Source organism: Vigna umbellata, chromosome 8 (assembly GCF_029865625.1).
Source record: "Vigna umbellata cultivar VRB3 chromosome 8, Vumbellata_1.0, whole genome shotgun sequence".
Classification (NCBI taxonomy): domain Eukaryota; kingdom Viridiplantae; phylum Streptophyta; class Magnoliopsida; order Fabales; family Fabaceae; genus Vigna; species Vigna umbellata.
In genome coordinates, this window is record NC_142172.1 from 13,492,717 (window position 1) to 13,629,925 (window position 137,209).

The window sequence follows — 137,209 nt, forward strand, 5'->3', positions numbered from 1 at the left end:
GTATTAGTTTGTATTAGTTCTGAGATGGTGCAACTTTGTTGCCTAAACTATCTTAAACAAAACAGAACTAACTCTTTTACTAATGTAGCATAAGGATTAAAATAGGTCATTCCAAGGACAAGACTAATAAAATGAGTATATTGAGTGCAAAAGAACATACTTTTAGAGGGGTTTTAGAGCATGAACAAAAGGAAACAACTAAAGCTAAAAGTTAGAAATCAATAAGTGCATTAACATGTAAATAAGAGTTGTATAAAAGAAAGAAAGAAAAGTTGTAAAATGAATACATTAGATGACTTAACTAAGACATCGAACGAATTTGGGTATCAAACGACCTTGGGTATCAGATGACTCTACGTATTACATGATCTTGGAACAAACAAAACAAAATAAATATTCCTAACAAAAATCTAAAAAGGTGTCGAAAAAGTTGCACCATATTTGACAAAAAAGTAGTTTTATGTGTGAATGAGTGATGCTGCCAATTGAGGTCTTGATTTTGTTATGCATGGTAATGTGACATTAGAGCACAACCTTAGCTCAACTTCATTTGGGTCAGTCCTTGTATAGTTTAATAGTACATCAGATGAAAATGGGATTTGCTCCAAACTTTGCTAATTGCACCAACTTTTCAAGAAGGGTTGAAACTGTCTCTACCCAAGTAACTACCTCTGACTTCCAAATTAAACTACATCTTGTCTATAGCTTTAAAAAATATGTTGTAATACTTAAATTGAAGATTTTTGAGTCTATAATCCAATGCAACAAACTTCAACTCAATTGAGCACATGTGGAGAAATTTATACACAAAATAATCAACAAGGGTCAGAGTTTTCTGATAAAATTTTCAACATTAAGAGTTAACTTTTGCCCCATTTTCAACTTTGGATTTAAAGTCCTAAAAAGTGCATAAACTACACTAATAATGTAAAATAAAAGTAATGAGAATCTTAAAGGAGTGTAATGAGTCTACATATGAGAATGTAGAAATTAAGTTATCAAATGCCCAAGTTATTTTAAAAGAAACCAATCATGATCCTACTATACATGTGAGCTCATTCATTAACCTATTTCTGCGAGGTATATGAAGATTAGTAATAGTGTGAGTAAAAGACAAAATAATAAACAACAAAATTCCTTCTCCATCTTTAAATATTAGGAAGATTCGTATTGTAAAATAAAATGTAAACTCAATAATATAGACATGCATCTTTAAGTTTATATCCCTCTTTTGTCATGATTTAAGTATAATTTAATTATCTCTTAAATAATAATTAAGTTAAAAATCACACTATATCACATTTAAGGACGTCGTACTACCAACTCAATATGTAGCCAATTCACAAAGATGAGAAAAACTAAGAGTAGATCTTAGTGTACACCCACAACATACTTCGTCACCCAATCATTGTGTTTCACAATATGTCACAATGCATATTTTGACATAATATTCTCTTGTATTTTGTGATTTTAAACACATGTCTAAACACAAAGAATCTTCTTAAACAAAACTTTAATTGCACTATGTTGCAAAGTTATCATGTTAATCAAAATCAACAAAAAATTAAGTTTCATGTGAAGGTTTAAAGCATAAATTTTAGGCTCAAATTGCAACCCCAACCATACATATCAAAACAATTATGAATACCTTAAAAGTTTTACACTACATAACCCAATTATATAGTTAAAAAAAGGCATACCTACAAGTTGTGTTCCTCAAGTGCACCAACTTAATTCACACCCTAACAAACTTTTCTTTATGTGGAATTAATCATACACCATTAACATATTCAACAAATATAGGCCATGATGAATAAACAACTTCAAATGCAACAACAAAATCCATAAAACTTTCTTAATCATCCACAACATAATCCGACACCTCTCTTGGATGCATTATATTTTAAACTTTGCTTTTACATTTTTTTATGTGAAAGCTAGAAGATTCAAAACTTTTAGGGATATGGTCTTTATTGCATCATTAAAGCAATATTTCTATCACTGTCTAAATACCCTAGGAAGAAAATAAACTCTATAAAACAAACCTTTAAGTCTTTCATGAGTCCACACAAAGATCTTTTGATGTTTACATGCTAAGAAAACAAATATAGCAGAGAAGGTCATCTCAGTGGATGTTACACCAACAATCTTAAGTAAGAACATCATATACCTATTAGTTTTGTATGTACTATCCATCATGAATTTTATGTCCAAAATATATTTGTTACCACATTTATACTCTAATTTAACCTAAACCAATGAAATACATGTCTCACTCAGGTAACATAATTAGTTGTTGCATTTCAATTTTATGACCTCAAATTGATCTATATAACATGTTTACCTTGCATTATACACTTGCCTTATGGTTATCTCAGTTTGTTCATTATATTTCTTGACTTTTAACAAAATATTTATAGGTTTAACTGAATTTTTTCAATATCAACAAAGATAAACTTCTTATTACATGTTAATCTATCAACATGTGGATAACCTAACAACGTATATGTCAAGTTGTGATTATGAAAGACATCCATCATTCACCATCTTTCATTGATTTTCTAATAGCCTAAAAAGACACTCACATCTCCTACTTCTAATTGTATTATTTGTATTTACTATCTTGAACTTAACAATACATGTCTTTCTTACTTATTATCCATTTATTGCATTTAACATTAATATGAAAAATGAAAATCCTAAATTAAAAGAACTCTTTATATCCATTCCAATTAGTCATCACAGATAGTAAGTATATATAAAAACATAGTACAACATTACTAAATGCTTATAAGTTTATTATAAGAAAATAATTATACAATAGTTATATTTACCCAATCCACTATGAACACATCACTATAGTCGCGTCATATAAATTTGTTATACATTGCTCAAAAGTGAAAACATAGTCCATATTAACATCATCTATATCTAGAAGAATGTCAAATTTCATCTTACAATACTCATGTATACATTTTCATCAATAGTAAATATAACAAAATAAAATTTAAAGTGTAAACTACTATCGTATAAGCTTTAAAAAAAGTTAAGTATTGAAGACAACATTTCCTTTCTAAAATACCCCATCCAAAATCTGAAATATGTATTCGAAATGAGTTATAGAATGCCTAATCTGAAATATATATTTCATATATTAATTGTTTTAGAAAACTGAGTTCAATATATCTAAATTAAAATATACACATATCACATTTTGAAAATCATTTATAAAGTATTCTAAAAGATTTAATATGGAGCTGGAGTACTTGTTTCATAGATAATTTAAAAAACATATCATATGTTTTTGAGTTTCAAAGCAATATATGATATATACAAATCTTGTTCCAAAAACTTTCAGTGACCTTACTATTTTGAAATGTTTTATCCAAAAGTCAAAATTCACACTATGGATCATCCCATTCAAAGTGTTTATTTTTCTTTACAAATACATTTTTTATTGTATTTACAAAAAAGTTCATTTTTAAATTGAGTAATTCGAAAGCTGCAAATTAAACAATGAAAAAAAGAACTTTATTAATATTACCCATTCATACCTTTTGTACCTATTATAACAAACTTTGAAATCCTTAGGCTTATATCAATGAAATACAAACTTCGTGATGGAGTTTAAAAAAACACACTCAAAGCCAAAAAATATTGAGAGAGAGAAAACACAGTTGACATAAACTATGAAGAATAGAATATTATCTAAAAATTAAGGAGGTGAATATAGTAATAATGGATGGGTGCAGAAGAAAAAGCGGAATAATACATACCCCCTCTCATGAGATCATGCATAATACATGGTGACAGTTGATACTTCACATTAGATGGGAACCACACCTTCTAACATCAATCGTACACTTGTCCATCAATACTATCAACGGTTGATATGCAGAATCCAAAAGTTTGCGATCTACAATTTCTAAGCTGTATGTTAATCAATACTCCAGTACGGAACCCGAAGCTCTCCTCAGCTTCGTTTTGTTAACGAGCCTCAGCTTCGGAACTTCGTTCATTCAAACTCTTTCATCTTTCACATAACTCACAGTTGAAAAGCTTGGTCGGAACCAGTTCATAGTTGAAACTGGACTAGGCCTGACTGTCACTGCGTTACGAACCCTAATTCCCTTTCTCTTCTCTTCGCTTTCGATCTTTCTCTCCGTGATTTGGTGACACCAATTGCGAAATTCACGTGATTTCTATGACTGGCTCCGTTTCCTTCAATCGGATACGACTGTTCACGGTTCGCGGTTTCCGAAACTGAGCGCAATTCTTCGTCGGTGGTGATCATTGGTGCATGCAGTCTCGGATTGGTAATGTACGAGTTTGATCCATCTATTTTGTTGCGTTTTGAGGTCGGTTTCTAGCGATTTACGTGCATTCTGCTATTCTTTGAGTTTTTGTGATTCAGTTAATTTTGTTTTTCCTTGCTTTGAGACTTTGTTGCAATTGTTTTGTTTGATTTTTTGTAAAATTTAGCAGTTAATTTTGCTTCTGAACGGGGAATCATGGCGCAGAGTAATTGGGAAGCAGATAAGATGTGAGTAGAATAGTTTATGTTTGATAGAGGCACTTTAGTTTATTGATCCGTGTAACTGCTTGCATTTAATTACTATTGTTCTTTACTTTGTGTTCTTACTACTTATATCGTGGTTCTTTCCGTCTATGCTTCTAGGCTTGATGTTTATATTTATGATTATTTGGTGAAGAAGAAGTTGCATAACACTGCTAAAGCATTCATGACAGAAGGGAAGGTTTCTCCTGATCCTGTCGGTAAGAGCTAATTGATGTGGTAATTTAATGCTTTTAATTACTTTTATTCTTTGTTTAGTTATTTTTATTAAATACTTAGTTGCCCCAACCTCTATTTGTGAGTTTTTGGATACCCTGATTCCTACAGTTATGTACAGTGCTCCTTACATCTCCTGGGTGGATGTTTTTGGGGTACTTGTACATCAATTGATTATAGCTAACACTTTGCAATTGCAGCAATTGATGCTCCTGGTGGTTTTCTTTTTGAGTGGTGGTCTGTTTTTTGGGATATTTTTATTGCACGGACAAATGAGAAACATTCAGAGACTGCTGCAGCATATTTGGAGGTACCTCCTTTTCTTCCTTTAGTTCTGAAGATAAAATCATTCATTAGGTTCACCTAATTGATGTTTTATTGATAATATTCATAACATTTAAGAGGAATTGCCTTTCCTTTATTGATGACTTGCAGGCACAACAGAATAAAGTGAAAGAGCAACAGCAACTGCAAATTCAGCATATGCAATTAATTCGTCAAGCTCAACTTCAAAGAAGGGATTCTAATCATCCTCCCCTAGGAGGCCCTGTAAATGCTATCACTACAGAAGGAGTGCTTGGGCAATCTACTGCAAGTGCTTTGGCTGCAAAAATGTATGAGGAGCGGATGAAGCACTCTAACCCCATGGACACAGAGACATCCCAACCACTTTTAGACCCTAGAATGGCCATCTTGAAATCAACAAATCATCCTGGGTAATATTATTGGTAACTTTTATTTAACTTGAAATGTAATTGTCTTGTACATATTTACTGATTTTGTGCATTTTCCCCTAACAGTCAGATGGTTCAAGGAAATTCAGGAAGTGTGACGGCAGCTTTGCAGCAAATCCAGGCTCGAACACAGCAAACCCCTGTTTGTGCTTCTACTGCTCAGTCTTCATCTGAATTCTTTTACTTCTCTATAAAATTACAATGCTGATTTCCATTTTCTTCCTCAGCAGGATATCAAAGGTGAAGTCAACATGGGTGCCATGCAGAGATCCTTGCCTATGGACCCTTCATCAATTTATGGGCAGGGAGGAATGCAGTCAAAGACTGGCATTGCAAACACAGGTGTAAAATCAGTACAAGAGAAATCAATTTAAAGATGGAATGAAATTAAAAAAATTTGAATTTCCACCATTTATAATGTAAAACAGGCAACTAAACTTGGTTACCGTTATTACTAAAGCCTCTAATTAACTTGAAGACTCTTGCACGTTCGTGAGTCTAGGTAGAGAAAATGAGATAACTCATTGTGAACAACCTCTGTTTGGTTAAACACAGGTGAACCTGTTAAACTTATGTAAAATCACATAAACTCTTGAGTCAAGAAGAGAGTTATCAAGTTTGAAATGAAATGTAATTTTTAACCCCAAATGACCCAACAATAACTGGCTTTTAGTTGCTCATGCATGGCTTTTGTACTTAAGTAAGTGTAACATTTTACTATGGTTCAAATGATTTCAAGAAATTAATGATTTTTTCAAAATCTTTTCACATTTTGGGAACTTATGTTTTTATGAATTTATCTATGAGTGGTCATTTATGTAGTTTGAATTATTTGGTACTGATGTACTATCACACCTTATTATTGTGATTTGCTACTGTTCTCTACTTGGAAGTTGAAAAGTTGAATTATTGTTGTGTTAAGAGTATTATGTTATATCTTTGTGTTATTACTAAGTTTTTTAATATTATTTTTTTCCAAGGTTAACTTGTAATCTTGCAAGTTTGTGATTGAGTCTATGGAAGCTTTACGAACTTACCCAAACTTTTATGCTTCTCCAAACCTTTTATGATACTTCAGTTTGTTATGCTTTCCACTATTTGGGGTTTCTTCGCTGGTTCAGTTGTCATAAAGGTTTTGAAGATCAGTTTCTTTACAATGTTTTATGAGGTTTACATAGTTACTATGCTTTTTTTTGGCTAATCATATTACTTGGTTTCAATATTCTCTTTCTTCTCCCATTTCAGGATTAAATGCTGGAGTAGGTAGTCTCACATTGAAAGGATGGCCTTTAACTGTAAGTTCTGCTGAGAATTCAGTTTATTTTTTGTTTACACATCTAGCACTATTTCTGATCCAATTTAAATAAATTGTAATATGATCTAGGGCATTGATCAAATTCGTCCTGGTTTTGGAGCACCAGTTCAGAAGCCTCTCCTTCAGAGTGCAAATCAGTTTCAGCTTTTACCTCAACCACAACAGCAGCAGCTCCTTGCACAGGTACAGGCGCAAGGAAATATTGGCAATTCACCAGTTTATGGAGATATGGATCCTCAAAGATTAAGGGGATTAAATAGGGGAAGTTTGAACGCTAAAGACGGTCAATCAATTGCAAATGATGGATCTATAGGCTCTCCAATGCAATCTACTTCCTCTAAGGTAAAGTCTATTTTACGTTCTTGATATCATGTTTCCTGAATGTGGTAAATCTAGAACAATTTCATCATTTAAATCAAAGAGTTTTCTTTATGCTAGTGTTGTATAGAGCATTGATGTGTTTATGGATGATCTGTAGGATGTGTTAATGTACACAGCTATTTGTGCAACTGATTAGATTATGGTACTTTTTAATGAAAATGTCTTTTCTGCTCTCCCCAAAGAATGATACTTGTTAGTCTTTATGTTATAAGATGCCTGAACATGTTAGGAGACTTCCTAGAAATTAGGAATAAGTTAATTCTTCTTTTATTTATCCAAGAAAAAGGAGAAATAAATTACCTATCTTTTTATTTATCTTTATCAGGAAAAATAGGAATAATTTAGCTATCCTTGTATCTTTGTCTTTTCATTTTTTCTTATCTTTAGGAAAAGAGGTTAATTATAGGATGTTATGGTGAGGCTACACACACTCACACTAGGAATCAAGAACACACTCCTAAGGGTGAGACTACACACACTCACATTAGGAACCTTGCCTACACAAAAAAAGTAATCACAATTCACAAAGAATTACAGAAAAACAAAACCTAGGACACCCCTTGTGCAGATTTTACAAAGAATTCAGGATCTAGACACTTCCTTGATCTTCTCTTTCACTCTTGAAAGCTTGAACCTTTGAATCTTCACAATCTATGTTGGATCCTCTAAGAATGCTCCAAGAATTCTCACAAAGTGTTCTTGTTTCACAAATGATAGTTATGAGAATGTTTCACGTGCTTACAAAAGGAATTATATACATATATATAGCAAAAGATGCAAAACTGATGCATTTAATCGATTAGGTTAATTCCTTAATCGATTAGGCCCAATTCTCTGTTTTAATCGATTATATTAATTCCTTAATCGATTAAAATAGACAACACACAACCCTGTTGTGGCTCTAACTCACTTTAACTGATTCTAAATTAACTTAATCGATTAAGTTAGTAGCACCACACCAGATTTATGCAGTTTTGCTATTCTATTCAACCAAGAATCTATCTTACATGAATTTAATCCTCATCTAACAATCTAATCACCTAAGAAAGAACATTTGACAAGTTCATCATCAAAAACACTCTTTATCAAACTTGAGAGAGCTCCCCCTCTCAACAATCTCCCCCTTTTTTTGATGATGACCAACACTTCCATTTCAATCACATGTTCTTTCTGAACCTGCATCATTAAACATACTCTTTCTCCGTCTTTGGGCATTAGCAAAAAAGTCAGGGCTAGAGAATGATTAACCATAAAGGATAGGCACATTAGCTATGTAATTCCTAGACATATAAGCAGATTAACTAGCATATATATATGTTTAATACATTCATCCAACAAAATTAACCATAATTGTCAAACAATCTATCAAATTTGAAACAAAACAAAGTAACAAAGAAAAAAAAAAACAGAATCAAGACACAGGAATTAAAACACAAAATTTAGTCAGATTCTTCCTCTTCATTTCATTCATTTTCATCAATATTTTGGGCTTTAAGCAGATGCAGTTGATGGTATTAAGTGTATTAATCGATTAGATAAGTGGTCTAATTGATTAAAGCAGAGAACAAATGGTTTTTGACAGCTTAACATATTAATCCATTATGACATCGGTTAAAATATGCAGAGCAAGGGTATTTTCAGTTTTAGGATGCACATTCAACATCTACGATACTTGGTTCATTTCTAATAGTGTAAAACCTATCCTTAGGTAGTGGTTTAGTGAAAATTGTTTGTTTAACTGTGACATGATAAATGAGCTAATCTCCTTTGTCATAATCATGATTCATCATTTCTAGCAAACAAACATACAATAGAATCAAACAATGTGTTTTCAAAATTAGCCTGGAACACAAATTAAGCAGAGGTGGCAAGTACCGAACTAAATTTGGATCCCTTTATGTTAGGGTGTTTCAATGGTTTCTTAGGAACCCATTAAAACTTTCCTTTAGGAACACCAAAATTTTTGTAATAACTTGAATTTGATGCATGGCCTAACTGATTGTAATAAAAACAGACAATTGAAGAGGGTTTGCTTATGTCAATAAACCCTCTTGTTTTTAATCGATTATTTTTACCAGCATACCCTATTCCTTCTCTATTCAACACGCTCCTTTGTGAACCAAGAAGAGCATCAAGATTTGAACTACCTAGTGTAAACTTAGACAAGGTGTTCATAAGATATTTGATTCTTTCCATTTGTCTTGGACAATTTTCACAATTTTGATCACATTTCTTGTTCTCATGCATGGTGTTTTTAGAAATATTTTCTAGAGATTCCAGTTTTGATTTTAGACTTTCATTTTCACTACCTAGAACCTCTTATTTTCCAACCACTTGTTTTCACTTTTATACTTGTTGTTTGAGTGTTGGAGTTTCCTAGCTTCCTCATGCAATTCTTTAAATGAATCAAGTAGTTGATAATTCTTATTTTCAATGCTTTCAAGTTCAAAACTACTCACACTGCTTTCAGATGATGTAGATTTGGCCATCAAGTAGAAATTTGTTTCCTCGTCTCCTTCTTCCTCTTGCTCTCCCTCTTCTTCTGAACTTTCATCATCTTCTTCTTCATCCTCATCATCTGCAACCTCTCCATCCTCTTCAAGATTTTGATTTCCCAACTTCCTTTGAAGAGAAACAATTTCTTTATCCAGCTTGTCAAAACGGGATATGTAAGTAGAGTGATGGCCAGCCAAGGTTTGCAGCTGCTTGAGCACATGTTTTTCAAAATCATTCTTTAGCCTAACAGAGACATATCCACATTTATATGGTCAACATCCTCTTCTTTAGTGGGCTGTTGTTCATCCTTGAATGCCCATTTAACTTCATATGTGCCTTCATATGTACCAGCAAACAGAGATGGTCTGTTTATGGATTCCCCTTCAGAGAAAGTTTGAGATATATTGGCCATGACGAGATCTTTTAATTGATTAAAATTCGATAACTAGCTCTGGATCCAATTGTTAAAATTGAAGCCCTTATATCTCAATCCCAAGAAGGGGTGAATTTGTTTGAAAACACTTTTTAAAGTTTTTAAAGATTTTCAGGTGTATAAGGTTGTTTTCAAAGGATCTTTACACATCAAAGATTCAACAATATAATAAGCAAGAATAAAGAAAGAAATCAACACAAATATTTATATACTGGTTCAACTTTTCAAGAGTCTACATCCAATCTTCTTCCAACAAACTTAGTTGGAAGGAAATCCACTAATAACAAGTGTCAAGATTATAGAATATAAAATCCTAAGGGTGAGGCTACACACACTCACACTAGGAATCAAGAACACACTCCTAAGGGTGAGGCTACACACTCACACTAGGAACCTTGCCTACACAACAAAGGTAATCACAATTCACAAAGAATTACAAAAACAAACAAAATCTGGTACACCCTTGCGCAGATCTTACAAAGAATTCAGGATCTAGACACTTCCTGGATCTTCCCTTTCACTCTTGAAAGCTTGAACCTTTGAATCTTCACAATTTATGTTGGCTCCTCCAAGAATGCTCCAAGAATTTTCACAAAGTGTTCTTGTTTCAGAAATGATAGTTCTGAGAATGTTTCACGTGCTTACAAAAGGAATTATATACGTATATATAGCCAAAGATGTGAAACTGATGCATTTAATCGATTAGGTTAATTCCTTAATCAATTAGGCCCAAATCTCTGTTTTAATCAATTATGTTAATTCCTTAATCGATTAAAATAGACAACACAATCTTGGTGTGCCTCTGACTCACTTTAACTGAATATGAACTAAGTTAATCGATTAAGTTAGTAGCACCACACCAGATTTATGCAGTTTTGCTATTCTATTCAACCAATAATCTATCTTATATGAATTTAATCCTAATCTAACAATCTAATCACCTAAGAAAGAACATTTAACAAGTTCATCATCAAAAGCACTCTTTATCAAACTTGAGAGAACTCCCCCTCTCAACATTACATAGAACAACACTTAGGACAGTATGCATCTTCCAAGTTATTGAGAGCTTGGTCTCTCCCTTTCCAGATTTTTTCTCCAGTCTGATAACTACCTAAAAGCAGTTATGCTTGGCCCTAATAAAATATGGAAAACTGTCAAACTGACTGCACACAGAACTGCAAAAACTATTACAATAACCGTCCTATTTACTATAGACCCTACAGACTCTTTATTTCTGGTTTCTCCTCTTATAGTGCTTACTTATAAGATGTCTAACATAGACCAATATAGATTATTCAATTAAGGTACAGTCCATATTCCCTAGAGATGATTTTTCGAAGTGTTGGAATGCCTTTTCAATTGTGGTTATCCTAGCCTGCTATAGTTGTGGCCTCTATGGGAATTCCTTGATTGCAACCTCAAGACTGTTGATATAGTCACATTGACTAGAGATGTGGCTTCTATAGAGCTTATAAAGCTTGGGCTTTTCACATTACAAGTGAGTTAGGATCTAAACTCAAATTCTAAGACTTGTTATAGTTTGACTGAAAATGCATTCAGCTAGCTTATATAAAAGCAGATGCAGTCCTATATCTGAACTGAACTGCTGTGATCATGTATGAAATTGGAAAATGTGGAATGTTATTCACAATTTAGAAGATAGATAAAGAGTTAAATATCTACCGAAAGCTCCTTAGAAAAAAGATAAACTAGATTCATATTATCCCAAGGTTTATGGGACTTCCTATCAAAATAAAACAATACAATTAAATGAGCCTAATTCTAGGGCGTATACTTTGTTACTGAATATTTCCTAATATGAATAACTAGACCTAGTTTTGTGAAGTTGTCAATTATTCATTTTTTCTGAAAATTAAATAAATATTCCTTGTAGTCATGTAATGTGGCATGGCACAGATTTGATTGAAACAATTAGTTGCACTTACTACGGGAGTGACAAATTGTAGAACAAGTCAGACTTTGTCTTCTTGATATACTCTAGCCATGAGAAAGTTTAAAGAATTTTCTATTAAAGGTACCCATAAATATTTTAGCTTGTTACTCTGCCTAAATAGAAAATTTTGTTTATAGAAGTTTGATAGAATAATCAATTTTGGTTTTATAATAGAAATTTCATTTGTTCTCTGTGTTAATATGATTATTTTTGTCATTTTTGATGCAGATCAACATGCCACAGATCCAACAATCCACCTCCCAGCAACAACAGGATCCTTTGCATCCACAACAATTGATTCAGGTTTTACTTTTATGCTTAAAATGATCAGTATTAGATACTTCTGCTTTTTTGTTTGACCAAAGTTATACGAGTTAGCAGTTTCTATTTAAATGCTTTTTCCCTTGCTTGCGATAATCAATTGCCAACCATTTTGTAGAATAATCGGAAAAGGAAGGGACCTACATCTTCAGGACCTGCAAACAGTACTGGAACAGGAAATACACTTGGCCCTTCTAATTCTCAGCCATCAACTCCATCGACTCATACTCCTGGTGATGGAGTTGCAATGACGGGTAACTTGCAGAATGTTGCTGGCGTATCCAAAGGCTTGATGATGTATGGTACTGATGGACCGGGTGGTCTTGCATCTTCCACAAATCAACTGGTAAATCAAATTGATAATTTTATACTTGAGGAGCATGAATCTACTTCACTTGTTGCTTCCAAATTAAACATTTGTTGTAAAAAACTGTTGTAGTATTTTAATTTTAATGATCAAGTACCCTTATAATTATAGAAATACCATTTTGTAGTACCCTTATGAGACTGTTATAATTATAGAAATACGGAGCTAATCCTATATAATCAGGAATATCTAGATTTTATATCTATTATTAGGAATTTTTTATTTACTACCATATCATATATTTGTTATGAGATAATTCTCTATTTATTGTATTGGTTCTTCTTTCCTAATATAAATTAAGGTACTTGTGTTGTCTCATAAACATATGGTTTCAACTTAATGTTTTTCTCTTCCATAAAGTTTAACATGTTTTCTAGAGCCTTTTTCAAAATCATGTTGACCTGATAGACCTGATGTATTTGAAGGATTTCTTTTCATGAACCTCTTACAGATTTGTTTTCTATGTTTTGGTGCCGACTTTGGCGAGTTTTCCAACAACCACCTTTTTCTCTGGCAAGTTTTCCTTTGTTGTTTTCCAGAAAAAAAAAATTCTTTCAACATTACAGTAACCTCTAGAACAGATTCTCCCATATTTTCTAACCATATTGTTAGTATTGAGAATATGGATGGTTTAACTATTCTACTTAGGCTTCCAAAATCCGGTTAACTGTATTGTTTTTTCTGTTGTTTTCCAGAAAAAAAAAATTCTTTCAACACCACATCAACCTCTAGAACAGATACTCCCATATTTTCTAACCATATTCTTAGTATTGAGAAGATGGATGGGTTTAACTATTCTACTTATTCTTCCAAAATCGGGTTATGGTTAAGTGGGTTGTGCCACCGGTGCCAAATCTGTTCCTACGAAAAAGCATGAACAATGGATAAAGATTGATGCTTAACTCTGTAGTGCTATTAAATCCACTTATTCATGTCTCACTCAAACGTATTTTCCATACGCATGAGACATGTGCATCAGTTTGGAGTGAGGCTAGTGTCCTTTGTTCCAATGGCACACAATATCACTTTGGTGTCTTCCAATATCTTAGAACACTTTTTGCCCCATGACAATTGAGGGTCTTGTGTTCTTGTGTTGGTTGACATCATGTTGCCTTACGTGATTTTGTTGAACCCCTTTTATGAAGGATCTTGAGAACCAGAAGACATTATTTATGACCATGGGCTTGTATAGCTTGCCACAAGAGTATGCTACTACCCATGATCAAACACTGAAACAAAGGAATTGCTTCTTGAAGTTAAGAAAGGAAAGCAACTGTCAAATCTAGGAGAAAGCTTAGTCAATGGTGAATAGAAAAGAGAAGAGGAGGACATCGACGATAATGGATCTAATAGGGACAAGGAAGAACAACTCTGCCCTTGGATAAAATTGGTAGAGTTGCCCATGTTTGATAGGAGTGATCTACTATGATGTATAGCCAGAGTGTAAATTTTTTTGTAGTATGGAGCATCAAAAGATTGGGAAAGTTATGAATAACCTTAATTGGCATGGAAGGAAACACTGACCATTGGTTCAGATTCTGGCGACAAAATTCCAAGAACCCTTCTTGGGAAGATCTTGCAACAACACTGTTATGGAGATCTGGAGCTAGTGGGCAAAGCATATTTTCTAAGAGATTAGCTGCAATTAGATGGTGTTGAAATGTAATGTCTTATAGGGTCTCAAGATATCTAGAACCTCTTGTTCAACCGATTGCCACAAAACAACACATAACTGAAAGTCTAGTTTCTTCCACTGAGATTTTTCTTCATCTGGGACCATAGAAATATCTTGTTCAAGGTGATTATGGTGTCCTTGACCAAGAAACAATAATTCCACAACAGAAGACCATGATAAATAATTTTTCCAATTGAGTTTTAAAGACCTAATGTTAAGGGTAGCAGATAAAGAGGAACTAATTCCAGTAGAAGAGGCCATTTTAAAACTGTGAGAAGAAGCAAGACTTAGGGTTCCAAATAACTTGACGAAGGAAACCCTAGGTATGAGCCCCAACCAACGAAACGGAGAAACAAGTACCAAAAGACACTCAGGAAGCCCCGCCGAGACGATCGGTAGTGGCGCGGTGGAACTCCGACACCGGGAAGGCGGCGCGTGAGGAACACGCGCCCGAGACTAGCCGGAGAGAAGCGGCGCGTGGCGGCATGTGCAAAGGCTTCTGAGGACGGGACCACCAAGGTTGGGTTGCGCTTCTCAAGGCAAACCTAACCCTTGACTTCGTCGGAGAAAACGATGGTTGACAGCAACGGCAGACAGCGGCGAAGACGACGACAGACAAAAATGATAATAGAGAGACGCCGACGATAGACGAGGAAGACACAAAGGTCTGACTCTTGATACCAACTTGAAGAGTTGAGAGAAGAAATTTTTTTTGTTTCACTTAGTAAATCCTGTACAACTTACTACTGCATTTATAGGTATAATAGTTCCGAAAAGTAAAAAAGTAAAAGGGCTGGAAGCCCCTTAACAAAAGCCCTAAAAGTAAAAACCCTTACATAAATATTAATAATAATAAAGACATTACATTTCAACAGATGGATTAGGAGTGTAGAAGATTTCATCCAAGAATTGAAATCCTGGTATCTCAATGAAATCAAACATGAAAGATCAATTGGTTGGGTATTTTTTTGCAGGGTTACAACAGAATATACAAAATCAGGTTCATCCATATGACCCAGAAGACCTGATTTGAGCCATGGAGGAGGCTATGAAGGATACACAACACATAAGTGGACCTTCGTATTGTGAACTTAATTTAGGATTCTGATATTAAGGTGGAAAAGAAACTGTTTCTCTAATGAACCCTCAAGGAAGGACGCTCAGTGGACACTTGTCCAATGGGTCTTGTCAAACATGGCAAGGGGGTGAAAAATCATTCTTCGGATCATCAGTGGCCAACCCTGGTTCAGACTAGGCAGGGACAAGGATTAGGGAAACCAGGAATCTTTCATTTCCTGAACGAATACATCAAGAGAAGGGAATCTTTGTTATCGGTGTGTTGGAGCTTTTTGTCCAATCATCGGTGTCATCCAGAAAAGAGTTTTGGGGTTTGATCTTTTGACTGAAAATGAACTAATTAATGAGACAGGGTAGATAGTGCAATTAGTAGCAGTTCAACAAATCCTGTACTCAACAAATCTTAAATGAGTATTCGGTGGTATTTGTAGAACTTTGGTTTGACTCTCATTGTAGCAGTTCAACAAATCCTGTACCCTCATTTTCATAAAAATGAGATTGAGAAGCAAGTAGCAGAAACATTGACAAGTGGCATCATCTGTCCTAGTAACAACCCATACTCAAGCCTTATGCTCTTAGTCAAGAGAAGGAATGGAAGTTGTAAAGTCTGTACTGATTACAGAACCCTAAATAAAGCAACTTTTTCAAATAAGGTCCATACTCCAATGATTGAAGAATTAAATAGAGCTAAATATTTTTCTATTCGAGAAGAGGATATCACCAAATTAGGATGTATGAGCTAGATGTACACAAAACAACTTTTAGAACACATCAAGAGATTATAAATGTTTGGTTGTGCCTTTTGTTTAATCAATTCCCAACTACTTTTCATTGTGCAATGCAATCAGTTTTAGAGCAATTTCTTAGTCAATGTGTTATAGTTTTTTTTAATGATATTTTGATAGACAAAATTGTACTAGGTATTTGGGTCATGTTATTTTATAAAAAGGAGTTCCCATGGACCCTGAAAAGACTGAAACTATACTGTAGTGGCCTATTCCCAAGAGCAGTAGGGCCTTGAGAGGATTTTTTTGGTCTAACAAATATCATTGACATTTTATATGGAATTATGGCAAGATAGCCATACCTTTGACAACTTCATAAAACAAAATTGAGTGGACTCAATATAGCCTAGATGCCTTTAGACAGATGCAGATAGTTATTGTTAAAAAGTAAGTTTTAAGCCTAACTCAACCCTATAAAACTGACTTTTAAGGTGAGGTTTGCACCTACTTGTATACTGTTAATTGGCTTTATCTCTAGTTGATGTGACACTTTCAACACCCCCTCACGTCGAGGTATATACATCTTGTACGTGAGACTAGACATTAATGGGTGGTCCAATAGTGACCCAATAGCAGGTGGAATGATATGCCTACCAAACACAAATCTTGCTAGGATAGACTCTAACCCATGACTCTGATATACCATGTTAAAAAGTGGACTTTAAGCCTAACTCAACCCAACAAAACTGGATTTTAAGGTGAGGTTTTCACCCACTTATGTATTATAAATTGGCCTTATCTGTAGTCGATGTAGGACTTCCAATCGCTGTTACTACAATTTTGGTGATGCTCTATTTTTCTAAGCTTTTCCCACGGAATGCAACACTTTTGGGAAAAGGTTGGTGGTTGTCTTATTCCAAGACAAAAGACCCATAGCTCTTTTCAGCAAAGAATCATTGTCAAACACCTCTCTCTGAAAGTCTATATATGAAAAAGAACTTTATGGCTATGGTCCTAGCCATTCAGCATTGGTGATACGATCCTGCCTAAGAAAGAGTACAATCTTTTTAGAATTTGAATCTTCAAAAGACATGACAAAAATGAATCAAAGAAGAATGCGGAATAAGATAGGGATGAGGATGCCACAATCTACCAGATTGATAAGTCAAGTGAAGATTCGCCATGAGGATGTTAATCTTTGATAAGAGTCAGAGTTTTAACCCAAAAATCAAGAGAATCCTCTCTCAAGAATGCAAATGCATATAATATGACTCAGTGTTTACATAAGTTTTTGGTACCTCTATCTATAGTCACATAAGTTTACGAAAACCTAGAAAACTAAAATAAAGCCCAAAGCCGAAAACACATAAAAATAACATAAAACAAAAATTACAGACGCAAACTTTTGCCTAGTGAGATGCGCTCGCCAGTGAACACAAATTGGTTCGCTCAGCGAATTTAACATTTTTGTAAAATTAACATAGATTACAATTTATTTAATTTCCTAAATTATTTTTTAATTGTGCTCATAATCTTCGTGATTTTTAAGTTCCCTCCTTCATGGATCATTATAAAATTCAAGAAGACGTGTTTTGATCTTTGACCTTGTCATAGATTCTTTGAATTACAAATATTTTTCCTCAAGTTCTTCTCATACATGTAGATAGTTCTCTATCAATTGGCGCCCTTGGTAGGACATAAATTCACAGTGTATACAGAAAAAAAAAAACTAAGGCACTTGTTAAAACAATGCATCACAACTTAGAATCAATGTAATTGGTTTGCCCAACTATTAGGGTATGAATTTCAAATCATATATAAGGTGGGAGCAGCAAATCAGGTAGCAGATGGCTTATCAAGGAAAGAAGAAGGCAAGGAGTTGCAAGCCATATCTGAACTTTTCGGTAGGATATTAAATCTATTGACGAGGAGGTTAATCTTGACCCTTTTTCGTCAAAAAGTCTAGGAGGATTTAACCAAGGCTCCAAACCAGTACCCCCATTATACTTTGCAACGTGAGTGGCTATATTACAAAGGAGGACTAGTGTTTGCAGCATCATAATAGTGGATTCCTGAGTTACTATGAGTATCATTATTTGCTTAATGGGGGACATTCAGGAATATAGCTCACTTATTCAATAGGAGCTTAGAAATTTATCTACACTGCTTTTGTTCTGATCAGCCAAAAGTTTGGGTATAAATTATCCCTTGCGCAGAAAAATGATACAATACCAGTTTTCAAAGTGCTACTAACTGCATTCCTGTTGTGGTGGTTTATGGTCATCCTCCCCCTTCAACAACTAGGTTTATACTTGAGACAACTGAAATTTCATTTACAAAGAGCACAAGCTCAAATGACAATTCATGCTAATGTTAATTGCAAACCTTCCAAATTCAAACTAGGTGATTTGGTGTATCTAAAAATTCAGCCACATAGACAAAACTCTATCAAGATTCTTCCCAAATTGTCGGCACATTTCCATGGACCATATTTGGTTCTTAAGCAAATCGATGAGGTGGCTTTCAAATTACAATTTTGCAACAAGCTTGAATTCATCCTATGTTCAACGTAACGCAACTCAGGAAGGCAATAGGGCATCATTTTTGTGGAAGCTGCACTACCAATAAAATTGCAAGGACCTACAATTGTGTTCATTCCAGCTTTTAAATTCAAGGTAGTTGGACGATCACTCAATTGATGTACCAGTTGAGGAATCCATGTGGGATAATTCAACTTCTACTCAAAATTGATTTCCTAATTTTAACATTGAGGACAAGGTTGTTTATGAAGATGGTCATTGTAATCAAAATCAATATTTAACTCGTAAAACGAGAAGATCATACAATTTTAAGTAGCATTTCTGATTCAAATTCCAGGTATGATCGTGGCACAACAAATTCGTTAGGATTGTGGAGCAAAATTGTAAAATTGTGTGGATTGCCATTTTTTCTAAATTACTCGTTGCATAACCTGTTCACCTTCTTGGGTGAGTGGATTCAATTCAAATTGAACCTAAACATAATTAAAAGATAATGCAATTAAAAATTCACCTTATTATGTGTCTTGTTATCCACAACACCACCAACTAAAAATTAAGGTAATTAAAATTTGCCTTTATTTTTAAGCTGCACCACCTGTTCACTCTCTTTGTGAATGCAGTTTCAATTAAAACAAAATACAAACCTAATTAAAAATTAAAGGTGTTGCCTTCCTTGCTAAATGAGTTTCAATTAAAATAAAACTCAGTTAAGATACACACAAACATATATATATATATATATATATATATATATATATATATATATATATATATATATATACACACACATATATATATACACATATATAACATACTTTTTATAAAGTAAAATCTATGATCTGTATTTCAATTTTACGATCTTTCATGATCCTAACCATAATCTCGATTTTAACTATCTTGAAGAGGGTGGTACTGTTAGGTCAGAGATAGGATTACAAGTAATAGAGGTTTTAAAAGAAAAACTAAGAATGTAGCTGTAAGGTAGTTTTTACAACTAAGAGTTAGTTGAAAGGAGCCCATTAGGAAGCTAGGAGGGAAAAGTGGGCAGTTTTTTTAGATTTAAGATTCTTGTAACTGGAATAATCTAGTGAAAAGTGTTTCTTTTTAACCATTTTGTACAATTGCTGAAATAAGGAACTTTGGATTTTCTTTTCGTAGTTCTCTGAAAATAATATTGTTTCCTAAAAGTATCATTAGAATATTTTGTTTACCTAACGCAAATCATCAGCAAAATCTTTTAAATTACAGATCATAGTTCTTGAATCTTAATAATGTATATCCTTCTAGTTGCAGGATGACATGGAACATTTTGGGGATGTTGGTTCCTTAGAGGATAATGTGGAATCATTTCTCTCACAGGATGATGGTGATGGAAGGGACTTGTTTGGCACGTTGAAACGGAACCCTTCTGAGCATGCTACAGATGCTTCGAAAGGTAATCTCATGTTCTTATGCGTGTACATATTTTTACCATTCACGTTAACCAGGTTGCTGTCTATATTGCTTCCCATTTCAGGCTTTTCCTTCAGTGAAGTTAGTTCTATCCGCAAAAGCAATAGCAAAGTTGTTTGCTGTCATTTCTCTTCAGATGGGAAATTATTGGCTAGTGCTGGACATGACAAAAAGGTAGAACATATTTGGTTTTTTAACTTAACAGATTTAAAGTAATAGCAGAGCTTCAAAATAGTTAAAAGACACTAGCATCACCAGTTATATTTCTGCTTGTGAAATGTAAACTTGAATATATATATATATATATATATATATATATATATATATATATATATATATATATATATATATTTTTTTTTTTTTTTTTTTTTTTTTTTTCTGTAGTTTAAAACTTAACAAGATTAATTACCTATTTTAAATTTTTTGATGCATTTCAATATTAATGAATCAGCTGCAGTTGATGATTTCGTATTGACGTGATAACTGCCCGTACCTTTTAGGCATTCATACATTTCATGCGAAATCTTATAAAATGGGCATATATGCCTTGTGATTTTAACAGGCATGGTGTCCCTTCCCATAGGGAGAAAACGCAACTTTTACTCTTCTCATCAGCATATAACACTTGGGACAAGAACAAGCATTAATTAGTTTACCCAATAGCACCTTCCAATTAAGTTGAAAAGCTAAAAATTAAAAGCTTAGGTATTTGTCTTTTCCTGTGTTTGCTGCATATACTTAATGTTAAGAGTAAGTTCTGAAAGCATAAGCTAATGGAGAAATGTTCGTGAATGATTTATGTCCGTTGCACCCCCTAATGCAATAAATTTGTCCTGCTGTAATTAAACAATTACTTAGAAAATAGGATGGGGCCGAACTATCAACCATTTAGTCATAGTGCCTTTTTTATTATATTAAGACTGATTGGTGGTTGTTTTATACTTAACATTGACCATCAATTAATTGACTTTTTGAGTTGCAAAAATTAGTCTGTCTCAAAAATACCCAGAAAAACATTTTGAATTTTTTTATTCGCACTATTTCTAGACAATGAAAATTCATACCCCTTTATGAGATACTATATTCAATAAAAAAAGATAGCTTCATGCAGGCATTTTGTGGTCTTCGTATTCTGTGGGATCTCCAGGTTTAGTCCAACAAAATGAGAGATTTTGAGAGAAAAAAATGAAGAGAAATAGTATACCCAATTGATTTGGTGAACTTATCATCCCTTCGGTTGGATTAATACTTTATTCAAATAAAGAATCTGGCCTTTGAGCAGATCGATAAAATGGTTGTTTGTCCTTACAAGTTGTAAATTTGTTTTATAGATTGTGATGGAAATATTTCTAGCAGGTCTGGTATGTTTGCTTGTACTTGCAAATGTATCAAATTTTGATTTTGATATTAGTTCTCCAATTTTTTTGTTTCTATTTTTGGTCCTTGTTAATTTAAAGTCCTAGTAATACGATGTAAATTATACTTATCATTCTATTTCTTGTTATTAGGTTGTTCTGTGGAACATGGAGACACTGCAAACAGAGAGTACACCAGAGGAACACAGCCTTATTATTACTGATGTTCGCTTCAGACCGAATTCCACTCAGCTGGCAACATCTTCATTTGATACAACTGTTCGGTTGTGGGATGCTGCTGATGTAAGTTATTCTTTTCTTATTGCAGACCTTTCCTTTTCTTTCAGAATTACATCTGCTTTCTGTTAAACGAAATGCCGTGTCAATGGAGACTAGACTGTAGTTTGATTACTTTCAGAACATATGATGTCTAGGTACATAAAATATAGTAATAGAGAACTTTGGAAAAATGAAAGAATTAATTTACTCCATGAAAAAGTGTAATTCTTGAATGTTTACTTTTCTTGATAACTTTCTTGAATGATTATATGTTCATGATCACGTACCAAATGTTAGATTAATTAAGCATTCATAGACTTCTAATCTTGCAACTTAATTTACTTCTATACTTCAAAGAGTAAAATATCCATTAAAATGAAGTTAGTTTATATTTTATCAACAAGATTTTACATTTCTTAAAATTTTGTACACTTTATCCACTTCAATCTCTTAATCTAAAGAACTGAGTTTATCAGATTCAATTTACAAAATGTCCTTCAGTGGTGTTTATCAGTACTCTTGAAATAAGTAGATTCTTTTCCTTTTGATGGTCATAGATTTATATTGTATTTACTGTGTAATTTTGTCCATTGAGTCTATGTCGTGCTTTGGTTTTCAACTTAGTTCTTAAATCTCTTCCTCTCTCTCAATGGTCACAGACACCTTGTATCATTTTATGTCTTGGAAAGTGTTGTTTATCTTCAGGTTTCAGAGTCAACAACTAAAAGAGATTGTATGAAAGCCTTGATTTTAACTTTTCTCTATGTTGGCCGGGCTCCAAACCTCCAACAGATTCAAGCAAAATATAATTCATTAGTTCTTGTCTCCAATCTTATGGACCCTGATGGTACATATCAGTAGATAAAATAATAACATATCTTGCACATTGATAAATAGGTAGTTGATTGTATGGTGACCACAAAAATTGTTTTAGTTAGGTCATTGATTGATTCTAATTATACTATAAATAACTAAGACATACATGTTTGCTAGTCAAGACGTGCAACTTTCAGTAAACCTGTCTTTCTTGACCAATGATTGTTGAACTTTAAAAATGTGGTATAATCGAGAACCCATGGTATTTTTGTGAAAGTTATATTTTGGAAGTTAGAACTCTTCTCTGGCTTTTATGTTGATGGTTTGTTTCTACGGTTGCTGGCTTTTCAAAAGATTGTAGTTTGAACCGTATTTATAAAACAGAATTAACTACGTTAGAATCTGGTTTGATTATTGTTATTGTTGTATGTTCAGGTGTCCTTCTTTAGAAGTTTTTCTTTTACCCTATGGATAAAACTTGTTTTGAAGATGTGTTGCTCTGAATTAAATATATTGTTTTGGAGCTTTTAAGCTATACATGAAAATTGGGTGCTAAATCTTATCCTCTTGCACTGGGAAAAGAAGTAGCTTTTTCAAGTATTGGTTTCGTTGTAAGTGGACTTACCATTGACTGTTACTTTTGCAGCCAACCTTTTCTTTACAGGCATATAGTGGCCATACTTCACACGTGGTGTCCCTTGATTTTCACCCAAAGAAAAATGATCTTTTCTGTTCCTGTGATGATAACAATGAGATCCGTATCTGGAATATTAACCAATATTCTTGCAGCCGAGTTTTTAAGGTCAGTTACAAAATTTACTTTCAGTTATCTAGATATATGAATTATGCTTTTCCTCAATTCTAAACAATATTAAATTAATCAAGCAGGGAGGATCCACCCAGGTGAGGTTTCAGCCAAGGGTTGGTCAACTTCTGGCTGCAGCAAGTGGGAGTCTAGTGTCTCTCTTTGATGTTGAGACTGATAGGCAGATGCACATGTTTCAGGTGTTAACATGGACACAACTTCAAAATCTAAGAAAATAATAAAATTCCTGTCCTATTGTTTTGTGATAAATATATTGTAATAATTATATTTTAATGCATTGCTAGGGACACTCTGCAGACGTACATTGTGTCTGTTGGGATTCAAATGGAGATTACTTGGCTTCTGTGAGTCAAGAATCTGTCAAAGTGTGGTCACTTGCATCTGGGGAGTGCATTCATGAACTTAATTCCAGTGGAAACATGTATCATTCTTGTGTCTTTCACCCAAGCTACTCAACTCTCTTGGTTATTGGAGGATACCAGGTATGTGCCTATGAAGCTTTGTTGTTTGCTATTCATTGTCACTTCTTTTATTGTTTATTTGGTTTATATGTGTGAAGTTATTATAAAAATGCTACTTCCTCCATTCATTTTTTCTCATAATCAAACTGTTAAAAGTGATTACGTACTGAGCCGAGAAAAAACATAGAAGATGAAGATTTATAGTTAATCTTAGTGTAACCCTTCCATTTATATTTGGGTGTGTGTTACGTACCTGAGGTCGATACGATCCACGAACACAATAGGAAATAAAGCTAAAGAATGAATGATAATGAACAAATGAATTTCTTTTATTGATTGTAATATTTGGATAAACAAAAGTAAACAATAATTGAGAGCATAACCTCCTTCAGTTACTTGGGAGCATAACCTCCCTCACAGGACGCATAGCCGCCTATCAACAAAACTCAATAATCAAAAGCATACCCTTAACCCTAGACTCTAGCTTTATTTATACTAATTGTTTCCCGCTCATCTCGTACTAAATATCTCCCTAGAATATATCTATATTTAATATAAATACCCCTATATTTAATGTAAATATTTCCACGTATATTTCCCTAGCATATATCATTAATTATAAATATCTTATATTGTATATTTCCCTGGAATATATATTTATTTACTCTAATTATCTTATACTGAATATTCTCCTCAAATATAGCTCCCTTTACTGTATTTAGTTCTCACCCATCCTAACTGTCACAGTTGTGACAGTTAGGATGGTAGCTCTTCAACCGTTCGGCTCAGGTCCTTCGCTCCTTCCCACTGTTCGGCCTGGTCGCTCTCCCTTGTCCACCGTTCGGCCTGCTCGCTCCCTACCTTCCACTGTTCGGCCTGCTCGCTCCCTGCCTTCCACTGTTCGGCCTGCTCGCTCCTGGCCTTCCACCGTTCGGCCTAGTTGCTCCTCGCCTTCCACCGTTCGGCCTAGTTGCTCCTCGCCTTCCTTCGTTTGGCTTGCTTTCCCCTGCCTCCCACCGTTCGACTCCAGCTCTTCACTACCTTCCACTGTTCGGCTAGACCTCTCCACGCCTTCCACCGTTCGGCCTTTACGGTCAATACCGTTCAGCCTCACTTCCCTCCTACCTTCCTTCTCCTTTTCATATACTTTTCATATACTTTCCAAACCTTATTATTACCCCTTACTTTATACCATAACAGTGTGCGTGTCTTTTGTTCACAATAAACTTTGTTTACTATGTAGGATATGAGCGTAAGTTTTACTTTATGGGTTGTCAAGCTGTAAGAACTAAGTTCATGGGCATTTAACTTTGTTCAGTTTGTAAGAAACGAGGAATGTGTGATAGAGACTATACCATCACACCGCAGAAAATTTTAGTTGGAGATATAAGAAATACAGGCTAAACTATTCTAAGGCTGATAATAAAAGGTCAATTATTTTATACCGGTCCATAACATCAATTCCAACCACTTTACATGCATTTTATTGGTCTGATTTTAATTTCTAAGTACCGTTTTTAATTTTGGTTAAATATAAACTCCATTATTTTTATTTAAACACTTTCAACTAGAAAAACATGCACACATTATTTGCATTGTTGGGAGTGGAGTTGTTCATCTGTTTTTCAACCTTCACTAATAATTTTACTTTTTTGGCATTGAGTATGTGTTTAAGTGATATTTTTCTTATGTCACTGATTTGCACTGCATTTAAATAATTTTTTCTAGTTGATTTCTGTGCTTACAATTTTTTTATTAAATATTAAGTCTGATTTAAATAATTTAATAATTTACTTAAATTTCCATTAAATAATAGAAATATATTAAATAATTTTATAAAATATATTTAATCGGAGGATCCTTATTATTCAATAAATAAATAAAAACTTAGTACTCTTGCAGTTATCCTTCCTTATATATAATTCTTTACAATAACCTTTGCATACTTTGACAGTGTAGAATGAGTTTAAGTTTTTTTTAGGTTATCAAGATGTGGAAATTAAATTAAAGGCAATTAAGTTTTGTTAAGTTTCGTGGAAGAAAACAGGAATATGTGACAGATATTGAACCATGCCACCCACCAAAGAAAATTGTTGTTGGAAATAAAAATAAAGGATGGTTAAGCTATTCTGATGTTGATAAAACAATCCAATTATCTCATGAGTCCATAATCAGTCCAAACTACTTTAAATCCATTTAGTTGGACTGCTTTTCATGCCTAGTTCCATTTTTAAATTTTATGTAAACAAAGTCCATTAATTATAGTATACTCCAAGTAGAAAAACTTTCGCACACTATTTGCATTTTCCCCTTTGTTGCACATATGTTTTCCATTCTTAATCATTTGCTTTTATTTTTAATCATTCCATGGTTTGTGCCCTCCACCTATGATTCATATTATCTGGACCCTTTGCTTGAAAAATTGGTTAGGCTGTGATACCATTTTGGTGCCAAGCCCCTTACTCTTAGGATAAACAGAAATACCACGTCTTTGAGCCAATCACGAGTCTCCATGGCATATAATGTCTCATCGTGGGTATTCCTATTTGTCAAATCATAATTAACTTGATAAAAAATATATCATTTTCATAAGCGTTTTTTGATACTCAAGATTTTCAATAGAGGCAAGCGTAGAGCATACTAGCATCTAAGGAGGGGACTAATAATATGAATCATATAAAGTAGGTGTTCAGAGAGAGCTTTGGGAGAAAACATCTTTACATAGAACTCTTGATTGGGGGATTTTACAAACACACTTATCACACCTTATCTTACAGGAGTATTATGTGTTTGTCATAAATTGTATTACACATTACTTAACAATGTATTACAGGAGTATTTTGTTACTTGAGATGAATTGAACGCTGATTCAATTGAAAAATTGTTGATTTCCATTATGTGATTAATTAATTGGAGTTTATATGTTTCTTGACTCTGGTAATAGTCAACGCTGAGAAATTGTTGTGAGTGACCATGGCTATTTGGTTATGTTGAGGTAGTATTTCTGATACTGATCCCACATAAGTATTATTTAGACATGGATCATTACACCGTTGAGAAGATAAAATCTATGGCTCATTCTATGAAAATGCTTGTCTAAGTCTTTCATCCTGATTGAAAAAAAAATCATCTCAAAGAAATATTGCCGGATTTCCATGTCATTGATGACTCTGTCTCCAATGAATTCTTCATGCAAAGCTGAGAATTGCCACATTAGTATTTGATTCATGGAATTGGTTTTGTTGGATAGCACCTAAATCATGATAGCATTCTTAGGGTGCTAGTCATTCGACCACAAATTCAATCACTTTGTATGAATTAGAGTGTTTCATCAATCTGGTGTCTAACCTGATCTCGAGGTCAGTCTTCTCCACCTGCTAGGAGGGATATCATCTAGGGTGAACCAAAGTCCATTGACTGGACTTGTAGTTTCTACTATGGGAGAGGAAATAACTTTATCATCAGGAGAGTCATATATTGCCTTAGTTTTGGTCTCTAATCCCGTTGTAGTGGCCATCAAGATATTAATTAAATCAGCATAACTAGGGTCTCTCCCTTCTGAGTTTTGAAATGATGAGTATATTTGTGTGGTTCCACTATAGGAAGAGTTTTCATCTTGTAAATCTTTATCAAGAATACGATGTGGTTTTTTAAGGCAAAGTGGGTATATGGGTCCTGGGAATCTTGACGAACATTCTTACTAGATGATGGTTGATTTCTAGGAGAGGATATCAGAGATTCTTGGGGAGATATTTAAGAGGAATGTCTTGAACTAGACTCAGGTTTTGTCTTGGTTTGGCAAGTAGAAGCTCTGGGACGAGGTTTAAGGTGACGGGATCAAGTGAGAAGGTGGTTTTGGGAAAGGAGATTGATAAATAGGAAGAAAGGAAGGTATGAAAGTGTATGATTCTAATGGAAGAGCTTGTTTCAATTGAAAACTAAAGATTTATCTTATTGATATCAATCACTCAACTTACATTCTCGTCATCTCTGTTTGTAATAAGCAAAACCTTTAAAAAAGGAAATAAAAATATGCTGAAATAAATAAGAAGATTCTGAAGATATTTTTTTCCTAATTACTATTGATATTGAGAATATATTTTTAATCCTAATAACATGGTGTTTACAATACTTCTTCTCAAGTTGGTAAATTAATATCAATTATTCTTAAACTTGCCTACAAGATCTTAGAATCTGCCCTGAAGAAACCCTTTCTTGAAAATATTTTCTACCAAAAGTCTTATAGCAACATGAGTTGTAACCACTAGGCCTCTTTCAAGATTATCCTTGACAGAGTGTTTGTCACTTTCAATATGATTGGTCTTTTCATGTTCGACTACATTATGGACAATGCTCATGATGGACTTGTTATCATAGTATAATTACATAGAGATGTTGATCATTGTCATTTTCAATCAAATTAAAGGAGTAGACATCTAAAGTAGCATTAGATTGCCGAATGTAAAAGAGTCTAGATCTCTACTGCAAGAAATGTCAATAGAAACCAAGTATAGTTAATCCAAATTCGTCTTCTAACGAATTCAATTGTAATCTTAGTAAACCAGATTTTGAAAAGCATAAATTAGAAAGAACAGTAGATAAAATGGGGTTTTTCTGTTGTAGACGATGCTAAACGAATGATGTTCATTTAGAGTTGTAAGAGTTGAATTGATTGACACTTTCTGCCCTCAACTTTTTATGTAGCCCTTGGAATGAAATCTTTGTAGTTCTAATCAGTTAAAAATTGATTTTGCATTATCAGGCTTGTATCTTCTTTTTGGAAACGTTTTTCTTTCTCTTTTATGCTTAAGAAAACAATATCGCATATATGATTACAAATTACAACTGATTACAATCGTTTCTTCCCACAATTGGATTGTGCGCTGTTTCTAAATAAAATCATTCAATTTAAATCAGCAAATCCAATAAATTGTTGGCAGATTAAAAGGTCCACTAGACAATCTATCGCTATACAAGTCGTAGACACAATGTGACTTCCATTTTTCCTTAGTTGCACAAGACACAATGTATGCATTCAAACATATAAATCACTTGTCATCAAAATTCAGTAGATAGTCAATCCATCAAATTGTCTAGTGAAATTCAACATACTAAATAGTCTGATGAGGCTCATTTGACTAGATTTCTAATGGAGCTCGTATAACTAGACTGTCTACAGTCCATTAGGGTTTAAAAACTGATTTTTGTCACTAATTTTAGTTGAAGCTTAGTTAACCTCAATTGGGGAAATTCTAGGTGAAGTTATGGATTTAATCTTAATTATAATCCAAGAAAGCTAAGATTAAATGTTCTTGATGAAGGACCATCCGACCACCACACTTTTGGCTAAGAAGATAAAAGAAGACGAAGCCTCATGGAAGAAGACTGTACATTTGAAAAGTAGAATAAAAAGATTTTCTTTCTTCTTAGTTTTGTAAACAAATGTATAACAGTAATATGCATGTATAGCTATAGATTTTCTTTGGTAAAAATAATAGACATGAGTAGGATTGCAAATGGGCCTCATCAAGGGAATGTTGGGTTGCCAAGATCCGAAAGCACATGGTTAGACTCAGCCAAGGCACATCAAGACATGACCAAGACCACTCTTCACTCAGACACACTTAGGTTCCTGAGTTGGAAACCTAACTAAGACAACCCAATCACACACACAAACAAGAATCAACACTGAAAAAAGAATGAGTATTTGTATTGATATTCAAAGAAAGTACACAGATAGCGCTAATGGAGGCCTAATCCCTCTCTTAGCCCTAACGGAGGCCTAATCCCCCTCACAAGGTTCAAGACCTGTCTATACTAAGAAAATGACTTCCCTTCACAGAATTACCAAAAGGCTTATTTATACTCTCTTTCTCCCCCTAACAGCCTAACAAACTTTTCCGCTCTTTACTTTTATCCTAAATCCATTACCCATTATACCCTGCCACCCCATATCCTAACACACACCTTCAAATAAGGAGCGAATCCTTATAAACTCTCACGTTTAGAGTGAGTTAGGCATTAAATGTGAGTCAATTTCAGCCCTCTTCATTATGGAATCAAAAACCTTAATTTAAGAGGTCAACAAGGCATGCACACAGCTAGCACATGAGCCTCAAGCTTGTGCACATCATGTATTCAAGGCAAACACTTGAAGAGAGCAAGTATTGAGTGATGACTTAATTCTCATAAGTAGCACCTAAACTAGTGCAGCTGAAGTACTTTTATGTTTTAGTCCCACAGCCCCTAGATCACTTACTACAAGAGGCTCTCCTATCTATATAGAGCTCTTGCCCCCTTGTCATCTTCCCTTTTAATTGCTATGTATTTTTCTTGTCCTTGTTCTTTGAAGTTGTTTAAATGAGAGTATTTTTCTTAGGTTCACTGCCAAGGAACCTTCCTTGGAAGTGAGAGCCTTAGTGCTGAGTTTTAATCTAGAAACTTGGGAAAAGTTTTCTTTTGTGTTCTTCCAATGCTCTAAGTTTTGTGTTGTCTTTTTACATGCCTTACTTAGCTTTCAATTTTTAAATCTTAGAAGTTTTGTTTAGAGTTGTGTTTATTCCTTTAAATGTTAAACGCAACTCTAATAACATCATTCTCATAATGAACATAATAGTTTCTACGGAGACTCTGCCTCGGACATTAAAACCTCTTCTTCCATGAAGAGAAAGGATGAGTCTAATTGCACCATAGTGAAGATGAGTGAAACACTGTAATTGCAAATGTGTAATGAGTTTTTTAGGAATCTCAATGGTGATGTATTGCTCTTCTTACGTAACTGTCAGAGAATGTTGTTCCATCTTGGAGGATAGGACATATTCTTTGATGTGTGGCGGTAATTGATTTAAGGGTGGATCTTCTTCGGAAAATATTATATGGGCTTAAGAACATCTTCAATAAAATAAGCTAATGTTGTAATAATTAAAAACAAAAAGGTATAGTCCTTGATTATTTTTTGAATTGTTTATTAAATTGAATTTTATGTTTAAAATATCCAATGATTTAATTTATTTTTATTATTTAGTGTGTTATGGAAATTAATAAATTATATGTTCTCATTTTATTCACCGATACATTGCAGTCATTGGAGCTATGGAACATGGTTGAGAATAGATGTATGACAATTCAAGCTCATGATTGTGTGATATCTGCGTTAGCACAATCACCCGTCACAGGGATGGTTGCTTCTGCCAGCCATGACAAATCTGTAAAGATTTGGAAATAAATTTTACTATTTTATGCTTCAAACAAACAGGGCTCTACAAATTACAATGATACCAGAAGCCTCCACTTACTCCCACCAGTCCCAACTTCTCTCGTTGTATCTATTGTGACAAGGGGCTCAGTAGCACATTTTCTATGTTCCTGGTTAGTTTCCTAATCTTTTTATTTTTTTTTATTCCTAAAAATATTTCAATTAAAAGTCTTGCTTTATAGCCAGTTATTGTGCAATGAGGGTTTTGTCATTATTATTAGCCCCTTTTCGTTTTAAATATCCAAAATGTATGTTGTCCAAGTTCATTGTCTGTTTACTGATTAGCAAATTACATTAATGAATCAGTGAGGGATATATAATTGATGATATTAATTTGTTGGAGAAGTCCTATCTATAATATTATCATGTCCTTGCTTCTTGCGCCCCACAATTTATCTATTGTACATTTACTTTTGTTTAAATAATGGGAGATGCAATGAAGTAGCATTTATTTTTGTTTATACAGAGTAGTGTCAGAACGTACTTTTGCGATGAAAAACAAATCTGGAATGGATATTTCAAAAAAGGTTAAATATGTTTAGTCCCTAAACTATCACGTACTTTTGGGTTTAGTCTCAATTCGAAAATTTTGTTCCGTTTAGTCCTCTTAGTTTTGAAACTCTTATTTTTAGTCCTTAAAATTGAACGGCGTTAAATTTTCTTTGATGTGGCAAACGGTGAGCCACATGTTGTCACATTTCCTGGCTACTTTTAATTGACGTGACAGTAAAGGTGTGGTGGTCGCCCACTCGGCCTGGTCGGTCACTCGGCCTAATCGGTCACTCGGCATCTACTCCAACGAACCGTTCGACCTCACTTCCCTTTGTCTTCCCGTTCGGTTTCTCCTCTAGTGCATTGTTTTGCCTCGGTCAATCTTCTGTCTTTCGTTTACCATTCGGTCTTTTACTCACCTCTCGGTCTTTTACTCACTTCTCGGTCTTTTACTCACCTCTCGGTCTTTTATCCACCTCTCGGTCTTTTACCCACCTCTCGGTCTTTTACTCACCTCTCGGTCTTTTACTCACCTCTCGGTTTTACATCCACACACTTAACCGTTCGGTCCTGCACACAAACACACACTTAACCGTTTGGTCTTGCACACAAACACACACTTAACCGTTTGGTACTGCACACCTACACACTTAACCGTTCGGTTCTGCTCAGAAACATACAATTAACCGTTCGGTCCTGCACACTTACACACTTAACCATTTGGTTTTTCGTGTTCACATCACTAACCGTTCGGTCCTCCAAACCAGACCGAGTAGCCAACCGACTACCAGACCGAGTGGTCGACTGACCACCAGACCTTTACTGCCACGTCACATAGTAGTCAGGAAAGGTAGTATCAGACGTGGACTTACCATTTGCCACATCACTCAAAAGTTAATGTTCAATTAAGATGATTAAAATAAACAAAATTTTTGAATAGAGACTAAATCTAAAATCGCATGATAATTAAAAAACTAAAAACATATTTAATCCTTAAAAAAATAATAAAAGTAATGTTGGCATATAAGTTTCAGAAACTCCGGAATATTAAATTACCAGAATATTTGTTTTTATTCGAATTATCTATTCTGGAACTTCTAGAATATAAATTGCATTCGGGACAGTTTTAAACTTTTTTGTGAAAATGTTTCTTACTGATCGATTTTTAAGTTTATTAAAAATGTCTCTAATTCATGAAAATATTTCAGAATTACTTTCTTCATTCCTCTGTTGTAAGCAAAAATGAAAATGAAACTCTTTCTTCCTGCACCTTCATAAGGTACCGCAAATATCAAAAGTTTTATAAGTTGTTATTGAAGTTATCAATCAAATGTTGCTTCTCTAATGTTTTTGTTACCTAGAGTGAATAAAAATATAAAAAGTTAAAACCAATCCAATTTGTTTTCTACCAAATTTGATTCAATGGCTCAATATCATTTTTTTAATTATTCACAGATTTAAACTCTTCACTGATTATTATATTATTATCATTTTATTAATTTACCTTAAATTAATTTAAATAAACTTCAATTATTTCGTCAACACTCTCATTTATTACAAACATAAATAATAATTGAGTGTTTTTTATACATGACTCATTTTAAGCATCTACGACTGAAGTAACAATTTGATTAAGAAAATTAGTATATAAGTTTGAATTAGTTAAACAAGTGTGAATTAATTCATCTAGTTTATCACTTGTTTCAGTACATATGATAACCTATTAATACTTCTCTTGTTTTAAGGTAAACAAGTCAAGCAATCTATATTACTTTACACATATTTTAAGTATATACACATCTTAAAATTTACTTTTTCACTTACAAAATATATTACATTTACAAGAAATCCTAATTAAAATTTAAAATTAAATTATTACGCGGATTCTAAGACAATTCTAAAAGCAATAATGAAAATTCAAGAAAAAAAATGAAAATAAATTCTAATAACTAAATTAAAAGAACAACTATTTAATTACACATAATCAACCTCATAATTCAACATGAAGTTATGACATAATCAACCAAGATGGATTAGTTTTTTTTATGAAACCACCCTAGACATGGAGGAGAATGATGATGGAGGAAGTGATTGAGAGACGATGAGTGAGGTTATTGAAGTAAATGAACTTAGTCACGAAGATTACAATGAGCTTTATATTTATGATAAAATATTATCTCTACTATTATTCTAATATTATCTTTAATATTTATCTCAACATTATCTCTAAAATCATCTCCAAGATTTATATTTAATATTTGTTTCATATATATATATATATATATATATATATATATATATATATATATATATATATATATATATATATATATATATATATATATATATATATATATATATATATATATATATATATATATATATATAAGGACTATAAATCTTATTTATATCTATTATCATTTTAGTGAATAATATTTTATCTTATATCAATAAATCCCACAAAATATTTCTAGAATAATAATCAAGAATAGCAATTCAAGCGAAAAGCCCAAACACAATATCATAGTTGCCATCAAGCAAAATCCATAGGCGGTAGGCGAAGTTGCATTGGGTGAAACTCTTTGGTGTTGGATGGTGTGATAATGAATATGGTTTCCTAGCATTAAGCTTCACTGTGTTTTTTTTTCTTTATCTTTCATCTTTCTCAATACCACTTCATCTTCTTCACCAAGTAGGGTGTAAAACCTTAGAAAATAATATATTAGAAGGGATGATATTTAAAAATAGTCAAATTCAGTTATTTTAATATTAAATGGTTTATTTATAAATACTTTTATTATAAACGAGTTTTATTATTTTAAAACTTATCATCTCTCTAGCAACCACTTTTCTAGAGTTCTCTACTTTTTCTCTAAGAGTTCTGACCCTGAGTCATCTCTTTGACGATCAGAAAGTATCTAATTGATCTCCGCGATGAGGTTTATATTTCTAACCAATCACTTTCTGCCATAGAGCAAATAAGTTTCTTGATAACTTTTTGGCAAGTATACCAAATCGTTCCAAGTAATACAATGGATAAGTAAAAATGTATCGTTCTCCCAAGGGAATTTGAGTTACGTTAATCAATTAAAATTATTTATCAAGATCAATTACTGATGATATTTGTGATTTCAATTTGGATTTAAGCATGAAATTAACAACGTAAAAAAAATAAGACTGAAAAATGCGATAAAAGATCACTGGAATTAGTCTTTGACTAACATTACAGTAAGATTCTGAACAACATATATTCTCTGTTCAAGCATTCACATGAGAGTATCTTGGTTCAATTCCTTAAAACAAGTTCTAAAATTATCTATTAAATTATTAATTCCTTAATTAATTCATCAGATAATTTTGCATTAAGTTCATATGTGAGAATGACCAAAAGCACAGAAGCTATTCCTAGCGTCATTTACTTTTAGTTTCTTTTCTTACGTTTCTGGTTCTAAAAATACTTTCCAGTACAAAAGAACTTTTAAAGAGATTAATACTTCCGTATAATCAAAAGCAAGTCAAGAAAAGAACATGAACAAAAACATATATTGCACAGGAATTTTACATTAATGTTTTGTCATACAACCAATTCCAATGAACAGAAAATTTAGCCTATCCTAGACATCTCAAACGTACTCTTTACATCAATTCCTTACATAATGTGAAGTCTTGATGTCTTGACAGGTCTTCGGATCGTTTTCTGAATTCTCCAGTCTTTCTCTGGCTATTTTCGTGTGTCAGAAGATGGTTTCTGCCTTTCTGTCACGTCTTTTAAAACCACATAACTTCATTAATTCGCTCAGCGCACCGGTGTGTGTGCGCTATGTGAATTTCGTGTAAGTGCTGCCTCTCAACTGATGTTATTCGCACAGCGCACAAGTATTGGTGCGCTATGCGAATTTCCGTTTCCTGGCAGTGCGAGTTTTGGCTTGCGCTATGCGAGAATTGGCTTACAGACTCCCAATTATACATCCTTTCCTGTACAATAATTTACAAAACAATCTACTTCCTGTTACAACATTTCACTGAGTAAGAACATGAATAATTATAAGATTGAGATCATTTATAAGTGTAAAAGCAACTCTTTTTCACACTTATCAACTCCCCCAAACTTGAACTATTTCATACCCTCAGGAAATGACAGAAAGAAACTGAACAACACAAAAGACATTTGACATTTTGATAGAATGACTTGGCACATCAGAAAAAAATTCACATGCATTTCTAAAGATTTCAACAAGTATGACATGGTGCATCACTCACAAAATCATTTGTGCATAAAATATGAACAACCATATCAGCATTTATCATTACTCACACTCAAGTGTTTGTCCTCACATGACAGTAGAATTGACCTAGAACTTCATCAGCTTTTGCATTTCATTTGATTCACTCACTTCATACACTATTGGTTAAGTCCAAAGGTCTTTTCAGGTTAAAGCTTGGCTTGGCTAGAAAAAGAATCATGGTTTTTTCTTGGATTCAAAGACACCTATTAAGAAGAGAACACCTTCAATTCCCAATCCAGTACTCAGATCCCAAAATATATCATACATTACATACCATTTTCTTTCACAGCTCAACCTTCTTTTCCATTTTGAGCATCATTTTTATCATTTTCATTTACTTTTTTTCTTTTATATTTTTTTTCTTCCCCCAAACTTGAATTCAACCGTAACCTCATTTAAAGCATTGTACATGTTCTCTTCTAAGGTGTAAGGTAGGATCACACAATAGACTCAAGGTGAAAGAAATAAATCAAGGCTCAAAGAGGTTCACAAATGAATCATAGTGTCTAAAGGTTGGCTATCTGGTCAAGTAGCTATAATCAATAATCAACAGGGCCTTTTTCATCCTTAACCAAAAAGTGTGTGTATATACGTAGAATCAAAATAGTGCAAAAGCCAATTCCATATCTAGATAACTCAATATCTCTCAATCATCATATGCTCTCAACACTCACAGACCTGGTCATATTCATACACACAGATAAAAATTTTGAAGCACAGCCACCACAAACATACATGTCATCATCCTCAAGAATCACACCCACATAATTTAATCACACAATGCCAAATCATTAAATCAAAACACAATTGTCTTTACAACCACAAACATAAATCAACTAAACAAAGTTCCACATACGAACAACTGAACTGAAATACAAAATGATAATCAACATAAACAACAGGAGTCGCTCTACCACGACCCATCAGCTCTTGATCTCCACTGGTTCTCCTGTGAATGATAACTCTGTTGTGTCCATCCGGGATCTGGCTCCTCTTCCTCCTCATCACCATCACTTGCCATCATGTCCTCCTGCTCGTCTATCTCTGGCTCTGATGCTCCTGGATAAGCACTCCCCCACCTGGACTCAGGCATGCCCTCAGGCCATGGAATCTGCGCTGCAAACTGGGCTCCAGTCATCAGTGAGTCGGGAGGAAAATCAGGGATTCCCAGGGACAAGTTATACATGTTATCCTGTAAGGACACCTGACCCTGCCGCATAGTAGTGCACCAGTCGCGGATGTCATCCTGTCGAGCCAAACTCTGCTGCATGTAGCGAGTGAAAAGATTAGGGGAAGGAACGGACGACGCTACGGGTGGTCTGGCAGCTCTAACATTTCTGCGTGGAGGGGGAACTGAAGGAGGGGCATTCATAGCAGAAAACTCTCCCCTGTTAGTGCAATTCCTATCAAAGAATTTCTTGTTGAGAGGGGGTTGAAGTTTCAAAGTTATATCAGAGACTCCAGCGACTCCACTTGCCTTGCACAAGGCTGTCACCAGAGCAGGAAATCCAAGCTTACATGTCTCATTATCAGCAATCAATGCCATCTCTTGAGAGATATAAGCTCCCACATCCATATCAATCCCTGTCATAATACCATATACCATCTACGACCTTTCCAGATTGATGTCGGAAGTATGAGAGTTGGGACAGATGTTGGTGAACGTGAAGAGACTCTAGATAGTGGCCAGTGAATTCAAATGTTTCCTTAATATTCTCACTGGTGTCCCACTAGTTCCTAGCTGATAGCCATATCCTGGGAGGCATAAAGTGGAGGCAATAAGGTCATGGTCAAGATAGTTGGACATGAAAACGCCTAGAGAGCACGACTGAAACATCATTGTATTCAGAATTCTGTTCAATGATCTGCGGTCATAGCGTACAAGCTTGCCGCGCACTTTGGAGACTCTAGAGTGAGGCTGAGAGTGGTCAGGTTCCCAGGCATTTGCATAAAATTCCTTGACCAATACTTCATCAATTTCATCAGGAAGGTTGGCCAATACAAAATTTCATTTCCTCTTCTCCAGTTCTTCTTGGATATGGTCATATTCTCCAGGTTTCAATTCAATCCTCCTCTCAGGTAATAATGCCCTGCTCATGATATTCTGATGAAACTTATTAGAATTGGCCTCTGAAATAAAACGGTCCTGATCATAGTTCAGGACAAGGTTCTCCTCTTGGGCTTCTGAAGGTTGGGATCGAGATGAAGACCCTCGGGTGGTCTTCCTCTTCTTCTCTTGTGTGCTCTTGGGAGGTGCCATCTGCAAGAAAGAATAGACAGTGCAACCAATTGTGGAAGATGGGTTAGAGCAAGTGAATGACACAAATCAAATATACTGCCAGATGAAATTCGCTATGCGCTAGTGTCCGTTATGCGAATTTTCATTTTCAGTGCCTACTGTCAAGATCAATTTGCTATGCGACACGAATCGTTGTGCGAAAATGAGAAATAGGTGTCTTCGCTCATGCCATTCGCTATGCGACTAGAGTCGCTGTGCAAATTTCGTATCAGAAAGCAAACATGTAATTCGCTTTGCGAATTTCTCGCCAAGCGAATTTCATACCAGAAAACAAACCTATAATTCGCTATGCGAATGTGTCACCTAGCGAGAGACAGTGCAGAGGACATCCACCAGAGATCAAATAACAGTGCAAATTCATGTTTAAACACAAACAGATTTGGCTTGAAAACTTATATGCACGATTTGGTTCAAATAGATCAAGTCAGATATACAAGAAACCCTATTATAGTTCCATGAACACTAAGAATCAAAGAAGCAAATGGAGTAGGAGTGAAATCTGTGGAGAGTGACCAAGAGCAGAGAGTGAAGATGCACTTGAAGCAAAGCAGAAGCAGAGTCAAGAATGTGAAATGGTGGCAATGGAGTGGAGAAGTTGGCAGAGAGGGAAGATACGTTCGATGTGCGGAGATGGAATAGAAGAGTGGTGGCTAGGGTAAAATGAAGAGTGGTAAAATGAGTTGGGGAAGGAGTAAGATTAAAAAAAAAAAAACTGAACGAGTAAATTCGCATAGCGCACCACAGTTGTGCATTGTGCGAATAAGCTCGTAATAAATGTCATTCACTGAGAGGTTAATCGCATAGCGCATCTCAGCTATGCGCTGTGCGAATTTCTCTCGTTCTCTGCACATTTGACTAATTTATTATTTTTTTGAATTTTGGTGTTCAGTCGCAGAGCGCACCGCAGCTGTGCGCTGTGCGACTAAACTTTTTCTTTTTTTTTTTTTGAACATGAACAGAACAACATTCGCAGAGCGCACTTCAGCTATGCACTATGCGAATTAAAATAAAAACTTCCCTTCTCACATATAATTCGCTTTGCTCAAAATTTCGCCTTGCGAATATTTTAACAGAGTTGTCCCTTAAACTCTTGATAGCATAGCGTAAAGTGTGCGCTATGCGAATTAATGCTCACTTTCTCCTCAATTGCTCTAATGATTTTATTCGCCTTACTTATCCAATGCGCTATGCGAATCCTTTTGCAGAAAGACAATTCAATTTTTTAGTCGCAAAGCGCATGTAATGCGCTATGCGAACTACAATCTCAAAATAATTTCTTTTTCTCTCTCGCATAGCGCATGTAATTCGCTGTGCGAATAAATCACTGCTTCATAAAATAATCTAGTCGCATAGTGCACCTCAACTGTGCGCTATGCGAATAGAGCGTCAGAAATTATTGCTCAAGCTTCCTGAACACTTCCTCTCCACTCTCAAACTTAACAATTACACAAACAAAATAAAAAAACACAGATATATACAAACATGTGCTAGGGTGCCTCCTAGCAAGCGCTTCTTTAATGTCACTAGCTTGACCCAGACAATTCATGGTTAAGTTGGATTCTTGATGTTAGTGTGTTTTTTCCTTTCATGACACCAACATTTTCTGAGTAACTTTCTTGTCACCAACTTAATTCTTCTTGAATATGGAGCCTCAATTTCGAGTACTCCATTTTCCTTTATGTCCTTGATGACCCATAACCTGTTCTTAAGATTCACAGGTTTTCTAGGTTTGAGTTCATCACTTTTCACTGCAATTTGTTGGTTAACTCTTTGCTTCTCCTTATCTTCATCTCTTTCCTTCACTTTTGGATTGAAACAATTAAGATTCTTCTTGGCCAACTTGACAACTTGCCTTGGAAGACTAGTAATTGCTAAAACTTCATCTTTTACTTTGTAACTAGTCTTTTCCTCTTGATTTTGCTTCACATCCTCAAAAACATTAAATATCACCTCTTCATCTTGGTCTTTTAGTTTCACAGTTCCATCATCAACATGAATGACAACCTTAGCTGTCTTCATGAAAGGTCTTCTAAGAATGAGAGGTATATCTAAACCTTCCTCCATTTCCATTACTACAAAATCAATAGGGAATTTTAGATTATCAACTTTAATCACCACATCTTCCACTACACTGTAAGGATGCTTAATGGACCTATCTGCCATCTGCAAGATCATTCTTGTTGACTTGACTTCAAGGTCACCAATCTTTTTGAGCATAGATAGGGGTATTAAATTGATGCTAGCCCCTAAGTCAACAAGAGCCTTCCCTATATCATGATTTCCAATGGTGCAGGGGATAGTGAAACTCCCTGGATCTTTTACTTTTGGAGGTAGAGATTTCTGCATAATTGCGCTGCAATTTCCCTACACTTCAATTGTTTCCTCATCTAAATACTTCTTTTTACTGAGGAATTGCTTCACATATTTTGCATAAGCAGGAATTTGTTGCAGTGCTTCAGTCAGGGGCAAAGTAATCTCAAGTTGATTAAATATCTTCTTGAACCGATCCATTTGTCTTTCCTTATCCTTTTGTGAAGTATTTTTAGGATAAGGAAGTTGCTTCACCAACACTTTCTCTTTTTGTCTTCCATCTTCCTTCCTGTTTCTACTTTCTTCTTCTTCAATCACCTTCTTTTGATCATCCTCTTTGTGTGCTGGAATCTCTTTATTTGTCGGCTTCTCCTTGGAATCAAACCCCACTTCTTTTCCACTTCTGGTTATTATGACATTACATTCCTCCCTGGGATGAACTTCATTCTTAGCCACAAATTTCTTTTCAGATGTCTCATCCAGCTTCTTTGCAAGCTGACTCACTTGTGTCTCCAAGTTTCTAATAGAAGCTTCAATGCTTTTATGGTTGGAGATGGATACTTGCATGAATGGATGAAGTGTTTCTTCAAGTTTGGATGTCCTATCAGAAAGAGTAGGTTGTTGTTGAAACTGCTGTTGTGGTGGTATACTAGAACTAGCCTGACCCATGCTAGGATGAGGTTTCCAGCCTTGATTATAATTTCCATAGTTTCCTGAACGGCCTTGATTTCCCATATAATTAACCTCTTCCTTAGCATTGGACTGAATAGCACACTGTCCATTTTGGTGCTCTCCACCACAAAGTTCACAACCTTGAACAGTTGGATTATGTTGTGCCTGTGATACAGTTTGGAGTTCCTTTGGTAGTTGTGACAACTTTTTCATTACTGATTCAAGTTGTTGAGTCATGATTTTATTTTGGGCTAATAAGGCATCTTGGGATTGCAATTCAAACATGCCTTTCTTTTGCGTTTGCACTCTCTCACTTTGGACATCATTATCACTAGATGCCATATTTTTAATTATTTCTTGTGCCTCGTCAGGTGTCTTCCACCTAATGTTACCTCCAGCAGAGGCATCTAGCATAAGCTTTGTGTGAGATTTTAAACCTCCTAAGAAAAGGTTTAGTTGAGTGGGAATGTCAAATCCATGAATTGGAGTTTTTCTCAGCAACCCCTTGAACCTCTCCCATGTTTGACTCAACGACTCTTCATGCTCTTGTTGAAAGGAGGATATTTCCTGTTTACCTTTATTGATCTTGGATTGGGGGAAATATTTAGTCAAAAATTTTGCCACTACGTCATCCCAAGCAGTCAGACTCCCTTTAGAAAAAGAATTTAGCCAAAGCTTTGCATTTCCAGCCAAAGAAAAGGGAAATAGACTCAATCTAATTGCTTCATCTGGCACATGTAAAATTTTTACAGTGTTACAAATCTCATTAAAAGTTGTCAGATGATCATAGGGATTTTCGTGTGACATTCCTGTAAACTGATTACTTGGAACAAGGTGAATCAGTGCAGGTTTCATTTCCATATGACCAGCATTTACCACAGGTCGGGCTATACTGTTGAAAGATGAAGGTATAGACACAGAAGCATAATCTTCCAACGTACGCCTAACTCGTTCCTCCTCATTATTTCCCTCCATATCCTTATCCTTTTGATCAAATGAAGAAAAAGTGTTGAAGATAGCAGACAAGCTAGCTTCTCTAGCTTCTTTTTTCTATTTTCTCTCCTACGTCTACTGTTATTCCTATGGGCTGTTCTCTCAATCTCAGAATCAAACAATAAATTTTCAAATTTTGTTCTCCTACTCATTCAGAGAACAAAAATCTCAAGATATCAACCCAAAGAAATAACAACAGAAATAAAACACAACGTATATATACAGATATACAAAAATTAAAACAATGGATTTACAGATAATGGAACAGAATTGAAATTGATAAACAATAAATGACTGAGTTAACAATAACAATCAAATTCCCCGGCAACGGCGCCAAAAACTTGATAACTTTTTGGCAAGTATACCAAATCGTTCCAAGTAATACAGTGGATAAGTAAAAATGTATCGTTCTCCCAAGGGAATTTGAGTTACGTTAATCAATTAAAATTATTTATCAAGATCAATTACTGATGATATTTGTGATTTCAATTTGGATTTAAGCATGAAATTAACAACGTAAAAAAAATAAGACTGAAAAATGCGATAAAAGATCACTGGAATTGGTCTTTGACTAACATTACAGTAAGATCCTGGACAACATATATTCTCTGTTCAAGCATTCACATGAGAGTATCTTGGTTCAATTCCTTAAAACAAGTTCTAAAATTATCTATTAAATTATTAATTCCTTAATTAATTCATCAGATAATTTTGCATTAAGTTCATATGTGAGAATGACCAAAAGCACAGAAGCTATTCCTAGCGTCATTTACTTTTAGTTTCTTTTCTTACGTTTCTGGTTCTAAAAATACTTTCCAGTACAAAAGAACTTTTAAAGAGATTAATACTTCCGTATAATCAAAAGCAAGTCAAGAAAATAACATGAACAAAAACATATATTGCACAGGAATTTTACATTAATGTTTCGTCATACAATCAATTCCAATGAACAGAAAATTTAGCCTATCCTAGACATCTCAAACGTACTCTTTACAGCAATTCCTTGCATAAAGTGAAGTCTTGATGTCTTGACAGGTCTTCGGATCGTTTTCTGAATTCTCCAGTCTTTCTCTGGCTATTTTCGTGTGTCAGAAGATGGTTTCTGCCTTGCTGTCACGTCTTTTAAAACCACATAACTTCATTAATTCGCTCAGCGCACCGGTGTGTGTGCGCTATGCGAATTTTGTGTAACTGCTGCCTCTCAACTGATGTTATTCGCACAGCGCACAAGTATTGGTACGCTATGCAAATTTTCGTTTCCTGGCAGTGCGAGTTTTGGCTTGCGCTATGCGAGAATTGGCTTACAGACTCCCAATTATACATCCTTTCCTGTACAATAATTTACAAAACAATCTACTTCCTGTTACAACATTTCACTGAGTAATAACATGAATAATTATAAGATTGAGATCATTTATAAGTGTAAAAACAACTCTTTTTCACACTTATCATTTCTACTCCTTTTTACTTGTGAGTTTCGGTCCATGATCATGCAAAGAAACTGTTTTGCATGTATCAATTGGTCTTCTTCCTTTGTTCTTGATCTAGAGTTCTAAGGACACTATCCGTTTCTAAATTGGTATTTCGTAGGTTTGTTTAGAGTTTTGTGTTTCAAGTAATTGGCGGAATGTTCCTTGGGTTGAGTAGTTGTCTTGTGAGGTAAGGGAAGCTAGAACTTGTTCTAGAGTATTGTGTTGATTTAAATTTAATATATCTAGTAGACTAAAGTGAAATGTATGTATTTGAATTGGTTGTTCTAGTGATGTTTGAGTTTTAAATGATGATCCAAGGTGGTTTGATTGTTTGAATGATTGGTGTGATATGTTTAAATTGTTTCACTATTATAACTATGTGTTTAGAGGTTGTATATTGTGTTTGGAATTTGATCTTAAAGTGTTTGGAATAATGAATAGTGCATTACTTGAGTTTCAAGCTTAAAAATGGAGGTTTTGGTGAGTGAAATTTAGAAATAGGTATTGGAGTGAGATGGTAACTAGTCTAGCACTGTTGGTTAATTGGGACTTGTTAAGAAAGTTAGATGGTTGAAAACTGATATGTAACCAACATAGTTGAAGTTGTCTAGTGTTTTTGATGTAAAGAGGGGGTTTTAAGTGCTGAGATTTTGAAACAATGAGTGTAAACTGTTTTGGATGGTTGGAAGTCTATTTTTAATGCTATTAGGACTTATCTAGGCTATTGAATGGTAGAAATCTAGTTTAGAATGATTGAAGTCATCTTAAGTTGAGTTATTGGGAGTTTTAGTATAAATTAGAGGTTTTGCATGGTGAAAACTTGAAATTGAAGGGCTGAGTATTCTAAGATGTTGGGATGTGATAACAAGTGTAATTAGACTTGGTTAGGCAGTTGGTAAACTGTTATAAGTGTTATAAAGTTTAAAATTTGAGTTTGGGTAGCTTATATGAATGAATTTGGGTCAAGGGGTCTAGAGCTGCCAAAATGGGTCACAACCCATGGGCCAACCCAGTCCATCACGGGTTTGAGCCGGGTTGGGTTTGAAAAAATTGTATTCTTTTTATGCAAGTCAGATTTCTACCCGGCTCATGCGGGTTGAACCCATGGTAGGCCGGGTTGGCCCACCAACCCACCTACCTAATTTTATTTTATTAAAATTTAATTTTAATTTTATAAAAAAATATTTATTATTTTGTTTTTGTTCGAAAAAATTATTTAAGTTCCTTATTTTCAAAATTAATTAAACACCCATCTTGGGAGTGAAATTTGTGAGTAAAATTTGTTTAGATTTGAATTATAGAATGTTTGTAATTTTTTTTATTTAAAAAAATTGTAATTAAATGAGCTAGGGAGCCAACCTGTTTACCCACCAACTCGTGGTGGGTCGGGCCGTGTTTGAATTTTTCTGGCTCGCTAATAAATGAGCCGGGCTAGGTTGGCTCACTAAGTTTTGACAACTTTAAAGGGGTCAAATTGAGTTGCAGTAGTGTTTTTAGAGGTTTCTCAATGTTTGGAGGGTCTTATCGGTCTTTAGAAGTTAAGAGTAAAGTGTGCAAAGTGAGAAAAACATGTCTTGTTCTTTTTTATAGCGCCTGAGCGCCCAAAAAAGGCGTTGAGCGCCCGTTTCCAGTGGCTAGGGCGCTGAGCGCCAGCCTCTGGACGCCCGAGCGCTATTGGGTACAGTTGAGCACCACTACACTACTTTCGGAGGGGTTTTTAGGGTTTTGAATATCATCTTTAGACGTTCTTTAGGTCGTTTTGGGGGTTTTTGGATCCTTTCGGAGTTGGTGGTGAGAGTTTCAAAGTTGTTTTCCTTACTTAAATGTGAGTATCAAGATGCCATGAAGAAATTATGTTATTGTGTGATTTCTGATGACTTGTAAGGGTGTTTCTATTTCTTTAATGTATGTCAGTACTCTCATATATTGGCATAATATGTAAAGGTGAAGTGATATCAATGGTTTTAAAATTGTGAAGGTTAGTTCCAAGGTGGAACTTCTTGGTATGGTTTCAAGTGTTGTTAGAATGAATGCAGGTAATTCAGTCTTAGGGGTTATCATGACACTCTAATGGTCATATGTTCTCAAATAGAGAGGTTTGAAACATGTGGTGAGAGTAGCAGGAGGTCTTAATCTAGGTGCTTCCAGTATGGCCTATGACGCGATACAGACTAACCTTGGGATATGTGGTAGGGTGAAACCCAATTGGCAAGGACTTTGCAAAGCAGTAGTGGCCACCATAAGTGCACAACCCGTCATAACTCAACATTCATTCTAAGTCCGAACAACCTAGTCAAAGTATTGTCATGCATAAAGTGTTTGTTTGGTTGGTGTGATATGTGCATCATGTTTAAAATGTTCAAATATATCATTAATTGTTTGTGTTATAGCTTAACTTACTTGTGTGTTGTTTGTCTTATGTGTTCTTTTCTCTTTTGCGATGATCACCTAAATGATGTGAGCTTAGAAGACAATATTTTCAATTGTTCCAACGAGAGATGAGGGTGGCAGATGGGGAGTCAGATGGTTCAATAGGTGTAGATCTTATCTTTTGTAGGTTTGTTTTCATCTAATGGTTTCATCATCATATATGTGATATTTTATTTTAGTAGTTTTATACTATTAAAATGGAATGTTACATAGGATGACTTAACTTTTGGTGGCACTAGTAGTTGTCCAAAATTACTTTGTCTATAATGGAGTTTTAGGTGATTCATCAGGACACCTTTAAGGATGATTTATAAGTTTTTTCTATCTTTATTTGCATAAGCACAAATTTTAATGTCTAACAAAATCTATGCAATTATGTAATATCTTAAAACTCAGTACATAAATGATTTATCAAGTTATCTAAAAATTCTACCCAACATGTAATTAGACTCATCTAACTATATTGTTTAGTGCACTTTATGTACCTAAAACACTTATCATCTAACATGACTTCAAAAATTGATTTTAGCACATTTTCATTCAAAAAATTGATTTTAACACATATTTTCATTCAAAGTTCTTACCTGGTTGAAACAAATCCTAGTTAAAATACAATATTTAAACGTAAGTTAAAACTTTTGAATTAATGATTTATATAATTTGGTATTATTTTTTTTAATATTATTTAAAAATTGTTGTTATATAATTTGAAATAGATTATTTGACACTACATTCTAAATTGTATAATTTACAATAATAAAAAATATTAAAAATAAATGATATTGAATTGTGCAATTCAAAATGATTTTATATTTTAGAAGGGAGAACTTGAAATATAAAATATAGTCTACGATATAAATTTATATTTTATAAATTTAAAATTGAAATTTATATTCTACATTATATATTTTAAAACGTCTCCAAATTGTATATTTTGAAAGTGAAAATAAAAATCTTATATAAAGGATAAAATTGGAAATTTGAAGTAGATGAGAGGTGTAGAAGGAAATAATAGCGGTGCAGTAGGAAGCTGCCAAAAGTAATGATACATTGAAGCAGAAGTGCAGGAACCCATATTATTAGGCAATGATTTAGCAGTTTCTACCTTAGATTGCGTACATCGACCACTTCTACTAAATTCTTTCACTACATGTGATTGGTTTCTAGAATCTCCTTATGGTATCATTCTAACATTATTTTATAACAACAAAATTTTTTGTTTTTCAAAAATATGAAATTGAGATTTTATTTTAATATTTATTTATTTTTAGAAAATTATATTCTATGAGGTATGGTAGAAAATAATACCCGGAATATCTATTTAATGTTTTTTCTGCTATCTTCTTTGTCATTAATCTTTATGAGATGAGGATATAAATTTGGTGAGTTCAAATAAAAGTTTTAACATAAGGAATATGTCACATTGGTTTTATTTGATCATGGTAAATTATTAATTTTTTAATAAAAACTTTAATCCATTTCGATTCCGAATAAGCTTATATAAATATATTATTTCAAATATTTAAAACAATAATTTCTTTTAATTATTCTTAGAATTAATGATTTTCAGAATTTGTACTGTTGAAGGAAAGTAATTTACAAAAATATGAAAAGCTTCTTAAAAAAGACCCTTTATAAAGTCAAACAGTCAAATATTCTCTAAAATGAGTTCTTTTTTTATATTATTTTAGTTTGCATTAAATATTTATTTTTTATTGAACATAAATCATTATTTTTATTACAAAACTACATATAGTAATATTCAAATGTTAAAATAAAAAAAATAATAAAAAAATAATATTCAGGAAGTTATATTTTCGTAGACTTAAGCTAATGGAGGAATGTTCATGAATGCAAATACATTTATTTAACATTGAGCATCGATTAGATGACCAGTTGCAAAAATTAGTCTGTCCAAAAATACCCACAAAAACATTTTCCCTTTTTTTTTTTTATATAAATAGTTTCTCTCTACGATATATAGATACTATACAAATATTGGATAATGTTTCTCATCTTTAAAAATATAGGATATCATATGCATGGAATAAAATAGATATTATTATAACATTTTTAAATATCATATAAAATTGAGAATTATTATTAAATATTATCTAAACGTATATATAAATAACCAGCCAGAATCGTTTCTATTTAAATATTTTGTTGTGATAGTGATTGTTTTTGAGTTTTGTGGTACTTATAAAAATAAAAATAATGGTAGTTAACTAAAAAGAAAAATACGAGTATAATAAAGGTTGTGAATGGTAAAGAACTAGTATCGGTATCCGTATAATGTAGTAGACTTTTTGAAAAGATTAAATATATATATTATATAAATTTAAGTTCATAAAAATGGAATTAAAATATGGTTATGAATAAATCAGTTTCTTAGACTATGAATAAATAAATATGTTGTTAGTATTATATCTTAAATGTATTAAATAATTAATTGTTATATCATATCATATGGGAGATACTATAGTATATGATAATAAATTTTTATATTATAATTAAGATATTGTTTATAAATATCTTTGAGATCTCTTATAATATGTTGGGGTATTATTGTATAATTTATAATGCATTATCTGAGAATACGTTGTCAATTCTACCATTTGAAATATTTAAAAACATTAAAAATAAATAAATAATTAGAAATGTTATATTTCAAAAGGCATTATCTGAAATATGATTCAATCTAAAACATAAAACACAAGTAAAGAAAATAAACGCATCAAACTTATCAAAGATGATTCAATCTGAACTATGAAAGTTTTTAAACTCAAATATTAAATTAGATTAAACTAACTAATTTTTAATTCAATAAAATAAAAAAGTTAAATTGAACTCAGTTTTTGGATAGGTATTATCAGAATGACTGACACCAACTAACCGAATTAAATTCCTTGACTAAATATTTAAATTGGACACATCAACCACCTTCATTAAATTCCTTCATTAAATCCTTAGATTCACACATAACCACTATTATTAAGATATTTGACTAAATGTGATTGGTCTCCTAACTTCAAAAACTAAATTAATAAAAAAATTAATTTATTTTAACATAAAAGTTATATTTCTAAAAAAAAAAAATCAGACTAGTTTATTTTTAAAAAAATTGACCTTGTCTAACTCATATGCGTGTTAAATAAACTTAGCTAGTCATTAAATAAATAAAAAATAATAATTTAAATAATGTTAAGATTTTTTATAAAATGAAAAGAAAATATTAAACAACTAATTTTACATAAAGAATCATAATAACACTCCTATATTAATTCAAATAATAATGATTTGTTTAAGAGATAATATTATTTTTGTACAGAAAAGTAAAAGTTGGTTTGATTAAAGTTCAGTGGAAGAAAGGAAAAATGAAAAGCATTTTACAGTTTAAAAGTCTGAGAACCGATTCTCCACCACTTGCTCACTTTCTCTCTTCACTTTTTCTGTGTTCATCTTCTCCCTTCTCACCGTTCTTCTCCTTCAATTCTCTTTTCACTGTTAATCTTCTGAATTGGTTCATCTTCTCTGCTGTTCCTTCTTTTTTCTATGTTTCTTCTTGTTTTCCTTCCTCAAGAATCGAATTGGAAACTGAATCGTTAATGAAACGATTCAGTTCCGATTCATGTTACGATTTGCACTACAAAACGATTCATCAAACGATATATGATATATATCATATATCACGGAGGAAGAATTTTGTAATGAATCGAGATTTTCGAATCGTACTATTCCAACGATTTTCTAACTGAACTGCTTTGGCTGTAAACCCAATTTTTTCGCTTCATGTAATAATCAAAGTAGGTTTTGTTTTCTACCTTCAATCGCCTTCTATTTATGTCATAGAAAATATTATCTGCTTCTGATTATAATCTTAGACATGGAGAAGGATAGTAAAGTAGGTCCTCCTCCTATCTCTCTGTTGGATTTGCCGGAATCCACCTTGGATTTCATTCTGAAGTGCCTTTCTCCAATAGACCTTTGCACAATGTCAAAGGTGTGTGTTTTCTTGAAGGGTAAATGTCAGAGTGATGAGTTTTGGGAAAATCACATAAAAGAGAAATGGGGAAGAGTGGTTGGTGATGCTGTTTACAAGGAGTGGAAATGGCACATAGCAATTGCCAAGGATGGAGTTTTGTTGAAGAATCAACACACCAATCATACTGGCTCGATGGGTTCTTTTTCTGGTGTTTGGCCTAACCTATTTCTTGCTTCATACTTAGAAGATTTCAAGCTCCTCAATGGTCAAAAATCAAACAACTTCATGATGTCTTTGTATTTCTCTCTTGAGAATGGTAGCTTTTGGTTTCCTGCTCAGGTCTACAAGGTAAAAACTAACTAGATTTTATATTTCAGGTCTAGATTTTTTAATATACTTTTTTATATATTGATCAATGTTATGTATTTTCAGGATCTGGTGATTTACAATGCCTTGGTTAGCTATGACTCACAATCTAATACCTTTCAAGCAAGGTATATGGAAAATGAAGACCTCTTTGAAATATACATGCATGAACTGAAAATTTTCCTTTCTAAGTTATTACTTCCTAAATTTAGACAAGATAACTTGTTCGCCTCTTTAACCGAAAAAAATAATTATTTTAATTTCTGAAATGACATTAGCAAAAGAGAAGACTGATTCGTGACATTAGAAAATAAACATGTATCAAATATTAATAGCATTATATATCATTAATTTTCACCACTTCACCACAAAAAATGATTAAAATAAATTTTTTGTTTCAATTCAACACAGAAAAACATTTTACTATAAATTTCAATGTTTACACATACATCCATCCAGTGCAATTTAATCATTTTATTATATCGTGATTCTTTATTGATACAGGAAAAATTCCTTGATATGTATGTCCTGTATAAAAAAATTACTCTCAGCATACGTATATAAAAAAAAGTTAGAATTAACTTTTTTTATATAATTCAAAATATTGATATACTAAATTGTAGAACACTTTTATATAGTTTCTTTATTCTTTTTTATTTTAACTTATAAATAAATTAAATTTATTTTACTTTTTCTCTTTAAAAGTGTTTATGGAAAAAGCTGTATATGTTATGTTAGGTATCAAAAGCGAGATTGGGGATTTCTAGGGAGAAACATTGAGTGGGCTATGGTGAGAGCTCCCTCGGTTGATACTCCTCCTTATGTTATACATCTCTCTCACTGTTTAGACACATTGAAACCAGACGATCATATTGAGATTCAATGGAGACCAGATACACACTCTCCTTATGGTATCATTCTAAATTCTAACATTATTTCTTTTTACTTTTTCAAAAATATCAAATTCCCATTTTTTATAATTACTTTATATTTAATTTTATTCGATATAATTTTGGAAATGTATTGCAGATTGGTGGTACGCTGTTATTGGTCACTTGGACTCGTGTTCTCGAAATTGTTGTCAGTGTCATTACAGTGGTAAGAAAATTTCTGATTCCTTGTTTTGTCTAGAAAAATCTTTGTAATATAACGTCAACATGTGATAATTTTAAAAGCTTTTATTATTTTTAAATTAAAAATATCGGTTATTTATTTCAAAACAACTATTCTTTGATTTTCAATTTTTCATAACTACTAATTAAATCAAAATTCATATAATTCAGACTTAGTCAACTTTAAATATATTTTAAATTTTAAGTTTTATTAACTAAATTTTTATTTATTTATTCAACGTTTAAAATATATTTTTTTAAATTTTTATCTAAGTATTTTGTCATTATGGAGATTATACGACCGTTATTTTTTTTTGTCTCTTACCAACTTGTGTTTTCCTTCTCTATTTTTTTTTTCATTCAACTCATAAGTTAACTTTTTCTTAGAGAGGAAATAAATGAGTTGACCAACAAATTTAAAATGATTGAAAATGAAAAGAATTAATTGATCAATAAATTAAAGATAAGAAATTATTTAAACATTCAATAAAATAATTTATTTTAATATAAACTCAATTTTAAAAGATACTTAGAACTCAATTAGTTATTTTAGTTTATAAGAATTGATCAGTAAATGAGTAGAGAAAAAAAAGAGTAAAATAAAATGATAAGATAAATAAATTTAATCATAAAATTTACTATGGTGGTGTTTGATATAGATACATTGATAGTGGAGTTCAGACAATACCCTGAAGAATCAGAAGATAGACGAATAAAGTTGTGTAGAAAGAAGAACGAAGAACAAGGTGATGAAATAATTGGCTACTATGGAGGAATTAGAAAGCTTGAGAATGAGGATGAGATTCAAACATGGAATAGGCTCTTCCCCCTTCAAGTTCAGGTACATCGTTCTTGGAGTTATTTTTAACAATTTTGCATAACTCGCTTAAATTTCTTTGGTTTGAACACACTAGTGCAGCGAAGGGCTTTTACCGCGGTTCATTTTCACTATACGTCGCGGTTCTTGAACCGCGGCATATTCAGCCGCGGTAGTAAGTCAGACACTTTATACCGCGGTTCTAACCGCGGTATATAGGCTGCGGAATATGCCGCGGTTGTCTAGGGAACCGCTGCCTAAATTCATTTTTTTTAAAAAAAAAAATTAAAAAATGCACTATATGCCGCGGTTCAACCGCGACATATAGGCCGACGAATATGCCGCGGTTAGTGTCAAAACCGCGGCCATATGTCTCGTTTGTAAAAAAAAAACGAAGCACTATATGCCGCGGTTGTGGTTAGAACCGCGACATATTCCCCTGCAGTTTTTTAAAATTGCAGGTCTGTTTTTGTGATATCCATTACCACAAAAACAGACCTGCATATAAAAACATTTACAGAAATTCAATTTCAACATAACAAACACATGTTCAAATGTATTTCAACATCAAATAAAGTAGAGAGTCTAAGAAAATTCTATCTAATCAAATGCATTGTTTAAATCTAAATCTAAGAGCTATTGTATAATCTAACTATATACTTCGCAGCAGCGTTCCTAATGAATAGTAGTGACTTCTCAGGAACTGGTGTAGTAGTCTTGAATCTTTGCAAAAGACAATTCATTTTAATTAGTGTATATGAATTCAACATTTGTTAAAAAATCAAAATTTGTTAAAGTTAAATATTACCGTTTCCCAGCTTCTTGTGATGTGAGAACGAACAATATGGGTCATCCAATACATTACATAGTATCCACACTCATATGACCCATTTTGTCTGTTACACTACAATATATCATCACAGTTGATAATAGTTAGTGAATAACATTTGTTATAAAACAATTATAACAAAGTATGACTTTAGCATATGTCAAACCTTGAGAGAAATCCAAGCAATCTTTCTACTCTTAACAATTGATCTCCCGTCCATCATCATACTTGCTGGAATAGAACTGTATATAAAAAAATGTTTTAGCATTCAGTTATATAACAAAGAAAGTCCAAACATTGAGGTTCTTACCAATCAATTGCTTGTTTGAGTTGTGTGGGAGGAGGCCTGTGCAATGAGCAGAACCATAAAGCATAGTTGTCTTGCACAGACATAACAAGAAGTTGCCAATGGCGCCTGAAATTCATAATAACGTAACTATTAAATATTAAAATCACATATGGAACATTATTATGTTAACAAAGTTCACTTACCCGGATATATAAGGCAAAAAGTATATTTTCTTGCCCCTTCGAAAACTGCTTATCAGATTCATGTTGATATGATCAAAATCATTTGATTCATGAATGTCTTGGGGATCAATGAATCCATAATCATCAGAACGCCCCAACTTATTAGTGACCCCAGACATATACCTGAAATCAAAAATTAACTTTGATATAAGGATACTTGATATATAAATCAATTTTATATATAAATAATTGGTCATAGACTTACATCGTCCATAGTTGAATAATTGAAATATTCAACTCTTGTGTTCCCGACGCAAGCTCACGGACATCTTGGCTATTAAGGTATATTGGGACCTCAGAGCCATGCCCAAATACATTAGCATCATACTGAACCTCCAAAGGCTTATCATCAAGGATGTCAGCAAGTAGATGCAATGAAGAAAGAGGGTCATCCTCAGATAGAGGAATCTTCTGTTGTTCCTGCGTCTGTTGTTACATGAAAAGATAAGATAAGTTTTGACATCAAAAACCTTTAAAATTGAGAAGTGTAAAGAAGAATTTCATACCGAGGGGTCAGAAACTGGTTTAACCAAAAATTTAGGCCAAGTGATAAACGACTTATATGCTTGTTCCACAGTGAAAATCTCTTCCGTGGACAGTGGAACCGAGGCATCTGGCATGATCATTTCATCCACTGAGACCTTCACCTCATCCTCTAATAGTTGCATACCATGACATACAGTCGCTGACCTAAACTCTGTTCCACGAGCTACCAGCACCATCTCATCTTCTTCTAAAATGTATAGCAGACATGGACTACCATCGTCCATGTCATCCTCTGGGATGGCTGATGCGGAACAACTTCCTTTGCCGCTTCTCCCTGTCAGAGTAAATGTTAGATTATACAAGAGATAGAAATAATTGCACATAAATGTTTATTAAGTTTACCTGTGGGAGGGGGAGGGATAACATGTTCCTCTATAGGAGACTGCACCGGGCGCATGCTCTGAAACTGCTCCTGGTATAGCATCTGGAATTCAGCCCTCACCTCGGCCCTGATCTCCTGTATAAGGTCTTGTCGGACCTTTTTTGTGATCTCTTCTGTCATCCTTTGTGTATCGCTGTATGAATATGAAGGCTGACGAGAAGAGCTCCCAAAGTAATCTGTAATTCCTACTCCAGGACCTGCAGCACGTACACGTCCAGGGTGCTCAGGTCGTCCAATTGCAGCAGCAAGAATATCCTGGCGACCCTCTGGAGTGAATTGACCTTGGGAGCTCTGCTCAACCAAGGCGTCCTGTAACATTACAAAACACCATTATTTTTTAAATAGTTTAATGTAGTATGTATAATGACAATATTTATTATTTTAGGAACAGTGATAACTTACAATTTTTTCAGAAATCTCTCGTGCTGTGTCGGAAGAGTAGGTGCCCGATGGTCGCATACGGGCCAACTTCCATTTCTCATGTCTAGACGGTGGAGAAGGAGGCTGAGGAGGGCTACCACTCTGAGATGGTGGTATAACATCTGCCTTTTGCTTGAGGATTTTCTCCTCAAGCTTCCTATACCCACCACAAGATAATAGGTGGGGGTTTTTGTTCTTAGCACTTGTTCCTTGTGCTTTGCTTCTAATTGCCTGTCACATACACATTAATTAATCAGTTCATATGATATATATTTGTTAATGAGGAATTGAATAATATGAACTACACTAACCTGCCATTCCTCTGACATCCGACTCTCTTTAAAAAGCCGCCAAGTCTCCTCATCAATGGACTTATATGAACTGCATGGACTTTTATGTTTAAGGTGTCCAAAGATGTACCTTGATGTCAACTTGCTTTTAAAGTTTCTGAAATTTTCTGCAACAGTTGACAAACACTTATTTCTAAGTGTTGGGACATTTGGAATGTCAAATGTCATCTGAAAAAAACATAATAAAGTTGTATTAGTACAAAATTATCAATATAAACAAATTTTAATTCAAATGCTATTAACTAACTTACTAATATATCTTGCCAAATAATGTTCCGATCACCCTCGGACACATGATCAAAAGATGGAATGAGAATGCTAATCCTATCACGTGCCACTACTCCAAGGTATGATCGGAAGTCATCTGCATGGGGGCCAGTTGCCACACCCGTGGTGACATTCACATTCACCGGAGTTCTTTCACCACTATTTTTCCTGATTAATAATTGTTTCATCCTAGTGGGTCCTCTAGTGGATCTGGTTGGGGGAGCCTCATCCCCTGAAGAATGTGGATGATCAGCCATATATCTGTCAAAATAAATAACAACATTAAATTTTCTTTCAAGACTTATGTAATATCATATAAATTAACAAAACATGTAATAGTACAGAAATTGAAAATTCATACATAAAGATATGGATTCATCATATGTATATTCCCTCATCATGATCTGACCGAATTGCATGTACATCATCGTCAACTACAGATTGGTCATCCAAATTTGTTGTAGTTTGAAATGAATGGTTGTCAGCAATATCAATATTAATCAGATTGTCTTCGTTAACTTCAATTTGTTTTTTTGCCTTGAAGAGCAACATACCAATGGTCAGACGCAGGATCTTTGACATAAAAAACTTGAGATGCTTGATGTACCATGATAAACGGTTCGTCTCGATAACCCACCTTGCGAAAATCAACCAGTGTCATACCCGAGTCATCTACTTTCACACCACTCTTATTGTCAAACCACTTACACTTGAACAATGGAACAGAAAACTTGGTGTAATCAACCTCCCATATCTCTTCTATTATACCATAATATCTCATTGATCCAAGTACAGGAGATTGATCTTTTGATGTGGAAAATTGAAGTGACTCAGCTTCTAAACTGACTCCACTATTTTGTACTGTGCTTTTATCATCCAAAGTCTTCGTATAGAATGTGCAATTATTGACTTCATAACCTGTACAACACACGACATCAAACTTCAAACCATTTGCAAGCCACAATAAAGTTTCAGAAGAATGTGGCTCTTTGTCAATTTCAGATTTGAACCAAGACATAAATGTTTTGTTATGCTCCATCAATTGCCATTTCTCTGATTGTCTTGGATTTTTATTCTTAACAATGGCTTTGTGTGCCTCCAAAAAAGGGATCACCTCATCTGTGTTGTTCAATATATAAAGATGCGCTTGCAACAATTCTTCGCGATCTTTTGTCACCACATTGACACCTCGGATGCTTTTACTTGTAGAAAATTTATTCAACCATGCTGTGCGAGGAACTCCTATTGGATTCGTTGATGTCATGTAATCTGAACAAAACTCGATACTTTCTTCAGCAATATACCTTTCAATCATCGAACCTTCAGGACGATATGGATTTTTAACGTACCCTTTCAAAATCTTCATATAACGCTCAATAGGATACATCCATCTTAAGTATACCGGTCCGCACAACTTGATTTCTCTAACCAAATGAACAAGTAAATGTACCATGATGTCAAAAAAAGATGGAGGGAAAAACATCTCTAGTTGACACAAGATGATAACAATCTCGCCTTGAAGTTCATCTAACTTTGTAGGATCGATGGCTTTACTACATATTGACGAGAAAAATGAACACAACCTGTTTATGGTGTGCCTAACATTTTTGGGCAAAATTCCACGAATAGCCACCGGTAACAACTGTTGCATTAAGACGTGACAATCGTGAGACTTCATGCCAACAAGCTTTAAGTCCTGCATTGACACTAAACTCTTCATATTTGAAGAGTATCCTTGTGGTACTTTGATACTCTTTAAACATACACAAAAACTTATCTTCTCTTGTCTAGACATTGTGTAACATGCAGGGGGCAAATAAGTACGTTTACCAATCTCCTTGGGTGCCAACTCTTCTCGGATATTCATGTCAACCAAATCCAAACGAGCATTCACTCCATCTTTTGTCTTTCCCTGAATGTTGAGTAATGTACCAATCAAGCTATCACACACATTCTTTTCTACATGCATCACATCTATGCAATGTCGAACATCTAACTTTGACCAATATGGAAGATCAAAGAATATTGATTTTTTCTTCCAAGGGGTCGTTACAGATGACTTCTTCGATGTTTTCCCAAATACATGATGTATTTTATTAACTTTTTGAAGAACTTCAAGGCCAGTAAGTGGATTTGGTGCTTTGTCCCTCTTTTGATCTCCATTGAATGCTTTTTTTAACCTTCGATATGGATGATTACGTTTTAGAAATCTCCGATGACGCAGATACACCGTCTTTCTTCCATGTTTCAATTGATGAGCTGCAGTGTTTTCTTCACATATAGGACACGCTTTATGACCCTTGACACTGTATCCTGACAAATTACCATAAGCAGGAAAGTCATTAATGGTGCAAAATAACATTGCACGCATCATAAAAGTCTCTGAAGCGAATGCATCAAATATTTCAACCCCGTCAACCCACAAAACCTTCAAGTCTTCAACTAGTGGGCTTAGATAAACATCTATGTCATTTCCAGGCTGCTTTGGACCAGATATCATCATAGACAACATCATGTACTTCCTCTTCATGCACAATGCAGGAGATAAGTTGTAAATTATCAATATAACTGGCCAACAACTGTGATTGGTACTCAGATTACCAAATGGGTTCATTCCATCAGTGGCTAAACCAAGCCTAAGATTTCTACACTCTTTACCAAATTCGGGGAATTGTCGATCAATATTTTTCCATTGCTTTGAATCAGCTGGATGACGAAGCAGCCCGTCAATTTTTCTCTCATCTGCATGCCATCTAAGATTTTTAGCATCTTTGGGATTCGCAAACAAACGCTTAAGTCTGGGCACTATTGGAAGGTACCAAACTACTTTCAAAGCAGATCCATTTTTTTCTATCTGACCATTATCTTCACTATTGTTTTTTGACTTGTATCGTGATAAGCCACATTTTGGACACTTTGTCAAAAATTCAAACTCTTTCCTATACAAAATGCAGTCATTGGGACAAACATGTATCCTTTTATACTCCATACCCATTGGACAAAGAATTTTCTTCGCATCATAATTACGAGTGGGCAGTGTATTTCCATCTGGCAACATTTCATTCAACAACGTCAACAGTTCTGTAAAACTCTTATCAGTCCATCCATTGCTCGCCTTCAAATTCATGAGCCTTAACACCGCTGACAAACGTGTGAACTTAGTTGAACCGACATACAAAGGTGTTTCTGCATGAGTCGACATCGTCTCATACACATGAGCTCTGGCAAAATTTTCTGCTCCAACATCGCGGATCATGTCCTCCAATTTGTCTTCATCCGGTCGATCTTCTTCCATGGTGGAATCAGTAACATTTACACTTTGAGAGTCAGTGGGAAAATCCATTTCTTCGCCGTGCCAGATCCATGTTGTATAGCATCTTAGAAAACCATCACATATAAGATGTTCTCTAATTTGAGTTGCGTTCAACTTTCTCCCATTCAAACAGTTCACACAAGGACATCTAAACTTCACTTCATCATCAGTTCTCCCCTCATTACGTTGCGCAAATTGTATAAATTCCTCTACACCTCTCTCGTACTCAGCACTAATACGTGGTAAATTAATCCAATTTCGATCCATATTCCTAAATATTACATAAATAATATTTTAAGGTTTATAAATAATACAAGAACTACAACACACATTACCAAAACTATAGCAAAAACCATACCATACATTACCAAAACTATAACAATTTCATGCATTATCAAAATTAAAGCAAAAATTATACCATACATTACCAAAACTATAGAAACTTCATACATTACCAAAACTAATGAAGAAATCACGTTAAGAATGCAAAAGGACATAAATACCTGGAAGAGGAACGACGGCGGTGAGGGTGAAAAACGCAACGAAATCACGATTTTGATCGGCTAAAACTCGTTTTTATCGTTAAAAATGAATAATGACCGAACAATTCTGAGTTTAAACGGTGAAAAACGCAAAATCTGAGATGATGGGTGGTTCGGAGGAGAAGAAACGCGAAAGAACAGAGAACGCGCGAGGAAGACGACACTGTTCCAAGTTTTAATTTTTAACTCTGAACGGGGGAATCTACCGCGGTTCACTACTTAACCGCGGTATAAAAGGGGTATATGTCGCGGTTTCACGTCCAACCGCGGCATATACTTATTAAATAAATAATCCTAAATGGCATTTTTGAAATTATTTTCAAACTATATGCCGCGGTTCAGCGGGCAACCGCGGTATATGCCTCGAAATATTTCAAATTCATATTAAATTAATTTCAGATAGGCGAATATGCCGCGGTTGCTCGTAGAACCGCGGCATATACCCCTGTAACGTGCTCAACGCAACTGTCTCCCCAACTGCCTTCTGGGGAATTTCAGAAGTTACAGGGGGTATATGCCGCGGTTCTCTAGGGAACCGCGGCGTATACCCCCTGTAACTTCTGAAATTCTCTGACTGGCAGAGAAGTTGAGACGTTACAGGGGGTATATGCCGCGGTTCCCTAGAGAACCGCGGCATATACCCCCTGTAACTTCTGAAATTCTCTGACTGGCAGAGAAGTTGAGACGTTACAGGGGGTATATGCCGCGGTTCCCTAGAGAACCGCGGCATATACCCCCTGTAACTTCTGAAATTCTCTGACCCAGTCAGCACCTGCAATAAATTGGCAGGGTATATGCCGCGGTTCTCTGGGCAACCGCGGCATATACTCTGTTATTTAATTTTTTATTCATACGTGGCGTCAAAGGCAATGGTTGACTGGAGTATATGCCGCAGTTGGGAGCAGAACCGCGGCATATATGTTCGATTTATTTACAAAACTGCCACCGCGCACCATTATGCTGCGGTTTTCGTTGAACCGTGGCATAATGTGCGCTGTAAAAACCCAATTTTTTACTAGTGACAGGATCAAGGAAAAAAAAGAATTTAACATAAGTTATTGTTTATTTCAAATTATTTTTTCAGTTTTTTTGCAAATAATTAGAAATTGATGAGAATTTGAAATCTAATTTTTTGGTAAAAGAATCTTATTGGAATAACAGTGTTTTTCAATTATTTTTTTTAAGAAAATGACTTTTATGATGGTAAACATGCATAAATTATATATTTTATCTTTAAAATAATTTGTAAAACATAATTATTATTTTTTTAATTCTAGATTTGTTTTTTTTAATGTTAATAAAACTTGAAAAGGAACAACGTTGTTGAATAATCATTCTTTTTAAACACTTCTTTAAAAATAGAATGAAATAAAAAATTTTAAAAGCTAAAATTACTTCATTCATTAATTAAAATTATAATTTCAGAGAAACTAAATTATAAAACTTCTATAAATCAATTTCAGAGAAACTAAATTATAAAACTTCTATAAATCATTAACTGACTATTCCAGTTAATGAGACTGATCACGTTAATTAGAGTGAATACTTCTTATTTTAATATCAGAAAGACGGTGAAGAAAATAAGGTAAGATTAGGAGACGAGTATAGTAAGCAAACCTAGCCAATGCAAGGGACCTGTTTGTGAAGGTTTGTAGAACTTGAAGGTTTGCTTCCCATTAGAGCAGTTTTTTAACAATTTTTTACAAAGTTGTCACTGTTTTGTTTAGTAATATATATTTGAAATAGACCAATTACAAGTTATTATGATCGTAAACAAGTTATAAAAAAGGAAACATTTTGATGAGACCGAAAAGCAAGTTGCAAAAATGTTAAAAGAAAAATATTTTTTTAAGACTTTTTTTTACTATCGCTTATGTGATAGTTTTTGGTCTGTTTCAAATATATAAAAGGCTTAATAGTCTTTTTTGTCTCTAAATTTACTTATTTTTCTCAAAAAAGTTCCTAGTTTAAAAAAAGTGTTAAGTTGGTTCTATGTTGGTAAATATTATGTCAACATCGTTTCTTTTGTTAAATATAATCGAACTCTTAAATAGAATCAAACGGAGTTAATGCATTGATGAGTGTTACGTAGTTGGAGGTTGAGGTGCATATTCAGAAATTGGATGTTTAAAATTGGGGAAAAACTTAGTTAGCTATTAAACCTATATAAAAATAGTTGTTAACATGGTTCATGTTGAAAAGTGGCTGTAACAACCCGTACTCAAGCCCTATGACTCTTAGTCAAGAGAAAGGATGGAAGTTGTAGATTGTGCTGATTACATAACCTTAAATTAAGCAACTGTTTCAAATAAGTTCCCATCATTGAAGAATAATTAGATAAATTATATGGAGCTAAATATTTTTCTACTTAAGGGTATATAAATCAACAACAGAACCAGAAAACAAGAAGTAATAGAAAATACTGAAAAAGAGGGAGTTTCCATGACCTATTTCCAAGAGCAGGACCAAGGAGGATTATTTGGTCTAACAGGGTATTATTGATGCTTTGTATGGAATTATGGCAAGATAGAAAGAAAAAAAAAAAACTCAAGGCACTTGTTAGAACAATGCATCACAACTAAGGATTAGTGTAGATAGCATGGAGTGCCTAGTTCTATTGCTAGTGTTGGCCCGACTTTTATCATTATTCTGGTAGGATTTATTCAGGTTATAGGACACCAAACTGAGGATAAGTACAACCTATCAACCGCAATCTGATGAACAAAACCAAGGTATTCAATTGGACCTTAGAAACTTATCTACGCTGCTTTTGTTCTTACCAGCCAAAAGTTTAGTTAGAATTTATCCCTTGCGCAGAATAAGGGTACAATAGCAGTTTTCAAAGTGCTACTAACTGCATTCCTTTTGAGGTGGTTTATGGTCGTCCTCCCCCTTCAACAGCTAGGTTTATACTCGAAGAAACGCTAGTACAAGTTATGATGCAGGACCTTATTGTTAAAACTTGTTTTTTATAACTGCCTTAATTTATTTCCATTTATTTTAATTTATTAGTTGCTACACTTTAGGAGCAAGTCTCGTTTCTGGAAACTGCTACTGTTATGTGGTTTCTGAAAACTGCTATTGCTACGTGGATGCTTTCAATTTTATCATTATAAATGTATCTGAGATATATTGAATAAAAGATCCTTTTCCAGAATTAAGGAACTCTCCACTGTCTTCCTTCTTCATTTTCTCGTTGCCTCTTTTTTCTTCTATTAATCCAACAAATTGGTATCAAGAGCATCTTTTTCTTAAGGGACCTGTAGAATGGAAGGAGAGTCAACTTCCTTTCCAGTAACACTTCCCATCTTTAATGGGGAAGACTATGATATGTGGGCTGTAAAAATGCAGTCCTATCTAGAGGGACTGGATTTATGGGAAGCTGTGGAAGAGGATTACACTGTTCAACCGCTGCCAGAGAACCCTACCTTGGCTCAAATCAAAAATCACAAGGAACAAAAAACAAAGAAGGCAAAGACAAAGTCATCCTTGTTTTCTGGTGTTACAAAATTGATCTTCACCAGAATCATGACTCTTAAATCACCAAAAAAAATTTGGGATTTTTTGAAGGAAGAATATGAAGGAGATGACAGAATAAAAAGCATGCAAGTGTTGAACCTAAGGAGGGAATTTGAGATGCAAAGGATGAAAGAGTCAGAGACAATCAAGGAGTACTCAAACACGTTATTAGGCATTGCCAACAAAATAAAGTTGTTAGGCAGTGACTTTGCAGACTCCAGAATCATCGAGAAAATCCTTGTGACAGTTCCAGAAAGGTACGAAGCGTCTATTGCCTCATTGGAAAACACAAAGAATCTGTCCAAGATTACTTTGGCGGAAGTGTTACATGCTTTGCAGGCCCAAGAACAACGGAGGCTTATGAGGCAAGAACATGTGGTTGAAGATGCTTTACCAGTAAAGCATCAAGTTGCTGCAACCAGTAAGAAGAAAAGCTTCAAGAAATTCCATCCAACAAGCAGCGAAGATATTACAAACAAAGGCAAGGATAAAAAGAAAAATTATCCACCTTGTAAGCATTGCGGAAAAATGGGACATCCACCGTTTAGATGTTGGAAAAGACCAGACGCGAAGTGTAGTAAATGCAATCAGCTTGGCCATGAAGCTGTCATTTGTAGAAGCAAACTTCAACAGCATGAAGCCAATGCCCAAGTTGTTGAGCAAGACGAAGAAGATCACATTTTTACTGCAGCATGTTTTTCAGCAAGGGGCAACTCAGAATGCTGGCTGGTTGACAGTGGGTGTACCAACCATATGACATATGACAAAACTCTATTCAAGGACTTGAAGCCCACTAAAGTCTCGAAAGTCAGAATAGGAAATGGTAGCTATATTTCTGCAAAAGGAAAAGGAACCATAGTAATTTCAACGAGCACAGGTACAATAACAATCTCAAATGTTCTTTATGTACCTGACATTGATCAAAATTTGCTAAGTGTAGGTCAGTTGATGGAAAAGGGATTTAAAGTGTCCTTTGAACATCAACATTGCCTTATTTATGACATTGCTGACCGGGAAATTCTAAAAATTAAAATGAGAGGTAAAAGCTTCTCATTTGATCCAACAGAGGAGGAGCAGACAGCCTATTACACTCAGTTCAGTCCTACAGAACTCTGGCATAAGAGACTTGGTCATTGTCACCTTGAAAGAATGTTAAAAATAAAGAAGAATGGCATGTCAACAGGTGTACCAATATTTTCTGATAATTTGCCAAATTGTAATGCTTGTCAATTTGGTAAACAAAACAGGAAGACATTTCCCAAATCAGCTTGGAGAGCCTCTCAAAAGTTGCAACTAATTCACACTGATGTAGCAGGACCCCAAAGAACACCATCACTACAAGGTAGTCTTTACTTTGTTCTGTTCATAGATGATTTTACAAGAATGTGTTGGATATTTTTCTTGAAATTCAAGCATGAAGTGGCTGGAGTATTTATGAAATTCAAGAAAATGGTAGAAACTCAAAGTGGCTACAAGATTCAATTTATAAGGTCAGACAATGGGAAGGAATATACATCAACCAAATTCAATCAATTCTGTGAAGAAGCTGGGATTGAGCATCAATTAACAACTCCTTACACTCCTCAACAAAATGGGGTTAGTGAAAGGAGAAACAGATCGATAATGGAGATGGCTAGATGCATGTTACATGAGAAGGAGCTACCTAAAACATTTTGGGCAGAAGCTGCTAATACAGCAGTTTACTTGCAAAACCGGCTTCCAACTAAAGCCTTGAAAGACAAAACTCCATTTGAAGCCTGGTATGAATATAAGCCTTCTCTAACCTTTCTTAAAGTATTTGGTTGTGTTTGTTTTGCACATGTTCCTCAGGTTAAGCGTGATAAACTTGACAAAAAGGCAATTCCGGGCATCTTTGTGGGATACAGTACAATTTCGAAAGCCTACAAAGTTTATCATCCTCAAACCGGAAAGATGACTATCACTAGAGATGTGCATTTCAATGAAGGGCAGCAATGGGAATGGAAGAATTCACAAAGCACAACTGAATCCTTTCACAATATACAAGATGATAATCCTGGAGAGCAAACCACAGAGTTGTTGCAGAATGAATTGGAAGATGAACCTCCAATTAGGGGCACAAGGCTATTGACTGATATCTATCAAAGATGTAATGTAGCCATTTGTGAACCTGCTAGTTGTCAGGAAGCACTACAACTCCCAAAATGGAAAATTGCAATGGAGGAGGAAATGTCTATGATACAGAAAAACAAAACGTGGGAACTAGTTGACAGGCCTAAAAACAGAAAAGTCATTGGAGTCAAATGGGTTTTCAGAACAAAGCTTAATGCAGATTGCACAATCAACAAATACAAGGCTAGACTAGTCGTTAAAGGGTATGCACAAATTTTTGGTGTTGATTATTCTGACACTTTTGCTCCTGTGTCTAGATTAGATACAATCAGATTGGTGCTAACTGTAGCTGCGCAAAAGGGCTGGAAAATATTCCAATTAGATGTCAAATCAGCCTTCTTAAATGGAGTTCTAGAAGAAGAAATATATGTGGAGCAACCGGAAGGATTTGTGAAGCATGGTGAAGAAGATAAAGTTTATCTACTTAAAAAGGCCCTATACGGCCTAAAACAAGCACCAAGGGCCTGGTACAGTAGGATAAATGATCACCTATTGAACATAGGCTTCAAAAAAAGCTTATCTGAGTCCACTCTTTATGTGAAACATAAGGGAAATAACCTTCTCATAGTTTCTCTCTATGTTGATGATCTTTTGGTGACAGGAGATGACACAAAGCTAGTTGAGGAGTTCAAGCAAGAAATGATGCAAGCCTTTGAAATGACGGATCTTGGTCTCATGTCCTATTTTCTTGGACTTGAGATCAAACAAAGTGAGGATGAAGTCTTTATTTGCCAAAGAAAATATGCAAAAGAAATATTGAAGAAATTTCAAATGGAGGAGTGCAAAGCAATTAGCACACCGATGAATCAAAGGGAAAAGTTCACAAAGGAAGATGGAACTGATAAAGTTGATGAAAGATACTTTAGGAGCTTGATTGGATGTCTAATGTATCTCACTGCAACAAGGCCAGACATTCTATTTGCTATAAGTCTCTTATCTCGGTTTATGCATTGTGCTAGTGAAATGCATTTAAGAGCAGCAAAAAGAATACTGAGATATATAAAAGGCACTGTTGATTATGGTGTTAAATTTAAGAAGTGTAAAGATTTCATGCTGTATGGATTTTCTGATAGTGATTGGGCTGGATCCATTGATGATATGAAAAGTACTTCAGGATATTGTTTTAGCCTAGGCTCAGGTTTTTTCTCATGGTGTACAAAGAAGCAAGAGATTGTAGCACAATCCACTGCAGAGGCTGAATTCATAGCAGCAACAGCAGCTGTAAATCAAGTTTTATGGCTGAAGAAGATTTTATGTGATTTACATATTCAGCAGAAGAATAAAACTGAAGTTTATATTGACAATCAGGCAGCAATTGCAATTGCAAATAATCCCGTGTGTCATGGAAAAACTAAACATTTCAACATCAAGCTCTATTTTTTGAGGGAGATGCAGCAAAATGGAGAAGTAAACTTAGTTTACTGCAAATCTGAAGATCAATTGGCTGACATGTTTACAAAGCCACTTCCAATCAACAAATTTGAATTCTTAAGAGAGAAGATTGGAATTTGCAGTTCAAAAAACAAGGAGGAGTGTTAAAACTTGTTTTTTATAACTGCCTTAATTTATTTCCATTTATTTTAATTTATTAGTTGCTACACTTTAGGAGCAAGTCTCGTTTCTGGAAACTGCTACTGTTATGTGGTTTCTGAAAACTGCTATTGCTACGTGGATGCTTTCAATTTTATCATTATAAATGTATCTGAGATATATTGAATAAAAGATCCTTTTCCAGAATTAAGGAACTCTCCACTGTCTTCCTTCTTCATTTTCTCGTTGCCTCTTTTTTCTTCTATTAATCCAACACTTATGAACAGAGATGTGGCTTTGAGACAACTGAAATTTCATTTTCAAATAGCACAAACTCAAATGAAAAATGCTAACGTTCATTACAAACCTTCCATGATCAAACTAGGTGGTTTGGTGTGCTAAAAAGCTTCATCCCGAATTGTCAGCACGTGTAGATTTAAGATTTTGTAACTGTAATATTCTAGTGGAAAGGAGTTCGCTCCTTTTTAATTATTTTTTGCAATTGCTGAAATAAGGAAGTTTTGTCTTTTCACAGTTCTTTTCTGAAATTAATGTTGTTTCCTAAGAATATATTAAACATAAATAATCTGCTGAATCTTTTTAAGTTACTTGGAGAATGTCTTTTCACAGTTTCTTAATAATTTATATCCTTCTAGTTGCCGGATGACTTGCCAAACTTTGATGATATTGGCTTCTTAGAGGATGATGAAGAATCATTAAGCTCACAGGATGACGTGGAACACTTTGGAGATGATGGCTTCTTAGAGGATAATGTGGAATTATTTCCCCCACAGGATGATGATGATGGTAGGAACCCTTCTGAGCATGATACAGATGCTATGAAAGGTATTCTCATGTTCTCATGCATCTGTATAAATTTTTACCATTCAAGTTGACCAGGTTGCTGGCTATATTGCTTCCCTTCTCAGGCTTTACCTTTGCTGAAGTTGGTTCTATGCGCAAATGCAATAGCAAAGTTGTTTGCTGTCATTTCTCTTCAGATGGGAAATTATTAGCTAGTTCTGGACATGACAAAAAGGTACAACATATTTCTTTTTTAACTTTATTTTAAATTATTTGATGCATTTCAATTTTCATGTATCAGCTGCAGTTGATGATTCTGTATTGATGTGATATCATCCTATTTCTTGTAATTAGGTTGTTCTGTGGAACATGGAGACACTGCAAACAGAGACAACTCCGGAGGATCACAGTCTTATTATTACTGATGTTCGCTTCAGACCGAATTCAACTCAGCTGGCAACATCTTCATTTGATAAAACTGTTCGGTTGTGGGATGCTGCTAATGTAAGTTATTCTCTTCTGAATGCAGACCTTTCCTTTTCTGTCCTTGGTATGAAAATAATATCTGCTTTCTGAATGCTACTGGACTTACCATTCACTATTACTTTGCAGCCAACCTTTTCTTTGCAGGCATATAGTGGTCATTCTTCGCATGTTTTGTCCCTTGATTTTCACCCAAGGAAAAATGATTTTTTCTGTTCCTGTGATGATATCAATGAGATTCGTTTCTGGAATATTAGCCAATATTCTTCCATCAGACGTTTTAAGGTCACTTACAAAATTCATTTTTAGTTATCAAGATATTATGAATTATGGTTTTTCTCAATTCTAAACGATATTAAATTAATCAAGCAGGGAGGATCTACCCAGGTGAGGTTTCAGCCGAGGGTTGGTCACCTTCTGGCTGCAGCAAGTGGGAGTTCTGTGTCTCTCTTTGATGTTGAGACTTGTAGGCCGATGCACACATTTCAGGTGTTAACACAAAACTGCAGAAATCTAAGTAAATAATAAAATTCTTCTGTACTATGTTTTTGTGATAATAATGATAATTTAATGCATTTCTAGGGACACTCTGCAGATGTATCTTTCGTCTGTTGGGAGCCAAACGGAGATTACTTTGCATCTATGAGTCAAGAATGTGTCAAAGTGTGGTCAATTGCAACTGGGGAATGCATTCATGAACTTAATTCCAATGGAAACATGTATCATTCTTGTGTCTTTCACCCAAGCTACTCAACTCTCTTGATTATTGGAGGATACGAGGTATGTATGTGCCTATGAAACTTTGTTGTTTGCTATTCCTTTTCACTTCTTTTATTGTTTATTTGTAAAGTAATTATAAAAAAGTTACTCACCCTTCACCTTTTCTCATAAATTAAAGGTTTAACCGCCTCTTTTGTCTCTAGTTTTATTCGATTGTGTCAATTTAGTCCCTGGTTTTAAAAAAGTGTCAACTTGTTCCTCATTTGATAAATTTTGCGTCCATTTTGTCCCTTTTGTTAAATAGAAACAAATGGAGTTAAAGATTGATGATCGGACAGAAGACGTGTTATTTTGTAGATATATTTATGCTGACGTGTTAGTGAATGGTGCAGAGATGAAATTTAGGAGTGTATTTTGCATTTTGTATTCTCTAGGGTTTCTTTTTCTCTTTTTCAAAAACGGTCTCTTCTCCAACTTCGTTAGTGGCAACTGGCCGGCCAAAATCGTTGTTCCTCATGTAACCATCCAAGGCCACCATCAACTCTTCATTCATCCTCAACCATGCTCAAGAACACAACCAGTGTCGTCCAGCAACCATAGTGAATCGCATCACCTCCATTGACGCACCACCTCGAGAATTCCTTCGTTCTTCCATCAACCATCCAAATCACGAAAATAGAGAGAACCCGAAAAAGTTCATCTTCTCCTCCATTCTCCACCGTGAAAACTCCAATCTCCTCCACGCCATCTCCATCATCCTTTATGTCTTGACATGCATCAACCTCAATCCAGTAAACAACGACCCATATACGAAACCCAGATCGTGCCTCCACCTCTCAAGTTTCGTCCATTCCAAAACCACCAGATTCATCACGAATTCAATACTTCTCCTTCGAAACCTACAAGGAAACACAACCAGTCCCAAAACCCCAATCGGAAAGAGCCCCCAAATTGCAGAACCCTAATAACGTAGAAACCATCCCCACCGCGAGCATCCTCATCTCGCATCAACATCGTGCCTCCTCAGACTGCAAAGCAAGAGAACCAAACCAGAACATCCATGGATAAATCGCAACGCAGCCTTGCGCAACCCACTGAATTGGGCATTGTGAAGGTGGTGGGACAGAATGGTAGAGTGGATTCGGGGTCTCTTGAAATTCTGGAAATTAGGGTTGGAGGGGGCGTAAGAAAGAGGGGTTTGGTGGAAACGGGGGTGGTGATAGGGTGGGGGAGGGAGACCAGGGCAGAAGGGGAAGTGGGAAAGTGGGAGATGGAGCAAGTGAGGCAGATTCGATGGAGGAGTAGGACGTTATTTATTGCTAACTGCAACACTCTTATTGGAAGAAGAAGATTTGATCTTAGGAGTGGACCCATTGCTAACTGTCACATTAATTATAATTAAAAATAATTAAAAGAAAAACATTAATCTAAATTAATTATAATTAAAGAAAATATTAAATACGTCACCACGTATATAATTTAAAAATGTCATGTCTTCTGTCAGATCATCCATTCTTAACGTGGTTTGTTTCTATTTAATAGAAGAGACAATTTTGATGCAAAATTTAATAAGTGAAGACCAAATTAATACTTTTTTAAAACCAAGGACCAAATTGACACAATTGAGCAAAATTAAGGACTAAAGAGGCTATTAAGCCTGAATAAAACTGTTAAAACTGATTACTCATTAAAACTGTTAAAATGATTTATATGTTCTCATTTTATTTCACCGATACATTGCAGTCATTGGAGCTATGGGACATGGTTGAGAATAGAAGTATGACAATTCAAGCTCATGAGTGTGTGATATCTGCATTAGCACAATCACCCGTCACAGGGATGGTTGCTTCTGCCAGCCATGACAAATCTGTAAAGATTTGGAAATAAATTTTACTATTTTATGCTTCAAACAAACAGGGCTCTACAAATTACGATGATATTATTATTAGCTCCTTTCGTTTTAATATCCAAAATGTATGATATCCAACTTCGTTGTCTGTTTACTTATTAGTAAATGACACAAATTAATCAGTGATGAATATATAGTTAATGATATTAATTAGTTTGAGAAGTCCTATGTATAATATTATCTTGTCTTTTGCTTCATGCACTCCACAATTTATCTATTGTACATTTATTTTTCTTTATATTATGGGAGGTGCAAACAAGTAACAATTATTTTTGTTTATTTTATGGGAGGTGCAAAGGAGTATACAAAGTAATTTTGGAATGCACTTTTGAAAAAAAAACAAAAGAAAAAAAAGAACTGGTATGGATATTTCGAGAACTAATGGAAACAATTTTGGCACATAAGTTTCCGAAACTTCGAAATACTAAATTACCAGAATAAATTTTTTATTTGAATTATCTATTCTGAAACATCTACAATATAAATTGCACTTGTAACACTTTAAACCCTTTTGTAAAAATGTTCTCCAAAGACTTTTTTAAGCGTATTAAAATTGTTATAAAAAAGAAAAAAATTCCTATTATAATTAAGGTTTTTGGTTGAAAATTGTGTTAATTTTCTTAGGTGAGTTTCACTCATGTCACAATTGTGTCATTTCTATTTAATAAATCTTCTTTAAAAAAATCTAACATGGTATGAGGCTTGATAAACAACCTCCAACAATATATTACATTCAACAAGAATCACAATGTGGGTCGGTGCGCTTTGCATTTAGTAAGGAAAGAGCTCGTTGTTTCGTCTCATAACAAATGCATACTAATATTTTTTTTATTTTCCCATTTGATTCTCGAGTTTGTCATTAGGCCGAATAAAAGTTTTCTAAACTTTATTTTTATTTAATTAAAATTTTAAAAGTAATATTTTCCATAAGTTCATGTCTTAAGTCATATTTATAATTTTATAATTTATAATTTTTAAGTATAAAATCGAAATGACTTTGAACATGGTTGAAATGCGAATGAGAAATTTGTTTTTAGATATATTAGACACGAATGACTGAACTACTTTTGGATGGAATGAAGAAGAAAAGTGAATATGCAAGTTGTTTAGGAAAAACACACATAAAGTGTTTGTTGGTGCTACTAGATTTTAGGAATTTAAGTCAATGCGAGCTAAATTTGGACCAACGCGATATTGGTCCACACGTGTTGTTGATTATGTTGCGTGAGCCTAAGCGAGTTAGTAATTAAAATACTCAATCCATCCTGCACTTTTTCTAGTGAGTCTGTGGATTGACCTTTGTCACTCTGAACATTCGAAAGGAAATATACCAATATAAAAGGGAGTCATTCTTGAAGGAGAATTTTTTATGAATAATCCAAATGAGAATTCTTCCTTCCATTTTTTGTTTGTAATGTTTTGATGTTCATTTGGAATGACGTTGTGAAGAAATTCATTTGCTCGCAAGTTCATTCAAAGTGATGCAATTAGCACTAGTACAGTAACTGCTAATGGCACCGGTTCCTTTTCTTTACAGGCCCCGGTTCTACAACCGAGGCGTATACAAACGAGATAAAAAATAGTAAGTTTTATGCCTCGGTTATTGGTCGAGTCAAAAAGAATAGAATTATGCCTCGGTTTTCAGGTAACCGAGGCAGTAACGTATTTTTTTTTTCAGCCGTCCTCAACCGTGCTCAGCCGTCCGTGCTCAGCCGTCCTCAGCCGTCCAGCCATTTCGGAGTTCACAGCAAAAACAACAATAAACATTTCGGAGTTCACAGCAAAAACAACAATGAACAACAGAGAAGCTTCATAGTCCAGTATACAACATCAAAAAAAACATCATCAACAAAACAGAAGTAGCAAAAACAACAATGAACATTTCGGAGTTCACAGCAAAAACAACAATGAACAACAGAGAAGCTTCATAGTCCAGTATACAACATCAACAAAAAACATCATCAACAAAACAGAAGTTTCGCGGAGGCCGTCGCGACTGAAGATCGTTTCGCGTGCTCCAGATCGTGACGGTACCGGAGGCGGAGGCGTCCCAGTCGCCGTTGGGGAGAAACGAGCGATGGTGGCCGAGGCGGAGGCGACCCACTCGCCGTTGCGGGACAAACGCCGATGGTGGCCGAGGCGGAGGAGAAGAACTCGCGCGAGGTTGAACGCTGATTTAGGGCTTCGCGATTTGGGCTTCGCGATTTGGGCTTCGCGATCTGGAGCAATGTCGGAGGCAGAGGCAGAGGAAGCAGTGACGGTGGCAAGGCGAGCCGTGGAAGTGGTGGAGGAACCCGCGACGCAGAGGTCGCGATTTGGAGCGGCGGATGAAACCCTATTTCCGGCAGAGGCAACAGCGACGGTAGAGGCGCAACGACAGAGGCGCGATGGCAGAGGCGCGACGACAGAGGCAGAGGTGCTACGAGTGAGGCGGAGGCGAAGGCGATTGCACGACCGACGAAGATGTTGGTAGCAGCGACGAGGCAGAGGCGGCAACAATGGCCCGCGAGGTGGCGAAAATGGCCCGCGCGACAATGGAAATGACCCGCAAGGAAGATGAAGCACCAATGGCCTCAAGGAAGATGAAGAATGGCTCTTGCACAAGGAAGAAGAAGGAGAACGGAAGAAAGAAGAAGGAGAACGGCAGAGGAAGCAGAAGATCGCGAGGCTGCGAAGAAGAGAATGAAGAGGGTAAGTGAAAGTTTCTGAAGTTATAGTACCTCGGTTATTAGCCCACCCGATGCCTATAACCTTTTGACACCAGCTCCCAACCACCCGAGGCAATAGTGATTCAAAAAAGTAGATTTGACATGATTTTATGACTCGGTTTTTTCTCAACCGAGGCAATAGGCGTTTCCTAAAAGATTTTTATGCTTCGGTTTCTTTTATAACCGAGTTAAAAGACTTTTTCTGTTCCGGGTGTCCTAGAACCGAGACATAAACATTCATTATTATTACAAACGTGCCACCGCATATTTATATACTTCGGTTTTGATAAAACCGAAACCTATATAGCGAATTAGAAATCAGATTTTTTACTAGTGTAGGGGATTCAACATTTTTACTTGGCTTGTGCATACCACTTTTTCCTCCCACTGCAAACCCTTAAATAGGGTATTCTCTCTCATTTTGCTTACGCATTGTCTTTCTCTAAGGTGCGTTCAAGTTTTTCTTCCTTGTCTCTATTTTTGTCTCTTGTTGTCTTTGGTTTGTAGGTTCGCCATGATCATGCTTAAATATCTTTTTTGTTCTTTGTTCAGATTCGTTTGAAGACTTTTTCTTTATTATCTTTGTTCACAGTTTGTTATTTTAGTGTTTTGTCACTATGCTCCTAGGTTTTTCAATTCATATTGATTTATTTTTTGTTATTGAATCTTAATTTAATTTTTCAAGTTTCTTAATGGAGTGTAGGAGTTAAAACAAAATATTTTTTTAAAAAAGATTGTAATAAAATATTCTTGAATGAAAAAAACCATAGTCTATAATCATGAATGACTATTGTTAGTAGCCTATTATGATTTTTTTATAAAACATTTTAATTATATATATGACAGTTTTATCCAAAATTATGTATTATAGGCTATAGTATCTTAATAATAATTAGAGTTGTCAATTTGACCCATAACCCATGGGTCATTCCTAATCCACTCTTGAAAAAGCCTCATTTTAAAAAGTCTCTTAAGTAGGGCTGAAATTAAGTTTTAACCCCCAAAATCTCCTCTTAAGTTAGAGTCAGGATTAAGGTGAGTTTAGATTACTACAAATATAATTACGCCTTTATTTATAATAAATATTTTCTTTTCTTCTAGGATAACACATTTTATTTGTTATAAAATAATTACTATTATTTATAATAAATGATAAGATATTTTATTTTACTGCTCATATATTTAATTTTATTTAAATAAATATAATATGATATAAAATTGTGATATTTTTTTAACGCGCAGAATTAATCAAAAGGAGCACAAATAATTGACGTAAAGTTTGTTTATTTGTTGGAAAAAAAATTGTTTCACACTTTTCTTAAAAATACATTAATTCAAGATTCTTTTTAATAATATAATAATATATATTAAGATTTTAAATTAATTTTATCGTTTTGTGGTGTGAAGATATGAGCACCCTTATTTGTTCATATATATGAAGGCACATTATACATAGAAAGATAACCGTGTTTATTTGTTTGTGTGTAACAGATAAAGACAGAAAAGCTGGTACTAGGCAGAATTAAGCATTGAGGATCTCTTCAACCACAATATACAAGAAAGCAGAGAATTTGTAACCAAAGTTTGAAGTTGCTGTTACATTCTAATTAAACAAAAATTATAATGTGAAATTGAATAAATAAACTTCACCAAAAAGTTAAATAATAATAAGATATAGTAAGTTTTTATAAAAGCCAAGAAAAGATCAGTTTGACATTATTATTCTTTCACATCCACTTTTTTTTTTTTCACTTTCATTTTACAACCTATTTTAACAATAATACTAAATTTAACTAATAAGAATAAAAATAAATAAAATTTAAACCTGTTTATAATCTATTCAATGATAAATATATAGTTTAATATGTTGTAATTTTATAATATTATGACAATTAATATGTTGTAATTTAATCATGTGATAGATTAATAATTTAATATGTTGTAATTTATTGTATCTAAAATGAGCTCTTTTTTTTCTAAAAAAAATCTTATACATTGACCTTAATCAACGTGTTTCCTAGATATTTTGGTCCTATAAATTTTTTTTATGAGAAACTTTTTGATTGTTTTAGTTTTTCTGGTTCAAATCCATATAGATGAAAAATAAATCATATAGCCAAATTGATGAGTCAAAATAACTCATCTTTTTTATTATTATTGAATATGTTATAGTTTGTTAACCCTATCTTTAGTATACATGATTTCCTCATTATTGTCAACAAGATTTGAATTGTATTAAACTCTTTCACTAAATGTGTTTGGTCCATAACTTGAAAAGCTAAATTAATAGAAAGATACAATTTATTATCACATAAAAAAAGTTATATTCAAGAATTATTTTTCTAAAAAACTTCTCCTAGATTATTTTTATAAAATTTTAAATTTTGTTCTAACTCGACCATCAACTTAGCTAAACCTCTCTTGAATGTTGACATTGATTTTACAAGGCATCGTTCTCTAAGATATATATCTTTCTATAGTGTAAAAATAAAAATTCTAATAAACTTTTCATTGTTTGATATATACATAACATAACAATTTCTTTTATTCCTAATGGTCTTGTCTTGTAGCAATCTTCTCTAATATATAAACCTTTCAGTTCCACGATATACCATTCTATATATTTTAAACATTTATTTTCCTAAATAGATAAAAATGCCAGTCATTTCAAAAAGGTTAACCAAACCGGCACGCCATACAATTATTTAAAGTAAATTACTTTTCACACTCGTGATTTTTTCTTAATTAAGTTTTTCAAAATTCTATCTAAATATTCTATTATTGTCTTAAAAAATTACACCATCACTCTTTTGGATATTATATATACTTATACTTCTTTGAATTTTGAAGAGACTATGCTTGTATGTATAATAATAATAATATCTTTGCCTATTATTAATGTCATAGAAAATCTTATTAGCCTAATAATAATCTTAAACATGGAGATGAACAGTGAAGTAGATCCTCCTCCCATCTCCCTCTTGGATTTGCCTCAATCCATCTTGGATTATTCTGACATGCCTTTCTCCAAAAGATCTTTTGACAATGTCAAAGGTATGTGTTTTGTTGAAGAGAAAATGCCAAAGTGATAGATTTTGGGAAAATCACATAAAAGAGAAATGGGGGAGACTGATTTCTGATGCTGTTTACAAGGAATGGAAATGGCACATTGAAATTGCCAAAGATGGAGTTTTGATGAAGAACAATCAAACTGGTTCAATGGGTTCTTTTATTGGTGATTGGCCCAACTTTTGTCTTTGTTCATACTTAGAAGATTGCAAGTTCCTCAGTGCTACAAAATCAAACAACTTCATGATGTCTTTGTATTTTTCTCTACACACTGGTACCTTTTGGTTTCCTGCTCAGGTCTACAAGGTAAAAAACCAGGTCTAAATAATAATATTCTAATATTTCTTTATAAAGTTATATATGTATTTTTTTGTTCTCAAATTAAAATTAAATTTTTATATTTTATCAGTAAAATGTTTTTCAATAAACGACAGGTAAAATATTTATCATGTGACAAACAAATTTTTTATTTTGCATAACTTCATTATGTGTCTGTATTTCTATCTAGAAATGGTAGGTTTTGGTTTCCTGTGCTCAGGTTTACAAAGTAAAAACTAACTAGATTTTATGTCTAAATTTTCTAATTTTTTTATATTATATTATATATAATGAATATTATGTATTTGCAGGGAATGATGATTCACAATGCCCTGGTCAACTATGACTCACAATCTAATACTTTTCAAGCAAGGTATGTGCAAAATGTTCTTTGAAATATGCATGCATGAACACTAATTTTCCCTTTGGGTTTCTAATTTTTGAGACAAAAATGAGTTTTGGATCTTTTAATAAACTGAAAAAAGTATATTATTTTAGTTTCTCAAACTTAAAAACATTAATTAAAAATAAGACGAAATAATAGCATGTATATTATCAGAACATATATTTTTGTTTGAATTGAATAGAGGAAAAGATTTTAGTAAAAATTTAAAAAAGTTGAGTAAGTGAATTTAATGCATTATGAATTGTTTTTACAGATATATGGAATATAAAAGAGGATTGTTTTGTGAAGGATTTAAGTGGATATGAATTATGTTATGTTAGGTATCAAAATGAAAGTTGGAAACTTATAGGGAAGAACATTGAATGGGATTTGGTGAGAGCTCCCTCAGTTCAAACTTCTCCTTATCTTCTGCATGTCTTTCACTCTTTACAAAACTTGAAACCAGAGGATCATATTGAGATTCAATTGAGACCAAATGCACAATCTCCTTACGGTAAAGAAATAATACGAAATATAATTAAAGTAATTAAAGAAGTATTTGTTTGTTATATTTAAGAGTGGAAAAAGTAATTATCAAAGTATTTGCAGATTGGTTTTACGGTGTTATTGGGCACTTGGAGTCATGCAACGAAGATTGTTGTGAGTGTGAAAAGAGTGGTAAGATGATTCCATGTTATAAAAATATATAGATTTTGTGATGAAAGAGATAACATGATTATTATTAATGGTTGTGTGATAGATACATTGATAGTGGAATTCAGGCATTTTCCAAAAGTATCAAATTTGAGACGAATCAAGTTATTCAGAAATAAGAAGGAAGACCAAAGAGATGGCATAGGTGGCTACTGTGAAGGAATCAGAAAGCTCCAGGACCACCGTGACATTCAAAAATGGAACAACCTCTTACTTCAATTTCAGGTACTTACATACATAATTAACTTATTATAATTATATTTTAACTATTTAATAATTCTCTTGGATATAACTTTTTAAATAGTTATATTATTTTCTATAAATTTTAAGGTGAATGTTCGTCCAAGGTTTATTAAAGTAGTTGAGATTTATCACGATAATCAGTGTGAATACTTCTTATTTTAATTTCAGAAATTATTGAAAAAAAAAGTATTTTTTTTGTTATTATTTTTTCAGAAAAAAGTATTTTTTTTATGTTCATGACGTAAATTTTTGATAAGTTATACAATGCTCATACTTGTTATAACTTCTTGAATTAAGTCTTTAATAACTACATGATATATATTTTTATACGTTATAAAATGTCATTTTTTATTTTCAACTGATTTTGGTTTTTGAATCAGATGATACACGTGTTACATTGGTCTCCAGCGGGGCCTCCAATAATAGGACATGTCCAAAGGCGGTAGACTATGAAGTGAATCTTAGTATGACATTGATAAGAGTTTGGTCTGTTTTGTTTGGTTTATGGTTTTGTAGAGACTCTGATTAGTTATATTTACATTGCAGAGCTCTTGTGACTCAAATGGCTGACTTTTGCTGAACAAACACTGCAACGTATAATCTATAAAATAGGAACATCAGTTTAACAAACTCTTTCTCTTGTATTTCCAAAGGAGACTCACTTTTCACCTTTATTATTTCTGTTTAAAACCTATAAACTCAAGCTTTCCATCAAAAACAAAACTATCATTTTCATGTTCAACAAATATTTTGGGATGTCCAATTTCTTTTTCTATAAATACATAAATTTCAAGTAACTAAATACATTAAATTTAATAATGTTTGAAAAGCTCTTTTATTTATATAATTGAATAATAATTTTTGTTTGTATAAAAAGAATTAAACCTTTTGACGTCCAAAATCAATAATAAACAAGCAACATAAAGTTAACTAAAAATACAGATCCTACTTATAACATTAGATTTATATTTTATAACATAAAGTTACTAGATTTTTTTAAATCATATAAAAAAAAATATCTACTTGGTTCACTTAATTGATTAAGTCTCGTCTAATCAATTTACAAATTCTCAAATTTTGTATATTAAATATATTTTTGTGCTAGTAAAAAGTATAATAATATTTCACTTAAATAAAATATATTAACAAAATTAAACCTTTTAAGTTAATTAATAATATTTTTTTATTTAACAAAAGATCATAACATTCGTTAATATATGATTAATAAATTAATTCATTAACTTATTAATACCTTTAATAATATTTTTTAACGATAAAATATTATGAAATATTTTTTTATTTTAGAACCACACTATTGTAGAAAAACAAATCCACATAAATGAAAATACGTTTCGATTATGATTCTGAAATTGACGTTGAACTGACTGTCACTAAAAATCGTCGCTAAAACAACGAAAGTTACATTTAGTCGTTGTTAAATGTGATAAAAAAAATACAATGATAATTCTATTTAAATAAGAACGGTGTTAACATCGTTGTCAGAAAAATAATGAAATTGTTTATAACGTCGATTTTGGTCATAACCGTCATTTTAAACTCTCAAAATAAATAAAAATAATGAAATAGTTTATAACGACATATTTTATAATAATTATCGTTAAAATTGAATTTCTTTTTTAATACAATGTTTATAATTTTGTCTACAAAAACCTGTCTGAAAGTTTTCATACAACAACTTAAATAGTTCAATAAACAGTTTATCAATACTCTAATAAATAACTATCTATTCTAACAAATAACTCTAAATCTAATTCTAACACTATATATTATTATATGTGATAATAAAGTAGTTTGTCCATGTTTATTATTAATAATGGTATAATTATTTTATAAGAGGTATTTATAATTAGGTTTTAATCTCTAGATGCAATTTTATTTTGTAATTTTCATTTCAAGGATTATCACCGAAAAATCTCATTCTCTCGTACTCATTTAAAATGTCTTTATGTACATGTGTTGGAAAGAGATATATAGAATGAAATATATTAAAAAAAGTTACATATGAGTAAATTATTTTTAAAATAACTTAAACTTAATTCATTATTTCGTTTTTGAAACTTAACTAAAATTTAATTTATTATTGTATGTATTTGAGTTAGGAGTGAATATGAAAGAATATTCGTGAAAGGTAGAAGAAACCTAATATTAAAGAAAGGTTTAATAGCCAATTTAGTCCCCACTTTGGTTGAAAAATCTCAATTTAGTCCTTCGTTATAAAAGTGTTTTACATTAGTCCTAACTTTTAAAATAGTGGGTCAGATTCGTCCCTTTCGTTAAATATAAGTTAACGAAATTAATCGATGATGATGTGACACAGCTTAAAGATGATGTGTTAGATTGGTCCCTCGTTAGCTTTAAGTTGTGTCACATCATCATCCATTAATTTTGTTAACTTATATTTAACAGAAAGGACCAATCTGACCCACTATTTTAAAAGTTAGGACTAATTCAAAACACTTTTATAACGAGTGACTAAATTGAGATTTTTCAACCAAAGTGAGGACTAAATTGGCTATTAAACCTTAAAGAAAATACTTGGGTTTTTAACATAACATTAAAAAAGTTATCCAAAACTCACTTAATAATATATTTGTTATATTATAACAAATTTCTTAAAAGAGTACTAAACATAATTTAGTTTGAATAAATATGTATAAATGAGTTATTATATGAGTAGACTATTTTTTTTATTTAACTTCTTAGTAAAAATGATTTTATTAAAATGTTTTTATTGGTAGCCTTTTAGACTCTCTACTAATAGCTATTTGTTTTATTGAGCTTTTGCAAGAGTTTTTTAAACTTTATTTAGTCCATGTTATGAAATTAACCTTCTATTTTCATTATTATCATGCATATGGCCATTAAGGTGAATAAATAAAGATGAGAATAAATGTGTAATTTTGATTTTAAATGTGAAATCCTCAAATAAGATTGGACCAAAACATGAAGAGATACTATGACAATGATGAAGGAGCGGAAGCTATGGAGATAAGAGATAAAACTCATTGCCTTTGGTATTTTAATGGTGACGAGGTGGTGTTTTGATGGTGTTTTTAAAGAAGTTAGGTCAACTCTAAAAGAATGTGGCTAAAGAGATCACATTGGATGATCTTGACTTTAGAGACTAATAAAATAGCTTAATATTTTGACAACATTTTATTACTAATATCAAAGTGAGAATACAAGGGTGGAGACACATCTATTTATAGGCTAACAATATCTCCAAAATAAAACCCTAAAAGCACACGCTTGACCTAACTTAGAGATCAGGGTGAAAATCCTCTCCAATAAAAGGAGGACATGTGGTCACTATTTATGGAGAATCATCTCCATTCCTAGAGTAACATATGACCACTAACTATGGAAAATTCTCTCTAATGTGAGCATGACACTAGAGATAAATTAAGTAATGTAAATCACTATGTCTTACTGAGTAAAAAGGATTCCCACTATTTCCAGAATATTCAAACTTCGTTAAATTCTTTGATTAAATGTGTTTGGTCTCATAACTTCGAAAATTAAATTAATGCAAAGGCTTAATAGCCTATTTTGTCCCCATATTTGCTTATTGTTCTCAAAAAGGTCCCTCGTTAAAAAAATGAGTCAAGTTGGTCCTACGTTGGTAAATATTGTGTCAACGTAGTCCCTTCCATTAAATAGAATCAGACGAAGTTAATGGGTGATGATCTGACAATAATTAATGGTAATGTGTCATTATTTAGTTGTGTGCGTGTTGACGTGTTATTTAATCCCTCTTGCCACGTCAGTTTTGCCTTCTCCATAGAAACCCTAATTTCCCCCCTAGACAGAAACCCTTGTGATGCCACGTGAATCCTAGCCGCCACCACTGCCCAACAAACCTTTCCTCCGCGTCGCAACCGTGAAGCTGTCGTGAGGACACCATCAACGCCACCACCAACCCTGTTCCTCTTCACCCTAGCCGCCACCATAGGTTCATCTTCTCGCGCAACCTTCCACCAGACCAGAAACCTCTGTAACATCCCAAATTCTCCCACTTGAAAATTCATAATTTATGTATTGTAGCAATACATTTACAGTAACATCCCGTAATCTCACAAAAAAATTCCTAATTAATATATGTCTATACATGTTTTAGGCTCAGATTTCAACTATAAAACTATATCTTGAGTTCTTCTATCCCTCCCTTCCTTGGCACTGAGTCAGACGACATTCCTTCATCTGCTCTCGTATAATGAATTATACGATCACTGCACATACCCAAATACAAACACAAACAAGTAGAGTGAGCTAACATGCGACTAATCATTTATAAAACATGCATAATTACTTTGATGCACTCAACAAACCTCATATGATAATTATGTCAAACATACTCATACCATCATACAACAATCACATCATAGATACTCATCCATTACTTTGATACACTCGATATACACTCCTTCCACAGTACTCAATAGACACCCAATACCCAATAAACACTTATCCCCGACGATATGTTGATGAGCATTTCAACGGGAGGTTCCCCACTTGTGATGCCATTCTCAGTCCTCTCACTATGTCCAAAACCGGCATATAGACCAGGACTTCCTGCCCCTCTCACCACATAATTCATCCTCCTCTGCTTGAGACTAGATGATTATTAGAGTATCAGGATAACCTCCAACTACAGTACCCTCAACATCAACATATACACAATTACCACATCATTACATAATCTCTCCATGAGACTCATACGATGCTCACATTCCTCAAATCATATTATACCATTATCAAATCTCCCCATAATACTCATATCATGTTCAGACGCATAAATTCAAATCCAATATAATAAATTACAATCAACGCAATTAAAATTCATAATTTCGTATCTACCACAATAACATGAATTCATTCCAACAAGATATATTGCACAATAGTTTAACAGTACATAATCTGTTCAACAAGATTTAAGTTAAAAGCTTGTCGAGTAGACTTCCAGGAAAGAGAGGTGCGTCACAATGGACAACTTAAGTACCAAGTCTTTCCTTAGCCAAAGTATTACTCAACTAGTTTTAACAAATTTCTTATTTACAGATTCAAAATAACATCATATAATATTAACACAGAAATTCAATATAAATAAATAATAAGCATTAACAGTATTTACACAGAATTTCAAGACATGAATAGTAATAAAACAATACTAAATCACAATATAAAAGCTTAGAAAGGTTAGCTCCCCTACCTCTATTCCAGACTTCTCTTGCTCCGAATTTGTTTCCCCGAAAACTCTTCAGAACCTCTACTCTAAAATTTCTTCCTACTCCAAAAACTTCCTAATTTCTTCTTTTCTCATAATTCTCTCTACTTCTTGGTGCAAAAACTCCATTCCTCTGATTTCTATCTATAGGCCAAATTTTTGGCACTATTTGTTTTTTTTTTATTTATTATTCCTTATTTTATTAAAAATATTATTTTAATTCAAATTCTATCTTAACCTCTTTGCACCAACGTGGCTTACTTATCACTTTGGCACTATTCATTTTTTTTTTATTTATTTTTTTTTTCTATTCACTTTTTACTATTCACTATTTACTTTTTACTATTCACTATTCACTATTCACTTTTCTAAAAAAATCCTAAATAAGTTATCAAAAATTTGAACCTCTCTTTCTAGAATTACTATAATTTTATATCCAAAAATTTAAATTTTTCTATCCATTAACATTATTATTACTAATAAAATGCTAAAATTTACTATTATAAATATTTTTCATGAGTTTTACAACCTCCATGGAAACCCCAAACGCTACCCAACAATGCCTCCCTTACAGCAACCTAACCCTGCAATACTAAACCACGAAACAGCACCAGCCTTCATCTTCAACCCCAAATCGTGATGCTCCATAATCACCATCAAAGTTGCGAGCCTCCACCTTCTTGTTAACCAATCCTGATACCTGAAAACAAAAAAAAAATCCCAGAAGTACCAAACGATAAGGGAATGGGGTCCGAACGGTAGGGGAATAGGAGTGAAGGAGTCGGACGGTCGGGGAATGGAGATGAAGAACCGTTCGGCTAAGGGAATGGAGGGTCAAAGAGCTGAACAAATTCATCATGAAAGGGCATGGATAGCAACTCTGCAAGATTCGCTCCAGCATTCATCTTCTTAATCACGAATCTAGAAATTCAGAGAACGTAGAAACCCTTAAGCAACCGCGAGCGTCTTCTCATCCATGTCACGCTTCCATGACCACCGCCTCAGGAATCCTCCACTATCATCAACAGAGAGCTCGCAAACTCGCAATCTCCTTGCGCGAGTTTCTTCTTCAACCTATAGGAAACCATATTCAGAAATCAACCCCAAAGTCGCGATAAACCCTAATCGCGTGAAGCTATTCAAAACCTCCATGGCCAAATCGCGAGTTTTCCTCCACACACCACCAACAACCATCTTTCTTCGTCTTGGAGCAATCACGGCGCAAGAGCTTCCTTTTTCCCAATCTGAAACCCTAATTTTTGGTGGGAAAGGTTCTGACACTTGACAAGGTCTAATTGGCCACGTTCATCTGAGTCAAAGTTAATCTAACACGTCAGCATGCACAAGTAAATTATGACACATAACCACTAACTGCTGCCAAATCACCACCCCATTAACTCCGTTTGGTTATATTTAACGGAAGGGACTAATTTGACTCAAAATTTTAAATGCGAGGATCCATTTCAAACACTTTTAAAAAGAGAAACTGAATTGACATTATCTAACGAAACTGGGACAAAAGAGGCTGTTAAGCCTAATACAAAATTACAGTTTATTATAACATAAAAAGTTGTATTCAAGAATTATATTTCGAAAAAAAGATTATCTTTTTCTTTTGTAAAATTTGAATTTTGCTCTAACTCGTACACATGTTGAATGCTAAACCTCTTCAATGTTGAAAATGATTTATAAGGCATCATTTTGCAACTTATTCGAAATATATTTTATAATGTGAACAAAAATTCCTAGAAACTTTAAATTGTTTGATATATACATAACATAGCATTTCCTTTATTCTTAATTGTCTTGTAGCAAGCTTTTTTTAATGTATGAACCTTTCATTTTCACGATACCATTCTATCAAACATTATTTTCGTCGATAAATTAAAATGGCGGTCATTTTCAAAGTTTAACCAAAACGGCACGCCATAGAATTATTTAGAGCAAATTACTTTCACACTTATAAACTTTTTTTTTATTATTATTTTATCTAAATATTCTATTCTCTTTTAAAAGGTGACACTATCAATACTTTCAATACTCAATTATTTATTTCTACACAACAATGAAGATCATTTTTTTATGTGAGAAAATAGATTTTTTGACTCTCAATGATGAAATCTTTTTCACATAATAAATAAAAGACATGCCCAAATGTTAGACCTTGAACTTATCGTGTATTTTAGACTGTGTCTCACTGACAAATGAGTAATAACCAGCTTAGTATGCATAAAACAGAAATAGTGATATATATAATGATATCTTTGGCTATAAGAAAACCGAACATTTTTGGTTGATATATAATACCCAAAGTGGGTCATCTTTGTTACCTTCTATTAATGTCAGAGAAAATATTATTAGCCTAATCATAATCTTAAAGATATATGGAGAAGAGTACTAAAGTAGATCTTCCTATCTCTCTGTTGGATTTGCCGGAATCCACCTTGGATTTCATTCTCAAGTTCCTTTCTCCAATAGATCTTTGCACAATGTCAAAGGTGTGTGTTTTCTTGAAGGGTAAATGTGAGAGTGATGAGTTTTGGGAAAATCACATAAAGGAAAAATGGGGAAGAGTGATTGGTGATGCTGTTTACAAGGAGTGGAAATGGCACATAGCAATTGCCAAGGATGGAGTTTTGTTGAAGAATCAACACACCAATCAAACTGGCTCGATGGGTTCTTTTTCTGGTGTTTGGCCTAACCTATTTCTTGCTTCATACTTAGAAGATTTCAAGCTCCTCAATGCTCAAAAATCAAACAACTTCATGATGTCTTTGTATTTCTCTCTTGAGAATGGTAGCTTTTGGTTTCCTGCTCAGGTCTACAAGGTAAAAACTACAACTAGATTTTATATTTCAGATCTAAATCTTTTACTATTTTTATGTATATATATATATATATATATATATATATATATATATATATATATATATTAATCAATATTATGTATTTCAGGGGCTAATGATTCACAATGCCTTGGTTAGCTATGACTCACAATCTAATACTTTTCAAGCAAGGTATATGAAAAATGGAGACCTCTTTGAATTCATGAACTGAAATTTTTCCTTTTTAGTTCCTAAATTTTGAGACAAAATGACTTGTAGATCTTTTAAAATATTAATTTTTTAAATATGAAAAATATTAATTTTTTAAAATATATTATTGTACATATAACCAAAAGGCGATATGAAAATTAAAACTTCAAATCGAACCGTCCTTTGGTAAAGGCCTAACCATCACAACCATTGGTCCAAGTCAGCCCATCTATTTCGTTAGTTCAAGTCATCCCATCTCCATTGTCGACTCGGGATGTCCCATCTCCATTGTCGACTCGGGATGACCCATCTTTATCGTCGAGTTAGGCCGACATGTCTCTGTCATTATTTTAGAGCGACCTATCTCCACTGTCAGCCTGACCTAGCCCTTCTCGACCTTCAACCCGACCCTTCTTGTGTTGGCTCGTCCGAACCTTTAACATGTGTCGACACGTCTCGATTTTCCATCTAGCACTGTCTGTCTCGATCTTTGGCCCATCTCGACTATGGATGGCAATGGTTCGGGTCGGGCATGGATAATGCCTACCCGCAACTCGACCCGACAAAGAAAAATTCATCCGCTACCCGACTCGCTACTCGCACGGATACCCGCTTAAAAAATACTCGCGGATATTTTAAAACCCGCAGATATCTGTGGATACCTACGGATACCCGCAAATATTTAAAAAATGTTTAAACCCTTGGATGATCCTCGTATTTGTGGGGGAATCTCAAGTGGGTTCTTGTTTTTTGAACTATCAAAATTTGGTCCATATACTTGGAAAATTGAGCCAATTTTGCCCTCTTCGTTAAGTTTTGACAGACGACGTTGAGAGATGTTGAGCTGTTTTTTTTAAATGGCGTGACATTATATACTAAATTGAATGAGTTATGTGTTGTAGAATCAACAATTCGACGTGGAAAAGTAAATTCTTACCATCAGAAATTTCCATTCACAAAAAGAAAAATTCTCCCACCCATTAACTTTGTCTTCTCCATATAAACCCTAGTCGTCGTTAGCCATGTGTCGCAACCATCCTCACCAGAACCATCATCGTGCTACACAACCATCAACACCGTTAAGCCACAACCTTCCACTGTCAACCTCGCCGGATCCACCATCTTCTTCTAACCCAACCAGAAAATGCACCACCAAAAATAGAACCCATCAGGGAACCTTCTTCTCCATCTTCGTCAACATGCAAACTCAAACCAAAGCCAGAAAAACCTTAAATCCCAAGTCCCGCCTCAATGGCTGCCATGTGAAGCCTCCATCGTCTTCCTCACGAGAACGTGAAACCACGAACCACTAATTCGCCTTCATCGCACAGATCACGCAAGCCTCGCACCTCCATCAATAATTCACAACATCACGACCTACAAACCCAAAAGCAAAAACGGCTTCAAACCTTCTTCACTGATCCAACCTGCAAATAAGAAATTACAGAACCAGACCAAAGGAAACCTTTTGAATCGTGAGTCCATCGTGGGAGCTTTAGCCATAAATCGAACCTGCAAATAAACCCTAAAAACCAAAATCGCAAACTTCAAATCAGACCACCACTTCGCATCTCAAGAGCCACCATGAAAAATCATCACCAATCTTCGAACCTGCCAAGCACTTCCACTACTCAAATTTCAAAATCCCAAGACTTTACTCATCGAAGAACAAATAGCTCTTTTTATTCTGTTTGAGAAGGTTTAAATTTTGAATTTCGAATTCGGCATTAACTTGAGAGTGAGTTTGAGAAGAAGGGTTTTTTAGTGCAAGGTTTGCAATGTCGGGCCCACCTAGAGTTGATCCATGAACTTCACAGTTGCTGACCCTGACGCACGTCTAGTGCTCGTCCCGGCGGGCAACAAAGTCCGAATCGTAGTCGACAAACGCAAGTCGGTGAAGAAAATGACGCTGGAGACAAAGAAGAAGCCGGAGACCCGAGACCCTAAAGAGTTTACTTTTCCACGTGGAATTGTTGATTCTACAACACATAACCCTTTCAATTTAATACACAATGATACACCATTTTAAAAATAATACAACTTAGCATCTCTAAACGCCGTTTGTCAAAACTTAACGGAGAGGGAAATATTAGCTCAATTTTACAAGTATATGGACCCAATTTTGACAGTTTAAAAAACGAGGACCCACTTGAGATTCCCCAACAAATATGAGGAAGATCTGAGGGTTTAAACCTTTAAAAAAATATATTTTTATAAAATATTATAATAAAATTGAAATAAAATTACGAAAAATATATCAAATATAATATAAACTAAATTAAATATAAATTAAAATTTAATTTTAATTATATTTAACCTTATAAAATATAAATTAATGTTAATTTTAATTAAATTTAACTTAATAAAATATAAATTAAATTTTTATTTTTATTTTTCACGCGTAGTGGACATCTGCAGGTACGAATAGTATAATACCCGCACCCGATCCGTTTATAAGTGGGTATTAAAAAACCCGCTATCCGCAGCCCGCATATAGTATATATTCGCGGAAACCAACTATCCGTCGCGGATTTTATTCGCGGATATCTGCAGGCGCAGATTTTTTTGTCATCCCTAGTCTCGACCTTTAACCTAGGATTGCCCATCTTGACCTTCAGCTAGTCTGAACTTTTGTCTCATTTGGACTTTGGCTCATCTTGACCTTCAGCTAGTCTGGACTTTTGTCTCATCTGGACTTTGGCTCATCTTGACCTTTAATCGAGTCTTACCCTTCTCGATCTTTTGCCCGAGATGTATCATCTCGACCTTTGGCTTTAGATGATGAGTGATGCTCCCTCCACCACCCCATCTTCTTCCTCCACCTCTCCAATTTTTTTTAAATTCTAAATTTATCCTTTTTACCTTTTACTTTTACCAATTTTACTTTTTATTTTATAAAACCATAATCCCAATCCCCTCTCACTCTCACTTTCCCTTTCACTCTCAGCAGCAAGTCTTCACCCCCACTGACACTTTCTCTCTTTCTCTTAGTTTCCACTCCCGTTAACACAAAATTTGACAGAAAAGGTAAATTTTGCATGGTATAAATTTAAAACATTTATAACTTTTGATGAGTTTTGAAGTATCATGATTCCATAATATAATCAGCTAAAAATTTCTTCCCCACTTCCTTGTCTTTAAATAACCAAACTTGAAAATCTATGCTTAAAATTATATATGTACTTACAATGGTGCAATGAAAGAAAAATATGTTTGTTGAGTACAAAATAAAAAGTAAATAAAAGAAAAAATAGTTTGTTCAGTTTATCTTCTTCTCTTTTCTATCAAATTTTGTGTTAATCGAAGTGGAAATTAAGAGAAAGAGAGAAAGTGAAAGTGACAGTGAGGGATGAGGGCTTGCTGCTGAGAGTGAAAGGGAAAGTGAAAGTGAGAGGGGATTGAGATTAGGGTTTTAAAAAATAAAATGTAAAATTGGTAAAAGTAAAAAGGATAAATTTAGAATTTAAAAAAAATTGGGGAAGTGTAGAGAGAAGATGGGGTGGTGGAGGGAGCATCACTCTTAGATGATCCATCTTAAATTTTGTCCTAAAATGTTCCGACCTTCGATTTGGGTTGGTCCATTTCGACCTTTGACTAGAGATGGCTTAGTTCAATCTTTGATTCAAGATGAAAGTGTTACTTATAAAAATTAGTTAAAGTTTTGTAGTGGAATCAAACTCACCTTCGTCTTGAGAAGGGGCTTGGAGAGTTATGGGTTTTTATTTGCCCATTCATTCGAAAGTCTCCTAAAAGGAGACTTATTCAAGGATGGACTAAGGCTGAACTAAGAGTCATGAGTCAAATTAATAACTCTAGTTATCAGAATAATAGATTATAAAAGTAAATTTCATCTTCTAAATTGATTCAAGACAATAAAAGCATTTAATAGATTATATTCAATCATTTGTAAGGTTTCGAGATCAAATCAGAATTTTGATAAGAGACCAATTATAATTATAATTTTGTATTGTGTTATAATTGAAGAACCAATCACATATTTAACTCCTCTTTATGAAATATTTTTAAAATATTCAATTGAATAAGTGAATATATAGGTTTATACATATAATTTTTTGTGTGCATGAGGCAAAGTGTGAGATATGGGACTAATATTCAGGTCACTTTATAAAAGCTTACATTATTTTTAAGATAGAAAAAGAAAGTTAAAATTAACTACTTTTACATAAATTCAAATTATTGATAACCTAATTTGTATAAATATGCTTTCATATAGTTCTTTAAATTTTCTATTTTAACTTATATAAATAAACTAATTTTAACTCAAATAACTTTTATATAGTATGGTTTTCCAGAAATCTCTTTTGAAAAGATTTATCAAGATTTGGGTGGTTATATCTAATGAATTTATCTGCTTTGGCAAAAGAGTTTTGTTTTGTGAAAGATTTATGTTATGTTAGGTATCAAAATGGAGGTTGGAGATGTTTAGGGAAGAACATTGAGTGGGATATGGTGAGAGCTCCCTCTGTTGATACTCCTCCTTATGTTATACATCTCTCTCATTGTTTAGACACATTGAAACCAGAGGATCATATTGAGATTCAATGGAGACCAAATACACAGTCTCCTTATGGTATCATTCTAAATTCTAACATTATTTCTTTTTACTTTTTCAAAAATATCAAATTCACATTTTTTATAATTAGTTTATATTTAATTTTATTCAATATAACTTGTGAAATGTATTGCAGATTGGTGGTATGCTGTTATTGGTCACTTAGACTCATGTAATCAAAATTGTTGTCAATGTGAATACAATGGTAAGAAAGTTTCTGTTTCCTATGTTGTGTCCAGGAGAAACCTATGTGATAAAATGTGAACATGTGATAACTTTAAAATTTTTAATATTTTAAAAATTAAATATTGACTGTTTATTTCAAAATAACTATTAAATAAAATTTTAGGGTTATGAAAAATGATAAAGATAAATTTGATAGTCATGTTTTTTTGAGAAAATTTAATAACTTTAGCATATTATTGACTTGTGTTGTTTCATACAGATACATTGATAGTGGAGTTCAGACAATACCCTGAAATATCAAACATGAGACGAATAAAGTTGTGTAGAAAGAAGAATGAGGAACAAGGTGATAGAATTGGTGGGTACTATGGAGGAATCAGAAAGCTTCAGAATCACAATGAAATTGAAACATGGAAGAAGCTCTTCCCTCTTCAAATTCAGGTTCTCACAAGCAAACAAAGTTGTTACATGCATGACTATAAACTCACGTAATATTGATCAATAAATTATTCTTTTTTTAACAGACGCCACCTGTCTTATATATGACTCCAGTGGCAGCACAATTCCAAATCCTCTAGATTTTCAAGTCAATCTCAGGTACAACCATACATACATACACATATATATATTTATATATATTTCAAGACAAACTCTATTTTTCATTTGGGCAACCAATACAGTGTAAATCAAATTTTGCTACTCTCATTTCATTTGTTAGATTTATACATTGAAATGCTCCTTATGCAGAAAGCTTGGGACTAATTCCAGAAACCATGCTGCTGAAGCTGATTGTTGCTCAAGAAACACTACTACTGATATATATGTATGAATGTATGTAACATTAATTCAAGAAACTGTTTTTCTGGTATTTTGAAAGGAGACTTACGCTAAAGCTATATTATTTGTGCTTACAAACACAGTGACTTGAGTTTTTATGGTATGGATAGAAACTCCTGATTTTGGTTTGAATTATATATATGGCATGGATTTAAAACACAAAACAGAAACAAAGGTGCTGCAAATGTACAAGTTTTACTATTCATTTCATCATTTTCAAGTTGCATAACTCAAATAAAATCATATAAAACTATAAGACGGCATTTTTTTACCGCTTTTAACTTAAATAAAAGATGCTTAAACTGAACTAGATGACCACCATATGCACATCTGCAAAATTATGCAGTAAAATTGTTTAATTTCATGGCATGCACATTTGATTATTCCAACCATAATAACTACAAGACAAACTTGATTCATAATTTAGCAACATTAATTATAGTCATGTTTTCTATCAGATTTGTTATAAAAAATTGTCTTTCGCATAAGAAATAACTTTCACTATAAAGGATCTATAATGAGAATGTTTGATATAACATTGTCATATTGATCATTTAAACCTCTCAAAGGATAGCCTACCCAGTTGGCTATGATGGTACAAAATGCCTTCAAAGGACAACCTCTTATGAAACACATCACCCTCAAAAGGCCATCTTCCTAGCCAAAAGTGGAACATATCACCCTTAAAGGGCAACCTCTCCAACTACCATAGAAAACATGTCATCAAAATGATAGCCTCCCCAACAAAAATACCCTTGCAATTTCATAAAATCTCATCTTCATAACTTTAAATAATCAATTAAAATACTCATCAAACTTCAAAACATCATTCTCATATTCAAAACACAAAAAACAAGAAAACAACCTCTTCCTGTTCATTTCTTCCTTCATCTTCTTCAAAAATTAACCTTTAAAACTTTCTCCCTTCTTTTATTTGAATCTTACTCTTACTTTTCCTCCATATTTATTCAATAGCCTACTTTATCATTTAAGTGTAACACTCACTCACTCTATATATATTTATGGACTCCACTGTCACCCTTCAAACCCTAAATACGCTTAAAAAATTTTAGGTGATCCTCTAATAATAATAAAACATTATATATATATATATATATATATATATATATATATATATATATATATATATATATATATATATCTTTTCCTACTATCTTTCTTTTTCTTAGAATATCTCTTTAAATTTTTTGTATATAATAAAAACCACACACATAATAAATCTGATATTTTTTCAATAAATCTATTTAAAAAATAACTCTCCTATATAACTTGTTTATATTATAATAATTACTTTGTATATATTTCAAGAAAGTTATATTATAATAACCACTTTATATATCTTTTAAATATAAAATATCTTAAATAATTAATCAACCATAAATTTGTTTAAATAAAATAATAATAAACCACATTTGAATATATATTTCTTAATTATTATAATTTTTAAGTGTGATCCATTCATAAAATACTCTATAGGAGAAACAAAGTGCACAAACCATGATACAATCATATTCTTGCATCATTTCCAAGGTGAATGAAGAGTGTGATTTGATGCTGGTCCACAAAATATACTTCATTCTTCACACTCGTGAGCATGAATCGGCTCCAAAAATTGTGAATTTTATGGTCGAGGACTGAAGAAACAAACGTAAAGGGATGCACATTGGATGTTTGCTCTTGAATATCTAATTCACACGGGATGAAACTAACAGAAAATGCAAAAACGGTAAAACACAAAAAACAAAAAACTAAACAAGAACGAAAAGCACAGCATAAATATTCAATTGTAACACCATGATTACGTAATTCACATAACCTAAGTAAGAAAAAAATCTGAAATCGTATTAGGAAATAGAACTGCAAAATGAAGAAAAACTGTTTTTATTCATCCGATGTATTTTATTTTAATTAGGATAGTACAAAAGTTTATACGTGCAAAAATAATCTTCGTGTTTGAAGCAAATAAAAAAAAGTTTTCAAATGATTCACATAGTCACTCCTTATTTCTTCCTCTAGCTGTGCTCTGTCATAAGTGCCCTATATTCATTTTCTCCTTTCCCAATTTTTTGAGTACTGCCCTTAAATTTATGTGAAAATAAAAATTAAAAATATTGTTCATGCCCATCCATCTTATTGCTCATTGCTCGAGGGTTTAAAATTTTTATTGCTACCGATGATTATTTTCATGGTGATTCAAACCATGTGTAACTCCTTTATGCACTCGAAAATCATGCTATAGTAACCTTTGTAATTCCCCTTCCATCTTCTCTAGTTCTCCTTTACATAAGTTTCTCCATAAATGCTTCAGAAAAAAGAAAGGAAATAAGCTTACCTGTGTATAATCCCAACAGAACTCATCTTAGGCTAGATCATATGATAAAAGATTTATTATCTCCATGATTGCACTTCCCACGGAGAGAATTTAGAGACTTGTAGAAACAGAATTCGAAATGTTGCATGATCAAGTGCAGAGTAGTATATAGTTCAAAACCACAGCCTTTCTGATTTGGCAACTCTGACCAAAATAAAGTCTTGGTGTTGGAAGATTAGATTGACAAGTCGGTAAAAAATATTGCCCATTAGCTAATACATGACAAGCAAAAGGAAGTAGATAGATACTAAAGTGGAACAATTTATACTGACCCAAAATTAACTATGTGGTGTCATGTCATTGTCAGTTGGTATGCTTGGAATGGATGATATCCATTCGTCAAGTGCATTTCTTCCAATGTGATACACATTATTAATGGACCTTTCAAGTGTTTTTATTATTACAACATACAACAGAAAATGCTAAAACAAAGAAACCTTATAATGCAACCTTGAAAATGGTCCATGTGTTAATCGTCAAGCTCAATAATCTTCACAACTGAGGAATCGCCAACTTTCTGGCAAACAACAACTCGATCATGTGGCTTTATGATACCAAAAGCCTTGCCATGGTCTAAAGCAACCTTCAAAATTGATTCATTCGTTCCACTATTAGACTCGGCCTGTACCCAAAAGACATGATTTCATGTTAACAAGTTAATGACCACAAATATACTTCAGTAATACCATACTAAAACTAAACTTTGACAGTTTTGTAATGGCTAACCCCAAAATAGATAGAATAAAGGAATATTCAAATCTAAACTAGAATGTCACCCGAGATCACAGTAGTCCTAGAATATTGCTTTTGATGAGGGAAATAAAAAACGTCGGTATCGTACCAAGTTTCATTATAAGAAATAAACTAAGATTTAAGGTATAAACAGTAGTAATTTGGAAACTGGTGATTAGATGTTGAGGCCTAGGAATACTTGCAGTTGGACTAGTATTTTACTTGCTATTCTGAATTGGGGATTAAGTTAGGTTTGATTATAGAAATTATTTAATTGATTTAGGCACATTCAGTTTTAAGATTTTAAGTATTAGACAATCCGAGGTTTTCAGATCTACATTGGTTCCCATTCCCCATTTTACATTACTAAATCAATTGACGTCAAATAATTCTTACTGGGTGTCGTGGATCTGCCAGCATAGGGAAAAGACCTCTCACAATAAGTGATTGTCTTGCCTGCCATAGAATCATAAAAGGAAAGAGCAAGAACACATTAGTTTCAAAGCAGAATGTTATAATACAAGTCAAGGAAAGAATGAAAACAATCAGTCAGTTTAAATCAAGATTAAAAAATCACAGAAAAATAACATTTTTTCTCCATTTTCCCTATCAAATCAAGCTTTTTACATTTGTAAAATGCTGCCTCTTTTCATGGAAATAATACAAACAAGAAAAGTTTGTATCTGCTACGGACTATCCACAAAGTTTCAAGGCACTGCTTGTGTGATTATTCGATACACCAAAATGAAGGCACACCACAGTGCTTCTGTTAGGTTACTTTATGCCAATAACCTAATCAAGACTCTCTTCTCACCACAACTCTCGAATAAAGAATGGAAAAGTATGTATATATGTATTAAGGATGAATGAGTGAATCAGAATACAAGAATCACCCCAAGGAAGCCTAACCTTCCTCCTCTGGAAAATATCCAGTCTGAACAAATTCTCCGATCCCCCTCTCCCCCTACTTAGTTTATTATTTATACCTTCTCTCTCTTCTAACAACTATAACATATTACTCTCCTTACACGTGTCTCACACGTGTCTAACTCATTCTCTTTTATTCCTAACATTACTCCCCCCCTCAAAATCAACCTTGTCCTCAAGGTTGAAGTTAGGGAACTGTTATTTGCCTTAATGCTCCTCTTCCCTTCCCAGGTGATGCCCTCCAATTCAAGTCTGGAGGCTTGGGTGGTGGCAAATCCTCCTCCAATATCTTCCATTCTTCCTGGATTCTATCAACTTCCAACATTCTGCTCCTCGAATCCTCCACCGATGTCTTCCATTCTTCCTGCTCAATCTCCATGCTCAACTGCCACCAATCTACTTTCATTTTTCCCAGGGATGCCAAACAGGTAGCTCCTAAATTCACATCCAAACCTCCCGACTCAAAGAAATAAAGTTTGTCTCTGATTTCTAATCCCTTCATCTCAACAATATATTCATTTCCAGTGCTCAATATGTCCATTTTGCTAACAGACTCACGTAGGCCACTCATCATCGCCCCCCAAACAGTATCCCAATCAGTCACCACATATGTAACATGATCTGGAACTGAATCCTGCCCAAAAAATTTTCGGAGAACCTTAATTGCATGTTTGAGATGACCCGAAGAGCTCCAGCTTTGACCATCTGTGGCTACTTTACCAACTTCTAATGCAATAAGGGCAGGAACCCCAACTGCGTTCCTAACATTACAAAACATAAAGTAGTGACCTCTAGTGTTTCTCCTCGCATTTGTTGCTTCCAAGTAGTCCCCAGCATAATCCCAAACTTCACTAGGAAATTCCAGAACCACTGTATTTAGAGTTCCATAACTAAAACGCTTCCCCGAAAAACATTTCCATTGTGGCAAAGGTGGGTACCACTGTATAGTTCCAGCCTTCAAACTGCCCAGTAAAACAGTAACAAGAACAGTATCACCAAAGAAATCGTTGTTATTTGCTGTAGAAACTTTGATTTTATAATATTGACCAGGCTCCTTGATATCATCTGACACATTTGTTACAATGTGGTTCAAGGGAATTGTGATTCTTTCTCCCAGATACTCAACAACGAAACTGTGACCCCTTATAATCATACCATGATCTCCTCCAAAACTCCTATACACTTCATCGTGATTCCAATCGGAAAGAGAAACATTATTAAGTGAAGCAGCACAATCATGCTCCAAGTGAGTGTAGTGCCAATCCCTAACTCTCCTCTCCTGAGAGTTCAAAATATCCTCATCCAGCTTTCTTTCCACCAAACTGTCCCTTTCGGAATTAAATGGTCTATTTGCCGAATTGTTTTGTTTGGTTTCTTTGTCATTGCGAAAGCAATCACTGTTCATCATTGTCGACCCAAGATCGAACGGATCACCAATCAACGAATAAGTATCTGATCTTCGCTCAATAGCCCCCACAGCCTCAACACCATTTATAATGCCAGCTCCAAGATCGACAGAAACAGAAAATGAGTGATCTGGTTTTCCCGATGCTTGTGGCACCGAATTTCCCAACTCCTGGAAGTCCTTGTTGACGCTTCCCTCCTGTAGCTCCGCTGCCAGCTCCTCACAAACGGTGTCTCGATTCAGTTCGCCGAACCTCCGCGTCAGCGCTTCCGTGAATATCTTCCAATTTGGATGTCGGGTTTTCTTCCGCCAGAAACGAATCCAATAGTAGCTCGCGCCTCTCTCCATACAGGTATATACCAACTTCATCTTCTTCCTCTCCGTCAAGTTCTATAGATCGAAAAATTTCTCTGCCTTCGCGATCCAGCCCATGGGGTCCACTCCTTCGAATGTTGGGAGTTCAATGCGTTTCATCCCGCTACGTTGCACGTCTCCTCTGTCCTTTTCCGCTTCGTCCTCCGACTTCTCTGGTGGTCGCCGTTTGCGTTCAGCGTTGACGGAATCGCGACTCCCTTCGGAGCTCCGACGCTGGTTCCTTCTTCTCCCACGGTCGCGATTAATGTTTCGTCTTCCACGGTCGCGACTCTCCTTTCGAGCCCTTCCTCTCATCTCCTCTCGAATCTCTTCCAACATGGCTTCCATGGACTCGAACTTTCCTTCCCACCTTTCCTCCAGTGCTTTCATCTTGTTCTCCATCGCGCAACTCCTCCGATCTGGATCCGGCAGGTCGGACCAAATTGTTAGGTTACTTTATGCCAATAACCTAATCAAGACTCTCTTCTCACCACAACTCTCGAATAAAGAATGGAAAAGTATGTATATATGTATTAAGGATGAATGAGTGAATCAGAATACAAGAATCACCCCAAGGAAGCCTAACCTTCCTCCTCTGGAAAATATCCAGTCTGAACAAATTCTCCGATCCCCCTCTCCCCCTACTTAGTTTATTATTTATACCTTCTCTCTCTTCTAACAACTATAACATATTACTCTCCTTACACGTGTCTCACACGTGTCTAACTCATTCTCTTTTATTCCTAACAGCTTCAAAGAGAAATTAAAGAATGTACAAAAGTCAAAGACAACATACAACACACGAGAATTGATCACTTACAAAATCATTATTCCACTGTACATAAAACTAAAGTTATCAACGTACAAAAGCTGATACAACTGGGGGAAAAAATGCATGAATAATTTTAGTCAGTAGTCTACTAGGAGCTAATTCCATCAGGTAAGCTCCACTACAGAAGAATATATACAAAGCACCAGGCTTAAAAAGTATATACCAATGCCTAAAAGACTGAGCTGACTCAAGGAACCGAATCATGCTGACTCTGACTTAATAACAGAAGGCCAGCTTCACGAATCATGTGAATATTTCATGAAACAAATTATATCCATTTATCAATTAAATACCTCAAAAGCTCCAGTGAAAGTCCATCTAAGTTGATTTGTTTTTAGTTGAGGAATGACAACAGATATCACAGGCATGGTTGGACGGTACTTGGCAATCAGCCTACAAATTTACACAATAATAGATAACTCAAATGATTTGTTAGCAAGATATCAAAAGTGCAGCATAATTAATTACTAATAAACAAGAAATGCACAAACATTTGAATTCATAACCAAAGCATGAGAAAGTTCTTAAAATAATAAGAGGCGAGTAAAGAAAAATTGAAATGAACCTTGCAGCCCTTCCGGATGAAGTAAAGCAAATAATAACAGAAGCCTTAACCTTGATGGCTGCCCGAACCTGCATGTTGACACAAGGAAATTATTCCCAAATATGTATTTTACTTATGAAAAAAAATTTAAGCAAGTGAGTAACGTAATGGCAGCGAGGGGAAAAATTAAAACTACCCTAGATAAATTTTAGTGAAAAAGACAAGAGTACCGCAGAGGAAGTTATTGATTCCAAATGAGTCATTGGCTCACCCACAAATTTGACAGCCTTCTTGAAATAAATATCTTGATTATAAACTTTCTCTGCCTGCAAAGAGGATTTGGTTAAAAAGGTATCATACTCTGTTTGAGGCCTAACTTAGTGTATGGTTTAAAGAATACATTCTAGTTCCCACCTCGGCACAAATTTTTCCAACAGTGGAAATAGTCTCCACAGGATATAATCCCCGCAAAGTCTCTGCCCCTAGAACAATTGCATCACTGCCTACACCGTAAAATGGAAAAACAAAGTAAGATACAACCATTAATAAACACCATGAAGGTGGAAGAAGTATTAACAAATAATCAGAAACAAGTAGTGAATCTAATGCTAGTGACTAGATAATTCATAAATCCGTAAAATGGGTAAAAGAGAACATTTAGAGATGATAAAACCATGGATTAGCACCACAAATTTGAAGGAGTATTAATAAAATGCTGCATATCATCTATTTAGGTTGTAGTGCTTAGGATTGCAACCTGTATATTGATGCAATAGCATTCTTTCCTTTTTTTATTTATAAAAAAAAAATAGCAGCATGCAGTGCAGCCGATGCTTTAAATCCATCAAAATCAAAACTTGACAAAATCAACTATATCAAGAAAATAAAACATACCATCTAAGACTGCATTGGCAACATCAGTTGCTTCAGCACGAGTAGGTCTTAGGTTATCAGTCATAGTGTCCACAACACGTGTGACAACAGCTGGTTTTCCAGCCATGTTACATTTGTAAATAGCCGCCTTTTGGAATAAAAACACCTGCCAAATACATATAGATACATGCAAGATTTGAGAAAATTATTATATTATGCAGGTCACAAATTTTTATGAGTATAACTGAGATGTGTGGTCCATTGGGGAGTTGTCAACAAGTTCAATACTAGGTAGTAAGAAAAAACTGCTATAAATAGCCATATGCAGAAAAACCAAACAAATGGAAACAATATCATAATACTATTATCTACTTATAAATGATACATAAATGTTGGATTCTTCTGTCCAGAATTAGAAGCTGTTAGATATATTATATCTTTTATCTTTTAGTTAGTTTGTTATTATTTCTCATTTGTATTTTGGGCTTAGCCCATATTTCTTTTATTATAAATAGAGAACCCTATGTGTGTATTTTACACAAGGGAGATTAATCCAAATATAGTTTTTCACTATATTCAACATGGTATCAGAGCAGGTTCTCTGATCTTCTTCCAGGGTCTCTGCTGTTTGCCGGCGGCCAGCCGCCATGGCCGCCGGCAGCCCCTAAAATCTCATTGGGCAGTCCATTTTTCTTCTTAAATCTCTGCCACAGTCAGCACCAGTCCAGACCCAGTGTGCCACTGCTGTCGCCGCCACTTTCCTCTGCCGTTTGCCGCTGTCCGGCCGTTTGCCGCTGTCCGGCCGTTTGTCGCTGTCCGGCCGTTTGCCGCTGTCCGCGCCGTTTGCCGCTGTCCGCGCCGTTTGCCGCCGTTCAGGCGCCGTATGCTTCCAACCACTGTAGGCCCCATCACCTCGTCAGTTAGTGATGGCAGTCCCTGTAGTTTTGTCGCTTCCAGCCACTACAGGCCCCATCAGTCAGTGATGGCAATTTAGTCCCTGCAGGCCCCATCAGTCAGTGATGGCAATTTAGTCCCTGCAGGCCCCATCAGTCAGTAATGGCAATTTAGTCCCTACAGTGAGGGGGAGTATGGTTCCAAGACAACACTACAAGTCACATATATATGGGTGTAGTCCCTGCAGTTTTGTAGATTTCAGCTACTACTGTTGATCCCATCACCCATCCATCATTGATGAGGATTTAGTGTAGTCCCTGCAGTTTTGTAGCTCTTAACTTTCAGCTACCACTGTTGATCCCGTCACTCATCCATCATTGATTGGGAATCAGTCCTTGTAGTTTGTCATTGTCCACCACTGCTTTCCTTCATCCACTTTTGAAGTTGAAGTTTCACAAGCTGCTATTAGTCCATCTATGTTTGCCTCACACTCTTGAAGACAAATCATCTAGTTCAATACTGAGTTCATCTATTCCAAGCTTAGTTCATACAATTTGTATGCTCCAGCTTGAGGGGGAGTGTTAGATATATTATATCTTTTATCTTTTAGTTAGTTTGTTATTATTTCTCATTTGTATTTTGGGCTTAGCCCATATTTCTTTTATTATAAATAGAGAACCCTATGTGTGTATTTTACACAAGGGAGATTAATCCAAATATAGTTTTTCACTATATTCAACAGAAGCAAACCTTCTCAGGTGGAAGATCTATCCCCAAATTTCCACGTGAGAGGATGATACCATCAGCTTCTCGCAATATCTCATCAAAATGAGTCAATCCCTGTTACAATTTACAGACAAAAGATGCAGTTCAAAATCAATATAAAGCACACACACCAACAATCTTGCATTACTGCTTTCATTTGTAATAAGGTTCTAAAAGATTTGAAGTTTCTCACCTCTATATTTTCAATCTTTGCAAAGATTTGTGTTTGTTTGAGGTCACCTAATTTAGAGAGAAACTCACGGGCCTGCCAAATAACAAATAGTAAAATTTCATTACATTGTTTTGAGGAAAACTACAATAAAGAAAATGACTTACTAAATCAACAACACTGTACAAGTACAATAAAACAAATTTAGAAGTTAAAAGTAAATCACATCAGAAAAATAAGTAAATCACTCTCCCTCAGGCATTGAGCATAAAGGCCCCAATTTTTTTGAAAAAAATAGTCAATGCTGTTGAGTATTTTTGGAAAAATAAATTATAAGTCCATAACTAAAATCTAAACAGTTGTTATGGCAAGAAATTCGTTAAAAAATGGTTGGTTATAATTGAATGTACAAATAATCAGTGAGTTTTTCTCAGTCCATGAATTTGAATATGTTGAGATGTATTGTGAAGAGAAAAATAATAATCTGTCAGTGTATCTATTACAACAGAGGAGCATGTATATATGTGTGTCTCAAATGCAAAGAAGATACAAAGAGATGGGACGAGGCCCATATATTTAGTTACATTTAATAGTGTTTGTGTGCGTCTGTGTGTGTATATAAAGATGAGTAAAATTATGGTTACAGTCTATGTTCCTTAAACTAAAGCTAGGTACACCCAGAAACAGCTTTATGTAGTTGTAAAGTACTATAACAAACAATTTTAACAGTTATATATAACATTCATCAGTCAAATGCCATTCCGACCATTTATTTTTAGCCTTGTGTATGCTGCGAAAGGGGAAGAGTACATTTTGTGTAGTTCAATCCTCAATTTTCAAATGTTTGAAAATTAAAATGAACATTCCATTCAGCTCTCTGAGTCTAGAGAAGGCTAGGAATAGAAATTGATACAAGAAGATCGTAAGCATCACTAGAATTCGTCATATGCTAGATAGCATTTTTGAGTGACTGATTTAGTCGCAACATTTTCCATTAATTCAAGTTTTGAACGTGTTTTCATGAAAGAGTGAAGTCTTTGTAGCAATCAATATATGAGGAAAGAGAAAAAATACATAATTAATAGGATGAAACCTATCAGCAATAACCCTTACATGGCGAACATCTTCAGCATGCCTGGTGAATGATAATGAGAGGAAGTCTATATTGTTTTGAACACCCCAAGTGCTTATTACCTGAGTTAGCGAGTGACATGACAAGATTAGCAGTACTGTAAGAATCTAACAATAAACATTGTAACTTATATCATGATAGTCTTGTGGTTGGTGTAGACAACATAGTTGATCGCACGCGCTGTTTAGACATTAAAAGCCTGATTGTTTTGCCGAAAAAAACAGATTTCAACAGTAAATAAAGCTGTGCGATCAATTTACAAGATGAAGAAAATCAGTTTTCTGCGGAATATAGAATTGATTTTGAAACAGCTGAAGTTTTTTTTTTGTTAATTCCAAAGTGAAAATAATTTATTTAGGCTGCAGGACCCACAAAACTTTTTAAAACATACACATATTTACACATCTAAGGTGATTCTACTTTATCTAGACAAAATCAACACTTTAAAACTCACTTTTAGAATATAATTGCCTAACACGATTTTTTTAGAATCAACTTCACAAACCAATTCTTTCAAAATCAATTTGACCGAAACCTAAAGAAAACCAATCCAGATTGTTTTGGATTCTTAAATAAGTAAAACTTTCCTCACAAATTAACAGGAATTAGTCCTCTTTCGGAAAGAAAAATTATATAACCACTGCTAAAATAAGCTATAATTTCAACAAAAATAATTCCAATTTCATCCCTAAAATATACTCATGAATATAGATTAAAAATTGAAAAATACATTCTTAAGCACAAAAGTAGAAAAGAAATTTGACCATATAATGTGCATCTCATTACTTTATGCACACAAATTTCTTATAGTTACCTCCTTATCCTTATTGGTTAGAGTGGGAAGATCAATACGAATTTGTGACACGTGTAAAGTATACAGTGACCCAGCAAGAGTAGCAGAATTTTTTATGACACATGTGACATCATCACCATTCACTTCGCTGACCTGCATTACAAAATAAAAACTAATTCACATAGTATATTAATGGGTTTGTACTATTGGAACTAGTACATGACATAATTATTAGTTTAGCCATAGATAGGAGTATAAGTGTAGTAATACATCACATCAAGAAACAGGTTTTCTTATTATAATAATAACATCTTTTTTTTAAATCAAGATAACAATTTTATTGCATCACTATACAACCTGTATCAATCATATGCAGTATTCCTGATATAATAATTATAAGAACATATCAACCTATTATCATGTTATTTAAAGTTTCCTTTCCCTATCTAAACCCTATAATAACAAAATTACAAAAATAGTCAGAAAAAACTATTTGCAGAAGCATTGAAGATAGAACTAATCCATCCAGGATTGCATTACCTCAAGCCACACTGAGGTTGTTTCACTTCCAGTAAACAGGTATTGACCAATAAAAATAGTATCACCCTTCTTCACAGCCTGCAAAATTGTAGATACCAACAACATGAGAAATAAGAAACTAAATTTGTAAAAACCACAAATTGTTATTATATAAGAATTTTAAAGTAAAATGGTCAAGATTAGAGCTACTGGAATTGTTATAATTCCTTAATTAATAATACAAAATTACGATTAACATTATATTACTCAGCATGTCTCTTATAGACACCTAAAGTAACAAAATAAAATCATTAATTACGGACTTAGAGCCTATCGGTAAATTTCAAATCTACTTGCAGACTCTCTGTTATTGGAATCTTTAGGCAAATAACAGCCTGTCTAGGAAAGACAACAGAAAGTGCTGCCATAAGTTCAGAAATTCCCTCCAGTTTTACAATTAATTCTCTCTTGCATATCTCAGAAGAGTACTAGTTTCCCTTCATATGGTCTTTTTAAATCAATATGCATGCTTCTGAGCATATTTTACAATGTCCTTGAAAATTTATAAAATATCGCATTATAAAGGAAAATCAGCCATTAAAATGCAGGCTCTTGTCCCCTATTCAGTTTTCTTATTCCTTTTGCCAAAGTACCAATATCAATGCTGCCTCTTGAGATCCATATGCCCCACCTTAATTGCAATCCTTCAACAAAATTTAATCTAAAGCATATCTGAATATTTTCCGTGGCCATCAAGGACCTACATGCATCAAGCATCAAGAAATTATGGCTTTCGGTGACCACATGCATAAAGGTATATTAGTGTAAATTTTGGAGTAAAATTGTAAAATATTTTTTTTATAAGCAAAAATTAGAAAGTAGCAGAATAATTAGGAAAAATTGAACAGAACCTAGAAGCCAGAAAAAAAGCTCTACCTAACCAAGATAGAAGTAACATGGTAAAACAGAAATTGCTTGATGCATATATATATAGAAGTAACATGTTATACATACATACATACATATATATATATATATATATATATATATATATATATATATATATATATATATATATGTATAACATGCCAATGTCTCTAAATGTCACAAAGATGTTAGGTGAACAATTTGATCCCAAATGAACAGATGCAGCAACCGACAAAAAAGATAACAGAATATCTTTCTACCAAATACACCAGATAACTACATATGAGAACAGGACTAAAGCCTTTTAATATCTTTGCCAGAATCAAATCCTGTAAAATTAACACATAGGGAGCTGCTTGAGATTCTTAGGCAAGCCCAATTTTCACCAAAAATACCAAAAAGATTATCTATAAAAGGGAAACTTCTGAGCAAGGCATAAACTAGTGAGAATTAGTTTCAGAACTCAGTCTTCACAATTCACAATCAAGAGGTGAAGGTGTTATAGGCCTTCGAATTAGAAAGTAATTCATATTAATTATGCTTATACAATGAATTTTACATCAGAGATCAAATGGATTTCCAAATAAACTTATCCAAAGGGAAAAATCCATTACTTAGAGGAACCTCTCATACCAGCAATAGTTTTTTTATTATTATGAAGTGAGAAAATACAAAATAGAATTTGCATGAAAATGAGACCAAGGTATCAAGAGAATAAATCTGTTTGTCTGGATTAGAAGAAAGATGGATTGAAATCTAGCAACACCGTAAGTGACTACAAGGAACTATGCATCATCAACTTTTCTTTTTTTAAAGTGGTGATCAATCTCTAAAATTTAGGTTCTAACAATGAATTAGATTTGTAGCAATGATAATAGCAGTTCACTATTGTACAAGACTTTCATAGTATTTTTGAAGAAATTCCAAGCTCATTGAGCATCCATTGGAACAAAGGTCTTCTTACTTCTCCAAGTAACCAAGTAACTACTTTAATAACATGGATGAAAGACCAAGATACCACAAGTAAACAGCTGGATAAAAATTCAGATGAAGACAACATGCACTTGACTACTAGTACAATACACATGTATGCAAACCTCAAAAAGATTCAACATAAATATAATGCCCCTTCAGAAACATTTGTTAAAACTTAAAGATACACATTACCGACCTTTGAAAGCCCATTAAAATTTAAAGGCAAAAGATTTGAAGCAGCTTCTTTGTTCTGATCAGGAGTTAAGACAACCGATGTGTCAGCCTGAAGGGAAATTGGGTGCTCAGTTTTGTTGACAACTTGTAGTTCTGGACCCACAGTATCTAGCATAACCTGGAGTTAGAAAAAAATGCATATTTATTTTAACATAAAATAACCTTCAGATAGTTTTTTTGCATTTTGAAAGCATATTAGCATAAATGTTAAGGAATTAATATCTGTTACTTTTATGATATACCATAATTCATCTTATCTATGTCATGTGCAAGGAGTAATGGTTACGGTAATCTTAGTTTCCTTGTCCAGACTTTTACATTAGATACCTATAAATGAACAGAGTGAATGTTTACAAGGCTTCAGACTGTATTAGACAAAAGTCAAAATTTTGAGCCATACAAGTTGATAATAGTTAAAAAAAGTATTAACGCATGGTAGCTTATACAAATAACATGCACCCAACTAGCAATAATCTATTTTATATTACTATTCAAGGCTACACGAGGATGATAATATTGAGGAATAGGTCAGAGGAGAAAAACACAAAATGGAAGTGGTGTAACTGTAATTAAAACATTCTTTTTAGGGAATTTGATGTTTTGCCTGTAGAGTGTAACGTATTATGTTTTACAAGTAAAAACAAAATCACTAAGGGGGTCCGTTTAATTTGTTAAAATAAAAAGTACAATAGAAAACAAAAATACTTGTGCCACGTTTTTGAATAAAAAAATAGAGTAAGAATGGCACAAAAAGAAAAGGCGAAGGACAGGAGAAAAAATTAAAATTGTTACTCATTAAAGGGACAAAGTTTTTTTCCAATGCATATCACTCCTTAAAACTGGTTTTCTTTCAAATGTAATTGTCTTTCCCACAATCCCCTTCTGCATGTTTAGTTTTCCCTTTGTGAGGCACCAAACAGAAGTTCACACTTTCCAAAGGTGAAAATTGAGAAGCAAGTATATTGCTGTGCTGGAAAAAACGTGGGTTACATAAACCCAAATGTTTTCCCAAACACACTGTTTGTGCTCTATCCCTCACCAAGCCTCTTAACTGCTCCACCAAGTTTAAGTGCCCCGTTGATATCTAAGAAAATACCATGAGCCATTTTCATCCAACATGGGTTAGCAACCAAGTTGTCATAACTTGTTCCAGTTATTCCTAGTTCTTCCTTTTGCTCCTCAAATTCAACTTTCTACCAAAAACTTATTGATAGCACTTGAGATCTAAAACAGAGAAAAATAGTTCTAAAGGGCTTGAAAGACCCTTCTCAGTTCTATCATTTATATAGATAAAAATATGATACAATACATAGATGAAAGATGAAGAGATTGTCCTAGACTGCTAGGAACAATCATTATAGATACCCCAACACACAACTGCCTACTTTAGGCCCTGCTATACTAGGTAGACTTAATAATTATTCTAACACTCCCCCTCAAGCTGGAGCATACAGATTGTATGTACCAAGCTTGGAACAAATAAACTCAATCCGAGGTCCCCTTAACGACTTAGTCAACACATCTGCGAGTTGGTCATTTGATCCAACAAACTCAGTACATATTTCTTTTGACAATAATTTTTCCCGAACAAAATGACAATCAATTTCTATATGTTTGGTTCTCTCGTGAAACACTGGATTTGATGCAATGTGAAGAGCAGCTTGGTTATCACAATACATCTTCATACTCTGGATGTTACAGAAGTTAAGCTCTTGAAGGAACTGCTTCACCCATATAAGTTCACATGTTAATGAAGCCATTGCCCTATATTCAGCTTCAGCTGTTGATCGAGCCACTACATTTTGTTTCTTACTTTTCCATGAGATAATGTTTCCTCCAAGGAAAACACAATATCCAGTAGTAGATCGTCTATCAATAGGAGAACCTGCCCAATCAGCATCACAATATCCTGATACTTGAAGGCTTCCTTTTTCTTCATATAACAGCCCTTGCCCTGGAGCCTTTTTCACATACCTTAGAATTCGAATGATAGCATTCCAATGGCCAACACATGGAGCTTGCATAAACTGACTAACCACTCCAACTGCAAAAGATAGATCCGGCCTTGTAATAGTGAGATAGATTAGTTTTCCAACTAGCCTCCTATATCTCTCCGGGTCGGAGAATAATTCACCTCCTTCTGTTGTTAATTTCTGATTTGGATCCATAGGGCTATCAACCGGTCTACAATCAATCATGCCTGTTTCTTGCAAAATATCCAGAGCATACTTCCTTTGGGAGATTACAACTCCATCTTTTGACTGAGCTACTTCAATGCCTAGGAAGTATTTGAGGCTCCCAAGATCCTTGGTTTGAAAATGTTTACACAAGTACTCCTTCAATTGAGATATTCCAGCAGCATCATTTCCTGTAATAACTATATCATCAACATATACTATCAAGTAAACACATTTCGCGGGAGACGAATGATAATAAAAGATTGAATGATCTGCTTCACTGCGTTTTAGCCCAAATTTTTGAATAATGGAGCTAAACTTTCCAAACCAAGCACGTGGTGATTGCTTGAGCCCATATAGAGATCGGTTCAATTTACAAACCATACCAGACTCCCCCTGAGCAACAAACCCCGGAGGTTGCTCCATATACACTTCTTCCTCAAGATCACCATGGAGAAAGGCATTTTTGATATCCAACTGATGAAGTGGCCAATGACGAATGGCAGCCATGGCAAAGAACAATCGAATGGTAGTCATCTTGGCCACGGGAGAAAAGGTGTCACAATAATCAAGACCATAAACCTGAGTGTACCCTTTTGCAACCAGTCGGGCTTTGAGCCTATCAATGTCACCATTAGGGCCGACTTTAATGGCATATACCCATCGACAACCAACAGCCTTTTTGCCCGGGGGAAGTGGCACAAGCTCCCAAGTATGACTGTGGTCAAGAGCCTGCATTTCTTCAATCATGGCTTGTCGCCATCCAGGATGATCAAGTGCTTCTTTCACATTTTTAGGAATAACCACAGGAGATATTGAGGATAAAAGGGAATAAAAGGAGGGCGACACTCGGTGATAACTAAGAAAATTATAAATGGGATGAGGGTTGCGAGTGGAACGAGTACCTTTTCTGAGAGCAATGGGCCAACCAGAATCATCTTCACCAGGAGGCATGACAGGAGATGGTGACGGAGAAGAATCTGAAGGAGGAGATCCACCATTTGCTGGAAGAGGATTACTCACCGGGGTACTGTGTCGAAGGATATCAGTATGGGGAGAGGAAGGTTCGGGAGGACCTTGGGCATGACTTGGACTGACTGAGGGATTGGAGATATTAGACTCAACCACGGGAAGAGGAAGGACCTGGTGGAGGATATGAACATCTTGAACAGAGGGCGAGAAGAAAGGTGTCTGTTCAAAGAAGGTAACATGGGCAGACATGTAGTACTTTTTGGTTTTAGGGGAGTAACACCGGTACCCTTTTTGAAGCCGAGAATAGCCCAAAAAGACACATTTGATCGCACGAGCAGAGAGCTTGTCGAGCCCCGGAGACATGTCGTGCACAAAACAAACACAACCAAAGACGCGAGGAGAGGTGTGAAAGAGAGGATCATTGGGAAAGAGAATGGAGAAAGGGACTTTATTATTGAGGGAGGAGGAGGGCATCCTATTAATAAGAAAACATGCAGTTAAGATGGCATCCCCCCAGTGATGAACAGGAATATGAGCACTAAGCAAAAGGGTACGAGCCGTTTCAACCAAGTGTCTATTTTTTCTTTCGGCTATACCATTTTGCTGGGGTGTATGAGGACAAGTGGACTGATGTAAAATACCATGGGAGCTAAGAAGTGAAGAAAAAGTTAATGAGAAATACTCTTTAGCATTATCACTTCTTAAGACTTTAATTACATGACCAAATTGGTTCTTGATTTCATTCAAAAAGGATGTGAAAATGGGTAACAATTCAGAGCGATCTTTCATTAGATAAACCCAAGTACATCTAGAATACTCATCAATAAAAGTAACAAAATACCTAAAACCAAAAGAAGAGACGCGACTAGGTCCCCAGACATCAGAATGAATAATAGAGAAACTAGAAGTACACATTGATTGAGACCTTTTGGGAAAGACAGATCTAACATGTTTTCCTAGTTGACAGGACTCACATTCTAAAGTCTGAAGACCACTAAGTTCAGGACACATCTTTTTTAACTTTGACAAGTGAGGATGGCCAAACCGATCATGTAACACTTTAGGGGGAAGAGCTGCAACACAAGATACCCGTGGGCGAGATCCAAAATGGTATAAACCTCCAGCTTCATATCCTTCTCCAATCTGTCTCCCCGAGCCACGCTCCTGTATAACAAAAGATTTTGAATCGAAAGTTATTGAACAATGTAACATTTTGGTTAACTGACTTAGGGAAATTAAATTGAATGGACAGTTAGGGACAAAAAGAACAGATTTCAGAGTTAGAGAGGGAGACAGGGAGACTTGACCGACTCCCTTTGAACAAGTTTTAGAGCCATTTGCAAGGGTAATGAAATGGGGTTTTTCTTGGAGGGAAAGGGTTGAGAACAATGAGGTATTACCAGAAATGTGATCCGAAGCACCCGAGTCAATTACCCATGAATTTAGACCTTCCATGGATTGAGACATGCAAGCTGTGGACGTACTTGGGGATTGAGATGATTGCGCCAAACTATTAGACTTTAATCGCAGATACTCTTGATACTCTTCCTCAGTGAACTTGGAGTTGGAAGTGGAAGTTTCAGCCTTAGAGATATTGACGGTTTTTGAAGGAAAGCCATGCAAGGAGTAGCAGTTTTCTTGGGTGTGACCCACCCTCTTACAGTAAGAGCATTGTGGACGTCCCCGACCTCCACGTCCTCCTCCTCTAGTGCCACGTCCTCCTCTTCCTCGCGTGGCAACCATGACAGATGGTTCCATTGTTTCATAAGCTTCCTGAGACTGAGGCACAGGAACACGAAGAAGACGTGTGGTCAAGGCTTCCAAGGAAGGGACCTCATGACTTGTCAGAAGTTGATCTCTGATACCAACTTGAGATCTAAAACAGAGAAAAATAGTTCTAAAGGGCTTGAAAGACCCTTCTCAGTTCTATCATTTATATAGATAAAAATATGATACAATACATAGATGAAAGATGAAGAGATTGTCCTAGACTGCTAGGAACAATCATTATAGATACTCCAACACACAACTGCCTACTTTAGGCCCTGCTATACTAGGTAGACTTAATAATTATTCTAACAATAGCTACTCATAAAGGTTGACAAACTCTCCTTCAGATTGTTAATGAGGAGATTGTATTAAAGTACTCATAAATTTAAGCTTTCTTTAAATATCAAAAGGAATTGGTCTACACTTTTTTAGTAATGCATAAATTCTTAAACATTATATTAAATATAAAAAGATAATTGACAAAAACTATGTGAATTATTAGAGTATAAAAAGAACTGAATAATAAGTATTAAAATAATTTAAAATTTCAACAAATTACCTTGTTCTTTTTTTTACATAAATTTAAGCTTTCTTTGAATATCAAAACGAATTGGTCTACACTTTTTTAGTAATGCATAAATTCTTAAACATTATATTAAATATAAAAAGATAATTGACAATAACTATGTGAATTATTAGAGTATAAAAAGGACTGAATAATAAGTATTAAAATAATTTAAAATTTCAAAAAGTTACCTTCTTCTTTTTTTTACATGTAAAACAAATATTATACAATGGAAAGGGTACTTTAGCAAAACTTGTATTGTTTCGTCCAGTATCCATACGATCACACAACACAAAATACAAAACTGTTTCGCATTGTGCATCAATCATCAAACAGAAAACATGATAAAAAGTTGTCTTGTAGATGAATTATCTCAGAGAGTGCATCAAACACACCATAAGTATCTGATAGACCCTGGTTAGTTTATAAGAGGAGGGAGAGAACTAGATGACTTAACTGTCTTAACGGTTAAGTGGCTGTTAGTAAGTGGGCGGGAAAAGCTGGTATTATAAATACCTCTATTAGAAAAGGGTAGAGGACTTTTGGTGATTGTAAGATACATAACAGGTTCTAGGAACTCTCGTTGAGAGAGGTTATGCTCTCGTGACATTCATTGTACATTGAGATTACTTGTGAATAACAGCATTCTTTCATTCTTTCTAGTGTTCTGTGTGTGAGAGAGTGCATTGTGGATGGGTTTCCTAATTAGAAACCTAACATTTTGGTTCGACCTACCAGATCCGAGACGAGGTGCGAGAGAATTAACATGGAGGGAAGGGTTGACGGAAGATTCAATATGATGGAGGGACGGTTGGAGACGGTAGAACTTGCAGTTGACGGGAGTGCTACGCCAAGATACGGTTGCGATTCGTCAAGAATTGAAGGAAATCATGAGGATGTTGGGAGGACGACAGCACCAGCGGAGGATAGTCAGTCTTCGGTCAATGCAAATGTACAGCAAGACGAGAACGAGGGGGGAGGAAGAATCGGGAAACACAAGCACCCTCCGAATTGGAGGAAGAGGGTCGAATTGCCCACATTTGAAGGTCCAGATCCACTCAATTGGATCAACTGAGCCGATCGTTTCTTTGACCTACAAGGGGTAGAGGAAGATGATGAGAAATTGCAGCTGGCATACATAAGAATGGAGGGCAGTGCCGGGTATTGGTTCCGATTTTGGAAGGAGAAGGCCAAGAACCGGTCTTGGGCGGGGCTGAAGGAAGCACTGGTAGCGCGATTTGTGGAAAGTAGCAGGGGAACCATTTTTGAAAGGTTGACCACCATCAAGCAGACCGGGACGGTGGACGAATTTATCAAAGAATTCGAAATCTTGGTAGGACAAACATCGAAGCTACCAGAGGAGATTCTGCTGCGGTATTTCATGGGTGGTTTACAGGAACCGATACGCAGCCAGGTGCGATTACTAGACCCTCAGGAGTTGATGGTCGCAATACGTATGGCGCGCGACGGGGAAGCCTTGCATGTGGGTACGAAAACAGGAGGAATGGGGAGAGGCATGTAGAACTGGACTAGGCCGATCGGGACGGTGTCTCGAGTTAAACCCGTCCGTCAAAACTCGGGCCGAACGGGTCCAATAGAGAGTGGAGGGTCTGTGCGCAGAGAAGTAACCCAGGTGAGTATAGCGGCATCGAACAGCGTCGAAAACAGAGGCCGAAACTTCCGCAACTTACCTTACGCGGAATACGTGAAATGCACGGGAAGAGGGCAAGTGTTTTAGGTGTGGGGAGCCTTTCGAACCTGGACATCAATGCCCAGAAAGGAGTTTGAGAATGTTGATCTTGGCGGAGGACAAAGAGGAGAACGAAACCGCTAGTGAGTCAGAAATGACCCAGTTGCAGATGGAACTCTCGGCATGTTCTGCTAGGGGCCTAACGCACGCTAAGACGATGAAGATGCAAGGAGAGATCAAGGGGAGAAGGGTGATAGTATTGGTTGTGTTAGATATATTATATCTTTTATTGTTTAGTTAGTTTGTTATTATTTCTCATTTGTATTTTGGGCTTAGTCCATATTTCTTCTGTTATAAATAGAGAACCCTATGTGTGTATTTTACACAAGGGAGATTAATTCAAATATAGTTTTTCATTATATTCAACATGGTATCAGAGCAAGTTCTCTGATCCTCTTCTGGTGGTCTCTGCTGTCTGCCAGCGGCCCCGCCATGGCCGCCGGCAGCTCCTAAAATTTCAGTCGGCAGTTCATTTTCTCTTCTTCTCAGTACAGCCATTGTTTGCCGCTGTACAGCCACTGTTTGCCGCTGTCCAGGCGCCGTTTGCCGCTGTCCAGGCGCCGTGTGCTTCCAACCACTGTAGGCCCCCATCACACAGTTAGTGATGGCAGTCCCTGTAGTTTTGTCGCTTCCAGCCACTACAGGTCCCATCAGCCTCATCAGTCAGTGATCGCAATTTAGTCCCTACAGTTTTATAGCAGTCAACCGCCGCGGCAGTCGCTACCGCCTCAGACAGACGCAACTGCGTCAGTTCTTCTTGGGCTAGAGTTTAGCCCGATCTTCTTGTGATACATTGCTAAGTATCACCACTTGGGAGTTGTCCAGCAAAGAATTTTGGACCTCCAACATATCTTTGGATCTTTGATGCCTTTGTTTCAGCATTGTAGCTTAATATTTGGTTTTGTTTTAGTGGTCCAGCAACTGTGATATTTCACATTTCCGCCCTTCACACTAAGGGGTAGTACGTTTCCAAGACACTGCAAGTCACATAAATATGGGTGTAGTCCCTGCAGTTTTGTAGATTTCAGCTACTACTGTTGATCCCGTCACCCATCCATCATTGATGAAGATTTAGTGTAGTCCCTGCATTTTTGTAGCTCTTAGCTTTCAGCTACCACTGTTGATCCCGTCACTCATCCATCATTGATTGGGAATCAGTCCTTGCAGTTTGTCATTGTCCACCACTGCTCTCATTCATCCACTTTTGAAGTTGAAGTTTCACAAGCTGCCGTTAGTCCATCTATGTTTGCCTCACACTCTTGAAGACAAATCATTTAGTTCAACACTGAGTTCATCTATTCCAAGCTTAGTTCATACAATTTGTATGCTCCAGCTTGAGGGGGAGTGTTAGATATATTATATCTTTTATCGTTTAGTTAGTTTGTTATTATTTCTCATTTGTATTTTGGGCTTAGTCCATATTTCTTCTGTTATAAATAGAGAACCCTATGTGTGTATTTTACACAAGGGAGATTAACTCAAATATAGTTTTTCATTATATTCAACAGGTTGATAGCGGAGCTAGTCACAACTTCATTAATAGAGAACTGGTGGAGGAACTGGGATTGACCACAACAGACACTAAGTCGTACATGGTTAGTCTGGGGGATGGGTGGAAGAAGGAGACCCGAGGTTGCTGTGAAGGGGTGCAAATTCGTATAGGGGACGTGGAGGTCACAACGAGAGTACACTTGTTTGACTTGGGAGGTGTGGATGTGATTATGGGGTAGAATGGCTAGCTATGCTGGGGAAGGTGGCTCTAGATTGGAGCAACCTGACAATGACCTTCAACCAAGAGGGTAAGGAGGTGACTATCAAGGGGGATCCTAAACTAGCCAGAAGCTTGGTGACTCCGAAGGCGCTATTAAAAATAAAGGAGGCAGAGGCATGGATGTTAGTCTGGAAATTGGGCGAGATGGAGAAGAGGGATGGGGAAATTAACAAACAGGGAATACAGAGGACCAGAGAAGGGAGATGGATGAACTGTTGAACCAGCATGCAGGGGTGTTTCAAGAATTTAATGGGTTGCCACCCGAAAGACGTATGGCACATCAGATACCCCTAAAGGAGGGAGTAGACCCGATAAATGTAAGACCCTATAGATACCCACATATCCTAAAGAATGAGATAGAAAAACAGGTGGCGGATATGCTACAAACCGGGGTAATTCGGCCAAGTACCATCCCATACTCCAGTCCTGTCATAGTGGTGAAGAAGAAAGACGGCTCTTGGAGATTTTGTGTGGACTACAGAGCCTTGAATCGCGCCACGATCCCCGACAAGTTTCCCATCCCAGTTATAGAAGAGTTGCTAGACGAGTTGAGAGGAGCGAGGTACTTCTCTAAGGTGGACCTGAAATCTGGATATCACCAGATATGCATGGGGGAGAAAGATATACCAAAGACATCCTTTAGAACACATTTGGGGCATTTTGAATTTGTGGTAATGCCATTTGGCTTGACCAATGCCCCATCGACCTTTCAAAGCTCCACGAACGAGTGCTGCAACCTTACATAAGGAGATTTGTCTTAGTCTTCTTCAACGATATTCTGGTTTACAATCAAACATGGGTTGAGCATATGAAACATGTAGGGATGGTGCTGGCGAGGTTGGAGGAGAATTGCTGGGTCGCCAATCAGAAGAAGAGCGAATTTGGAAGAGTCCAAATTGGATACTTAAGCCACTTGATCTCAGAGAAGGGGGTAGAGATGGATCCAAGAAAAGTTAAAGCAGTGGTAGGATGGGAAAGGCCGAGGAATGCGAAGGCATTGAGGGGGTTCCTTGGGTTGACGGGATATTACTGTCGATTCGTCAAAGACTATGGCAAGGTGGCTAAACCCTTGACCGAATTATTGAAGAAAGGGGAGTACAAGTGGAATGAGAAGGCGGAAGAGGCGATGAGACGATTGAAGGAGGCAGTGACCACAACACCCGTACTGATATTACCCGATTTTGAGAAGCCATTCCACATAGAATGTGATGCCTCGGGAGGAGGAGTCGGAGCAGTCTTGACACAGGACAGGAGGCCTATAGCGTATTTTAGCAAAGCTTTACCTGCTGGATCATTAAACAAATCGATCTACGAGAAAGAGCTTATGGCACTGGTGATGGCCATACAACATTGGCGACCTTACTTGTTGGGATAGCGGTTTGTTGTGCACACCGACCAAAAGAGCTTGCGACATTTGTTGGAGCAGAGAATCACGACCCAAAACCAATAGAATTAGCTGGCCAAACTGCTTGGGTATGATTTCGAAATAGTTTATAAAGCCGGCAAGTCTAAGAAAGCAGTAGATGCCCTATCCAGAAGAATGGAGGAATCGGAGGAAGGGGAAAAAGAACTGAAGGTGCTGTCCAAACCCTATTGGCAGAGTTTTGAAGAGGTGATGAAGGAAGTAGAGGAGGATGCTTATCTGAGGAAGATAGTGGAAGACATCAAGAAAGACCCAGACTCACACCCTCCTTTCACGCTAGAAAATGAGAGGCTGCATTACAAAGGAAGGTTGGTGGTATCAACTCAGTCAACGTGGATTCCAAAACTGTTGGCCGAGTTCCACCTAACCCGGACTGGGGGACATTCGGGGATATACAGAACCTATAGGAGGGTGGCCCAGTCACTTTACTAGGTGGGAATGAAAAAGACGGTGACAGATTATGTGGCGGGATGCTTAGTGTGTCAGCAGCATAAGTATCTCACGTCTTCCCCTCAGGGTCTGCTGCAGCCACTACCCATTACAAATGTTGTGTGGGAAGAAATCAACATGGATTTCATAGTTAAACTACTGAAGTCGAATGGGTATGATGCAGTAATGGTAGTAGTAGATCGCTTAAGCAAATATGGCCATTTCGTGCCACTGAAACACCCATATTCAGCACGCACCATAGCTAATGTGTTCATAAGGGAAGTGGTCCGATTACATGGAATACCAGCTTCAGTGGTAAGTGACCGTGACCCTTTGTTCATGAGTATTTTCTGGAAAGAATTATTCAAGAGACAAGGAACTCAACTGCAAATGAGCACGGCTTACCATCCAGAAACAAATGGGCAGACAGAAGTATTAAATAGAGTTCTAGAGGGATATTTACGTTGCTTTTGTTCGGAACAACCGAAGGGGTGGAGTGGGATTTTACCCTGGGCGGAATACTGGTATAACACCAGTTTCCAAGGAGCTGTGAAATGTACTCCTTTCGAGGTGGTTTATGGCCGACAGCCCCCATCATTGCACAGGTTTATCCCAGGGGAAACGGCTGTGGAAGCAGTTGCTCAAGAATTACAGACACGAGACGAAGCTTTGAAACAATTGAAGTTTCATTTAGTACGGGCACAAGAGCTCATGGTCAGACAAGCCAATAAGAAAAGGAGGGCAGCAGGTATTGAAGAAGGAGATTGGGTATATCTCAAGATTAGACCACATAGACAAACATCGATGCCATCTAAACTGCACACTAAGCTGGCGGCACGATATTATGGGCCGTATCAGGTTGAACAAAAGGTGGGGAAAGTGGCTTATAAACTCCAGCTACCACCATCAGCTCGTATACACCCGGTTTTCCATGTTTCCCAATTGAAGAAGGTTGTGGGAGAAAGGACCGTGGAGAAGGAGCTGCCTGAAGATCTGCAGGGGGAAGGGCCATCTTATTGGCCTACTAAGGTTCTTGACCGAAGGCAAATAAAAAGGAGAGACGAGGAAGTTCCACAAGTGCTGGTTGAGTGGCAAGAAGGAGGCCGTGATGGAGCAACATGGGAGGATGTCATTACCATACGTGATCAATACCCAGAATTCAACCTTGAGGACAAGGTTGAACATGGGGCGGTGGGTAATGATAGACCCTGGTTAGTTTACAAGAGGGAGAGAACTAGATGACTTAACTGTCTTAACGGTTAAGTGGTTGTTAGTAAGTGGGCGGGAAAAGCTGGTATTATAAATACCTCTATTAGAAAAGGGTAGAGGACTTTTTGTGATTGTAAGGTACATAACAGGTTCTAGGAACTCTGTTGAGAGAGGTTATGCTCTCGTGACATTCATTGTACATTGAGGTTACTTGTGAATGACAGCATTCTTTCATTCTTTCTGGTGTTCTGTGTGTGTGAGAATGCATTGTGGGTAGGTTTCCTAATTAGAAACCTAACAGTATCACAGTAGTACAAGTAACAATACTAAACTGGATGGATTCATAGCATATTTGGCACTTGATAGAAGATTGATCAACTGTATTTATTACATACCAACTAATTTGTTATGCATCCAAGTGCTAGGGGAACTCAATCTAAAAAGGTACCTACTAAGGAGGATAACTTGAACTATATAAGCAAATATAGAATTATTTTGCAGATAACAATCATAACTATCATCACTTCTATTTGTAACAATCAAACTCTTCAAAATAAAAATATGTTGAAATGAATAGGAAGATTCTAAAGATATTTTCTCCTAATCAATATGAAGATATTGAGGAAATTTTTATCCTAATAATCCGCTATTCAGAAGATTTCCCCTCAATTTAGAAATGAATATTGATCATCCCCAACTTGCCTACAAGATCCTAAAATGTGCCCAAAGGAAGTATCTTAGTGGGAATGTATGTTATTTGAAGTCCTGTAGGGACATGGATTGTTGCCACCTTTTCCAAGATTATCTAAAGTGTCAATCAATTTCAATGTGTTCTATCCTATCATATTGTAATAGTTTATGGGCAATCCTCATGATTAACTTGTTATCACAATCCAGTTGCATAGGAATATCAACCTTGATTTTTAAGTCATGATGATTATGATTTTAATCTAGAGTCATTCACACATTCCTTGAGCAAAGTCTCAAAATTCAACTTTTACACTAGATCGAGACCTTTTATCATGTTTTTTGTTTCTCTAGGTTACCATACTTTCTCCAAGAAACACATAACACCCAGAGGTAGACTTCGTGCTGATAACAAAACATGAATAGTCTGCATCAATATGTATTCCCATGATCAAAGTGTCTTCTTTAACAGTAACTTCTTTCTTGTACATATGTTCAAGTATTGAAAAATTTGGTCAATTGCTCACATGTTTCTTTCTCTTTGATCATCCATAGACTAACTAATCATGCTAACTGCATAAGCAATGTTTGTTGCCTTGTGCAATAAATAAGTTTCCAATCTCTACATTGGATCTTTTCTACGAATAACTCTTCCCTTCCAATTTTATGATTATGTTCAATAGGAACTCCAAATGTTATACATCCCAGCTTACTTATTTCTTTGAAAAGATCAAGTACATATTTTCTTTGAGAGATGAAAATCCTTCTTTTAGAATAAGCAACCTCTATTCCAAGGAGATACGTGAGTTTTTTTAGGTCTGTCATTCCAAATTGAGCTGTCAATTTGTCCTTTAAAGTCAATTTCTTTGTTTCATCATCTCCTGCTATAAATATATCATCTACATAGACCAATAGTATAGTGAGAACCTGTAAGGGAGTGCTTTATGAATAAAGAATGGTCTCCTTGGCTTTGCTTGTATCCTAAGGAAATCATTGTTTCTATAAATCTTTCAAAGCATACTCTTAGAGATTGCTTCTTTAGGAGGCATACCTTGTTCCTCTACAATGAGTTTTAAATCCTAGAGGAATATCAATGTACACTCCTTCTATAGCGTGATGGAGAAATACCTTCTTCACATCCAACTAGTGTAAGTCCAAACCAAAATGACAATGAGTATGAGATAGCAGTGTTCTCTTTAATGCTTAAATGTGTTAGTAGATCTCCAAGAAGAGGGACCACTTTAGAAGAGAGATAGTCAAGAAGATAGCCCATTAGAGCTTGAGTGATTACTTAACATTTAAATAAACAAACAAAAAAATAACACATCTACCACACAAAGTTTTCTAGTGCTTTTGATAGCAGTCCTTAGATTTTCCAACGTCTCTTGGTGGTATTCTGGATTACCCCATGTAAGGGAGTGCTTTATGAATAAAGAATGGTCTCCTTGGCTTTGCTTGTATCCTAAGGAAATCATTGTTTCCATAAATCTTTCAAAGCATACTCTTAGAGATTGATTCTTTATGAGGCATACCTTGTTCCTTTACTATGAGTTTTAAATCCTAGAGGAATATCCATGTACACTCCTTCTATGGCGTGATGGAGAAATACCTTCTTCACATCCAACTAGTTTAAGTCCCAACCAAAATGACAATGAGTATGTGATGGTAGTGTTCTCTTTAATGCTTAAATGTGTTAGTAGATCTCCAAGAAGAGGGACCACTTTAGAAGAGAGACACAGTCAAGAAGATAGCCCATTAGAGCTTGAGTGATTACTTAACATTTAAATAAACAAACAAAAAAATAACATGTTTACCGCACAGAGTTTTCTAGTGCTTTTGATAGCAGTCCTTAGATTTTCCAACGTCTCTTGGTGGTATTCTGGATCACCCCATGAAAAATCAAACCTTGCCACTAGTACATTGTAAGAAAAGAAGAATAAGACAAGTCAAGACCAATTGAAAACTCAAGCTTGTCAACTATCACAGTAGATACATAAGGGAAGCTGCAAACCATAAAGAAGCCACAAAAATGCTCCTAGATTCTTACTCGTGAGATAGTTAAAGATTTGGAAAAAAAAGAAAGGCCTTCTAATTCCAAAATAGTTTATTTCATAAAACAAAGCTATCCAATTTCATGTTTTCTTACTACAATAACTAGAAAGACAAAATAACCAAGTAGTCCCTTATCTATCATACAACAAATATTTGCAGTCAATTGTTAAATAAAGATCACAAACAATCAAAGGTTGCATTTGGGAAAATACCGGACATTCCTGCCTCAAGACATTGGGAAATCACATCAACTGATCGTGACTTTGGGCCAAGTGTGCCAACAATCTTTGTCATAGCTGGAAAGAAACTCTGCAGTGTGCATTTCAACAACCACTTAGTCAAAATTCAAATTGTCTAAGAGCAAAATTATCTAGGATAGGCTAACAATGTCGTTAGTTTCACACTTCAACACCAAAATAATAAACAAATCTGAAAAAACAACTACATAGCCCACTAGCTCCAAACCTCAAACCTAGAGTGCAACATGAAAGCTTAAGATCACAACCTTGTGAGAAAATTTTTAGTACTTCCGTAGAACCTGCACTATTGTTCTGACACTACTTTTAATTTGACCCATTTTTCTAACTTTTATTTCAAAAGAAAATTAAAATGTGAAAAAAAAAAGTACACCTTACCAACACTTTAATGATAGAAGCACAAACACAATACATAAATTAAAAGTTTTTTCCAATTTTGCAAAATGTGAAAAGCACAATACACACCTTCACCTCAACTCGAGCCAGAGCAACACCACATAATGTTGCCAAATAAAAAGGAGTTAAAAAAGCGAATTTCCCAATCGACACCATTGAAAAAAAAAATCTCAGAGACCGAATTTGAACTCTACTCCGACCGTGAAAACAAGTCTTCTCCGATCTACTAACTTAAAATTCGAATTCTAAAAGGAAGATGCAAACAAGAGAAAACTCTGAAAACGCTTTAAACATCTTCATTCTCAGTTAAATACAGTGATCAATTAGAAGCTGACTACTTAACTTTGTTTCACAAAAACAGTTTTCAAAATAAAAAAACCGAGATCTGAAACATGCAGTCCCTAAGAAAACCATTTTCAGTTTCCCAAAAAATCTAAAAACTAAAGGCCGCTTACCCAGGCTTTCATTCGGCATTTCCATTTTCTGTCTTCACCTTTTAATTACAAAAATGTCAATTTCCTTCGTGTGTTCAAATATTTCAAAGATTCACAAATGAAACACCAACAAAACTCGTTTCCGACCGCTAAATTAAAAACTACCAAGCAAACAAAGCATCAAGAAATGCAACCCCAAAACAACAGGCACACAAGGAAAACGGTTATTATCGCGTTCTTTTTTTCCATTACAAAGCTCGAAAATTGAAAATAACACAAAATTAACAAAATTGAAAACAGAGAGAGAGAGAGAGAGAGAGAGAGAGAGGAGATGCTGACAGGCTTGGATGGCTCGAGGATGGAAGCCATTCTGATGGGTTCCTCGAGGATCAATGGACTGGACTGCATTTTGGTGAAAACTGAAGGGGTCAACTTCGGTGAAGAAGAGCAGAGATTCCGATAGTGTGCGTGAGACTGAGTGACACAAAAAGCATCAAAAAATGATATGAATGCGAAAGAAAAGAAAAGGAAGAGACCAACCACGAAAGTAGCGCAAACAGATCGTGTCCGTACGAGCGTGGGACCCGTGTACTTTTTTTTTTCTCAACGTTACTATTTGAGTATATTTATTTTGGGTTCGTAAAATTTGTACCACAAAAATTTATCCACATTAAAAATATTGCATTTTTAAAACATCTTTCTCGATCATTTTATCCAGTATATTTTCAATAATTAGTTTCCAAAGTAATTTTAATAGTTTTAAATTAAAAGTAGACGTAACATCAAAAAAATATAAATAAAACTATATAAATAAGTTATCATATAATAATATAGTAAAACATTTACTAGAAATAGAGTTAATCTTACAATTATCATAAAATAATTATAAAAGTTCAAACTATACAATATTTCTATATTATTACAAAACTAAGTATATAACCGAATGGTCATTACAAGTTTAGAACTATAATCGAACAATTAATATAGAACCATGCTCAGCTCTAGTACTGAACTGTCCTAATCTAAACTGCAGGATCCTTGTCATCCAACGTCTGCTCCAACAAACACCTGTCTCCCTCTACTCACACCCATAAGTTGATCATTGCAAAGAAGAATTTTCGAATGGAAAGGATAACAAAAGAAGGGTAAGCTAGTATAATTTAATTAATCATACAAATAAAGCAAATACATAATCTTATAACCATTAAACACTCAAAGTTATGAAATCACCAACCACACAAACATGCAATGACCAAACACTTGACTTTGACCATCCGAATTGTATAAATTATCTAGTTCTAAGGATTTGTGCATTGGTGCGATGAAGTAACTAGAAACTCCATCAGCCATCACACCAGGTTATACAAGTACTTTGAACTCAGACCTCCTACTATTCTCACCACATGACTCATCCCACTCTACTTAAGCATGGATGATCGATTATCTAGAATGTCAGGATAAATCCTAGCAAAACTCCAACCATTTATACAGTAAACCACAAAAACAATCACCACCATGTAACTTCTCCTTGAGGATAATAGTAATACCTCTATCAATCATACTTTTATTTTAACACCATCAAGATCATGCATACATAATTCATCAAAGCAATTTGGACAATTAATTATCCTACACATTAGAATAACTATAAACCGAACAAAATTAACCAAACACATATGAATAAAACTGAACACTCTGTCTATGTTGGAGACCGAACGATTTCTAACTTCCCAAAGGACAGGACCGAACGGTCCATAATAGATAAGACTGAAGAATTGACCGAGCGCTATTAAAAATTGTTCACTAGAATAGAGACCGAATGCTACCACTAGACCAAGTACTAAGCTTAGACCGAATACTAAAAACTCAAACCGAACACTTAGTGTAAGATCGAGCGTCTTTCACTATCTACATAACAGGACCGAACGGTCCATACTAGGTAAGGAGGAGGAAGTGGCCGAACACTATTAAGGACCAACCCCCAGGGAAAGACCAAACACTAATACAAGTACAAGCACTACCAAGACAAGTACCCACCTAAAGTCGAACACCCTTTAGCTTAGATCGAACACCTAATGCTTAGGTCAACACTGAGAATTTATAACAAATGTTAATCATCACTTATCACTACTAAGAGACCAAACGGTACAACAGTATGACCGATCGGTCATTAACCAGTAAGAACCATAAGAAGTCAAATGTAGTTAAAACCAAACACTCGAGTAAAATTGCACGGTCAACTAATAACTCTCAACGATCGACATAATTCTACAGAATATTGCAGAGTTATGTTCACCTATCCTTAACCAAAACACAGCATTCTTACCAACTTCTATATTTTTCCAAACTTGTATTATACTCCCTTCCCTAACCAAGTTTACTGACCCAGAATAGAAAATCCACACAAACCAATCACTATACAGAAGATTTCAACCGTTCCCCAGGTTCCAGCCATATACAGAGTTTCAAACACAATTAAATCTAACATCAACTTATTCATTCAAGCAAACGTCCAAACAGAAATTCCCAACACATAAAAACATAATTAAATTACTAACTTCCCTTATCTCGAATAATTCAAACAATTCTACACTTCCACAGTCTTGCCTAACCCGCAAGTAACTTCTAAGGCAACCTACAATTTCTTATCGGTGAAAAGGAACCAGCCAGAGAATCAAAGACAGAAAAATAGTGCTTGCATGTAACCAAAAATGTAGAAACCTCAAAAGACAAAGGAATTGAACTTACCAACTCCAAAACAGCAACTTGATCGGTGAAAAGAGAATCTCTTGGCACCAAAAAAGCTCAGGCACGGCCTAATTGATGATCAGATGAAGAAAAGAGTGAGAATTTCTAGAGAAAATTTGTAGAGAAAAGGAGAAGAAAAGAAAACTCAGAAGTTTGGAGAGAAGAAGTGCATACAGAGAATGACACAAAATTTTGAAAAGTTCCTTTATATAATATCGTCAAAACTGATGGGTCCACTCATATGCACACATCTGTCTTCCCCACTTTTTCTGAATTTCTTGATTCTTATAGTTAACATGTGATTATAGTAGAGACGTATTTTAAAAAAACGTAATGTTTTAAAAAAAAATATCTTTCTTTATTTTTTAAACAATTTTATTTTTCACTTTTTTCTTTTCCGTTCAATTATTCATTTTTTTTTATTTTTCTAATTTACCCTTCATTCCAAACACAAATATGTTTGACATGATCTATTATAAAAAAGATAGGTTAATATTTTTTTGGCAAGAAGAAATGTTTAGTTTAGCTGACTGACCTATTTAAATATATTTGTAACGTAATTCAAAATGTAAATTCATTATATATATATATATATATATATATATATATATATATATATATATATACCTATATACCTATATACCTGCCAAATAAATCCATATGATCAAAAAATAATTATTAGAAACACTCACAAGATTATAGGGTTAAATATGTTTTTAGTCCCTAAACTATTGACCGTTTTTGGTTTTCGTCCCTCTTCCAAAGTAAGGTACAATTTGGTCCTCAATCTTTAAAAAACGTTCGTTTTAGTCGAAAAAACGAACGTTTTGAGGACTAAAACGAGGACTAAAAACAAAATTTTGAGGACTAAAACGAACGTTTTTATAAAGAATGAGGACCAAATTGTACCTTACTTTGGAAGAGGGACGAAAACCAGAAACGGCCAATAGTTTAGGGACTAAAAACATATTTAACCCCAAGATTATATATCTCCAAAGCCCTATGAATTGCTACCAACCTATAAACTTTCCTTTTTAAAATTGCTAAATATATATTAACATCATTAATCTTAATTTAATAAAAAAAACTCAAAATATAAAAATCACATAAAATAATAAAAAGTTATTGAATCAATTGTTATAAATAAATAATTAACAAAAAAAAAATCAACCTAAAACAAATACAATAAATAACTACATATAAAATCTAAAATTTCAAATATCCAGATAATACATATATTTTATTATATATTTTTTATATATCTAATTACAATATTTATTTCAATTCTAATTCAAAAACTGAAAGTGTTTTATACAATATACACTACAAAAATCTCCAATTTTAGTAGGAGTTATTTTTAACGTTCAGAAAATACGTTTTCAGGAGGTACAAGAACCATTGGGAAAATCACCGTCACAAAGTTACCGGCGGTTTTCTGTCAAATTCCAAGGGTTTTGGGAACCGTTGGAACTAACCGGGGTTCCTTAAAACCGCCCCTATTACTAGGGGTTTCTAGGAAACCGCCGGCACCGACTAGGCTTTGCAAACTGCCCCTTTTTCAAGGGTTTTTGGAGAGCCGTCGGAACTAACCGGGATTCTACGAACCGCCGGAAGTAGATGGGTTCGAAAAATTTTTGGGGTTTTATCCAAAATCGGAAATGCATACAATTTTTTTTTTGGTTGAAATTGGAGAATTTCTTAATTATGATGCATCAGATACCTATCTAGCAGTGTAGTAGTTTATGCTAATAAAATCAAATGAATTAATAAGCTGGAATGCTTCTTTGTAAATTTTGGATAATCTCCTTTTGTTAATGGATCCATAAACCTTCAATGGAACAAATAAATTATCTGAAATTCATACTTTATTACTAACTATATATAGCATTATCATTAGTGCAGTAAACATCTAAAGATATCAAGATGCATTATACTTCTACTTACAATGACTTTTACCTTTTTTGTTTCTTTTCAACAGATTTTTCATGCACCTTAGTTCCCACATACCAGAATGAAAGTAAGAACTTTATAGCACACCATTTTAATTGTATAATATCATTTTTGAGGATAAGGATATATAAAGAAGTACTTTACCATCTGAAAGTAGCCTCTCGATCAAGTTTGTTTTCAGATAGTGGCACAGTCCAAACAAAATTCAATGTTATGCCATTTTGAATTCTCTGCACAATTTTGTTATAAAAAATTAAAGATAAAAATGTTCAATACTAAAAATTAAATACAAAGATGTCTAAGGTTCTTCTTTATTACATCCATCATTTGGCACACTTCCTTTACCAGATACCTACAATATAACATAATAGTTAGTCGGTTATATATTTTAAAAAAATCATACAAATAAATTTAGCAATTATTACCGATGATGGTTGAAATGTAGCAATTATTTTGTCTTCTCTGAAATTTAGTATAAGTAAAGCTTTTTGTTAACTTATGGAATGTCTAATGTAGATACAGACCAATTAAGGGCATCCAATAAATATAACTATTTTTATTTCTTTACCTTTACAAATAGTTCGTAATACTCGTATATGATAGATATTCAAATCTCAAAATTTACTCTCAAGTGTGAAGATACAAAAAACTAATACCATAAAACTTATAACTTAAAGACAAAACCATAATTGACTTCAGGCAAAGCATACAAAAACAAATCAGCAACTACAAATAAAAAATAAAACACAACAAAATAAAAGTGTCGTCCTAAGAAGTGTGAAACAAATGCTTTAAGGGCGGAAGAATAACACAGATACTGACCTGTTGAAATATAAAGCATTGATTTTGACCTGATTTATCTCAGAAACTAACTGATACAATATCCTCAAACCTATAGTGATTTTGTGCCTGCTAAAAGTATCAATTGGTCACATTAAAATTCAAAACAATCAGATCTGTAGTACAAAAGAAGATATATTTAATAATTAAAGAAAATAGTAAAAACACCAAGTACACAATCAAAACCTCAAACACCACATGCCAGTAACAAAGAAACTAGTCAGCGTGGTGGATTGTGGTGGTTAATGGAACTTGACTCTCTGAACCAAAATCTTCTTTATTATCCTATCCTACATCTAATTTACGATATGTTAATACTCCCAATAAAATTAAAAATATTTGTTCAAGAATAACAATATAAACTTATTATAAATATTCTTATGGGTCGTACAACTAGTTTGGGATACAAGACAATCACCCTACAAATTTTCATTGATGATTAAACCATTAAACTCCACTATTAATACTCAACAAATTACAGGACCTTAATTTTGTAATCAAAACACATATCAAAGACAAGAAAAATGAAGATTAGGTTACAGTGAAAAATGAAGATATAGATAGAGAGATAGATGAAGATTAGGTTAGAGTAAAAGAAGAAGGAGAGGAACTAGGAAGTATTAGGAATGGAGTCTTAGGCAAGAGGAAAAGAATGCAGAGAGAATAATTTGATTGAAGAGATAAGATGAAAATTGAAGAGATACGATGAACATACCAGGGAAACGGAAGTGATAAAAATCGCCTCAGCACAGTCCTCGCCGCCTCGACCTTGCTGCCTCACCGCCTCAACCACGATGCTCTCAGCCCAATCAGGAGAAGACACAAAGCAGACGAACACGAACATGCACACAAAGTATGGAAAGATTGTGATGAAGGCAACGGAAGAAATGAAAGTGCTTAGGAGGAAGGGAATTAGGGTTTAGGGAATTAGAAATGAAGGTGCGGAAAAACTTTTCTAATATTAAAGACGCCAAAAATTATTCTAAAATAAAAATATATTTTAGGCACGACTTTAGTTAGTAACCGTCATAACTTTTTTTGAAAAAAAAAACTTACTTGCAGTTCTAAGCATAAACCGTCGAAATTTATTTAGGGTTTCCAAAATCGTCGGAAAAAAAATCCCCTCCTAAAATTCATTATTTTTTTTAGTGATAGTTTGTGATAAAAACAAAAAGAAAATAATATCACAGTGTATCATTCATTGAAAATATGAAAACCACTCCAAAGTCATATTTACTAATTAGTTGACTCTATTATAGAGAAAAATCTTGTAATTATTTTAAAAATGTTTATTTTAGATAATGAAAAAATTTACTCTTTTCTTAATGTTTATTGATAATATTTTCAATTGTAGTTTTTTCTAGTCACTTCCAATATGGAAGATATATTTAATAGTAAATTGAATTAACTGACCTAATTATATATATATATATATATATATATATATATATATATATATATATATATATATATGATTAAATGATAAATATTTAGTTATTAATTTTATTTCTTATTTATTTTATTTATGTTTTAGATATTTTTATCTATGTCTAAAAGTTTATAAGTACATATGATTTCTATAAAAAAAAATATTTACTCAATTATCTCATTTTTTATAATTGTTATCAAAATATGTAATATGACTTATACATTTACATATTGGCTTTTACATTATAATAAGGAAGGTAGGTTTTTACTTCCTTCATTCCTACAATTTCTTCCCACACTCCTCAAATTTTAAAAATTAAAAATTTTATCAAATTTTTATCTTTTGTAAGAGTGACTTTCAAATTATATGTTTTGAAAGTTTTTTGGGATAATTTATTTTGGAATTTATGAAATTTATAGAATAAAATTTTTCGAATGAAATATTATGAAACACAAAATGAATTTCGGAACAAGATTTTTGGAATAAAATTTCCAGAATAAACTTTTTGGAAAATTTATATATTTTTTAAACAAATTTTTCACAATGAACCTTTCAGAAAAAGATTTTCAAAACACGTTAATTATGGAAAAAACTATAAGAACAAGCTTTGTTTTTATCTCTTATTCTTTATCTGAAATTGATGAGAATTATTTTTAAGTTGAGCGAATTTTGGACTTAGCTAGTTTTAACGTAATTCATAATAGTAATAATATGGGAGTTGCTCCCTCCACCACCACCAACCACTCTCTGTACCTCCCCATACCTAATTTGCCCTTCTATAATACGGATGTCAACATTCGTTTCACCTTCAACGGATGTTGACATCCGTTTAATAAATTTTTAAAAAATATTTTATTTATTATTTAAATAATAATATATACATTAAATTAATAATAATTATTTTATTAAATAAAATAAAATTAATTTATAAATAATTAAATAATAATTTTTAAAAAAATTAAATAATATTTATATATTAATTTAAAATATAAAAAATTAAAAACAAAAAAACAAAAAAGGTAACGGATGTCGCCACATCCGTTACGGATGTGGCACATCCGTTTTAATATATTTATAACAAATTTTTTAATTATTATTTAAATAATAATACATAAATTAAATTTAATAATAATTATTTTATTAAATAAAATAAAATAAATTTATAAATAATTAAGTAATAATTTTAAAATAATTAAATAATATTTATACATTAATTTAAAATAAAAAAATTTTAAAAAAAACTAAAAACCAAAAAAAAAATGCAACGGATGTCGCCACATCCGTTTTAATATATTTATAACAAATTTTTAATTATTATTTAAATAATAATACATAAATTAAAATTAATAATAATTATTTTATTAAATAAAATAAAATTAATTTATAAATAATTAAGTAATAATTTTAAAAAAATTAAATAATATTTATATATTAATTTAAAATACAATAAATTAAAAAAATATAAATTAAAAAAAAAAACTCAACGGATGTGGCACTTCCGTTGAAGAATTTTTTCTTCAACGGATGTTGACATCCGTTGAAGAAAAGAGGTGGGATGTAGGATATTTTAAAATATAAAGGATAGTTTTGGAATTTTAGAAAAATGTGGTGGTACAGGGAGCAACACCCGATTAATATTATACAAACAAATATGAAGAGAGATAAGATTTAGATAATAATATTAATAATTGAAAGATATAAATTTTGACTATAGAAATTTGACCAATAAAAATAAGTTAATAATATTTAAAAATAGTCATAATAAATACAAATTCTTAACAAGATAAAAATAGTTAGGGAAAAAACCCTAATAAAAAATTATTGTCATTTCAAATGGTAACTAAAACATCGTTCTATTATTTTCTTTCACAAAATTATTTATATCCTTTACGTAAAAAAAAAACATAAATAAGTTTTTTGATCTTCTCATTCCAAACAAATAATACATGTGAATAATACCTCCACATTTTGGGCTTCATTATTTAATTATACCTTTGTTAAATTATTTTTTGCAAAGTTTCCTGAGTCAATTTAGTTTTTGCTCTTGCATGGTCCTTCTAAGTTTTGTATTTGGTCTTGAGTTTCCCTTTGATATAAAGTATTGACTTCATGATTGTTAAAAGTTTCAACATGTATGCATCAGAAGTGACAGCAACCACGATGGTGTGATACAATTATAAAGAATATTTTAATTTTTTTTAATTAAGATTTTAAAACAAGGACTAGATTTGACTCTTTAAAACAAGAATAAGTATATAAACTATTAAGAATTGTTTTCATAAAAGGAAAGGATCATAATTCATCAACTTTTTATTTATTTATTATTCCTTTTGGAGATAAATCCCTTAAGAGTAAACATTTTTTTCATCAGCTATCACTTCATTAAAGACTGCACTCTTAAGAGTGTATTGGAAAAGTTTGTCAAGCATTATCATGTTAAAGAGCAAATTAATTCTAGAAGGAAAAAATAAGTATACTTGGTAAAACACTTTTGAAAAAAAAATTCATTAATGGTCTACGAGATAATTGATGGATTTATAAAACATGTGCATAAGCCTATTAAAAGGGATAATTGGTGGATTATAAAACATGTTCATAAGCCTATTAACGCATTATTGAAGAATCAACAATATCATAATTTTATATTGCTTCACCTTATGAACTAGATTTAGTCATAGATTCACAGCACGGTAGAGAGAAGAAGGCTTAAAGGAGAAGAGAGAGAGACAAGATAAGCCAGAGAAAAAGGAAATATTATTGATTGATTGATTCACTAAGTACAGAAAAGGGGAGAGATATATAAAGGGAAGGATAACTACAAAAGCGGGTCATGCAACCTAACCGAATGGTTATAAAAGGTGTACCAATATTATCAGCCCCCCTCAAGCTGGGCATAAATGTTTTGGAGACCCAGCTTGGAACGAAGAAGTTGAAAAATAGGGGGAGGTAACGGTTTGGTTAATATGTCGGCAATTTGCATAGTTGTGGAGATGGGGATAAGCTTGATCAGCCCAGCTGCAACCTTTTCACGTACAATGTGGCAGTCAATGTCAATGTGCTTTGTACGTTCATGAAAAACTTGGTTAGAAGCAATTTGTATGGCAGATTGGTTGTCGTAGTAGATGAGGGCAGGAGTCGTGTAAGTAACGTGGAGATCATGAAGCAGATATGTAAGCCACTGCATTTCACACACAGTGCTGGCGAGCGAACGGTATTCAGCCTCAGAAGAACTACGGGAGACCGTCGGTTGTTTCTTGGAACGCCATGAAATGAGAGAGTTTCCAAGATAGATAGTGAACCCAGTGACCGAACGGCGAGTATTAGGACAGGTGGCCCAATCAGAGTCACAAAAAGCTTTCAGTTGGATAGTAGAGTTGCACGGAAAATGAATACCAGTACCAGGTGTACCTTTGAGATATCGTAGGATACGAGTAGTGGCTTGTTGATGGGCAGTCGTGGGGGCAGACATAAATTGACTGAGGTGATTGACGGCAAAGGTAATGTTCGGACGGGTGGTGGTAAGGTAGATTAGTTTCCCAATAAGACGACGATAAGAGGCAGCAACATCACCATTCAAAGACGAATCGATATTAGTGGCAGAATGTTTGTGAACCATGGGAGTAGGGACAGGAGAGCTGTCAAGCATGCCAGTTTCAGCAAGAAGATCGAGGACATACTTTCGTTGGCTAAGGTGGATGCCTTTGGAGTTGCGGGCGACTTCAAGGCCGAGGAAGTAAGTTAGATCACCAAGATTCTTTATGCGAAAAGTTGAATGAAGAAGATTGGTGATGCGTTGGATTTCTCCATCATTGTTGCCGGTTATGAGTATGTCATCAACATAAATGAGAATTGCCGTAATGTATTGTCCATCATGTTGCAAGAAAAGAGAATTGTCAGATGTTGAACAGTTATAATTATGGGACAATAAGAAAGTATGTAACTTAGCATACCATTGTCGGCCAGCTTGTTTAAGACCATATAAAGATCTCTGCAGTTTGCAAACTTGATTCGGTGTGGAAGTGGTAAGACCAGGAGGAACTTTCATATAGACATCTTCATGAAGATCACCATGGAGGAAAGCATTGTTAACATCCAACTGTTTTAGTGACCAATTCTTTGTGGCAGCTATGGCAAGAAGGAGCCGGACGGTAGTGAGCTTGGCGACAGGAGCAAAAGTTTCTAAGTAATCCAACCCTTCTATTTGGTTGTATCCTTTGGCGACCAGACGTGCTTTATAACGATCGACCGAGCCATCAGAATTGTATTTAATTTTGTAAACCCAACGACAACCAATAGCAGTTTTATTAGGGGGTAAAGTGGTGAGGACCCAAGTATTGTTAGCCTGTAGGGCATCAAGTTCAACACACATGGCAGTAACCCATTCGGGATTTTTAGAAGCAACAGAATAAGAGTTTGGTTCAGTATTAGAAGTTATAGACAAAATAGTATGCTTGTAATGATTTGAAAGACGATTGTAGCAAAGATAATCTTTGATGGGGTAGCGGACAATGCTATTAGTTTTATAATCTTTTAAGTAAGCCGAAGTCGTTCGGGGTCTAGAAGAACGCCTTACACTTTCAGAGATATCATTACAATTATTATCAAGCTGAGTGATATCTGTAGGTGTGTTGTGAGAACCGGTCGACAAGTCAGTAATCAAATTACCGGGCGGTCTATCAGCAGTAGAAGAGCCGAGCGGTATATCATTAGTGGTGGGGCCGTACGGTAGGAGATGATCATAATTATGGGTGTAGTTAGTTGGCAGAGGAAGGGATAAAGAGTTCTCGGTTTTTTGAATATTGTGATATGGAAAAACATTTTCATGGAAAACAACATTACGGGAAACTTCAACCTTATGATTTTTGAGATTTAGGAAAAGATAACCTTTTGTGTGTCGTTTGAAACCTAAGAAAATTCCAGGGACAGCACGATCATCAAATTTCTTTCTGTGAGCAGTAATAGTGTTGGCATAGCAGAGACAACCAAAAACACGCAACATGGATAGGTCACAAGAAGACCCATGAAGACGATCATGTGGCGTATCATTTTGTAGAATAGGTGTGGGCATCTGATTGATCAAAAAAACAGCATGTTGAGCTGCATAACACCAGAAGACAGTTGGTAAATGTGAATGAAAAAGGAGGGCACGTGTGATATTTAAGATGTGTTGGTGTTTGCGTTCGACCACACCATTTTGTTCAGGTGTTTCAACACAAGTGGTTTGGTGATTAATGCCCTTATTTGAGAAGAGATCATGCATATTGAACTCAACACCATTGTCAGTTCGTATTATTTTAACCTTTTTATTAAACTGAGTTTCTATATTGCAGAGAAAAGTAAGAATATGGTTTTTAATAGAAGATTTATCTAGCATAGGTATAATCCAAGTGTAACGCGAAAAATCATCAACAATGGTCAACAGATATTTAAAACCATTCATAGAAGCAGTGCTGGGGCCCCATATGTCAATATGCAGAAGATGAAAGGAACATGATGAATGAGATGTACTAGCAGTATAAGGAAGTTTCTTTTGTTTAGCACGATGGCACGCATCACAAGGAATTTGAGTGTCATTTGTTATATAAACATGTTTATTTTGTAAAAGATGTAACCTATCATTTGAAAGATGGCCAAGACGAGCATGCCACAGATTTGGAGTCTGAATAGAGCATATTAAAGGACTACAACTAGTATCATTTTTACAAACAGATGAGTCAAAGAGATATAATCCATTGTGATGTCTAATCAAACCAATCTTCTCTTGACTTTGGGTGTCCTGCATGATGCAGCCGGAAGGAGAGAAAATTAGTGTACAATTAATGTTAGCAATAAGCTGTGAGACAGATATAAGATTGAATGAGAAGTCAGGAATATATAGCACATTAGAAAGATGGAATTTAGAGTGAAACCGAACAGTGCCCTTGTAATGAGCTTGGAGAATTTTTCCATTTGGTAATGTTATCGAAATAGGGGTAATCTTTTGATAAAAGGAGAAAATTTTTAAAGAGATGCAAACATGATCGGTGGCACCCGAATCAAGGAGCCATGTATTATCCGAATGAACGTGAAGAGCAGAAACAATATTACCTGGAGAGGTGTTGGTGGAGAGTGTCCCTACTTGATTAATGTGAACATTGGGAGCATTAGATTCAGATTTGTTGAACAGGTCGGCAAGAATTTGATATTGTTGAGGTGTGATTTGAATGGTCTCGGTAGAAGAATGATCAGGATCCAATCCGTTCGGTTGAATGGCATCACGGGCGGTTGAAACATTATGAATATGGCCGAGTTTGTTATCGGAAAACTTATGGCCAGGAGGATATCCATGTTTCTTGAAACACACATCTATGGTATGGCCAGTTTTACGACAGTATGTGCAGATCTTTCGATTGTTGTTGTTGGTGGTTTTTGCATTCCGGTGATCTTGGTTTGGAAAACCATGTTTTTTGAAGCAGGTGTTTTCTTGATGACCAACCCGATTGCAGTAGGTGCAAGTAATAGTGGTAGAATTCAGTGACAGAAAATTCGCCTTGGGACAAGGTGGTGGCTTCCATTTGTAATGTGGAGATCCTTGCAAGGTCACCTTGGGCAAAACGGATCTTCAGGTCGTTCCATATGTCGATAGCATTGTCCATCCAAATGATGCTCTCACGGATGGAGGGAGATACCGAGTGTAACAGCCAAGAAACCACCATACTATTACAGCGGAACCAAGCTTGAAACGTAGCATCAGTCTGTGCAGGTTGAGGCGCGGATCCAAGAACGAATTCCACCTTGTTCTTGGCAGAAAGAGCCGTAACGAAGGATCTGTTCCATGAATGATAGTTTGTATTGTTGAGTACGGGTGAGACAAGGGATATGGCGGGGTTTTCATTGGGGTGAAGATAAAGGTATGAATGTGTAGAATCGTGGGTTAGGATATTGGCTTCAGGGGTAGCCATTCAAGGAGAGGAAAGAAACAAGAACAAGATTGGAGTAAACAGAGAAATCAGAGAGCAGCAGAAATAACTTCTGATACCATCATAGATTCACAGCACGGTAGAGAGAAGAAGGCTTAAAGGAGAAGAGAGAGAGACAAGATAAGCCAGAGAAAAAGGAAATATTATTGATTGATTGATTCACTAAGTACAGAAAAGGGGAGAGATATATAAAGGGAAGGATAGCTACAAAAGCGGGTCATGCAACCTAACCGAATGGTTATAAAAGGTGTACCAATATTATCATTTAGTTCTCAAATGTTAAGTCAAAGGGTTCTACTAAGCAAAAACATGTTACATGTATTATTACTTCTACTTATAACTTATATTGGTTATATGGATATAACACCTTTCCATAATTACTTAAAAACTCTAAAAGATAACTTCACATTAGTGAAGGATTAAAAATATAGTTGTTTCTCTATCTAAGACCTTTATAAGATGAACTACAATTTAAGCACTTGAAGGCTTTTGAACACTTTTCACACATACATAAGAATTATTAATTGTGTATTGGAATCTTATAGAGGTGTCCAAAGAGGACTATTGTAAGTCACATGCTTTAGACCATTATAGGTTATATCTTATTTTGGAAGTTAATGACTTTATATTGATATTTTATGCTATATAGCATGATGATATGAGTAGATCATTTTCTTTATCTTTGAGATATCTTTGTATTATTAATAATACCAATTTGAGCTTTTGTATATTGATGAATGGTACTATATTTTAGAATCTTCTTTGAAAGATGTTCAATAATCAACTCATAAACATTAGATTATGTGACACTTAAATGATGTGCATAG

At 34.5% G+C, this 137,209-nt stretch overlaps 4 protein-coding genes, 1 long non-coding RNA gene, 1 other non-coding gene and 1 pseudogene across 16 annotated transcripts; 5 read left to right on the plus strand and 2 right to left on the minus strand.

Annotated features, from left to right (window-relative positions):
• Positions 1 to 3,965: 3,965 nt before the first annotated feature.
• On the plus strand, positions 3,966 to 31,599 carry LOC124848426 (transcriptional corepressor LEUNIG_HOMOLOG). Of its 9 annotated transcripts, none has more exons than XM_088096544.1 (18): positions 3,966 to 4,358; positions 4,483 to 4,543; positions 4,679 to 4,776; positions 4,993 to 5,102; positions 5,228 to 5,508; positions 5,593 to 5,668; positions 5,754 to 5,868; positions 6,772 to 6,821; positions 6,911 to 7,183; positions 12,334 to 12,408; positions 12,545 to 12,772; positions 20,098 to 20,245; positions 20,327 to 20,436; positions 21,771 to 21,920; positions 23,359 to 23,514; positions 23,601 to 23,717; positions 23,823 to 24,020; positions 31,081 to 31,599. In XM_088096544.1, exons 2-18 carry the CDS (start codon positions 4,512 to 4,514, stop codon positions 31,222 to 31,224), a joined length of 2,361 nt encoding a protein of 786 aa, XP_087952670.1. In that variant the 5' UTR covers positions 3,966 to 4,358; positions 4,483 to 4,511; the 3' UTR covers positions 31,225 to 31,599. The 9 variants fall into 9 exon arrangements, with proteins under 9 accessions (XP_087952670.1, XP_087952668.1, XP_087952671.1 ...); XM_088096542.1 differs by having other exon boundaries at positions 4,486 to 4,543; XM_088096545.1 differs by having other exon boundaries at positions 3,966 to 4,321.
• Positions 31,600 to 41,785: 10,186 nt separating this feature from the next.
• LOC148194044 (small nucleolar RNA R71) lies at positions 41,786 to 41,892 on the plus strand. The gene has a single exon (XR_015781817.1). It is a non-coding gene; the product is annotated as a small nucleolar RNA R71 (small nucleolar RNA).
• Positions 41,893 to 49,600: 7,708 nt separating this feature from the next.
• LOC124846038 (transcriptional corepressor LEUNIG_HOMOLOG-like) lies at positions 49,601 to 70,946 on the plus strand. 2 transcript variants are annotated; one of them, XM_088096546.1, is made up of 12 exons: positions 49,608 to 50,541; positions 50,626 to 50,687; positions 51,298 to 51,470; positions 51,589 to 51,657; positions 52,331 to 52,512; positions 67,525 to 67,714; positions 67,798 to 67,907; positions 68,027 to 68,176; positions 68,285 to 68,440; positions 68,528 to 68,644; positions 68,738 to 68,935; positions 70,619 to 70,946. In XM_088096546.1, the coding sequence occupies exons 1-12, from the start codon at positions 50,095 to 50,097 to the stop codon at positions 70,760 to 70,762; spliced, it is 1,998 nt and encodes a 665-aa protein (XP_087952672.1). In that variant the 5' UTR covers positions 49,608 to 50,094; the 3' UTR covers positions 70,763 to 70,946. The 2 variants fall into 2 exon arrangements, with proteins under 2 accessions (XP_087952673.1, XP_087952672.1); XM_088096547.1 differs by lacking the exon at positions 70,619 to 70,946 and having other exon boundaries at positions 49,601 to 50,541; positions 68,751 to 68,935.
• A 5,485-nt stretch (positions 70,947 to 76,431) lies between these two features.
• Positions 76,432 to 78,383, plus strand: LOC148194045 (F-box protein At2g32560-like; annotated as a pseudogene).
• Positions 78,384 to 85,850: 7,467 nt separating this feature from the next.
• On the plus strand, positions 85,851 to 92,223 carry LOC148194046 (F-box protein At2g26850-like). The gene is made up of 7 exons (XM_088096551.1): positions 85,851 to 86,294; positions 86,422 to 86,483; positions 90,920 to 91,092; positions 91,211 to 91,279; positions 91,520 to 91,701; positions 91,785 to 91,857; positions 92,008 to 92,223. Exons 1-6 carry the CDS (start codon positions 85,851 to 85,853, stop codon positions 91,836 to 91,838), a joined length of 984 nt encoding a protein of 327 aa, XP_087952677.1. The 3' UTR covers positions 91,839 to 91,857; positions 92,008 to 92,223.
• A 2,509-nt stretch (positions 92,224 to 94,732) lies between these two features.
• On the minus strand, positions 94,733 to 122,974 carry LOC148194047 (pyruvate kinase 1, cytosolic-like). 2 transcript variants are annotated; one of them, XM_088096215.1, is made up of 16 exons: positions 122,796 to 122,974; positions 121,582 to 121,678; positions 121,132 to 121,229; positions 106,527 to 106,682; positions 104,450 to 104,527; positions 103,931 to 104,062; positions 103,098 to 103,178; positions 102,009 to 102,080; positions 101,801 to 101,890; positions 100,178 to 100,322; positions 99,698 to 99,786; positions 99,514 to 99,609; positions 99,305 to 99,372; positions 99,033 to 99,132; positions 95,618 to 95,677; positions 94,733 to 95,111 (listed from the first exon to the last, which is right to left on the minus strand). In XM_088096215.1, exons 1-16 carry the CDS (start codon positions 122,862 to 122,864, stop codon positions 94,959 to 94,961), a joined length of 1,584 nt encoding a protein of 527 aa, XP_087952341.1. In that variant the 5' UTR covers positions 122,865 to 122,974; the 3' UTR covers positions 94,733 to 94,958. The 2 variants fall into 2 exon arrangements, with proteins under 2 accessions (XP_087952341.1, XP_087952342.1); XM_088096216.1 differs by lacking the exons at positions 121,132 to 121,229; positions 121,582 to 121,678; positions 122,796 to 122,974 and adding an exon at positions 120,649 to 120,713.
• Positions 122,975 to 123,395: 421 nt separating this feature from the next.
• On the minus strand, positions 123,396 to 129,014 carry LOC148194048 (uncharacterized). Its single transcript, XR_015781788.1, has 5 exons — positions 128,710 to 129,014; positions 127,977 to 128,063; positions 127,299 to 127,506; positions 125,205 to 125,272; positions 123,396 to 123,534 (listed from the first exon to the last, which is right to left on the minus strand). It is a non-coding gene; the product is annotated as an uncharacterized LOC148194048 (long non-coding RNA).
• Positions 129,015 to 137,209: the final 8,195 nt, after the last annotated feature.

Coding starts and splice junctions, on each gene's coding strand:
- LOC124848426 (XM_088096537.1), top strand. Junction 6,822..6,910: donor TGAAAGGATGGCCTTTAACT/GTAAGTTCTGCT, acceptor AATATGATCTAG/GGCATTGATCAAATTCGTCC. Junction 20,246..20,326: donor TGCTACAGATGCTTCGAAAG/GTAATCTCATGT, acceptor TTCCCATTTCAG/GCTTTTCCTTCAGTGAAGTT.
- LOC148194047 (XM_088096215.1), bottom strand. CDS start 122,864: ATGCAGTCCAGTCCATTGATCCTCGAGGAACCCATCAGAATGGCTTCC. Junction 106,683..121,131: donor GCACTAGAAAACTCTGTGCG/GTAAACATGTTA, acceptor TTCTAACTCCAG/GTTATGCTAGATACTGTGGG. Junction 102,081..103,097: donor ATGCTGAAGATGTTCGCCAT/GTAAGGGTTATT, acceptor GTTATTTGGCAG/GCCCGTGAGTTTCTCTCTAA.
- LOC148194046 (XM_088096551.1), top strand. CDS start 85,851: ATGGAGAAGAGTACTAAAGTAGATCTTCCTATCTCTCTGTTGGATTTG. Junction 86,484..90,919: donor TCTAATACTTTTCAAGCAAG/GTATATGAAAAA, acceptor ATGTTATGTTAG/GTATCAAAATGGAGGTTGGA. Junction 91,093..91,210: donor AAATACACAGTCTCCTTATG/GTATCATTCTAA, acceptor AATGTATTGCAG/ATTGGTGGTATGCTGTTATT.
- LOC124846038 (XM_088096546.1), top strand. CDS start 50,095: ATGGAGAAGGATAGTAAAGTAGGTCCTCCTCCTATCTCTCTGTTGGAT. Junction 51,471..51,588: donor AGATACACACTCTCCTTATG/GTATCATTCTAA, acceptor AATGTATTGCAG/ATTGGTGGTACGCTGTTATT. Junction 51,658..52,330: donor TTGTCAGTGTCATTACAGTG/GTAAGAAAATTT, acceptor TGTTTGATATAG/ATACATTGATAGTGGAGTTC.